The sequence below is a fragment of the Bombina bombina genome, unplaced genomic scaffold (genome assembly GCF_027579735.1).
Source record: "Bombina bombina isolate aBomBom1 unplaced genomic scaffold, aBomBom1.pri scaffold_553, whole genome shotgun sequence".
Classification (NCBI taxonomy): domain Eukaryota; kingdom Metazoa; phylum Chordata; class Amphibia; order Anura; family Bombinatoridae; genus Bombina; species Bombina bombina.
Window position 1 is genome coordinate 190,001 of NW_026511210.1, and position 137,986 is coordinate 327,986.

Consider the following 137,986-nt stretch of genomic DNA (forward strand, 5'->3'; position numbering starts at 1 on the left):
AGAGCTAAAGAGAGGGGGGAGAGAGAAAGAGAGGGGGAGAGAGAGTTAAAGAGAGGGGAGAGAAAGCAAAAGAAAGGGGAGAGAGAGAGCCAATGAGAGGGGGAGAGTGAGCAAAAGAGAGGGGGAGAGAGAGCTACAGAGAGGGGGAAGAGAGAGCTACAAAGAGGGGGGAGAGAGAAAGAGAGGGGGATAGAGAGTTAAAGAGAGGGGAGAGAGAACAAATGAGAGGGGGAGAGAGAGCAAATGAGAGGGGGAGAGAGAGCAAATGAGAGGGGGAGAGAGAGCAAAAGAGAGGGGGGAGAGTGAGCAAAAGAGTGGGGGAGAGAGAGCAAAAGAGATAAGAGAGAGTAAATGAGAGGGGGAGAGAGAAAGTGAGCAAAAGAGAGGGGGAGAGAGCAATGGAGAGGTGGGAGAGAGCAAAGGTTAGGGGGGAGAGAGAGAGCAAAGGAGAGGGGGGAGAGAGAGAGTTTCTTTTAAGGAGAGGGGGAGAGAGAGCAAAGGAGAGGGGGGAGAAAGAGAGCAAAGGAGAGGGGGGGAGAGAGAGCAAAGGAGAGGGGGGGAGAGAGAGCAAAGTAGAGGGGGGGGGGAGAGCAAAGGAGAGGGGGGGAGAGAGCAAAGGAGAGGGGGGAGAGAGAGCAAAGGAGAGGGGGAGAGAGAGCAAAGGAAAGGGAGAGAGCGCAAAAGAGAGGGAGAGAGAGAGCAAAGGAGAGATGGGAGAACAAAAGAGGGGGGAGAGAGAGCAAAAGAGAGGAGGAGAGAGAGCAAAAAAGAGGGGGGACGAGCCCCCCTTTGAGGAAGCTTTCTGATTGTTGTGCTCCTCCCCTGGGGCTTCTACTTTTGCACTTATTTTGCTATGCTGCATTGTCATTTTCACATCCTGAATATCAAGTGCCTTTTACTCTGTGGTCACTGTTTTATGTTGAAATTGTTATCCTATGGGTATTGGTGAATTGTTTGCATATGTCTCACTTGTGTTTCTCTTTCAGCTCCCACCGAAAAAGGTCCTGGGCTTCTCTGGCCTCGCCCTCTTCAGACCACATCATCATGGCTCTTCCCCAGCGTTTACACCTCATAGTATATCGCAGTGAGTTATATCATGTTTGCAATGGCCTATGGCATATTCTTTACTGCACACCTGTAGGGCGTAGGACACACGCTTCTCCTACATGCAATACGCTTGCACTAGATAGTTACCTGCTTACTATTGTTATACCTACCCGATGGCTGTTCCTGTTAGAATAATCTCCTGGAATGTGGGCGGTATCACCTCGCCTGCAAAGAGAAGTACTATATTACATCACCTAAACTCCCAACAGGCAGATTTAGCTTTGCTCCAGGAGACGAGGTTAACGGCAAACTGGGTGGGTCAGGCTTTATATTCCCCGTCAGAGGGCAGAAAAAGAGGGGTAGCTCTATTGGTGAGGAAGGGTCTTCCAATCTATTTTTCACAAGTTGATATTGATCAGAGAGGTAGATATATTACAGCCCTCCTACACATCCATACATTTACCTACACCATTTGTAACATCTATGGCCCAAATGAGGTTAACCCCAATTTTTGGTCTGCTCTGTTGGCAAAGCTAGTGGCCTATAATGCCCCGTTAATTATGGGAGGGGATTTTAACCTGGCCCAGGCTCTTCCCTTGGACAGGTTTAGAGACCCTGCAGTGGTAGGCCTTCCGAGAAAGCGTATTTCACACAATAGAGAGGTGACTTTGATTAATTCCCTTAAGGAGACATTAGACTTGACAGATGTCTGGAGAACACAGAATCCAGTTGAGAGAGACTTTACTTGTCTATCAAAAACGCACCACACTCGGTCAAGGATCAACTACTTCCTTACATCATCTATGCTAACACCCCAAGTCCATTCTACTAGTATAGGACAAATCACAATCTCGGACCATGCCCATATTTCTCTCCTGCTACAACCCACTCCTCGGACCCCCCCGAAGAGGTCTTGGAGATTCCCTACCTATCTGTATAATAACATAAATTTTTGCAATCATTTAAAGACTATGTGGTCGCACTACGCATCCGACAATGATACACATAAAGACACTCCAGACTTATTCTTGCATGCCTCGTAGGCTGTCATGAGGGGCTGTATCACGTTGTTTACGGCTCATTATAATAGGAACAACAAAAAGATAGACGCTGACTTTCTTTCGCAGCTTACTGCGGCATATAATGAATATCTTTCTGACCCCTCCCCAATGCATCAAAAAAAGTATTACGAGCTTAAACAGTCCAGAGATACTTTTTTAACCCAACAGAATCTTAAGTTTAACATACATAGGCAAGGCCGATATTTTCGCCAAGGTAATAAGTCAAGTAAACTGCTGGCCAAACTAGTTCAATCCTATCGTCCCAAATCTCGTATAGCGGCTATATATTCTCAATCCAAATTGACTTCAGATGACAAAAGTATTATGACAGAATTTGTGCAGTATTATACAAAATTATACACCAGTCAGGAGGTAGATCGCGAGGCGAAGCAAAGATTCTGGGGTTCGGTGCAGCTCCCTGCTATCTCTGAGGAGCAAAAGTGGGCCCTCAATGCCCCCATACACCTACAGAAAGTTATCAAGGCTATACAGAACAAGAAATTGGGGAAGGCCCCAGGCCAAGACGGACTGCCCTCTGAATATTTTAAACTCCTGAGAGAGGAGATAGTTCCTACCCTGACCTCCTTATTTTCGGAGTATATGAAGGGTACCTCGCAGATGGACCAACGTTTCTCAGAGGCGAATATCTGTCTAATCCCCAAGCCAGATAGGGATCACACCCAGACTTCTTCATATCGACCAATCTCCCTTCTCAACGGAGACTACAAACTATTAACCAAGATTTTGGCTGACCGACTGGCAAAAGTTTTGCCATCTATTGTACACTTGAACCAGACAGGTTTTGTCAAGGGTAGGTCATCAACAATTAATATTAGGAAAGCACTAGCCATTATGTCTTATTATTGGTACAATGCGAACTCGCCGAACCCCTCCAGCTTACCGGATGCATGCCTTTTGGCGCTTGACGCCGAAAAGGCGTTTGATAGGATAGAGTGGGACCACTTGCACGCTTCTTTAGCCCAATTTGGGATTTCTGGGTGCTTTGCTGACTTTCTCCGTAGACTATATCAAACTCCTATGTCTTCTCTTATGATTAATGGGGGGCTTTCCCCCTCCTTCACACTCCAGAGAGGCACTAGGCAGGGCTGTCCCCTTTCCCCTCTATTGTTCGATCTTGCCATAGAGCCCCTAGCAGCCTATATTAGACAGCATTGTTCAGGCCTTGACATTCTTGGGCATAAATACCACCTCTCATTATATGCAGATGACTTGCTGTTGTTTCTGGGCGACCCTCAGGTCAGCCTTCAACCTCTTTTGGATACTATTAGACAATTTGGGTCCTTTTCAGGCTATAAAATTAATATCGACAAGTCGGAGGTCACATGGCTAAAAAACTCTGGTAGCAATACACTGTCAGATACAGGTCTTAAGATTACAGAGGGTCTGTTTAAATATCTAGGGATCTACTTGCACATTGACCCCACTAAATTATACCCTCTCAATCTTACAGGGGTTGTCGCCTATATTAAGCAATTGCTGTCCAATTGGACGAGGCTCTCCCTCTCAGGGAGGGTTCAGCTGTTTAAAATGATCACTTTGCCCAAGCTCCTCTACCCTTTAAAGATGTTGCCCCTTCTTTTGACACATAGGGACGTTGAGTCTCTCCAAGCATCCTTAGGTCATTTCATCTGGCAGGGGAAAAAGCACAGAATGAGTAAGAACTACTTATTCATGCCGTCGGAGGGGGGGGGGTTGTATTCACCTTCCGAATATTATCTGGTATTACTGGTCTGCTCTATCTAAATTGGTTTTGACCACTTCACCATCCCTGAGCTAGAGACTAGTCTTATTAGGCCAATACATTTGGCATTTCTGCCCCATTCACCTCTTCACTCTCTACCTTCATAAATACAATCCCATATACTGTTCAGAGATCCTCTGAGGGCATGGTCCAAGATTTGCAAATTTTGGGGGACGCAACACTTAGGCCTAGATTTGGAGTTTTGTCGGTAAAGACCCGCGTAGCTAACGCCGGCTTTTTTCTGGCCGCACCATAAAAATAACTCTGGTATTGAGAGTCCACATAAAGGCTGCGTTAGGCTCCAAAAAAGGAGCGTAGAGCATATTTAACGCAGCTTCAACTCTCGATACCAGAGTTGCTTACGCAAGCGGCCAGCCTCAAAAACGTGCTCGTGCACGTTTCTCCCATAGAAAACAATGGGGCTGTTTGAGCTGAAAAAAAACCTAACACCTGCAAAAAAGCCGCGTTCAGCTCCTAACGCAGCCCCATTGTTTGCTATGCGGAAACACTTCCTACGTCTGCACCTAACACTCTAACATGTACCCCGAGTCTAAACACCCCTAACCTTACACTTATTAACCAATAATCTGCCGCCCCCGCTATCGCTGACCCCTGCATATTATTATTAACCCCTAATCTGCCGCTCCGTAAACCGCCGCTACTTACATTATCCCTATGTACCCCTAATCTGCTGCCCTAACATCGCCGACCCCTATATTATATTTATTAACCCCTAATCTGCCCCCCACAACGTCGCCTCCACCTGCCTACACTTATTAACCCCTAATCTGCCGACCGGACCTGAGCGCTACTATAATAAAGTTATTAACCCCTAATCCGCCTCACTAACCCTATAATAAATAGTATTAACCCCTAATCTGCCCTCCCTAACATCGCCGACACCTAACTTCAATTATTAACCCCTAATCTGCCGACTGGAGCTCACCGCTATTCTAATAAATGTATTAACCCCTAAAGCTAAGTCTAAGCCTAACACTAACACCCCCCCTAAGTTAAATATAATTTACATCTAACGAAATTTATTATCTCTTATTAAATAAATTATTCCTATTTAAAGCTAAATACTTACCTGTAAAATAAATCCTAATATAGCTACAATATAAATTATAATTATATTATAGCTATTTTAGGATTAATATTTATTTGACAGGCAACTTTGTAATTATTTTAACCAGGTACAATAGCTATTAAATAGTTAAGAACTATTTAATAGCTACCTAGTTAAAATAATTACAAAATTACCTGTAAAATAAATCCTAACCTAAGTTACAATGAAACCTAACACTATACTATCATTAAATTAATTAAATAAACTACCTACAATTACCTACAATTAACCTAACACTACACTATCAATAAATTAATTAAATACAATTCCTACAAATAAATACAATTAAATAAACTAGCTAAAGTACAAAAAATAAAAAAGAACTAAGTTACAAAAAATAAAAAAATATTTACAAACATAAGAAAAATATTACAACAATTTTAAACTAATTACACCTACTCTAAGCCCCCCTAATAAAATAACAAAGACCCCCAAAATAAAAAATGCCCTACCCTATTCTAAATTACCAAAGTTCAAAGCTCTTTTACCTTACCAGCCCTGAACAGGGCCCTTTGCGGGGCATGCCCCAAGAAGTTCAGCTCTTTTGCCTGTAAAAAAAAAAACATACAATACCCCCCCCCAACATTACAACCCACCACCCACATACCCCTAATTTAACCCAAACCCCCCTTAAATAAACCTAACACTAAGCCCCTGAAGATCTTCCTACCTTATCTTCACCATACCAGGTTCACCGATGAAGAGCTCCTCCGATGTCCTGATCCAAGCCCAAGCGGGGGGCTGAAGATGTCCATGATCCGGATGAAGTCTTCATCCAAGCGGGAGCTGAAGAGGTCCATGATCCGGATGAAGTCTTCATCCAAGCGGGAGCTGAAGAGGTCCATGATCCGGATGAAGTCTTCTATCAACGGCATCTTCAATCTTCTTTCTTCCGGATCCATCTTGCAGACCTCCGACGCGGAACATCCTCTTCTCCCGACGCCTACTAGCCGAATGACGGTTCCTTTAAGGGACGTCATCCAAGATGGCGTCCCTCGAATTCCGATTGGCTGATAGGATTCTATCAGCCAATCGGAATTAAGGTAGGAATATTCTGATTGGCTGATGGAATCAGCCAATCAGAATCAAGTTCAATCCGATTGGCTGATCCAATCAGCCAATCAGATTGAGCTCGCATTCTATTGGCTGTTCCGATATTTGCTGTTAGGGGCAGCAGATTAGGGGTACATAAGGATAAAAATAAAAAATGCCCTACCCTATTCTAAATTACTAAAGTTCAAAGCTCTTTTACCTTACCAGCCCTGAACAGGGCCCTTTGCGGGGCATGCCCCAAGAAGTTCAGCTCTTTTGCCTGTTAAAAAAAATACATACAATACCCCCCCCAACATTACAACCCACCACCCACATACCCCTAATCTAACCCAAACCCCCCTTAAATAAACCTAACACTAAGCCCCTGAAGATCTTCCTACCTTATCTTCACCATACCAGGTTCACCGATGAAGAGCTCCTCCGATGTCCTGATCCAAGCCCAAGCGGGGGGCTGAAGATGTCCATGATCCGGATGAAGTCTTCATCCAAGCGGGAGCTGAAGAGGTCCATGATCCGGATGAAGTCTTCATCCAAGCGGGAGCTGACGAGGTCCATGATCCGGATGAAGTCTTCTATCAACGGCATCTTCAATCTTCTTTCTTCCGGATCCATCTTGCAGACCTCCGACGCGGAACATCCTCTTCTCCCGACGCCTACTAGCCGAATGACGGTTCCTTTAAGGGACGTCATCCAAGATGGCGTCCCTCGAATTCCGATTGGCTGATAGGATTCTATCAGCCAATCGGAATTAAGGTAGGAATATTCTGATTGGCTGATGGAATCAGCCAATCAGAATCAAGTTCAATCCGATTGGCTGATCCAATCAGCCAATCAGATTGAGCTCGCATTCTATTGGCTGTTCCGATATTTGCTGTTAGGGGCAGCAGATTAGGGGTACATAAGGATAAAAATAAAAAATGCCCTACCCTATTCTAAATTACTAAAGTTCAAAGCTCTTTTACCTTACCAGCCCTGAACAGGGCCCTTTGCGGGGCATGCCCCAAGAAGTTCAGCTCTTTTGCCTGTTAAAAAAAATACATACAATACCCCCCCCCAACATTACAACCCACCACCCACATACCCCTAATCTAACCCAAACCCCCCTTAAATAAACCTAACACTAAGCCCCTGAAGATCTTCCTACCTTATCTTCACCATACCAGGTGTAGTGTAGCTATATTAGGATTTATTTTACAGGTAAGTATTTATCTTTAAATAGGAATAATTTATTTAATAAGAGATAATTAATTTCGTTAGGGGTTAATAAGTGTAGGTAGGTGGAGGCGACGTTGTGGGGGGCAGGTTAGGGGTTAATAAATATAATACAGGGGTCGGCGGTGTTAGGGGCAGCAGATTAGGGGTACATAAGGATAACTTAGGTGGCGGTCGGCAGATTAGGGGTTAAAAAATTTTAATCGAGTGGCGGCGATGTGGGGGGACCTCGGTTTAGGGGTACATAGGTAGTTTATGGGTGTTAGTGTACTTTAGAGCACAGTAGTTAAGAGCTTTATAAACCGGCGTTAGCCCAGAAAGCTCTTAACTACTGACTTTTTTCCTGCGGCTGGAGTTTTGTCGTTAGATGTCTAACGCTCACTTCAGCCACGACTCTAAATACCGGAGTTAGAAAGATCCCATTGAAAAGATAGGATACGCAATTTACGTAAGGGGATCTGCGGTATGGAAAAGTCGCGGCTGAAAAGTGAGCGTTAGACCCTATTTTGAGTGACTCCAAATACCGGAGTTAGCCTAAAACCAGCGTTAGGAGCCTCTAACGCTGGTTTTCACGGCTAACGCCAAACTCCAAATCTAGGCCTTAGTGACTAAATATTTGCTGATTCAGGGCAATTTACAGTTTCTCCCTGGGTATACGACTGAAGTTTTTGCCACATGGCATCATCAACGCCTTACAAGGCTCTATCAACTTTTTAACCCACTCACCTTGGATGTTACGCCCTTTTCTGAGTTACAGAATCTACATGACCTCCCTGGGACACATAGGTTTGCGTATTTTCAGTGCCGACGTTATCTATATAAACTGATTTCAGATAAACTCTTGACTGCTGAGCCCACTAACATAGACAAATTGTGTGTCCGACTCCTGGCTAAACAAGGCTCTTATAAGATATCGAACACATATAATCTGTTACTTAAACATGGGGAAGACCCTGCAGTGCAGGGAATTGTTGTGAAATGGTCAAACCACAGGGACCTGTTAGTAGATTCTGACCTTATTAGGAGCAGTCTCGAGAAAGTACATGTTAGTACAATTTCTGCTAATTTAAGAGAAACACACATGAAGCTTATTCACCAGGCTTATATTACACCCGGCCTCCGTTCTAGGTGGGTTCCGGGGGCGGAAAATATTTGTAATAAGTGCAGGTATCCATCCCCAGATTGGACCCATTTACTATGGGACTGTCCTAAGCTGAAGCAATTCTGGTTCAGAGTTTCTTATTGGTTAGCAAAACTGACAAATCAACAGGTACAGCTCACGGCACAACACGCAATATTTTTGATACCCAAGGACAGAGTTTACAAGTTTGAAATTTTTATCACCACTGTTCTTATGCTTGCAAGGACGACCATCTTCGCGGGCTGGGCCAGCAACAGAACACCCCCCTTTTAGCAATTACTTAGTAAAATACACACTCAAATGCTGATTGCGCAAGCAGATACAAAGGGGGACCCAGAAAAAAGAGCTAGGAGGTTTTTCCATAAATGGGAAGCTTACCTTCTATTTTTATCGCCCAGATTTAGAGATAGTGTTATCCGCCCTTTCAAAAATAGCCTTTACATATTGAATGAGAATCTTAGAGGTAAATGGTGCCCACATACTGATTAAGATATATACAGGGAATCCATGCACTTGTAGAGTCTCCAAATGTTTGAGCCGTCAGGTCTGCGGGGGAGAGCCAGGGGGCCTGGGTAAGTTTCAGTGACCTTTTTTTTTTTTTTTTTGTAGTTCGTATTATTATTTGTAAAACTATTGTTTTTATTGTTTTTGTTTTGTTTAGTCCAATGTTTTTGGAAAAAAAGAAAATTGTGTGGACGATTTGGTTCTCTGTTTCAGTAAGATGAATCTGAGTTCCTAATGTTCTGTAATAATGTGAGCCATATTGAATCTTACATGTGATATGACCCTGTCTTGTGATGCTAATTTTCCATGTTTGTGGCGGATCACTTTGTCTTCACTATATATATAAATAAAGTTATAAAAAAAAAAAAGAGGGGGGAGAGAGAGCAAAAGAGGGGGGAGAGAGAGCAAAAGAGAGGGGAGAGAGAGCAAAAGAGAGGGGAGAGAGAGCAAAAGAGAGGGGAGAGAGAGCAAAAGAGAGGGGGGGAGAGCAAAAGAGAGGGGGGAGAGAGCAAAAGAGAGGGGGGAGAGAGCAAAAGAAAGGGGGGAGAGAGCAAAAGAAAGGGGGGAGAGAGCAAAAGAAAGGGGGAGAGAGAGAGAGCAAAAGAAAGAGGGAGAGAGAGAGCAAAAGAGAAGGGGAGAGAGAGCAAAAGAGCGGGGAGAGAGAACGCAAAAGAGAGAAGGATAGAGAGCAAAAGAGAGGGGGAAGAGAGAGCAAAAGAGAGGAGGAAAGAGAGCAAAAAAGAGAGAGGAGAGAGAGAGCAAAAGGGGGGAGAGAGCAAAGGAGAGGGGGGAGAGAGAGCAAAGGAGAGGGGGGAGAGAGAGCAAAGGAGAGGGGGGAGAGAGAGCAAAAGGGGGGAGAGAGCAAAGGAGAGGGGGGAGAGAGCAAAGGAGAGGGGGGAGAGAGAGCAAAGGAAAGGGAGAGAGCGAGCAAAGGAGAGATGGGAGAACAAAAGAGAGCTGGGAGAGAGCAAAAGAGAGGAGGAGAGAGAGCAAAAAATAGGGAGGAGAGAGAGCAAAAGAGGGGGGAGAGAGAGCAAAAGAGGGGGGGAAGAAAGCAGAAGAGGGGGGAAGAGAGAAAGCAAAAGAGGGGGGGAGAGAAAGCAAAAGAGAGGGGGGAGAGAGCAAAAGAGAGGGGGGAGAGAGCAAAAGAGAGGGGGGGAGAGAGCAAAAGAGAGGGGGGAGAGAGCAAAAGAGAGGGGGGAGAGAGCAAAAGAGAGGGGGCGAGAGCAAAAGAGAGGGGAGAGAGAGCAAAAGAAAGGGGGAGAGAGAGAGAGAGAACAAAAGAAAGGGGGAGAGAGAGCAAAAGAGCAGGGCGAGAGAGAGAGAATGCAAAAGAGAGAAGGATAGAGAGCAAAAGAGAGGGGGAAGAGAGAGAGAGAGCAAGGGGTGGGACCGCTGTACTACAAAAAAATGGCCCGTGTGCACAGGCTTTAGGACTAGTATTATTATATTTTGTCTCTATCCCAACTTGTTTTATGCCCCTTTAAGTATAGGCAGTGGCAGCTGATGAAGTTTTAAAGGTACATGGAACCAAAAATCTTTCTTTTATGAATGATTCAGGTAGAATATACAATTTTAAACCATTTTGACAATATACATATTTTATAACTAAGCAAATTAGATAATAGGAGTAAATTAGAAAGTTGGTTAAAAGTATATTCTCTATCTGAATCATGAAAGACAAATTTGGAGTTTCATTTGCGGCAGAATATTCTGTCATTTTGAACCTCAATAAGTTGTTTTTTTCCCATTGTTTTAATAAAGGAATCCAACATTTATTTAGTAATTTATTTGCATTTGTTCTAAAATGTAGCTAAAACAGACTTGACATCATATGAAAGATCCCCTTCATATATTTAATCAGAAATAAATCAGGAACTGAACAAAAACTCTCAAGAAGTAAAGTAAGGGCACGCATGCTGGGCACTATTTGTTTATGTTTGTACTACTATTTACTAACGGCAAAATGACAAGTTATGCGCTAAACTGGGTGCGTAACTAACGCAAAAAATGAGCGGTATCGCACTCTCCATAGCAATGCCATTACAAGTTACTGAAAAATCTTCTTTTGTTGTGCGATATGGCGCGATAAGTTCCATACCGCACAAAACCCAAGGCCTGACTTGACGTGCTCGTGCACGCTTTCCCCCATAAACATCAAAGGAGAAAAAGTGTTAGATCGTGGAATGGCGATCGTCGTAACTCAATCCCCATTGATGTCTATAGGAAAAATAAAGTTATGTAAAAGCCTAACTCCTCAGAGGTTGGGGACGAGTTAAGGAGCAGCGGTCTTAGGAGTGAACCGGCCCCCCACATCGCTACTACTATAATAAAACTATTAACCCCTAAACCGTTGCCCCCCCCACATCGCAACACACTAAATTAAACTAAAAATAAACCTAACATAAATATTTTAAGAAAATAAAATAAACTAAAAATAAAAATAAAAAAATTACAAAATAAAAAAACCTAACATTACCAAAAAAAAACCACACTAAAATTACGAAAAATAAAAAAAGATTACAAATAATAATAAAATAAATTATCCAAAATAATAAAATTTAAACCTAATCTAATAGCCCTATAAAAACAAAAAAGCCACCCCAAAATAAAAGCACCCCCTAATCAATAAACTACTAATATCCCTTAAAAGGGCTTTTTGTAGGACATTTCCTTAAGTCAAACATCTTTTTTACATAATAAAATTACAAAGTCCCCCCTAAAAGCTGACCAGGACCGGCGGCGATGACGACATTCAGCGTCGCCACAGTTCCGTGCCACCGGGATGAAGATAAAAGATGCCCCCTTGCTGCCTGGATGAAGATAGATGTCCGGACTTCAGGAACTGTGAGTAGTTTTTTCTGGGGTTAGTGTTAGGTCTTTAATTTTTTTGGGTGTTTTTTTTTTTTAGATTAGGGCTTTTTTTTATTTTAATGGGCACAAAAGAGCTGATTGCCCTTTTAAGGCAATGCCCATACAAATGCCCCTTTAGGGGCAATGGGTAGCTTATTTTTTTTGTAGTAATAGTAGTAATAATAACAATAATAATAACAACAATAACAATAATAACAATACTAATAATAATAACAATAATAACAATAATAAAAACAATAGCAATAATAATATTAATAGTAGTAATAATACTAACAATACTAACAATAATAACAATAATAAAAGTAATAATAAAATAGTTTATGTTTACAGAGAATGGTTAAAAATAACTATTTTACTCTTCCCTGCAAAACATTGTCAAGTTTAGTGGATTTAGGCAGTAACAAACATTTATCACTTTTATATTTTACAATTACTTTTTTCAACCCTACAAATGCATCTATTTTCAAACTGTTACAATTCAAACTAGTTATTTTAATACAACCTATTAAAGCGATAGGACCCCCCCAAAACAATTACACCATTGTAAACATTGTATTCAGTACTTGTACTTTGTAAATAACATGTTTAACCAATTTTTTGGTGCTTACCTGCAATTTGCAATCTAAGATCTTATTTTTGCCAAACCCCTCCGGATACTTATTATACTACTGTATTGATGTGTTTTACCTGGGTAGAACAATAATGGCGGCCTGCATGCACATGTCTCTGACCCACGCATGTGCAAATTACATCCCCCTTCTTTAGTGTCTGCTGTCGCATCATCCACCCTGCAGCTGACGCAGACAAAGAGGCCTGTGACCTTAAGGCCTAGCAAGTAAGTGCTGGCACGTGATTGGAGGACTGGTTAATTACTAGATCCAGCCTTCATTTCTGAGCGGTCATTAGGGCCATTGAGAGCTGAAATGAAATTGTGGTTTTTATATGATTTCAAGCTTCATTTTAACATCAAAGTAATTGGATTTACATGTGTGTTGATTGAGCTAACTATTGGTGTATTCTTTTTATACCCTTTAAGTTTATAGAAAAATGTTTAGCAACTTACATATTACATGTTGCAATTTTTTGTCTGCGATTGAATGTTGCAAGAACATAGCACTTGACTAACCTGTGTATTTGTGTTTCCAAAAGGAATCGCCATTTCACAGTGAAATATTTGGGGGCCGAGGAAATGACTCAGAGTGAGAGCTGACATTAGATGTGATTGGCCAGCTTCTACTATTGCATGCTGGTAAATGTAGTGCTCTTTTACATTGAACGTACAGGAAAAGGAGGGTCTACAAATAATATTGTTCCATGGGGCAGTTAAAAATTTGCCCATAAATGTGGAAGGGAGAAAACAAAAGGGAAATAAAATTTGTTTTTAAAGTGATATTTCAAGAAAGAAAGATAACACTGAGAAAAGCAAAAACATTGAAATAAAATTGCTCTAACTAAATAAAAAATCCCCAGAATAATTAAGGAATTGAAAAATAAAATGTTAATAATAATTTGGGGGTGTTTGGAGGGGCAACACCCTCACTGTCCCAATGTACAAGCCACCACAGTATAGGGCTATTTTTCACCAAACTGAAAGTACTGCCAATAACATTCTCAGGCTAATTTTTGCTTTGAATACATTGTTATACCTAACTTTTGGTCTAGCGTCCCTTTAATTGCAAGAGACCACACTTAAAGGGACATGAAATCCAAAATATTTATTTCATGATTCAGATAGAGAAAACTATTTTAAACAACATTCCAATTTACTTCTGTTATCTAATCTGCTACATTCTTCAGATATCCTTGTTGAAGAAATAGCAATGAACATGGATGAGCCAATCACACGAGGCATCTATGTGCAGCCACCAATCAGCAGCTACTGAGCCGATTTATATATACTTTGCAACAAAGGATATCAAGAGACTGAAGCTCATTAGATAATAGCAGTACATTGAAAAGTTGTTTAAAATTGTATGTTATATCTGAATGATGAAAGAAAACATTTTGGGCTGTGCAGCAAGCAGGTCATAGTTAGCAGAATGTAGTCTGCTAAGTGTAGAGTCTTGATTTGAATAGATTTTAGTCCAACACAAATTAAAACTGAGACTGTGTGGATGGAATATGTAATGTACATAATAACAGTAATTATCCACATTATGGGGCCGATTAATCAATATCTGGTGGACATGATCCGCTGTAGAGGATCATGTCCGCCAGACATCACTGAATAACGATAGTATACAATGTCTGCATTTAACATTGCACAAGCAGTTCTGGTGAACTGCTTGTGCAATTCCGCCCCCTGCAGATTCGTGGCCAATCGCCGCTAGCAGGGGGTGCTAGCGGCGATTGGCCACGGAGGAAGCTGGAGCTGCTTTGTAGATAAAAAAGTAAGTTTTTTTCCACAACAGTAGTGAAATGTAAATTTTGATTAATTAAAGTGCCCCTGTTTTTAAACGAATTTAAACTTTAGCATTGAAATTGACATTCACTTTAAGAGTAATTCAAAATTATTTTTAAAGCTTAAAGGGACATGAAGTCTTAATGAAACTTTGATGTTTTAGATGTAGCCTGCAACTAATAACAAACTTAAAATGTATTTTAATTCTAAAATGTACTTTTTTTCCCTGATATTTTTTGCTAAAAAAGCAGACTTAGGCTCAGGAGCGAGCGTGTGTAATAAGCACTATATAGCAGCAGTGTTTGCAACAATGTATTAAACAATTTTATACATTTTTGTAAATAATATTGCCATATATTAACATAGTAGATGAGGTTGAAATAAGACAGAAATCAATTGAGTTAAACCTATACAGATCCTAAATGATTTACAATAAAAAAGCTGACAATTGAACTTATATTAAAACAATTAGAAAACTGACCACTTTAACTCAAGCAATCATATCCCTGAATTCTGTTTCTAGTCAGAAATTATCTAAGGTATTGGCATTTACTACCTCCTTAGGCAATGGCCCCTATTTATCAAAGGTCTGTCGGACCTGATCAGGTCCGACAGACCTTGCTGAATGCAGAGAGCAATACGCTCTCTATATTTAGCATTGCACCAGCAGCTCTTGTGAGCTGCTGGTGCAACGCCGCCCCCTGCAGATTTGCGGCCAATCAGCCGCCAGCATGGGGTGTCAATCAACCCGATCGTACTCGATCGTGTTGAATTGTGGCGATTTCTGTCTGCCTGCTCTTTAGACCGCTGCTTCAAAACTGCTGTTTCTGGTGAGTCTGCAGGCTCGCCAGAAACACGGGCCCTCAAGCTCCATTCAGAGCTTGATAAATGGGCCCCAATGAGTTGATTGTTCTTACTGTGAAAACAATGTTTATGTTGCTGGAGATTACAGCTCCTTTCCTCTAGCCTTAAATTCTGTTCTTGTGTTATAAACAACTGCCTTAGAATAAACAGCTGTTACGCCAACTCTGTATTTGGGCCTTGAATATATTTATATAAAGTAATCATTTCACCTCTAGAGAAAACAGACCCAGTTTGGACCAGTCAACACATTAGATTTGCATAATCAACAAATGCAAGATAACAAGACAATGCAATAGCACTTAGTCTGAACTTCAAATGAGTAGTAGATATTTTTATAACAAATTTCAAAGTTATGTATATTTCCACTCCCCTTGTACCATGTGATAGCAATCGGCCAATCACTAATGCATATACGTATAGTCTGTGAGTTCTTGCACATGCTCAGTAGGATCTGGTGACTCAAAAATTGTAAATATAAAAGAATATGCACATTTTTTTTAATGGAAGTAAATTGGAAAGTTGTTTAAAATTACATGCTGTATCTGAATCATGAAAATTTAATTTAACCTGAGTGTCCCTTTAAGCACTGATGAACTTATCACTCTAATACTAATGGGGGACGCTGCGAGGATAAATCTAGGCAACACAAAAAATGGTGCCGCTGTTAAGAGATATATCAATCTCAATGTGAACAATGTATATGGAATAGCAATGTAAGAGTACAATCATGGATTTTAAAAGCATACACAATTTGTATAGTATACTAACATGAGTCTCTTTTGACAGTATTCCTTATGGACAAAGGCACAAAGTCTCTGGCTGCTCTTGGGGTAGTTCGTCTAAATCAGATGAATTCCGGAAGAAAGGAAAAAATACAGAGGCGCAATATCACCAAGCAACAAAAACACAAGATGTATTGCTATATTCACTCACATTTTATGAAGCACACTATAGTGCAATTGTGGCGGACTGAGAATTGTGACCCGCTCGGCTGACTCCAAACTCCGGTATCCCCTTTGCAGTCAAGTAGCCAAAAACATCAAAAAAACATAAACATGAAAAAAAAAATCATTTTTATGCAATAGTCATATTTAATAAAGTGTTATACTGTGTATTTACTGTAAATATTTCACATTCCAGTAATCTTCACAGAGAAATATGTTCTAAGTATTTTTAAATAGAAATTCCTATATATATCTGTGTATATATATATATATATATATATATATACACCTATATATAATCATATATAAATAGTTAATAATTGTAACTTTAATTTAGCTATATTTTAATTATATTATAGTTAAGGGGTGTTAGGTTTAGGGTTAGGGGGTGTTAGGTTTAGGGGTTAATATAGTTTAATTTAGGTTGTTGCAATCCGGCGGTGCCAACATATGACAAGCTGTGCACTGAATGAGATTCTCACATGTTTTCAACTTACAAATAGAAAACGTTTACGTTCACCTTATGCTACTCGAATCCCTTCATTGCTTGGACTCCTTTAGTGCTCGAACTCTTACACAAAGAAACTCACTTTAATCAGAGAAACAGATTGCAGCAAGTTATATTACGTTAGTGATCAGTGTTGCATTGTAACATTGTTGTGTGCAGTGCTGCTATATAGTGTCTAGTACACATGCATGCGCCTTTGCCTATGTTGTTATGCTTTTTAACAAAGGATACCAGAAGAACAAAGTAATATTGATAATAAAAGTAAATTGGAAAATTGTTTAAAACTGCAGTTTCTGTCTGAGCCATGCGAGTTATGTAATCTTGCCTTTATTGCAAGGGATGTATGCTAATAAATGTATTCTCATTGGCTGATAGGGACAGCTCCTTCAGTTGTATTTGCTGCAACTGTCCACAAAATGGAGATACATTCTGCACTCAGATGTTAGCTCAACAACCTATAAAACAATGTTAGTCACATTTTTTAGATATAAAAACATTAAAGGGACAGTCAACACCAGAATTTTTGTTGTTTTAAAAGATATATAATCCCTTAATTACACATTTCCCAGTTTTGCATAACCAAAACAGTTATAATAATACACGTTTTACCTATGTGATTTCCTTGTATCTAAGTCTCTGCAGACTGCCCCCTTATTTCAGTTCTTTAGACAGACTTGCATTTTAGCCAATCAGTGCTCACTCCTCGGTAAATCCACATGCATGAGCGCAATGTTATCTATATGAAACACATGAACTAACACCCTCTAGTGGTGAAAAACTGTCAAAATGCATTTAGATTAGAGGCGGCCTTCAAGGTCTAAGAAATTAGCATATGAACCTCCTAGGTTTAGCTTTCAACTAAGAATATCAAGAGAACAAAGCATCATTGGTGATACATGACCTATTTTGAATCATGAAAGTTTTTTTTGGACTTGACTGTCCCTTTAAATTGTCTTCTAAACTAAAAGTGTGACAAAAAAACATCTGCTATCCACCCGTACATGATGCTCAGTGCCTTATTGTAATGTTATGAACTGTGACACTGCGAGCATCCTGGCGCTGAATGGTTCTGTATAACAGATCTTTACGTAGCACCATATAGACAGTATGAAATGATTTTGCAGTGACCAGCAGTGTATGTAACGGTTGCATTTGGCAGTTAAAGGGTTTCTTAATAAATGCCTTTTTCTGTTACTCTGTAACTTGCCTTAGTAATCAATGGAACATTTCCCTGGATAGTTTTCATTGTGTTGACCTCATGCAGCAAAGAGCAACATTAATAACTTAGTTGACAAGGCAGAGAAGTTGATTATTAACTAGTCCCTACTGGATATGTTATCACGTTGCAGTTTTCTGGCGACAGGTGTGGTACTTTCGCTCACACGTCTTCATGTGTTTATACATTGAATAAAAACATGTCTGCCTGTTTACACTGCTTGACAAAATAAACAGAGAGAAAACTTAACCACACAAGATAAGTAAAAGAAAAGTATATGGAAATCCCACACAATGATATTACCCTGGAGATGCCATTGGCACAACTGTTGTACACACCAGAATCTGGCTGAAGTTGTTCATTATTTACGCATCACTGACTCTCACATAAACACGACTGGGTTTGCTATTAAAGAAACACAGAAGTTAAAATGAAACTTTCCTGATTCATATACAAAACACAACTTAAAAAAATCAGTTGAGTTTTATTATCACATTTAACTTTTTCTCTTCTACCCCATTATGGAAACTTACGACTAGATTTAGAGTTTTGTCGGTAACCCGTAGCTAACGCTGGTTTTTTTTCCCCTGCACCTTTTAAATAACGCTGGTATTTAGAGTTCACAGAATGGCTGCGTTAGGCTCCAAAAAAGGAGTGTAGAGAATAATTTACCGCCACTGCAACTCTCAATACCAGCGGTACTTACGGATGCGGCCAGCTTAAAAAACGTGCTCGTGCACGATTCCCCCATAGGAAACAATGGGGCAGTTTGAGCTGAAAAAAAACCTAACACCTGCAAAAAAGCAGCGTTCAGCTCCTAACGCAGCCCCATTGTTTCCTATGGGGAAACACTTCCTAAGTCTGCACCTAACACCCTAACATGTACCTTGAGTCTAAACAACCCTAACCTTACACTTATTAAACACCTAATCTGCCACTCCCGCTATCGCTGACACCTGCATATTTTTTTTAACCCCTAATCTGCCGCTCCGTACACCGCCGCAACCTACATTATTCCTATGTACCCCTAATCTGCTGCCCCTAACACCGCCGACCCCTATATTATATTTATTAACCCCTAATCTGCCCCCCACAACGTCGCCGCCAGCTACCTACAATAATTAACTCCTAATCTGCCGACCGGACCTCACCGCTACTATAATAAATGTATTAACCCCTAATCTGCCTCACTCCCGCCTCAATAACCCTATAATAAATAGTATTAACCCCTAATCTGCCCTCCCTAACATCGCTGACACCTAACTTCAAGTATTAACCCCTAATATGCCGACCGGACCTCACCGCTACTCTATTAAATTTATTAACCCTTAAAGCTAAGTCTAACCCTAACACTAACACCCCCTAAATTAAATATAATTTTAATCTAACTAAATAAATTAACTCTTATTAAATAAATTAATCCTATTTAAAGCTAAATACTTACCTGTAAAATAAACCCTAATATAGCTACAATATAAATAATAATTATATTGTAGCTATTTAGGATTAATATTTATTTTACAGGCAACTTTGTAATTATTTTAACCAGGTACAATAGCTATTAAATAGTTAATAACTATTTATTAGCTACCTAGTTAAAATAATTACAAAATTACCTGTAAAATAAATCCTAACCTAAGTTACAACTAACACTACACTATCAATAAATTAATTACATAAAATACCTACAAATAAATACAATTAAATAAACTAACTAAAGTACAAAAAATAAAAAAAGAACTAAGTTACAAAAAATAAAAAAATAATTTACAAACATTAGAAAAATATTACAACAATTTTAAGCTAATTACACCTACTCTAAGCCCCCTAATAAAATAACAAAGCCCCCCAAAATAAAAAAAATGCCCTACCCTATTCTAAAATTAAAATAGAAAAGCTCTTTTACCTTACCAGCCCTTGAAAGGGCCTTTTGCGGGGCATGCCCCAAAGAAAACAGCTCTTTTGCCTGTAAAAAAAACATACAATACCCCCCACATTACAACCCACCACCCACATACCCCTAATCTAACCCTAACCCCCCTTAAATAAACCTAACACTAAGCCCCTGAAGATAATCCTACCTTATCTTCACCACGCCGGGTATCACCGATCCGTCCAGGCTCCGAAGTCTTCATCCAAGCCCAAGCGGGGGCTGAAGATGTCCATGATCCGGCTGAAGTCTTGGCCCAAGCGGGGGCTGAAGATGTCCATGATCCGGCTGAAGTCTTGGCCCAAGCGGGGGCTGAAGATGTCCATGATCCGGCTGAAGTCTTGATCCAAGCGGGAGCTGAAGAGGTCCATGATCCGGCTGAAGTCTTCTATCAAGCGGCATCTTCAATCTTCTTTCTTCCGGATCCATCTTCATCCCGCCGACGCGGAACATCCTTCTTCACCGACGACTTCCTGACGAATGACCGTTCCTTTAAGGGACGTCATCCAAGATGGCGTCCCTCAAATTCCGATTGGCTGATAGGATTCTATCAGCCAATCGGAATTAAGGTAGGAAAATTCTGATTGGCTGATGGAATCAGCCAATCAGATTCAAGTTCAATCCGATTGGCTGATTGGATCAGCCAATCAGATTGAGCTTGCATTCTATTGGCTGATCGGAACAGCCAATAGAATGCAAGCTCAATCTAATTGGCTGATTGGCGTCAGGGGTCCAACAGGGGCAGCTTTGTCTCTCCTGTTGTTCGTTTTTAATTTGCTTGCTCTTGTGGAAAATTAGTTTACTAAGAAGTTATAATTATATCCTCTAATCCTTTATTGCTATATGTAAAAATGAATACAGCCCTCGGATTGTAAGGGCTTAGTTAACTTTAATTCTAACGGATTGAGGATACTTAACAGTGGACATATTAACTTAATGGCTATTATGCAAACCACAGAGTTTAAGTGGTTTTAATTCACAGCTTTTGCTACTGTATGAGTGTGAGTTCCTTAGTTGAAATAATAAACTTTAATGTATGAATGATTGGGAACGATTTTATTATTTTGAACACTTTATGAATCTAGTAGAGTTAAGTTTGATAAATACATAAGTGGAATTATTCTCTCTTTAAAACTTTGCTGTACTCTCAGTTACAACTAGTTTGTCTAGTTGTTGAAAATTATATTTAATTTAGGGGGGTGTTAGGGTTAGGGTTAGACTTAGCTTTAGGGGTTAATACATTTATTATAGTAGCGGTGAGGTCCGGTCGGCAGATTAGGGGTTAATACTTGAAGTTAGGTGTCGGTGATGTTAGGGAGGGCAGATTAGGGGTTAATACTATTTATTATAGGGTTATTGAGGCGGGAGTGAGGCGGATTAGGGGTTAATACATTTATTAGAGTAGCGGTGAGGTCCAGTCGGCAGATTAGGGGTTAATAATTGTAGGTAGGTGGAGGCGACGTTGGGGGCGGCAGATTAGGGGTTAATAAATATAATATAGGGGTCGGCGGTGTTAGGGGCAGCAGATTAGGGGTACATAGGGATAATGTAGGTTGCGGCGGTGTGCGGTCGGCAGATTAGGGGTTAAAAATTTTTATTAGAGTGGCGGCGATGTGGGGGGGCCTCGGTTTAGGGGTACATAGGTAGTTTATGGGTGTTAGTGTACTTTAGAGCACAGTAGTTAAGAGCTTTATGAACCGGCGTTAGCCCAGAAAGCTCTTAACTCCTGGCTTTTTTCTGCGGCTGGAGTTTTGTCGTTAGATTTCTAATGCTCACTTCAGCCACGACTCTAAATACCGGCGTTAGAAAGATCCCATTGAAAAGATAGGATACGCAAATGGCGTAGGGGGATCTGCGGTATGGAAAAGTCGCGGCTGCAAAGTGAGCGTTAGACCCTTTCCTGACTGACTCTAAATACCAGCGGGCGGTAAAAACCAGCGTTAGGAGCCCCTAACGCTGGTTTTGACTGCTAACGCCAAACTCTAAATCTAGGCGATAATATTGTGCAAAAGCTTTGGTTATCTCTTGGGGATTAGAAGTGAGAGTCCCGTCCTGTCTATGAATAGAGGGTATTGCAAATAGTTTGGTTCTCTCCCTCAATTTATATGCCAGATATTTATCAGGCTTATTTACGTACACATAGTAGTGTGCCCTCAACCTCAAAGCAGCCCGGATTGAATTTTCCTTTAAAATTGTAGATAATTCTTTTACTTTAGACTGAAGAGAATTGTATATTCCCGAGGATAAAGTACGCTTATGCTCCCGCTCAAGTGTCTCAACCTCTCTCTGAAGTGTGTTCACTATTTGTGTTGATTGCCTTACCATCATTGATTTCTCTTTAATAAGCAAGCCCCTCAATACAGGTTTGTGTGCCGCCCAGACTATTAACGGGTCACCCGTGGATCCCACGTTTACCTGCCAATATTCCTTCAATGCTATTCTTATCCTTTCGTATACTGCTGGGTTCCTAAGGAGCGTTGGGTTGTATGTCCATGACCTTGGACAAGCAAAATGTAAAATGCCTGCTAGTTCTAAAATTACTAATGAGTGATCGGACCATACACATGATTGCGTGTTTGATGCAACTAAGTTAGAAATCAGTATTTGACTAACAAAAATATAGTCTAGGGTAGAGTATGAGTTATGTGCCGGTGAGTAATATGTGTATTCGTGTGTAGAGTTGCCCACTGCCCCCCATGAGTCTATAAGGTTGTGCGCTCCCAACGAGTCCCTAATTGACTTAACAATTGAATTATGTCGATGTTGTTTACTTGACTGTCCCTTCATTTCCCCTCCAGAAAAGGAGGTCATGGAGACATTAAAGTCTCCCCCCAAGATTATTCTATCACGTGACCACTGGGTAAGATGTTGCAAGATTTTTTCAAAGAAGGCATTTTGTGTCTCATTGGGTGCATACACATTACAAAGAGTAACTTTAGTATTCTGAATTGTGCCTCTTACTATCACAAACCTACCTTCTGTATCCCTAATTTCACTGTCCAGTATAAAATCTAAAGATTTATGTAATAGGATTGTCACCCCCCCTTTTTTTTGTTTCTGTCGTAGAGTGGAAATGATGGGGGAACTGCTGTGTCCAGTATCTAGGAATTGTCTGCGCTAAAAAGTGCGTTTCCTGAAGAAATATAATGTTTGCATTTAACTTCAGGTATTGTGTCATTGCCGTACACCTTTTAGTATCTGTATTTAAACCCCTAACGTTATGGGAGATTAGTTTCATTTTATGTGACATCAGTAATCCCTTTCGTCTTCCTCCCCATCCTCTCTGTGTATCCTATATCATAGAATCTGTCCGAACCCCAGGAAATCCCCCTACCAACCTTATTTCCCAATACCTGTATTCTCTTCGTACTTCTAGACTTTCTTAATCTCCCTTCTCTACACCTGTTAGGAAACACCTGGTTTAAAAAAACAAAAATGAAATAACAAGAAAATGTGAACATGACAACAGAAACTTTGTCAATCCCATCAGGATTCCAACACATTGTATACCTAAGTGCAGATAATAGCATCACTTAATCATTATGGCATAATATACATCTGAAGTATAGGTAAGAATAAAAAGAGAAAACAAAACATAGCAATGAGGTTAACCTTTCTGGATATATATTAAAAAAATAAAATAATTTAAGATTATTCTAAACAGAAACAAAAGCAAGCATAAAACCTGCAACGGACTGTCCTTCCTTGATACCTGCTATGGGGAAAAGGGAACAAAACAAGGAGACATGTCCATATCCACAATCATAATTTTCTTGCTTGTAGAGTTGGTCCCCTAGATAAGGTCCATAAAGAAAAACATCCCCCCTCCCCCTTCCAATCCGTGATAACTAGAAACAAACAAAACATAGAAAGCAAAACTTTTGCATAATGTCATTGTACTTATCTGACCCTTTGTATTTGTCCTTACGGGCCCCAATAGTTCAGAGCTAGCTCCTCTGCTTCAACCGAATTATGTTCATAAAAAGGGAAGAAAGAAGAAACAAATTCCTTCATCTCACAGAAAAAGAGGAAAAAACCCTTCCGCGAACTCCATTGTGGTCAGGTCTTCCACTTCTTCTCTGGTATCCTAGCCAATTGCTTTTGGCGAGGCTTTCCTCCCTGATTGGGCTGATTAGAAGTTGCTTCCTGCTGGAGTATAGCTGGGGGGTCCATCTTCATCCTACGGCAAATTTCTGGCATCTCCTGAGGGTCCTTGATAGAGAATGTCCTGTTTTCCCACGTTATGTGGAGAGCAAACGGGAAGCCCCATCGATATGGAACTTGATTTTTCCTCAACAAGGAAGTCAGCGGTCTGAGGGAGCTTCTTCTTTGTAGGGTCCTCAGGCAAAGATCCTGAAAAAAACTGAATGATGTTCCCCTGGTACTTAAAGGTGGGATTCTTCCTTGCTGCTGCCAGTATTTCTTCCCGCTCTTTAAAGCGCAGCATCTTGATGATAACATCTCTGGGGGGTTCTTCCCCCTTAGGTTTAGGCCTAAGTGCCCTATGTGCCCTTTCCATTTGAAAACTGTCATCTCCTCCTGACCCAGTAATGCTCTGGAAGAGATTGAGCAAGTATGCATTCAGTTGTTTAGGGCCTATCGATTCTGGGACTCCTTTTAATCGGAGATTAGATCTTCGGCTGCGATTTTCCAGATCTTCTAGTTTATCATAAATATCTTCTATTTCTGATTGTTGAGAAGTGACTTTATCCGTTACTGCGTTCAGATCTTCTACCATTGGGTCACCATTTTCCTCTAAGGAGTTTAGTCGTGATCCCAAGTCAACTATCTCTTGTTTTAATTCTGATATGCTGTTAGTTACAGAGTTTTGCAAAGTTTCCATTTTTTCTAGCAATCTCTCAAAATTGACATTAATGTCCTGTTTGGAAACCAGATGATCCAAGTCTGCTTTGGTTAAGGGCCTTGAGTCCTCCAATTTTTCCTTAGTACCTTCCTCCACCTCCCCTTCGTCATCTGAATCTTGCGTTTGAGTGTCAGATAATTTATCTCCTTTCAAAGGTTTGAAGAAGTTAGCTGTAGATTATTTATTTAGTGAAGGCGTTTTAAAATTTTTCCTGGCAGCCATCTTAGCCTGCCCTTGTTCTCCTGTCAGATGTGGTGCGCTGTATGAAAATTTAATTTTCAAGAGAACCGAGTGTCCATCTATAGTTAAAGTGCCAGGATCTTTATTCTTGACAAGGATGTAGATAATATTTCCTCAAGCACCTTCCAGTATATTATATATTTTAAAAGGCCAGTATGTCACAAAAATTCTTCCTCTATATATAGCATGCTGCTTGGTATCAAAGGAGCATAGTGAAGTCTCTAAAGACCAGTTGTGTCTTGTATGATGTATGAGCTCCCATAAAATCTCTATTAAATATCCGGAGCTATATTATCTGTGTGGACTCTTCTTATTTGCATTATTAAACTGTCAGCCCCTTCATTTCAGAATAAACTCTTAAATCTGAAGCGCTGCATATTTCAACTGACAGCTTTTCCAGTCATGGCCTCTATGTTTATCCCTAGCTTCACTATCCAAAAACCAGTGTCATAGCTACTGATTTGTGACTGAGGAGGAGCAAAGGTCAGGACTTATTGTATGTATATAAAAAAGAAGAAGAAATGACTCCCCACATGGCCTGATCTTTTGCACAGTGTATGAGCCTTCTAATCTACTATGGGCATTCAGGATCAGTGTTTTTCTATCTTGCCAGGTACCTTATAGTTTATGCAGGCATGTCCCTTTATCGTTTACCCACTAGGCTCTCTATAGACCATTCAGCTGGATCCCCCGGTCTATATAGTTATAGCAGTCCGGCCCTCCATATGTACTTTCTAATCCTCCGTTCTCCCTTTGCTGCTCTCCCCCTCTTACATTGATGCAGCACACTGTGATATCCCCTCTGCTTTCCCCTCCGGCCACCTCCGTTAAGCTGGGCGCTCTCTCTCTGAGAGCCGTGTCAAAAGCTGTAGTAATGGCGTCTGAGCCGCTGGTGCACTAACCCCCCCTGTGAGGCTTTTTATATCCGAGGGGTTGCAGCTCTCTTGAAGTTACTGCAGATGTTGCTCCTTGTTTATGGCTCCTCTTTTGCTGGTTCTCTTACCACCTACATCACTCTGTTGGCTGAAATGCCCTATATTCTGCACGGAGCTCTTCACCTACACTTCCATTCCTTAGCTCCTCCAGGCTCCGCCCCCCCCCCCGTGGGAAGTGTTTTTAAGGAGACAGAGTAGTTGATGAGAGGACAGCATAGGGGATGAAAGAAGGGAGGATGAGATATGGATAGTGTAGGCATTGTTGTTATAGGGACATGCAGTGAGTTTTGGAGAAGGGCAGACAGAGAGAGCAGAAAAGACACAGGGGTCAATTTATCAAGCTCCGTATGGAGCTTGATGCCCCGTGTTTCTAAAGACAGCTGCTCCATAACCTGTCCGCCTGCTCTGAGACGGCGGACAGAGATCAACCCAATCGAATACGATTGGATTGATTGACACCCCCTGCTAGCGGTCGTTTGGCCGCGAGTCTGCAGGGGGCGGTATTGCACCAGCAGTTCACAAGAACCGCTGGTTCAATGATAAATGCCGATAGCGCATGCTCTCAGCATTTATCGATATGCAGCGGACATGATATGATACATCGCCTCATGTCCGCTCACACTATAATACATTTACCCCATAGACAGCATTGTGCAGGTGTATAGTTATTTAGTTAGTGGGACTGCAGGTTCTAACTCCAGTGAGTAACTCTGACACTTCTAACAGAGCCACTTAGAATCAAAGAGCCACGGCAGTGAGAGTAATGAACTGTTGCCTAATTGTTACTGAACTCTGCCTGTCTGACCACTCTGCCTGTTTAACCCCTAAACTGCTGGATTGCCTAATTGTTACTGAACTCTGCCTGTCTGACCACTCTGCCTGTTTAACCCCTAAACTGCTGGATTGTCTAATTGTTCCGGAATTCTGCCTGTCTGACCACTCTGCTGTTTAACCCCTGAATTGCTGGATTGTCTAATTCTTACTGAACTCTGCCTGTCTGACCACTCTGCCGTTAAAACCCTGAACTGCTGGATTGCCTTACTGCTGCTGAACACTGCTTGCCTCTGACCACTCTTCTGATAAACCCCTGAACTGCTGTTACTGTGGATTGCCTGATTGTTGCTGAACTCTGCTTGCCTGACTACTTTCCAGTTATTCCTTGTAGTGCAGAGAAGGATTGCCCCTCTAATGTGAGTACTGTTACCTCATTTACTTAGCTATTCTCTTGTTCTGGGATATTTCCTTATCCTTCCACTTGACGCTGGGATAAGAAGACTACTGGCCAAGTTTGGTCTGATAGGGAAATATCCCACAAGCATTACATTATACTTGGGCCATGGACCCAAATGAGGTAGCTAGAGCAATCTCTCTTCAGGGACAGATGCTGGGAACCCACGCCTCATACCTGCAAAACCTGGATTCCAAATTGGAGACAATTACTACTATGCTCTCCTCACTTGTTGCAGAGAAGAATGCTGTGCCTGTTGCCACATAGCCTGTCCTTTCTGCTAGTACCGCAACCTCCTCCCCTGCTTCTGGTAGCATATCCGGATACCGCTGTCTGACAAGTTTGATAGCACTACTGACTACAGGGGTTTTCTAAACCAGTGCAGATTGCATTTCCGCAATGACCCTCATACCTTCCAGTCTCATCAGTCAAAGTTTACCTTTATTATTTATTTGTTGAAAGACAAGGCCCTAGCCTGGGTCTCTCCCCACTTGGCATACGGTGCTTAACTCCTGAACGATGCTGATACCTTAATTTCTGCATTATCTTCCGTATTTGGGACTGCTGGTCGCACTTCTGCTGCAGAGTACTCTATCCTGAATCTCCGTCAGAGCAACAGATCTGTGGCACAGTATGCCATTGAGTTTCGCACCTTAGCACTGAGACCAGTTGGGATAGCAGTGCTATCAAGGCGGCCTTCTGGAGAGGCCTGCATAAACGCATCAAGGATGAGCTCACTTATCGTGATGTTCCCTCTTCCCTGGATGATTTTATAGCACTCTGCATCAGTATGGATTCTCGCTTTCAGGAAAGACAAGCTGAGAGAGAGAACTTGCAGAATCCTTCCCTCTCCTCCTCCTGCCCGTCCAGCCAATAGACTGTCCTCTACCCTTCCAGCATCTCCCGTTATCTCTGAAGAGGAACCTATGGATCTCTCTTACCTTAAATCCTCAGAATCTGAAAGACAGAGAAGAAGGAGATTAAGACTGTGCTTCCATTGTGGTTTTAATGCACACCAACTTAAGAATTGTGATATATTGCCGGGAAAAGCCAACACTCAGAGGATGCGGGGGGTACCTCTAAGCATGGCCACTACTAATCCCCCTCACTCTTCTTGGATCTTGGTACCTATTACCCTCACCTTTCTCCACAACTCTGTCCATGCTCAGGCCTTTGTAGATTCAGGGGCAGCCGGAAATTTCATAGATCACCGTTTTATGATTCACGCAGGGTTGCCTCTTCTCCAGAAAAACACAATGTCTAAAAATAACCACTCTGGATGGCACTTCTCTTGGATCAGGTTTAATACATTTCAAATCAGCAACCCTAACCATGACTGTCGGGGTCCTACATTCTAAACAGTTGCAGTTCAATGTCATCCATTCTCCAGCACAACCAGTTATCCTTGGTCTTCCTTGGCTATGTAAACACAATCCTCAATTCGACTGAACTGAGGGACAGTTGGCCTCCTGGGGTAAATCCTGCTTTCACTCCTGCCTGGCTAAGGTTACTCCGCTGCATCACATTCCTATAGACAGCCTTCTGACCCCTAATCTTCCCTCAGTATATGCAGAAGTTATGGATGTCTTTGAAAAGAGAGCAGCTAATGTGCTGCCACCTCACCATCCTTACGACTGCAAAATTGACCTCTTTCCTGGAGAACAATTCAAGGAACACCAGTGAGTCAGACAAAAAGTGCTCATATAAAAAATATTATTTATTTTTCAAAACACAAAGGTTTAAAATCCATAAACAATGCAAAAAAGGGATTCAGCTAATCCATATATATCTGTCTTATGCGTTTCGGCCCCCAGGCCTTACTCATAGACATAATAAAATACTCTAACTGCCTTCTTTAAATATACTCTTACCTAATTGGCTATGGAAAAACCTGAATAACTATTTGTTGCTTCTTAATTGCACTAATAGCTACCGGAGTAGAAGTTTAACACACTGCTGGCCAAATTGGTTATGCATAGTTATTTAAAGATTGGGGTTAGCAATTATTTTAAATTTACTGAGTAGTGACATTTTAGAAATCACAGCTATACCTATATCTAACCCAATTGACTATGCATACTCATTACAAAGATATAGCCACCATATGTGTTACATTTAGAATATTAAATAGTTGTATTTTAAGATTCTCAGTTGTACCTATTGGACCCTTAACTGGTCAGATTGAACAGTCTAAAGTTTGTTTGTGACAAATAAGTAAAATACAAATAATAATAATATTTCCTGGAGCCCCACTTCCTAAAGGGTGGACTTATCTGCTCTCCAAAGGTGAAACCAAGGCCATGGAGGAATACATGCAAGAGAACCTAGCTAAAGGTTTTATTTGTCCTTCCACCACTCCTGCCGAGGCTGGCTTCTTTTTTGTCAGTAAAAAGGATGGTGGTCTCAGACCCTGTATTGACTACAGAGCCCTAAACAACATCACAATCAAGAATCGTTATCCTATTCCTTTGATCACTAAATTATATGATTCGCTCCAAAATGCTTGCTACTTTTTTAAGTTGGATCTACAGTGGGGCCTACAATCTCATTCGTATCTTCCCAGGACATGAGTGGAAGACTGCCTTCAACACAAGATCAGGGCATTATGAATACCTCGTAATGCCTTTTGGGTTATGCAATGCCCCTGCTGTCTTTCAAGCATTCGTCAATGATAACTTCCGTGACCTTCTTAAAGGGACATAATACTCATATGCTAAAATACTTGAAACTGATGCAGTATAACTGTAAAAAGCTAACAGGAAAATATCACCTGAGCATCTCTATGTAAAAAAGGAAGATATTTTACCTCACAATCTCCTCAGCTCAGCAGAGTAAGTTCTGTGTAAAAAGTTATACTTCAGTTACTGCCCAGCTGCAGGTAAAAAAAAATAATGAAGAAATGAACAGCAGCCCATCAGCATCAACAGTGCTGAGGTCATGAACTCTTTTACTGTGATCTCATGAGATTTCACTTAACTCTTATGAGCTTTCATAGTAAACTTCCTTAAACTTAACAGGGAAATAAGATGAGTGTTCACGAAGCTCGCTCCTTTCGCTGTCCCGGGACAGACATACTGATTTGCTGCTTAGAAGTCCTTTACAATGGGATGTGGCTACTGAGGAACTTTTGATGAAAAATATCTTTCTTTTTTACATAGAGATGTTCAGGTGGTATTTTCTAGTCAGCTTTTTACAGCTATGCTGCATCACTTTCAAGTGTTTCAACATTTGGGTATCATGGCCCTTTAATCTCACAGTCATAGTCTATTTGGATGACATTCTCATATGCTCCTCCACCCTTGAGTAGCATCATGAGAATGTAAAACAGGTACTCCTTTGCCTCAGAAACAATTCTCTAGTAGCCAAGCTGGAGAAATTTGAGTTTGATCAAGTCCAGATTCAGTTCCTTGGATATGTCATCTCAAAGGAGGATTTTGCTATGAATCCTACAAAGCTAACTGCAGTTCTGGAATGGCCTCAACCCACCTCATTAAAGGAACTTCAGAGATTCTTGGGGTTTTCCAACTACTATCGCAAGTTTATAAAGAACTTCTCCAAGATTGTGGCTCCACTCACTGAGCTGACTAAACGAAACAGAGACTGTAAAAACTGGCCTCCAGTTGTTGTGGACACCTTCTCTGGACTAAAGATAGCTTTTTGTACTGCTCCTGTGCCACGTCATCCTGATCCTGATTTACAATTCACCTTAGAGGTTGATGCCTCTGAAATAGGAGCTGGTGCAGTCTTAACCCAAAGAGACCCTTCGACCTCCAAGTTGCATACTGTGGCTTTTTTTTCTAAGCGGTTTTCTCCTGCAGAGAGGAATTAAGACGTGGGAAATCGTGAACTCCTAGCCATCAAGATGACCCTTACTGAATGGCGTCACTGGCTAGAAGGTACTACAAACCCCATTCAGATTGTCACGGATCACAAAAACCTGACGTACTTAGAATCTGCACATCGACTCAATCCTCGACAGGCCAGGTGGGCCTTATTCTTTTCCCGTTTCAACTTTATAGTCTCTTACCTTCCTGGGACCAGGAATAAAAAGGCTGATGCCCTTTCCTGTCAGTTTCCTCAGCCTAACAACTCTTCTAAAGTTCCTATCAAACACATCATGCCACCCTCCCTTGTGGTTGCTCAGCTCAACACCTCTCTTCTTCAAAGACTGCAACGTGCCCAGTCAAGAAAACTTTCCGAAGCCCCTGTGACTCCAGAGATCCTTTATATTCCTCCAAACCTTCGCACTCCTGTGCTATCCTGGGCTCATGACAAGAACCTTTAAACTCCTTTCCCAACACGTGTGGTGGCCTACCATGAAATGGGACTTGTGCTGTTAATAAGACTCCCGTTCTCTACCTCATGGCCTACTTCAACCATTGTCCACACCTAAAGAACCATGGATACACATAGCCATGGACTTTGTTGTAGACCTCCCTCATTCTGACCATCATACTGTCATCTGGGTTGTGGTGGATCGGTTCTCCAAACTTGCTAACTTTGTACCCTTATCTAAGTTACCTATAGCCCAATAATTGTCCACTCTGTTTCTGTTACACGTGGTACGCCTCCATGGTATACCCATAAATATCATCTCTGACAGAGGACCTCAATTTATTTCCACCTTTTGGAGTAGCTTCTGCAAATTACTTGGAACCAATGTTTCTTTGTCCTCTGGTTGTCACCCCCAGACTAACGGGCAGACGGAGAGAACCAATCAGGATCTTGAAGCTTATCTCAGAACATATGTCAATTCACAGCATACTAATTGGTCTGAGCTGTTACCCCTAGCTGAACTGGCAAATAATACTCATTGGCATTCTTCTCTACAATGCTCTCCTTTACAAGCTGCAGCTGGTTATCAGCCTTGTGTTTTTCATCTTCTGTTCAGTCTACAGGAGTTCCTGCTGCAGAACGTCGCTTCACTGACCTCACTATCCATTGGCAACGAATATGCTCTCAGTTACGCTCAGCTGTCTCCAGATACAAAAGCTTTGCTGACCATCATCAAGATGCTATTCGTGCCTTTTCTGCAGGTGATCGTGTATGGGTCTCTACTTGACATATCCGCTTACGTCAACCTTGTCACAAATTAGGGCCTCGATATATTGGTCCTTATAAAGTTCTCAAGAGACTTTCTCCTGTTGCCTATAGAGTGGCCTTCCCTAAGGCCTTACACATTCACCCAGTCTTTCACATCTCCCTGCTCAAACCCTAAATCACGAGTATACTCAATGTATACTCAAGTCAGACGTCTTCCTTCTCCACTCATGATTGAAGGGGAGCCGGAGTATGAGGTTGCTAGGATCCTGGACTCCAGACTTAAACACAGGCAGCTCCAATACTTCATTCACTGGAAGGGTTACTCTGTGGCAATTCATTCCTGGGTTCCTGCCCGTGATGTGCATGCTCCTTCTTTGGTCTCCAGATTCCATGCTGCTCAACATTTGAAACCAATTATGGTTTGAGTGGGGGGCTATGTCACGCCGCTCCTCTGTCTCCATTTCCGGCCGCCAATCCGTTGTCATGGTCATTGCCATGGACATGACTGTTGCTTCAGGCGCACAGCGATGACGTCATCGATGGACGCCCTGTCTTTCCTGATGCTAGAACGGATCCCACCTGTGCTCCCCTTGGCGCAAATCTTGCCTCCTATGTAAGTACCTCGGTTGTTCTCATCTATGCCCAAGTATAGGTGTTGCTGTGTGTACTCCTGGGTGCTTATATTTTGCTGAACCGCTGTTGCATAATTGTTACTGAACTCTGCCTGTCTGACCACTCTGCCTGTTTAACCCCTAAACTGCTGGATTGCCTAATTGTTACTGAACTCTGCCTGTCTGACCACTCTGCCTGTTTAACCCCTAAACTGCTGGATTGCCTAATTGTTACTGAACTCTGCCTGTCTGACCACTCTGCCTGTTTAACCCCTGAATTGCTGGATTGTCTAATTCTTACTGAACTCTGCCTGTCTGACCACACTTCTGATTAACCCCTGAACTGCTGTTACTGTGGATTGCCTGATTATTGCTGAACTCTGATTGCCTGACTACTCTCTAGTTATTCCTTGTAGTGCCGAGAAGGATTGCCCTTCTACTGTGAGTACTGTTACCTCATTTACTTATCTATGTTCTTGTTCTGGGATATTTCCTTATCCTTCCAATTGATGCCGGGATAAGAAGACTACTATAGAAATATCCCATGAGCATTACAGATAGAAAGTTAAAACCATCCCACTTTATTTCATGAAGATGCAGAGTGCAAGTGATTTGCTGTATTATACACAGACTTTGCACTGGACCACTGTGGTGAGTATATCTATATATATATGTGTGTGTGTGTGTATGTATATATATATATATATATATATATATATATATATATATATGTGTGTGTGTGTGTATGTATATATATATGTGTGTGTGTGTGTGTATATATATATGTGTGTGTGTGTGTGTATATATATATATATATATATATATATATATATATATATATATATATATATATATAAATATAAATATATATAAAATAAACCCTTAAATGGGCAAAAAACTGCATTATATATGAGCTTAAGGTTTGCTACTTGCGTGCTTAGAAACTTTTTCAATGCATTTGTCAAAGTCTGTCGGACAATAGAGTTCCTCTCTCACAGTGACGTAATAAAGTATTTCATTGTGAGGTCTAAAAAGAAATCAGGAAACAGTGAAGCTTTTGTAAGAAGAGAAAACTATTGACACACCTTAATAAACAGGTACCTTTGAATAGTGCAGGAAATTGATCTTTTTTTTCCCCCAAAGGAGTGGTTCATATATTCTCAATGGATCAATTTTCTCTTCAGTGCCTTGTCTAACCATAACACTGGTAAATTATTTCATTTTAATTGTATTACTGTAGGACTCAGCTATGGGATTTGCCTTGACGCTCCCAAGTGAGCTTGTTGCTCCTATGTTATTTGCTGTACAATATAGCTCAAACTGTTCAGTAACTGCTGGCTCACTAGCAGTACAATCAGTGTCAGGTTGAGAGTCATTCCCAGCATTATCGCAAGCTGATACACTTATGTTGTCCTCAAAGTCCTCAGTAGACTTTACATCCATGTTAGGGAATTCTGTGCATTCATTGCTTTGCTCTTTATTGTCATTGCTGCTTGGTTCCTCGAGTAGAGTATCAGCTGCAGTGTCTGGTCGAAGATGACGCCTGTTGCGTCTCAGTTTCTGTCCACACTTGGTTTTGATTATATATGACCTTGGTGAATTAGCTTCACTGACAATTCGAGCAGGTTCCCATGTATCCCCAGTGACTCTGTGTCTCACAGCTTGCCCAGCCCTGAGTGGACCAAGTAACTTGGTAGATTTGTCAAAATACAGCTTTTGCTTTTTCATGTTTATGTTCCTCTGACCTGTTACCTGATCCTGTGGGATAGTCTGAGGCTGCAATTTCTGTGGTGCAATAGGCACTGTGGTCCTCAGTGCTCTACCCATGAGCAGCTGTGCAGGTGAACATAAACCCTCCATGGGTGTTGCACGATAGTTTAACAGGCCTAGGTACACATCCTGCCCTGATGATTGTGCTTTTCTGATAATGGATTTGGCTATGCCAACATACTTCTCAGCTAAACCATTGGCCTGTGAGTGATACGGACTTACTGGTTTGTGCCTGACTCCCCATTCACGCAGAAAGCACTGGAATTCAGCACTTGAGAATTGCGGGCCATTATCAGACACAAGTTCTTCACACACTCCATGTCTCGAGAGTATTGTTTTGAAAGCCCATATGATTGCTGATGCTTTTAGATTTCTCAGCTGTACTAACTCAAAGAATTTGCTGTAGTAATCTACTACTATCAGGTAGTGGTTGTCCTCAAAATGAAAAATATCTGTGGCCAGTCTCTGCCATGCCCGTGAAGGAGTGTTCCATGGTGTGAGAGGTTCTTTTGCATTGTTTTTTTGAAATGTCTGGCAGGTTTCACATGTCTTCACAAGTGTCTCAATATCAAGGTCCAAATTAGGCCAGTAAACCACATCCCGTGCTCTGCGCTTACAAAGAGTAATGCCCAAATGTCCCTGGTGAATTTGCTCCAATATTTCTGCCTGCTGTGATTTAGGAATAACAATACGGTCACCCATGAATATGATATCCGTATGAAAGGATAGTTCATTTCTCACAGGCCAGAATCCCTGCAACTCAGGAGAAAGCTTCTTTCGTTTTTCTGGCCAGCCATTGCACATGACACGAATTAGTTTTTCTAGTACTTTATCTTGTTTGGTATCTTGTCTAATTTTTTCCAGCCGTACATCAGCTATTGGAATATTTACTAGTACTGTATGTACCTGTTCTTCCAATTCAGGTTCATCCCGTGCTTCATGTCCTTCTGGAAACACCCTAGACAGCGTATCTGCCATCGGAATTTCCTTTCCTGGTTTATATTTCACTGTGAGATCATACTGTTGTAGTTTCATAACCATCCTCTGCAGGCGTGGAGGTATAGCAGATAGTGGTTTTTGCATGATGTACTCCAATGGTTTGTGATCAGTTTCCACAACCACTGGGCGACCATAGATATACTGGTGAAATTTCTCACATCCATTTACAATGGCCAACATCTCCTTCTCAATTTGAGCATAATTGGCTTGTGTTGTTGTCAGAGCTCGTGAAGCATATGCAACAGGATGTCCTTGTTGCATTAGCACAGCACCTAACCCAAACTGGGATGCATCCACTTGAAGCACAGTGTTGCAGTTTACGTCAAAATATTTCAGTATTGGCCCTGGATGTTTAGTGATCAGTTTTTTTACTTTCTCAAATGTCTTTTCCATGTTTGCGTCCCAAGACCAAATAGCATCCCTTTGTAGCAATGCACGTAGTGGGGCTGTCAGCTGAGCGAGGCCCTGAGAAAACTTGGATAGATAATTAAAAATGCCTAATGATGTCTCTAGTTCCTTCCTGGAGGATGGGGCCTTCATGCTAATAACTGCTGTTATCTTCTTTGGATCAGGCTTTAAACCCTCTTTGGTTAGAAGGTGTCCAAAATATGTAACCTCTTCTACCCCAATTTGCATTTTGTTTGGATTGAGTTTAAGATTTTTCTCCCGACACCGCTTGAGTAAGGCAATAAGGTTTTTGTCATGTTCTGTACGATCCTTTCCATAAACCAGCAAATCATCAATTATTACTTCAACACCATGTAGACCAGCAATCAACTCATGTGATTTCTTTTGAAATATCTCCTGAGCAGAAGCAATGCCGAAAGGTACCCTTGTGAAACGCCATCGTCCAAAGGGGGAGTTGAAAGTGGTCAGGTGACTGCTGGGTTCATCAAGACGCAATTGCCAGTAACCAGATTGTGCATCTAGTACACTAAACACTGTTGCTCCTACTAGCTTGTGAGCTATATCATCTATGGTGGGGAGTTTGTAGTGTTCTCTCATTATTACTTTGTTCAAATCACGTGGGTCAATGCAAATACGAATTGCGCCTGTGTTTTTCTTCTCTACCACAACCATAGAACTGACCCATTCTGATGGTTCTGTGACCTTTTTTACTACCCCCAACTTCTCCATCCTAGTTAGTTCTTGTTTGACTTTAGCCTCAAGGGATAGAGGTATTTTCCTTGGGGCATGAATGACAGGCTGTGCACCCTCTTTTATACGTATGCGGCTAATCCCTGGGAGGCACCCTAGGCCTTTGAATAGATCACTGTACTCATGCTTAATGTTGTCCTTTGACAGTTCGCTGCACCCACCATCCACAGCCATAATGATCTTTACAAGTCCAATATCTTTACTTGTTTTTAGACCTAATACTGCTGGGGCTTTTGTTTCTATCACAAACAATTGTAAGACCTTTTCAGATCCCTTGTAAAAACATTTTGCATGGCAGCGACCCATCACTTTCAGCTTTTCACCACCATATCCCAACAGTTTTGGTAGGTCTTGAGTCTCTAAGGGGAATTCATTTCTAAGGAGTTCCAGGTATGTGTGGCTTGGCACACAGTTTACTTGTGCCCCTGTATCTATTTTGAATGTGACTGGAGTTTTGTGAGCCCCTATCTGTAGGGTTACATTTGCTTCATCTGCAGACTTGTGTGATTTCTGTACTGCTGCAAGATATATTGGGGTGCAATCTGAGTCTAACCCTGCATTGTCATCATTGTCCTCTATGGCGTGTACAGCCTGTGTTTGTGTCCTTGCAATATGTGAAAACAGTTTACACACCCTGGCAAAATGTCCTCTTTTCTTGCATTTATTACATAACTGCCACCTTGCAGGACAGGCAGCATTTTTGTTGTGCATGTTTCCACAGTAGCCACAGGTTGCTTGTGTGTTACTTGTCCCAGTGTCCCACTTGCCTTTTATCCCCTTGTGTCCTCTTTCTTGCCAGTATCTGCTGCTTTGATTTTCTATAGCACTGATCTGGTGTTGTGTTCCTTCCAGTACCTGCATGTCCTTTCTTGACATTTCATATGCTCTAGCAATCCTGATGGCTTTCTCAAGATTTAAATCTTCTTCCTGCAGCAGCTTTTCCTGAACTTCTTTAAACTTACTGCCCATCAGAATACGGTCTTTTATCATATCACCTGCATCATAAAAAGCACAGTCTTTGGCAAGCAAGCGCAGCTGTGTCACCCATTCATCCACAGATTCACCTCCACACTGATTCCTCTCATAAAACATTTTCCTCTGCACTGTGATGTTTTTCCTTGGATTGCAGTATGCTTCAAACTTTGCAAACAATACCTCTGTTTTTTTTTTGTCATCTGCAGTGATATCCCCACTTGCCTGCCAGGCTCTGCATACATCACGTCCCTTTTGTCCCACACATATCAAAAAGTGTGCTGCCTTCTGTTGATCAGTCCATCTGTCTGCATCTGGGCCTGCAAACACAAGTTCAATCAGCTCCCTCCATTTTGACCAATTGTCAGAAATGTTCCCTGACTCTAAATCCAGAGAAGGAATGTTCTTTGTGCTGCTGTTTGCTGCCATGTCACTTTTCACCCCACTTCTGGTACCATGTGATGATCTTTATAATGTATTAGCAAACAGCAAGGAGAGAGAACAGGAATACAGACTTTATTCAGCAGCATCCATCTTAACAATAACTGCCCGCCCCCTCCAATCACATGACTAAAATGTTAACTGTTTGTAGTGCACAGAGTGAACTAAGCATAACTATTGAACTTAAACTATAACATAAAGCATACACATCATTACATGTCCCATCTGTCTGTGTCTGCTGCAAACACAGGTAAGGTGCCAATAAGTGCCATTATAGGGTCAGACCACAGATCCTCGTCGCCAGCTGTTATGTTCTGTGTGTAGTCAGGATTAGAACACTCAGTTGTGTGCTGTTACCTTGTGTCTGATGTCTCTTGCACATATCACTGAGACTCTGCAGCAGGAACTTTAGATAACTTTTATTCAGCTACAGCCACATGGCTATTTACTAGCAGGTTCCATCAGTAAAACTAACATGGCTTCTGATGATGTCACAGAGACCCAGACACACCCAGAGGGTGTGGTGAGCTGAGCTTAAAGCTGCAGCACTTCTAACATATAATGATAAAACAAGGTTAGTGCAAAGATACAGTAAAAGCTGCAGTAATCTTAACAGTTTGCTCCTGCCAAAATATGGTATTAATAAGTTACAATCACCTTTTTTTCATAAAAAGTTTATGAACAGTACAATTACAATGCTTTATCCTTCCAGATGCCCATAAGGTTACATTGCAGGTGCCTTTGGCTGGTTTTTGTTTTCCACTCAGCAAATTACACAATTGCAAAGATGTTTTCACTTTCAACATGCTTAAAGGACCACTAAATGTAGTAGAATTGCATAATTAACAAATGCATAATTAAAAGACAATGCAATAACACCTAATCTGAATTTCAAATAAGCAGTGGATTTTTTTTTTCTGGCAAATTTATGTGTTCTCCCATTTTCCTGCCCCTTGTACCATGTGACAGACATCAGCCAATCACAGACTAGTATATGTATACCATGTGAGCCTGTGCACATGCTCAGAAGGATCTTGTTCCCAGGAAAGTGTGAATATAAAAAGACTGTGCAAAATTTAATGTGTCTTAAAACTGCATGCTATATCTGAATCATAAAAGTTTATTTTGACTTGAGTGTCCCTTTAAGACCATTAACGACCTTCACCTTACCGTATGTCCTTATTTATAGACTCAAGATTTCTGCTTTTGCCTCACTAGGCATAAAGGGATGTAATGACCGCATTGCAAACAGGGAATCCTTTTAAATCATGTTAAACAAACACATTTAATAAAATCACATGAGTATTATAAAATCATATGAGCACTTAAATGAACATGAAACCCAAAAATTTTCTTTCATGATTTAGGTAGAACATACAATTTTATACAACTTTCCAGTTTATTTCTATTATCAAATTTGTTTCAGTCTCTTGGTATTTGTTGAAGGAGCAGCATGGCACTACTGGTTTCTAACTGACCACATGGGTGAGCCAATCGGTATATATATGCAGCCACCAATCAGGAGCTAGAACCTAGGTTCTTTGCTGCTCCTGAGCTTTCCTAGATAAACCTTTCAGCAAAGGATATCAAGAGATGGAAGCAAATTAAATAATAGAAGTAAATTGGAAAGTTGTTTAAAATTGTATTCTCTATCTAAATCATGAATCTTTAATTATGACTTTACTGTCCCTTTAACATTGGCACTAGTAACCACTAACCATAATGCTTTGCTTGGATTTTGTCAGATCCTTCTCATTCTGATGCTGCACAACTTACATATTTATAATTAATGTAACAGTTTGCAGCTTCTGATGACTGGAAGGTTTATCTGATATTAAAGGGACATAATCATAGAGGATATATTTCTGCATATTACAAACATTAAAACTGCTATATTTGTGTTAAAATGTGTTTTCCCACAGCCCTGTAATCTGCACTGTAAATCAATTCATGCTGGGAACAGTGCACAATGAGTTTTTATTTACCATTAGAATCCAGCACAAAATGATAACAGCGATTTTATTCAAGAGTAGACAGGGTCACCCTGACCTGACCTCTAACAAAAAATCTGCATCCCCAGGATAATGAGGCTGCAACAGAATTATCCACAAAAGGGACATATGGGAAATACTGAACAATCTCTTAAAGGGACATGAAACCTTAAAATTGTCTTTCATTATTCAGATAAAGAATACAATTAAAAAAAAAAAAAGTTCCCAATTTACAGCTATTATCAAATTTGCTTTGTCCTCGTGTTATTCTTTGTTGGAGAGCTATCTACATAGGTAACGTGCACATGTCTGAAGCACTACACGACAGGAAATAGTGCTGCCATCTAGTGCTCTTGCTAATGTATAACATTGTTGCAAAACTGCTGCCATATAGTGCTAAAGACACGTGCACACTCCTGAACTTACATCCCTGCTTTTCAACAAAGGATAACAAGAAAACAAAGAAAATTTGACACTAGAAGTTAAATAGAATCGTATGTTCTATCTGAACCATGAAAGAAAGATTTTGAGTTGTATGTTCCTTTAATCTAATGATAACGACTTCCCTAATGGTTTTGGTTGTTTGTCTAGAACAGGGATGGGGAACCTTGGTCCCCCAGATGTTTCAGAACTACATTTCCTATGATGCTCAACTGGACTTCAGAGTGCCTAAGCATCATGGGTAATGTAGCTCTGAAACATCAGTGCCAAGGTTTCCCATCCCTGGTTTAGAATAACACTCGCTCCTGTTATAGGCTTAATCTATTCTATAGCCTGTGAAATTATTATCAACTCTAAGCAAGATCTGGAACTGCAGAAATGTGCTATAATGTCTGCTGATTAGTAGAGACACGGAGGATGCACAACTATTGATTTTCTCACAAGTAAGGTCACTTGCCTTGGGCTGCACAGTCTACCATAGAATTGTTATTGTTTTAAAAGATAGATTCCCCAGTTTTGCATAAACAACACAGTTATATTAATACACTTTTTACATCTGTGATTACCTTGTATCTAGGAACCTTCTTCCAGCCCCCTGATGACATGACTGTGACTGTTTATTATCTATTGTCTTAAATTTAGCATTGTTTTGTGCTAGATCTTAAATAACCCCCTGTGCCTGAACACAGTGTTATCTATATGGCCCACGTGTACTTTCTGTCTCTTTGTGTTGAAAAGAGATTTAAAAAGCATGTGATAAGAGGCAGCCCTCAAAGGCTTAGAAATTAGCATGTGAGCCTACCTATGTTTAGTTTAAACTAAGAATACCAAGAGAAAAAAGCAAATTTGATGATAAAAATAAATTGGAAAGTTGATTAACATTAAAAGTCCTATCTGAATAAAGAAAGTTTAATTTATACTAGACTGTCCCTTTAAGGACAATTGCTATATTTATATCAACAACATAAACCTTGTGTTCTGAAGACCGGCTGCACTAATTCCACTGGTACAGACCCAAAAGATTCACTTCATGTCACATGTTCCATAAAAACTCTGTAGATCTGGAGATGGAAAAATAAATCTCCCTTGGAGCAGAAAATAATTGTATATTGCTATGTAAAATATTATCAGTTAGAAGCCAGAAGAAGCAAAGCAAATAATACTGGACTTTGAACTTGGCCCAATGTGATGTTTTGGGCTTCAGTTTGGGAGCTATAACTAGAGAGTTGCAGGAAAATAACTGTTTTATTGCAGCTCGGAGGGGGAAGTAACTGTAAAGGCAGACTAATCATAGGGAATATTTTACCAAACCCTACCTAATGCAATGAGAAAAGTCTCATGGTGATGCTAATTGTACAGAGAAAAAAGGGGTCTCAGTGCCTACAAAGCTCACACAGCAGGCATGTAAACACATAACGCCATAATAGTGATACAATACTAAAGAAACCTGACACATACTAGCAAAAGGCTATTGACAAAATGACATGTGGCACTGGGTCTTTACTGATGTGACCACACAGATGGCAAATATAGACTAATACCAGGGGCACTGGCATGTGCCCAGCAGAAACAAAAAGTAAATTCTGGAACCTAGGTTTTCTTCAAATTCCTGCAAATTGCATAATCCAGCTTCATACTAGAGAGTGATTGTTTAGAGCATTGGAACAAACTTTAAAAGGGACATCAATCCCACATTTTTTTCTTTTACAATCAGAAAGAGAATATCATTTTAAGCAAATTTCCAATTTACTTCTATTATCTTATTTACTTTATTCTCTTGGTATCCTTTGTTGAAGAAGCAGCAATGCACTACTGGGAGCTAGTTTATGATTTGGGTGAGCCACTAGCATGAGGCATATACAGTATGTGCAGCAACCAATCAGCAGCTCCTGAGTTTACCTATGCATCGTTATCAACAAAGGATAGCAAGAGAACAAAACAAATTACATTATAGAGGTAAACTGGAAAGTTGTTTAAATTCACAAGTTCTGTTTAAATCATGACAGAAAAATATTGGGTTTTATGGCCCTTTAATTGCCTACAATTAATGGAGATGAGATAAACAAATCTGAGTTCTCAGGTAGTTTTGCAAATCATTAATAAAGAAACTTTTTAAATTGACGTTAATTTTCTTTTTGACATTTTAAATGACTTTAATGTTCCTCTTAAACTGTATTTACTTTATTATACAAATATGATTCCGTACCACACAGAGAACCCATCTGCATGCTGGGAATTATGCTAATTTTTACAGGTGGGAGTAGCTATATCAGCAGACCAGTAATGTGCGGGGAGGTCAGAGGCTTGTGAGGCACTTCTTGTAAAAAAAAAGTTTCAGGAGCATACACACATATGCTACGTGTGAAAGAGGATCAGGGTTAAAACACAACACCTGCTCAGAGTGCTGGCAGTGATGTGTAGTGCATCTGTGAAGACTTAATTTGTGTACAAGTCACCGCTGACTTTTTGAGACAGTGTGTTGTTTGAATGCTGGTGCCTGATAAGGCTAACAGAATATTTGCATATGCCGCAGCAATCAATGTTTTAGTAGAAGCATATTTGCTTATGGAAGTACATTGCACAAATACTTCTATTTAGACTTTAAATGCACCCATGCACATTTTAATTGTAAGCTTTCTATTTCTTTAAACATCACTTTTAGTGTCATAAATGGTAATATTTACAAAGCTCTGTGCATTAGAAATTAGAGTATTAGCAGCAGCATCAAATGACCATGAAGGGGATAGCTAAATAGAGTGGAATTATATATTGTGCACTGTGTGCCCCAGGTTGGATATTATTTTAAAAGGGTGAAATAAATTATAAAGTTGCCAAAACTAAAAATATATCAGGGGCACAATTATTTAGAGGGGTTTAAAGCTGTTGTTTAGTCTCCTAAAGCTTTCTTTTTATATTCATTTTTCTCCTTGTGCCCAGACCTAGTGTCTCTTGGCAATGATGTATTTTATGTGCAAGAATTATTACTAACAATTATTTTCTTGCTCTGCAGCTATTGAAATGTACCTATTGCCAGTATGTGTTCATGCCAGTTTACCGGTAAATTGTACTATAAAGATGTTCCATAAAGTGAACAGCTAATCTTGTAAACAGATCTGAACATAATAATATGACCACACCTTCATCCTCATCCCAGGCACACATGATTTTCCCTGTTTTGAGAACCTTCTCCCTACTGCCTGTCACCGAGCAGAAAGCTGCTGTAGATCAGACTGTATTGATTGTTTCAGAGGGTTTGTATATTGCATGGAATCAGCCTGCACTACCTGTTCCCAACCCTAGGGAACTGAACAAAAAAAACTCCTTACAGAGCTCTAGTCACTCCATCTGCTAGGGAGCGGGTTCGGCAGCCTCTCTCATAGGGTGAGGCTTGTATTGCCAGAAGAGCAGGCAGGCAGAGTTCAAACAGCGGCTGCAGTCACAGAAGAACGACCACAAGAGTGGTAACAGATGTACCCTCAGCCCAGAGGAAGACCTTTTTTCACTTTCTGCGATGAGATTTTTTTAGTGAAAACATTTCTGCAGGTCATTTTGAAATTAAATTCATTTTATATTAGGCAGGTACACTGAAGCACCATCTCAATTACAATGTTTTAATTAACTGGAGAATAAAGCAATTTTAAAGTTGTATAATATATTACAGCAGCTGAAAATCTTATTGCAAATTAGCTGCAGAGTTTTTATAAAATGTCTCTTGAATAAATGTGTTTCCTTTGCTGTTAGTCTAACTTATTTACAATTATAAGGTAAAATTATAAACAATTATAAGTAAAAATTTAGTAATAAAAAAGGTGCATTGCTCATAAGAATTTCTTACATTCAGGTGTCATAGCATTGCAGACCTTGAAAGGTTAGGGGATGGTGTTGAAAAAAATCCATGAGAACCAGTCCTACTCCATATTTGACTGTTCTCTTCAAACAGTGTTTCTCTCTGGTTGCACTGTGTGATGGAAAACTTACACAGTGCAGCCAGAGCAAAGATCCGTTTGAAAAGAACAGCCTGATGCGGAGCAGTTCTGCAAAGCAAAAGAGCTAACAGTTCCTGCATGTGTCCTGTTCTTTCTGCAGACATTCTGCATTTTCTGCAATAACATCTCAGATCACACCATGTTCTGCCTTGGTGACCCTCAGTACACCACACAGGGTCGGCTCCAAGGGGGGGCATTGGGGGGCAATGCCCACCCAAATGGCATGCTGTGCCCCCTCAAAATATATTGATATGATCATACACTTTAAAAATAATAAATAAAATAATGAATTGTTATGTAATGCTGCATGCTGGGGGTGGAGTTAGCTGCCGAACTGTGAGGTTGTATCACGCATCTGCAAGGAGCTCCGTGTCTTAACCTCTTTTTTGGATTTGGAAGTTAGAGACTTTTTGGTCTTGTCTTTAACCGTATTAATTTTACCTAACTATCCTGAGTTACTAATTTTCTTAAATAATAGACCATGATAAGAATATAATTGTATCATATAAATATAAGTCTATAAATAACTACAGGCTTCTATCGACGCCTCAGATCACAGTGCACTTTTGAGGCGTCAATAGAAGCCGGTAACCTTTTATAGACATATTTATATGATAGAATCATATTCTTATAGGTTCACAGTACATAGGTTGTACTAAGTAGCCTGATATCCGTTAGTTATTGCGAAACAGGTATAGCTAAATCTAATATAAAAAATTACCAGTACCGGAAAACCTAGTATCCTCACTGTTATTGTAAACAAAGGGGTTAATTGCATTGGGGGGTTTGGGGTGCATTTCTGTTTAGGGGACATGATTGAGATTTGAGAATGAGTCTCAAGTTTAATGGCTCTGTTTTAGTGCACTGCATAGGATTTAGACTTCATTCTTTTACCTAGTGATTTAGCACATATTCTCCAAATGTTAATAGTGGGGAATAAGCCAGCCAGAAGCTAAACTTTCCTGCAGAATTTGTAGGTCTGCTCTTATTTTGACTCTCATACATGCTTTGTAAATGCATGCCCCCTTGTGAAAAAAATGCCCCCCCCATTTCATTCATTCTGGAGCTGACCCTGACACCACATACTACTACCCTCCACCAGGCAGGCACTACTCAGTGCTAGGACTAATCTTACCTTTTATTGAAGTGAAGTCGTCAGACTCCTCCGACTCCTGTCCTACCTGTGTGTCTAATTGAGCAAGCTAATCAGTCCTCTGCAGCACTGAATGCTCCCGGACAGTTCTTCCCACCACTCTGTCTCTTCCTGTGCAGTCAGTGCTGCTGATCTCGTCTTGTCTCCACTCCAATCACGCTCCTGCCTGGCCCTGATGCTGTCATTTACTGTTGTGAACCAAACACAAGTGTGGCTGTGTTATACTAGTTGCCCCCCCATGATGCAGCTATGAGAGTTGCCTCAATTGGGGGTTTATTGGCAGCAATGAAAATGATCATGACACTGGGTGGTGCTGGCCCTTGCAGCTCCTAAGCAGTACACAGTCATGTTGCACAATGGAGTGAAGCAATCCTGCTCACTGCCTCTCTACATAGATTACATCTAATATTTTAAAAAAATAAATATATTTTTTCTCATGATGACACAGGTGAGGCAGTGCCTTGACTGCCTCCCCTGACTGCACATTACTGCAATAGACAACACTTTTACTTTATTATACTTATAGCATGCCCTGCCTCACAGAGAGCCCATCTGCATGCTGGGAATGATGTTAATGTTTACAGGTGGGAGGAGCTATCAGCAGACAACACTTTTACTTTATTATACTTATAGCGTGCCCTGCCTCACAGAGAGCCCAAATGCTTGCTGGGAATGATACTAATGTTTATAGGTGGGAGGAGCTATCAGCAGACAACACTTTTACTTTATAATACACATAGAGTTCCCTGTCTCACAGAGAACCCAGTTGCATGCTGGGAATGATAGTAATGTTTATAGGTGGGGGGAACTTTATCAGCAGACAGCACTTTTACTTTATTATACTTATAGCGTGCCCTGCCTCACAGAGAGCCCATCTGCATGCTGGGAATGATGCTAATGTTTACATGTGGGAGGAGCTATCAGCAGACAACACTTTTACTTTATTATACTTATAGCGTGCCCTGCCTCACAGAGAGCCCATCTGCATGCTGGGAATGATGCTAATTTTTACAGGTGGGAGGAGCTATTAGCAGATAACACTTTTACTTTATTATACTTATAATGTGCCCTGCCTCACAGAGAGCCCAAATGCATGCTGGGAATGATACTAATGTTTATAAGTGGGAGGAGCTATCAGCAGACAGCACTTTAACTTTATAATACACATAGAGTTCCCTGTCTCACAGAGAGCCCAGTTGCATGCTGGGAATGATACTAATGTTTATGGGGGGGGGGGGGAAACTTTATCAGCAGACAGCACTTTTACTTTATTATACTTATAGCGCCCATCTGCATGCTGGGAATGATGCTAATGTTTACAGATGGGAGGAGCTATTAGCAGACAACACTTTTAAACCCACGTGAAACACAGATCTGCATCTATGGTGAAAAGCTCAGTATTTATAGTGTAATGTAATTGTATTTATTAATACAGGTCTTGCAAAAGTGATTATTACTAAATGTCAGCTTTAAGGAACATGAAATAAAACTTTCATGCTTTGGGTAACGCATGCTGTTTTAAGAGACTTTTCATTTTACTTTGTTGAAAAGTCAGTCCTAGAGCAGCAGTGCTGTATGGGAGCTACCTGAGCATATTTGCTGAGCTAGTGTTTCAAGGCATGTGTATGTAGCTACCAATCAGCAGCTAGCTTCCAATAGTGCTGCTCCAGATCCTAACTGCTTTTCAACAGAAAAATTAAATTTAAAAACAGAGCTGAAAAGGTTCTTAAAGTGCTGTTCTATCTGATTCATACCTTTTATGTCCCTTTAAGTGTGATTATAGTTCATGTATTTCTCAGGTAGGAGAAATCTAGTAACGTCCTTCTATTGACATGGTGCTTTATACATTAAGAAATACAATCTAAGACCCCTTGATTGTCAGAGACATGTAACATGGGTAGGGTACAGCTGGTAGGATGGTGCCGTTAGCATACTGGGAGGTAGAACTAGTTTGTATATTATATACTATAGGTACCAGTGCTATGAGGCACCTGCTCCTACTGAGCATGTGCAAGAGTTCACAGTGTATATGCATATGAATCTGTGATTGGCTGATGGTTGTCACATGATACAGTTATATTTACACTTTCTGAGGCACCAGCTCCTACTGAGCATGTGCAAGAGTTCACTGTTTATACGTATATGAGTCTGTGATTGGCTGGTGGCAGTCACATGATACAGGAAGCCGCCAGCAAAATAAAGACAATTTTGAAATGTCTTAGAAAAAAAATCTACTGCTCATTTAAAATTCAGAGTAATTAATATTGCATTGCCTTTTTATTATGCATCTGTTAATTATGCAATTCCGCTTTATTTAATCTAGTGACATATAAATAGAGCAGTCTTCTCTCCAGGACCTTTTTAGTGTGTGCACCACTCAGCTTATTTTATGGAACACCCGGCCAATATGAAGCTAAAATGAGTTAATATTTCAAATGTTTTTTTTTATTGCACAAATTATAATTAAATACATTTATGTTAAATTATGCAATCAATTTGTGCTTTAGATATCAGAAAATATAATAATATTAGAAAATATTACACTATCCCCACCCTGCTACTTCATAATGCCACCCGGCCACTTTATAATGCCATCCAGTTACTTCATAATGCCACCCGGCTACTTCATAATGCTTCCCGGTTACTTAATAATGCCACCCGGCCACTTCATAATGCCACCCGGCTACTTCATAATGCCTCCCGGTTACTTAATAATGCCACCCTGTTACTTCATAATGCCACCCACCTGGCCACTTCATAAGGCCACCCGGCTACTTCATAATGCCACCAGCTACTTCATAATGCTACTCTGATTCTTCATAATGCCACCTTGCTACTTCATAACACCACCCTGCTAATTCATAATGCCACCTTGCTACTTCATAACACCACCCTGCTAATTCATAATGTCACCTAGCTACTTCATAATGCCATCTGCTACATCATAATGCCATCTGCTACTTCATAATGCCACCCAGCTACTTCATAATGCCACTCAGTAACTTCATAATTCCACCCTGCTTCTTCATAATGCCACCTGGCAGTCACATGATACAGGAAGCCGCCAGCAAAATTAAGAAAATTTTGAAATTTCTTAGAAAAAAATCTACTGCTCAAAATTCAGAGTAATTGATATTGCATTGCCTTTTTATTATGCATCTGTTAATTATGCAATTCCACTTTATTTAATCTAGTGACATATAATAGAGCAGTCTTCTCCCCAGGACCTTTTTAGTGTGTGCACCACTCAGCTTATTTTATGGAACACCCGGCTAAAATTTTAGCCAATATTAAGCTAAAATTAGCTAATATTGAAAAAGTTTTTTTTATTGCACAAATTATAATTAAATACATTCATGTTAAATTATGCAATCAATTTGTGCTTTGGATATCAAAAAATATAATAATATTAGAAAATATAAAACTATCCCCACCCTGCTACTTCATAATGCAACCCGGCGACTTTATAATGCCACCCGGTTACTTCATAATGCTACCCGGCCACTTCTTAATGTCACCAGCTACTTCATACTGCCACCCGACCTCTTCATAATGCCACCCGGTTACTTCATAATGCCACCCGGTTACTTCATAATGCTACCCGGCCACTTCTTAATGTCACCAGCTACTTCATACTGCCACCCGACCTCTTCATAATGCCACCCGGTTACTTCATAATGCCACCTGGTTACTTCATAATGCTACCCGGCCACTTCTTAATGTCACCAGCTACTTCATACTGCCACCCGACCACTTCATAATGCCACCCGGTTACTTCATAATGCCACCCGGCCACTTCATAATGCCACCGGTTACTTCATAATGCCACCTGGCCACTTCATAATGCCAACCGGCTACTTCATAATGCCCCCGGTTACTTCATAATGCCACCTGGCCACTTTATAATGCCACCCGGTTACTTCATAATGCTACCCGGCCACTTCTTAATGTCACCCAGCTACTTCATACTGCCACCCGACCACTTCATAATGCCACCCGGTTACTTCATAATGCCACCTGGCCATTTCATAATGCCACCCTGCTATTAAATAATGCAACCCGGCCACTTTATAATGCCACCCGGTTACTTCATAATGCTTTAAATGGAAAAAAGGTTTTATAATGATAGCACTAAAATAATGTTATATAATTCTGCACTATGTGCAGAATTATATAACATTATTTTTTAGGTTTACTGTCCCTTTAATCTCTCATGTGGCACTGTATCAAATGCCTTTGCAAAATCTAAGTATATCACATCAACTGATTCCCCTTTATCTATATTTCTACTTCCTTCCTTGTAGAATCTAATTAGATTAGTTTGACATGATCTATTTCTCCTAAAACCATGCTGATTAGAACTCATAATCTTGTTTACACGAATATGATCATCAATATAATCCCTTATAATTCCTTCAAATATCTTTCCCACTATTGATGTCAGACTAACTGGTCTATAGCTTCCTGGATCATCCCTGCTTCCCTTTTTGAAGAGTGGCACCACAATAGCTTTACGCCAATCCGGCGGTACCATGCCTGAGGATAATGAGTCTTGAAAAATTAAGAGTAGTGGTTTGTCTATAACAGTGCTAAGTTCCCTTAACACCCTTGGGTGTATTTCATCTAGGCCTGAAGTTTTATTTACCTTAATATTATCCAGTTTTTTCCTGATATCTTCTAAACATAACCCAGTTAATGGTATGGACTGGCATGTTCTATTTTGTTCCAAAGTATCATCCAATGGTCATCCAACCTTCCTGGTTTAGTACCTCAGCTTTCTCCTTGTCATTATTTATCATGCTACTCTCCACGCATTTTTTTTTTTATATCTCTTCTTTATTAGATTTTTCAAAATAGATTTAAACATCTTGAACAATATCAGCCTAAATTAATACGCATCTTACAAATAAACATGTTCAAAGACATGAAATATTATATACACTTAAAAAAAACAAAGCAAAAAAACAACTAACTTAGGTGATCACCTAAAACAGGATTAAACATTTATACATTAACACAAAAACAGAAATTTGTTCCAGTAACCTGAGAAAGGGGTTATATAGACCCCAACTTACTTTACAAGTGAATATCTCTGATTCAATACCAAGCCTAATTTTTCTGTCTCTGATAAATCATTACGTGTGAATCCCGTTATGCTAACAAATATCTTTACACTCAATATCTAGAGACCACCTAACACTCCAACTATAATCTAACTACCTACTACTTTTACCCTCTATCCATCTATCCTACTAATCCCTTGGCTCCTATGCAAACTAAGCAGTGCCACTTTATCTTGTACAGTGTACTTTCTGTTAAGTTATGCCCGCAAAAAAAAAAAAAAAAAGGGAACAATTTTACCTCCATCTCGCGCCCCCCTCCACCCCCTACCCAGTACCCATCCATCCAGCCGAATTATCACTAAGCCAAGCATTGGGAAAGTCTCCGGCCAGTACCTGTAATTGAATATAGATAGAATTCCTTAAGGGTTTAACTAAACTAACTTGAGCCTCAATTGGGAATGAAAAGATGAAAGTTTTCCATTGTTTAAAAAACAAAGCTAATCGAGCATCCGAGGGGTTTTGCAGATTACCTTGTTCCAATGTAAATTGTGCTGTTAGAGCATTTTTAAGTTCTTTCAAGCGGGGCGGTGTTTTAGCTTTCCAGACTCTCTATATTATATTACGGCCGAGAAATATAATCAGATTAATTAATTTTGAGTTTCGCAAAGTTACCTGAGGTTTGACTAGAATTTTTTTTTATATCGGCTGTAACAGATATTCCAATTTGAGTGTTACATTCAGCCAGTAATTTACTTTAGCCCAGAATTGCCCAATCTTTGGGCATGACCAGAAGCAATGCCAAAGATCTGCCATGGTAGAGCTACATTTAGGACACGTAATCTTAGATTTAAACCATCTTGATAATTTAAGCAGGGTTAGATATGTCATAAGAGCTATCTTAATCTGTGTCTCTCTCCATGAGGTCAGCACCCAACTTTTTTCAGTAACTTTAAAAGCATTCACTATTACTTGACTATCTATCTCCGGGAAAAACTTAGACCATTTTGTACTTATATATTCCCTTTGTGCATCAGAGGGGCCTTGATTAAGACAAAAATAAAACGGTGCTAACGAATATATGCCTCTTTGGAACATATTGATATTTGATTGAAATTCCCGCAGTGACCAATCCGTTCCGTATCTTTGTTTTAATTCAAGTATAAAATGTCTCAATTGCAGATACGCGTAGAAATCTTTCTTTCCCAGTCCAAACTGATTGCTTAAATCCGTAAAAGTTAAGGGAACAAGATTTACGTCTAACATTTGTCTTACATATACCAGCCCTTTAGAAGTCCAAAATCTAAAAACTTCATCTGTCAAACCAGGTGAAAAGATAGGGTTGCCGGTAATGGGTAAATATTTAGAAACGTAAGGGGAACAACCAATAACCCCACAACATTTTTGCCAAGCAAGAATAATATGTCTAAAAGTTATTAATGAGAAAAGAAATGATGGTAGGGCGTTCATTGGACAATGCAAAATAGCATCCAAATGGAAAGGAGCTACCAAGGAAGATTCCCATGCTTCTGCAGAGACCTGATCTTGTTTTGTTAACCAATCCGCCGCAACCTTTACACGTGCAGCCAGACTATAAAATTGTAAATTGGGAAGGTTGAGACCAGCCGCGTCTTTATTATTCATAAGACGAGACACTGCAATACGAGCCCTAGCGCCTTTCCATAAAAGTTTAGTACACGCCTTATTGTATTTATCAATATCTGCTTTATGAATAGGAATTGGAATATTTTGTATAAAATATAACAGTTTTGGAAATAGAATAGTTTTTATAAGCATCACCCTAGCTGTCAAAGAGATAATGGTAAGTTTTTCCATTCTTCCATTTTTTTCCCCACATTCTCGGAAACATTTACTAAAATTCAATTTATACCAGTTATCTGAGTTTGCACTTAACTTAATACCTAGATAGGTTATCTGTCGAGCTTCCCTAAATGGATGACTGATACATTGGTCTTTTTTATTTAGCCATAATAATTCAGACTTACCGAAATTGATTTTGTACCCGGAAATTAAGCCAAATATTTTGATCATATTTAATAAATGGACAAGACTTCTCTTTACATTGCTCAGACATAAAAGTATATCGTCAGCGTACATTAACAACACCAATTTTTGATCTCTAATGTGAATCCCGTCCAACTGTTGCCGAAACCAAATCGCCAACGGCTCTAGAGATATATTGAAAAGCAGTGGAGATAATGGGCAACCCTGACGGTTGCCCCTGTAAAGTACTAATCGCTGTGAAATCTCTCCATTAATAAGTAGTGATGAGGTCGGCTCACAATATAATAAGTGAATATAATCATATATATGACCAGTCAGGCCAAACTGCTCTAAAGAATAAAATAGATGGTTCCATGAGATGCGGTCGAACGCCTTTTCTGCGTCAATTGTCAATAACGCTAAGTCGACCGTGTCTCGATGTCTAGATGTTTTAAACTTGTTCCAAAAAAAATCCACTAATGTCATCACCTTTCTAATATTCTTAGCTGGGTTCCTCCCGGACATAAATCCAGCCTGGTTATCATGTATTATTAAGCCTAAAAATGGTTTTAGTCTCTTTGCTAAGATAGTAGCTAGAAGTTTGTAATCCGTATTTAATACAGAGATGGGCCTGTATGATTCTGGAAGTTCAAGGTCTTTGTGTTTTTTGGGGATTAAAGATATAAGTGCAGATGCGAAATATGGTGAACATTTATTATGTTTAATAAAATATGAATTAAATAGTTGCTCAAGCGCAGGAACTATATGTGGTTGCAAAATCCGATAAAATAGATATATTTATCCATCAGAAGATTACTTTGGAGATGCAAAGATAAAAAGCTTTATACGCTGGTTTCACTGGTAGATCAACTAAATTCTTAGCCAGGTTAACTAAAGCAACTCATCGTAATAGTATAACAGCCATTAGAGTTAATTCGAGAAGAGTCACTAATAATCCGGACATTATCAAAACCTTCTATGAATATTTTAGTAAGTTATACAGCGCGGAGGAACATGGAGTGGATGGGAAAAAAATCTTCTGGGATAAGATAAAGATTCCTAAAATCCCTGCAGAGATTATGGTAGAGATTAATAAACCGATAAATATAGATGAGATAGGTGCAGCAATTAAAACAGCTAAAACAAACAAGGCTGCAGGTCCGGACTGTCTTCCGATTGAGTTTTCTCTCCACGCATTTTAATGTACCTATATTGTCCTTCTTAGATTTTTTGCTATTTATGTATTTGAAGAACATTTTAGGGTTAGACTTAGAATCTTTTGCAATTAATTTTTCATTTTAAATTTTGGCTAATTTCATTGCTTTTTTGCATGCTTTGTTACATTCCTTATAAATATGGAATGTTGAGTCTGTACTATTTTCTTTGAATAATTTAAATGCCCTACGTTTTTCCTAATTTCTCTTAACACATTTTTATTTAGCCACATTGGCTTTGATTTTTTATTTTTATTTTTATAACCATATGTTATTTGTTGATATGTATATTTATTTAAAAAGGTTTTAAATATTATCCATTTATCTTCTGTATTTTTACTAGAGAATACATTGTCCCAATTTATATTATTTAATGATTTTCTTAAATCTACTTAAATTTTGCTTTCTTAAAATTAAAAGTCTTAGTTAAACTTTTAAGACATTGCATATGAAAATAAATTTCAAATGTGACCATGTTATGATCACTGTTACCCAAATGTTCTTTGACTTCTATGTTTGATATTATATCTGTATTGTTTGATAGTACTAAATCCAATATAGTTTTACTCCGAGTTGGCTCCTCTATTAATTGTGACAAGAATTATCCCTGAGAACATTTAAAAATCTATCCCACTTAGCTGACTTACTAGTTTCATTGGCTCAGTTTTTATCAGGGTATTTAAAATCTCCCATAATTACAGCACTGTTATTAGTAGCCTTACCTGTTTGGATTAGTAGTTGAGTTTCCTCCGGGTCACTAATGTTGGGGGGGCTTGTAGCATGTTACTAGTAATATTTTTTTAGGATTTCCCCCCCCACTCTTTATTTCAACCCACAGGGTCTCTACATTGTCACTTGTATCATAAATATCTTCCCTTATTGTAGGGTTAAGGTTAGGTTTAATATACATGAAGATTCCTCCACACCTTTAATTATTCTTGTCACTCCTTAATAAAGTATACCCCTCTAAGTTAACTGCCCAGTCATGTGAATCATCCCACCAGGTTTCAGTTATACTGATAACATCATAGTCCTCTTCTGCAACTAAGAACTCCAGCTCCCCCATTTTACCCGTCATGCTTCTTGCATTTGTTGTCATACATTTAATTTTCATGTGCTTTCTGCTGCTATTTGGTGTGCTTTCCTCTATACTTTCTAATGTGACCACCATGTTTTTAGCCATGAATTAACAGACCTTAGCTCCTTCTGCCTTACTGAGTTAGCACACGGCACTGGTAATATCTCTGAAAATATTACTTTGGAGGTCCTTGCTTTAAGCTTGCTACCTATCTCACTGAAGTTATTTTTTAGGACTCTCCATCTCCCGCTGATTCCTTCATTAGTACCAATATGCACCATGACTGCAGGATCAGACCTACATCCCTCTAACAATCTATCAATACGCTCCCCAGTATGCCTGACACAAGCCCTGGAAGACAGCAAACTGTTCTATTTGAACTCATAGGGGTATATAGTGGGGAAGATACTTGAAGGGATTATAAGGGATTTTATTAATGAGTATATTTGTATAAACAAGATTATGGGGCCGATTTATCAAGATCGCCGGAAACAGAAGTTATGAAGCAGCGGTCTAAAGCCTGCTCTGAGGCCGCAGACAGAAATCAACCCAATCAAATATGATCGGGTTGACTGACACCTCCTGCTAATGGCCGATTGGCCACAAATCTGCAGTGGGCGACACTGCACCAGCAGTTCACAAGAACTGCTTGTGCAATGATAAATTCTGACAGCGGATGCTGTCAGCATTTATTGATGTGCAGCGGACATGATACGCTACATCGTATCATGACTGCTCACACTTTTATAAATATACCCCTATGAGTTCAAATCAGCAGCATGGTTTTATGACAAATGGATCATGTCAAACTAATCTAATTAGATTCTACGAAGAAGTAAGTAAAAATATTGTTAAAGGGGAATCAGTTGATGTGATATACCTGTACTTAGATTTTGCAAAGGCATTTGATACAGTGCCACATGAGAGATTAATGTACAAAATTAAGGGACTGGGAATAGCTGAAAATGTTAGCTCATGGATAAATAACTGGATGAAAGATAGGGAGCAACGAGTAGTAGTAAATGGATCATACTCAGATTAGACAAAGGTAATCAGTGAAGTCCCCCAGGGATCAGTGCTGGGCCCTGTTCTTTTTAATATTTTATAAATGACTTGGAGCAAGGATTAAATAGCAACATCTCTATTTTTGCAGATGATACTAAGTTATGTTAGATCATTAGGTCAGAGCAGGATGAACTTTCATTACAAAGGGATCTGCAAAAAGTATGGGCAGGTAAATGGAAAATTTGATTTAATACCGGAAAATGCAAGGTTCTACATTTTGGAAGTAAAAATAAGCAGACAATGTATTATTTAAATGAGACAAGGCTTAGCCAAACAGAGGAGGAAAGGGATTTGGGAATAGTTATAGATAACAAGCTATAGATGGGTGCACAATGCAGGTCAGCGGCTTCTAAGGCTAATAAGATACTTGTGACAGACTCCAGATACCCCAATAGAGTATCTCCACCTAAAAGGACCGTCTTCAACCCTGGAACCTGTAGCTTTCGTGCTGGAAGTGATCTTAGCAAGTAGCCCACCCTAATAACTAGACAAGACCTGTAATAAGGTGAAACAAGAACTGTTTAATTTACACAAACTCACAGTATTTATACACAATTGCCATCTGTGCTTAATCCCATTAGAGAACAATACCCTTTCCCAGACATCCTGGTGCCTCCATAGCAGCTATGGGAACTGAGATACCCACATCCTGTAGGTCGAGATTTTGGGGTGATCCGTAGGAAGCAGCAGCAGCTATTCCCAGGTACCATTTAATAGCACCTGATCCCCAGGGGTCACGGTCAAAAAAGCGTCATGGTAGCATGGCTGGGGACCGGAGTGACAGGGTGGTAAAGGTACGTGGGCGTAGTCCCTTAAAGAGGTTGGCAGAAAACCCCAGTTTCGTAGTGAGCTCCCTCTTTGTAATCACCCCAGCCCATGCCCCACCGAGTGTATTATAAGTCCCCAAAAGAGCAGAGTCCTGGAGCAATGGGCTTCCAGAGTGATCTAGGTTAAAGTTCAGCAGGGTATCTTTGGTGCTCCCAGCCGGCGAGTAGTTCCATAAGATTCCGTCTGGGGCCCGGTTAGGCGGAAAGGGGTTAGAGATCAGCTCTTTCAGAGCAAAGTTCAGTCACTGCAACACATGATGAAATACAAAGGGAAAAGGGATTGCTCTTGCAGCCCGGTATCCATGCCAGTCTCAGCCCCTGATGGTAGGGCAGAGGGGAAAAGGAGAACCCGTGGCACCGCCTGCCCAGAGTTAGACCACCGGATCACCCCTCTAGGCTGGTGTATGCCACTGGTCCATGACAATACTAGAATGTAGGAAGAGAGGCATTGATTCAAGGGAGGTAAGCATAATTCTGTCACTATATAAATCCCTGGTAAGACCTCACCTTGAGTGCAGTTCTAGGGAACTGATCTCAAAAAAAGACATTGCAGACCTAGAAAAAGAAAAAGGGCCACAAAGCTAATAAGGGGAATAGAGAATTTAAGCTATAAGGAGAGGTTTGCCAAACTGGGTCTGTTTTCTCTAGAAAAAAGGTGCTTGAGAGGTGACATGATTACTTTATATAAATATATTCAAGGTCCATATATAGAGATGGCAGAAGCTCTGTTTATTCCAAGAAAATAGTTTGTGACAAGAGGTCACAATTTAAGGCTGAAGGAAAAGAGATTTTGGGGCATATTTACCAAGCTCCCTATGGAGCTTGAAGCCCCATGTTTCTGGCGAGCCAGAAACACAAGTTATGAAGCAGCGGTCTAAAGACCACTGCTCCATAACCTGTCCGCCTGCTCTGAGATGGCAGACAGACATAGCCGAAAATCAACCCGATCCAATACGATCGTGTTGATTGACACCCCCTGCTAGCGGCCGATTGGCCGCAAATCTACAGGGGGCGGCATTGCACCAGCAGTTCACAAGAACTGCTGGTGCAATGATAAATGCCGACAGCGTATGCTGTCGGCATTTATCGATGTGCGGCAGACATGATCCGCAATATCGGATCATGTCCGCTCGCACCTTCTTAAATATGCCCCTTAATCTCCTGCAACGGAAACGTTTTTTCACTGTAAGATCAATAAAATTCTGGAACTCGTTACCAAAGAAAGTAGTGAATGCCAATACCTTAGATACATTTAAAAATGGTTTGAATATATTTCTGGCTAGTAACAGAATCCATGGATATGATTGCTTGTATTGAATGGGTCACCTTTAAGTGGGATTAATTTAAGCTCAACTAGAGCTTTTTTGTAAGTATATTAGATTTGTATAGGTTGGACGTCTGTATTTTTCAACCTTATCTACTATGTTACTATGTTACCCCGCTAATTCATAATGCCATCCTGCTACTTCATAATGCCAACTGGCTACGTCATAATGCCACCTGGTTACTTCATAATGCCACCGGGCTTCTTCATTTTTTATGTTTATTTATTACACAAAAATTGAAAATGTCACAAAATCGAAAAATAATCATGATCAGAACAAAGAGGTCATGCAGGACCCACAATACAAACAAAATATAAATCAGAATTCTCTAGTAATACTACTATTGCTTTTTATCCTTTAACACCAACCTCCCCCACTCTCTCCCCCCCCTGCATCTGTCCACTCTTCCCTCATGCGTTACAAAGCCATGTACTAGGCATGTGGCCCCGTGAATATCTGTAATTGGACATAGGTGGTTTTCATCAAGGGTTTGATAAGTGTCAATTGGGCAGAAATTGGGAGTGACAAAATATATACTTTCCAGCATTTGAAAAATAAGGTTAATTGGGATTCTGTAAATTACATTGTTCTGTCAAACATTGATTCATCAAAGCATTTTTCAATTATGTCAAATTCGGTGCTACTTGAGCATTCCACAATTTAAAAAAAAGATTCCGGGCCAAAAAAATGATGGTATTAATTAGCTTGAGATTTTGAGGGGTGCCTTGGAATCTAGCTAGATTTTTTTTTTCCATTGGTTGAATGCAAAAATCTAGGTGTAAAGTAGAATTCATCCAATCCGTCAGTTTAGCCCAAAACTGCCTAATTTTCGGGCAGGCCCAGAAGCAATGTAACAAATCTGGGGCAGGCGCACCTACATCTAGAGCACAGAATATGTGTCTTGTACCACTTGGATAGCCTCTCTGGAGTCAAATATGCCATTAAAACTGATTTTAATCTGGGACTCTCTCCAGGCCGTCAGAACCCAGGCTTTCTCTAATAGTTTGAAAGTATCCGTTATCAGCGGAATATCTATATTGACAAAGATTTTACTCCATTTAGAGACTATATATTCTAATTGCTCTGCAGAGGGACGTTAATTGAAAAGAGAATAGAAAGAAGAAATAGAATAAGAACCCCACTTGATATACATTAATCCTGGTCTGCAAATCTCGCAGTGACCAATCCAAACCATATCTTTGTTTTAATACCAGGCCATAGTGTCTAACCTGCAAAATAAGCATAAAAGTCTCTTTTAGATAGTCCAAATTGTTTTGATAACTCAGCAAAAGTAACATGAGATAAATCTGGATCTAGGGTTTGTATAACGTATCTCAGGCCTTTATGGGACCATTGTCTAAAGATACTGGGACATATGTATCAAGCTCTAAATGGAGCTTGATGCCCTGTGTTTCTGGCGAGCCCTGCAGACTCGCCAGAAGAAACAGCAGTTATGAAGCAGCGGTCACAAAGACCGCTGCTCCATAACCTGTCCTCCTGCTCTGAGCAGGAGGACAGACATCGCCGGAAACTCAACCCAATCGAGTATGATCGGGTTGATTGACACCCCCCCTGCTGGCAGCCCATTGGCCGTGAGTCTGCAGGGGGGCTGCGTTGCACCAGCAGCTCTTGTGAGCTGCTGGTGCAATGCTGAATACAGCGAGCGTATTGCTCGTGGTATTCAGCGAGGTCTGTCGGACCTGATCCGCACTGTCGGATCAGGTCCAAAAGACCTTGATAACTAGAGGCCATTGTCTGTAAGGCCTGGTGAGAAATCTGGATTACCTGTAATAGATACAAATTTGAGACATGTAGTGAGCATTCCACCTGGACTCAAAGCTTTTGCCAAGCTATAATGATGTTCTTGAAAGTTAAAAGAAAATACCTGCAAAGGGGAGAGAGGGTCATTTGACAGTGCAGAATGGCGTTCAATTTAAAAGGGGCTACTAAAGAAGATTCCCAAACCACAGAGGTAACTTGTTCTTGCTCTGTCAGCCAATCAACTGTGATCTTAGCCCGAGCGGCTAAGCTATAAAATTGTATATTGGGTAAGGCTAATCCAGCCGCCACTTTATCATTCATGAAACGATGTATCACAATCCGCACCTTTATCCCTTTCCAGAGGAATTAAGAACAAGAAATATTATACTGTATTTGATTATGTCAGCTTTATAAATAAGAATCAGAATATTCTGTATCAAATATAGTAGTTTCAGAAACAATATTGTTTTAATTAACAAAACACGCCGTTAGGGAGATGGGTAAATTAACCCATTCTTCCATCTTTTTTTTACAGTCGGCAAAGCATCTAGGAAAGTTTAAATTATACCATTCCTCTGGGTTAGGACTTTACTACCAAGATAGGTAATCTGTGAGGTTTCAATAACTGGAAGTTTAATGTTATGATCCTTTTTATCCAGCCATAGAAGTTCGGATTTGGTTAAGTTAATTTTGTAGCCAGAAATTTGTCCAAAAAGTGAAAAATTATCCATAAGAAGAGGGCGATTTTTCTTGATATTAAGTAGATCATCTGCGTACATTAGCAAAACCAATCTGTGTCCCCCTACCTGAATACCTTCTAGCTGCTGGCGAAGCAATATCTCCAACGGCTCCAATTATATATTAAATAGCAGAGGGGAAAGAGGGCAACTTGTCTGGTGCCCCCTTTGTAGAATTAGGCGCTGAGAAATTTCACCATTGATAATTAAGGAAGAAACTGGAGCAAAATATATTAAACGTATAAAGTTACTCAAATACCCAGTCAAGCCAAACCGCCCCAAAGAAAAAAAGAGATGTCTCCATGCAATGCGATCAAATGCCTTTTATGCGTCAACTGTCAATAGCGCTAAATCTACGATCTCCTTATGTCTGGAACATTTAAATTTATTAAAAAAAAATTTAACAGCGTCAATATCTTTCGCATATTTTTAGCTGGATTTCTACCCGACAGGAAACATGATTGATTCTGATGGATAATCAGGCCTAAATGGGGTTTTAATCTGTTGGCTATAATTGATGTTAATAATTTGTAATCAGTATTTAATACTGAGATAGGCCTATATGAGGAAGGGAGTTCAGAGTATTTGTTTTTTTTAAGAACTAGGGATATATTGGCTGCAGCAAAATATGGAGAACATTTATTATCAAAAAAATAGAAATTAAACAACTTCTCTAGTGATGCAGAAATTTGGGACTGGAGAATCCTATAAAATTCAATAGGGAGGCAATCTGGGCCAGCTGCTTTATTGGTCTTAGCTATCTTAATTGCTGCTAAAATTTCAGCCACTAAAACTGGGCTATTGATCTCTGCTAAAGTTTCTATAAGAATTTTTGGGACATTTATTTTCTCCCAGAAAACCTTTTCCTCATCTACGTCATATTCCTCATGTTTATATAATTCACTGAAGTAGTTAAAGAAAACTCTACTAATGTCCTCATTATTAGTAAATCTATTAGACCCCGACCTAATAACCGGTATGCTATTCCTGTGGGTTGATTTCGTAATCCTAGCTAAAAATTTAGCGGGTCTACCCACGAAGCCCCCATAGAGAGCCTTTTGCCTGGGAACCTCTAGAGTAGTTTTCTGTTTAATAAAAATATTGTATGCAGTTTTGGCATTTAAGTAATTAAGTCACCTAGAATTGGAACGATCCCCCAAATATGCTCTGTACGCGTTTTTTACTTGACTGGATATCTGAATCTCCTGTTGTCTAAATCTTTTTTTTTTTTGGCGACACATATAGGCCTTTATTTTACCTCTTAACACCACTTTGGCAGCTTCCCAAAACACCTCAGGTCTATCCTTGTATGAACTATTACCCTTAACATATTCTCTCCATTGCCCATTCAACCAATTTCGAAAATTAACATTGTTCACCAGGTATTTTGGAAAGAAAATGGTCTGATTACTGGAATAGTGAAAAAGGAATGCATTGTTTTAATGAAATAATGGCATGATCCGAAATTATTGTGTCTCCAATATCTGCTCTCCATTCCAAACCAACCAAGGACTCTGCATTCAGAAATAGATCAATCCTAGATAATGATTGATGTCCTTTGGACATGCATGTATATGATCTTAAGTCTGGGTTCTGAGAGCGCCAAATATCTATTAACCCCAAATGGGAACAGAATTTCTGGAGAATACGAACTTTCCTGTCCCTTATAATTACTGGATTTCTATTTACTCTGTCTAGTTGGGGTTCTGCGATTAAATTAAAATCACCTGCTACTATAAGATTTTGCCCTATATACTTAGATAAATATAATGTCATATTATTCCAAACCTCCCTATCGACTTTATTTGGGCCATAGATATTGCAGAGAATAAATCTTATTTTGTTGTATAGCATCTCTACAATCGGAAAGTGACCTTCCGAATCTAAAAAGGTAGATTCAATTTTATATTCTAAAGATTTATTTAAAAGAATGGCCATCCCCTCTTGCGTGAGTTATATGGGGCAGCTATCGCTTCTCCGACCCATTTAGGACTGAAGTTTAGGGATTTCAGATAGATTTAAATGAATTTCCTGCAAAAAAAGCGATGTCAGTTTTGGACTGGCCAAGATGATTAATTATAGATTTCCTTTTTATTGGGGAAGAAATGCCCCCTACATTCCACGAAACTATTTGAAAAGTTGATGCCATAAATCTTATTTAAGAATAGTTAGAAGAAAAAAAAAACACCCCTGCAGAGAGGGCTTGGAATGGGAGGGAAAATGAGGAGAGAGGGCAAAAGATGGGGCCAGGCGGGAGAGAGAGAGAAGAAAAAAAAAGGTGGGGGAAGAAAGAGGGGATAATCCCCTAAATGTGTGTAAGACATGTCTTTTCACATTCTTCTGTAAGCGCATATAACACACAGCACTGTATTGTATATATCACATTATAACAACCATTGGGGAAATAAAAAAAAAGGTAGGGAGAAGCCCCTTACAGTACATATATCACATCTTAAACCACGATTCTGTGAATATGTTTGATACTTGACATTAGATTGAATTTGCATAATCATAATTCTGTAAACATGAGTGAAAAAAAACATTAAATTGCACCTTAAAGCATGCTTCTGTAAATATATTTGACACTTAGCACTAAGTTTCCTATTTATCATAATGTCAGAAAGACTAATACATCCTGTATTAATATAGACATTCCCAAAAGTAAGAAAAAAAGACAAACAAAAAAAAAACAAGGGGAAAGGGGGCAAAACACAACATACATCTAAGTCATAATCTTGTAGAGATACTTTAACCCCTTAAGGACCAGCGACGTACCCTGTATGTCACTGGCCTTTTTTTGGGACTTGATTGTTTTATAGCGTGGTCTTGCCACCAGCGTTGAGACTGCTCTATTCCACATAGCCTGCTGGAGCGAGGGCATTAATAGCGTGTTCTTGCTAGACTTGTGCTATTATGTCCTGAAAAACCCTTAACCACCAGTGACATACAGGGTACATTGTGGTCATTAAGGGGTTAAAAACCAAATAACAGGCTCCATTCTTTATCCTAGTGGTAAAGCAACCATTAAAGATTATTAATTGATAATTCAACCTCAAGATAAACCAAACTCCTTACAAAGAGCAGTTGCTTCTTGAGAATTATTTAAAGTGTATACGATCCCTGCCTTCGAGACTAAGAGTTTTGCTGGATATACTAATCTGACACTACATTCTGCTTGCAAGAATTTCGTGAAGAAAGGAGAAATTTCTCTTCTTTTTGATAGAGTCTCAGATGAGAAATCTTGAAAAATCAAGATCTTGTGGGTACCAATAAGAAGAGCATTAAGTTTCCTATAGTGTTTTTAAAAAAAACAATTTATCTTGGTAATTCACAAATTTAAAAATAATTGGCCTTGGTTTGGCATCAGAATTATTTTCACTTCGTGTCCGGTTCTATGAGCCCTTTCTATTAAAAAAGGTGTCGGAGGGGGCGGGATCAAAAGTGCCTGGGGTAGAGTGATTTGGCAAAGGACAATAAATCTTGAAATTCTATCGATTCTGGAAGGCCTATTACCCTTAAATTATTTTGCCTTGACCGATCCTCAAGGTCTTCAATACGAGATTGTAAAAGAAAAATCACTTTGCTTTGAGTAGCCATAGATGGGACAAAGAAATGAAAGCTGTCCTCAATATCAGAAACTCTTGTCTCCATCTCCTCCATTCTAGCGTTAAACTGCCGAATTTCACTTGTCAACAAAGAGATCTCAGATTTAATTTCTATCAAGGCCAGGATCTGCATTTTTAGTATTACCTTTTTTATCCTTATATTTGGGAGGCATAATGGGGGAGGAACCTTTCTGGTGTGAAATAAACCTGCCCATTCACTAATGTAAATGTAATATGAATATTAGAGTGAGAAAAAAAAAAAAAAGGTGAGTACACCCACACAAAAATGAAAAAAAAAAAAGTCTAAACCTATTAAATAGGGGCACTACAAAATGAAATCCCCTAGTGAGCATGAAAGCTAGGCGTGGGTCCTACACAACCCAGCGTACCAATTAAACTTAATGCGTTGCAATTAGCAAATTACCTTCAAGAATCCAGTTGGCAATTTGGTAAGAACCGTGAGTTTTACAACAAACTATTAGTGAAATATAAGTGAAATTAGATATCCTCCTAGAACAACTGGAAAGCTATAAACCACAATTAGTCAGCTGAAAAGATCAAGATCAAATGTTAAAGGAAAATAAGACAAAGAAAAGAACAGGCACATACTAAATTCAAAAATACAGAGTACACATACAATAATATCCTAGGTGGAAAAGCCTAAGTATCCCTGAGCATGAGCAATTATAGAAATAAATGTCAATAACATATCTGTTATCCGTTATTGGTGATACACCTTAATCAGTTCATTCCCCGATCCGGACAGTAAGGGCCCAAATTTCACAAATGCCCCAAGTTATATAGTAACTTGAGTCAATGTGGGACAATAAACAAAAGCAGAGATTAGTTGCCTTTAACTTAGTCCAGGTATCAAGGTGGAGAACGGTATCAAGGGCTGTGTTATCTACATCAAGTTCACAGATAAAGTTTTAAATACCCTACATGAGGGCCGACAGCCATATTCATGCATAGACCAAATGCCTACTATTTAATTCTTAAGCCAGGAAACACAGTGGCTGTGAAAATGATATTATGACTCACTCCTACCCAACCGACAGCCGAGACAGCACAAGAACAAGGCAGTGACAATTATGTCCTCAAGAGAGGTGAACTTACGAAGCCGGTCTGCTTCTACTTCTACTGGCATAGATAACAGAATGAAATCCAACAACCCTCTGCTGGAAATCGGAGCCGTCAGCAGAGATGTTTCATCGCCACCACAAACCTCCAACGTCGAGTACACATCTACTTGTTGGCCGAAGAATGGCACAAGTATTCCATCTTTCTTCAATCACGATCACAATGCATACAAAAGGGGCGACCTTCACTTTACGGAGGGCCGTGGGATTAGCCCATCCCTCTGTTTATACACAATCAAGGTTCTGTATGCCCAGGTAAGTGGCAGAAAGGAAGCAACTTTGCCGTTAGTCTTTCACCCACATTGTATGTCACGCTGCTCTTTATAGGCTCACCGCCAGCTGTTCCGCTCCAATAACCACCTCCACAGTGAGAGCCATTAGGGGTTCTGGATCCTTTTACCAGGCGTTTGTGCTAGGTTAGGCTTGGAGACAAAGCAGGTTCAGCATACTGTTTGGGGAAACAAAATCTACCTGTTACACAAACTAAATGGTAACTCTAGGGGGCACAAGTCAAATAGAGGGGATGGGATAAAATCCATAGAGTAGCCCACTAACTCAATAATAATAATAAGGATGTAAATATGCACAAGTGCACTTGTGGGCTAAGGTCTATAATGATGAATACCCAGAGTTAAAGGGTAATGGTGGTAATCATATAAATATGTAAAAAGCACTAAAAAATATAATACAGTTACAAAAAACACAATATATATGGAAATCACAATAATAATAAATATGTATTGAAAACATAAAAGTCCTGTTGGCTCTTATCTGTATAGGACACAGTGCTCAGGGATATCCCAAAGTGAACCAGTCCCTTTGGTGTATGGTAATCCTCCTGTATAATACAGATGATGTAGAGGTCACACCCAAATGATGGAGTCAGCTCTTTGCCAGGTACATGGTCTGGATACAAACTTTCTCTGTGAAATGGAATCACAAAACAAAGGCACCTCCTAGTGTGATACAGTTGGTACAAATGGATAATGTGAATGCCAAATTAATACTCACAAGTGGAGCAGCACCCAATTGTGCTAAATAGAGCAGACTGGGAGCTCACAGTGTCCCAGCTCACTGGTATAGCATGAATGCTGGTCTATCCAATGTCCTAAACGGACCGAATAAACTCAGACTCTCAACAATGGATAAAAACATAATTTAATGGTAAATTAAGATTCAAAATGTCAACCATATGACACTGAAATTTAAAAACACAGTAAGCAACGCGTTTCTCAGACTGCTGTCTGTTTCATTAGGCGCTGTATACACCAATGAGTCATTCCGTGATCAGAGGCATCGACAAGGGAGTGCTATAGCAACAAAGTGTGTTACTGCCTCATAGAGACTTTCATTCTAGGATCCAAGGATCATGTACCGGGCCTAACAGGCAGGTTAGGTCAAGGTATGCTTCAGTAGACTGGAGAATAACTTTGTTCCCATAGAGGGAGAGGTGAAGCCGACGGCAGCTACCTGCAAGCTACCTGTTCGCTCCACCCCCAGCCGGAAGTCCCCCCCGCCACTGGGCTTCTTCATAATGCTATCCTGCTACTTCATAATACCACCCAGCTAATTCATAATGCCACCAGCTACTTCATAATGCCATTAAGCTACTTCATAATGCCACCGCCACCCGGCTACTTCATAACACCACCCAGCTAATTCATAATGCCACCTAGCTACTTCATAATGCCACCGCCACCCGGCTACTTAATAACACCACCCAGCTTATTCCTAATACCACTCTGCTACTCATAATGACACCTGGCTAATCATAATGTCACCTGGCTTCTTCATAATGCCACTGAGCTTCTTCCATAATACTACCCCGCTACTTCATAATGCCACCCGGCTAATTCATAATGTCACCCAGCTGCTTCATAATGCCATCCGGCTACTTCATAATGCTACCCCGCTAATTCATAATGCCACCCGGCTAATCATAATGTCACCCAGCTTCTTCATAATGCCACCCAGCTACTTCATAATGCCACCCAGCTACTTCATAATGCCACCTGGCTACTTCATAATGCCACCCTACTACTTCATAATGCCACCCGGGTAATTCATAATGCCACCTGAATACTTCATAATGCCACCGAATACTTTCATAATGCCACCCGGCTGGCAACATTGTCTGTAGAGAACCCTGTGGAGTGCTGTGACTAGTTAAAGGTGAATGTAGAGTGACAGTTGCACGCTGTGTACCCCCCATAACAACTAGTGACAGTTATAGGATATAGCCCTGTAATTTCCTGAGCTAGAACATAGATTGAGTGTAAATATTTTACAAAATGCTCATTGATATATTGTGATCTCTAATTGTGCAGTACAAGCTAATAACCTGGCAGAAGATAAGATAGGAATTCTGCCTCTTAAATAAAGAAAATTATTACTCTGGTTTTATTAAATATGCAGAATTGTCTAATTTTCCAAATTACAGAGTTAAATGGAACCAGGTAGGGCCATATGTGTATTTTGGGATGAAATTAGTTCAGATTTACTTAGCAGATAAACTTATTTTGGGTCTGGATGTAATAGGAGAAGAGAATGTGTATATTTTACTGGGTGTGTAGGTAAATCAGTCAGTAGAAGTGAGTATAACCTCTAGTACAGTATGTAATCACCCCAGAGGGCAGGGGCCGGAGCAATAAATAGCTCGGTCAGGTGTGACTTTGGGTTAATGTTAAATGAAAGTCCTTTGATCACAGGTTCTGTGGTGTTGCTAAATACTAGAGTCAATATTTGTGCAGCGTTATCTGCCCAAACTGCTGTGTGCGTCATTTGTTTTTTAACTTCCTCTGACTTGCAAAAAGCAACTAATGCAAATCAGTCACATCACAAATATAGAATATCTAGAGGGAGAGAGCAATACCCTAAATAGGGGTATTGTGATGAAAACCTGACTGACATTACTTGCAGTGAGGCACCCAGAGACAGCAGCGGCAGCCAATGGAACCCTATTGCTGTTGTGTTCTACCGATAGACCAGTTGTGACATTCCTTGTATTATACAGTTTGTTGTGCTGAGAATTACACAAAATAAAAAAATCTCTATAACCCACTACGCTGAAGAAGTATCAAATATGATTTAATTAAACAATAATGCTGTACGTTATGTCGTTTCCTTGACACTTTTGTGTTTGTTGTTGGTGCTTTTGTTCGTCTTATCTTAATTTTATTACATCAAGAATTCACTTGTGCTGTTTATGCTTTAGATAACAATCTGGATATCTCAGCTAGCAGGATGCAATCAACTCTATTAGTGTATTTTTGTAAATAAATATGTTTGTACATTTGTATATTTGTACATTTTGCTGTTTTGGATTTAATCAATTAAACTCTTATGACAGTATGTCCCTGAGTAACACCACTGCTAGCTGCTAAAGTGGAAGTATACACCAATTTCATTTTACTGCACAAAGAATATGCACAGACATGATATAAAAATCCAGTATAAAACCTTTTAAAAACGTACTTTAAAGCTCACAGTTTAGCACTGTTAATGAGATTGTCTGGGACAACCACTGAAAGGGCTGATAGCAGAACCCCCCCCCTGCATATGAAAAGACCCATTATACAAACAGAAGCAGTCTGAAGTCTGTATACCCAGTATACATCTAAAACTTTGGGGGCTTGGTTAGTATGAGTATGAAAATCAGCACAATGTTATTTAAAAATAAGCAAAACTATATATTTTTACAAAAACACACCCAGATGGGCTATATAAATGCATAATCTACAAAACATTTATGGAAGGAAAAAATCTACTGTACAATGTCACTTTAAGTGTACTTTAACTGTACTGTGCATACAGTAAATGTATCACTCCGGGGGTATCAATAGACCCTTAAATGTGATAGAACAAATTAAAATAGCACAGTGTACAGTAAAATTGTCGCTCATTTCATGTGCTCCTAATAATCCATTTGACCTAATGGAGTGTATTTAAATTTTTTAAACTATCTCCTTCATCTTTATTTTGTCATGTGAAATAGCCTGCTTTTGCAACCACTGCCTAAGCTGTATAGACAAGCTAGGTAAACAAGAGCAAACAACCTCACAGTGGTGGTGGGAGAAAGAGTCCAGCTATTTTAATGGGTGTTCATGCTGCAGGTTTGACTCCAATGACATCTTCACAGCTTCTTGCCTGAGTGAACAGGGAGAAATATATATAAATATATATATATATATATATATATATATATATATATATATATATATATATATATATATATATGAAGTGGGTTTAAAAAGAGAGAAAAAATCATCATTGCTATCATTGTACGTTTTACTTATGCCTAAATTTTTCTGCTGTATTGTACATATTCTAGGGACACGATCCCATTGACTACTTAGAGCCCATATTTATTAACCTGCCCGGCAAGTAGCCTCTCATAGGAGGTGCCATACGCAGCAGGGTGTAGTAGTCTGGGCGCTGTTCCTCCTGCATATATTTTATGCATATGTACATATCTCTACATAACTTGCTTTTGACAATTCATTGACGCTTGAGGTTAGCCATTTACCTATGCTATATGTAATCATTCTTTACAAGGTACCTTCACAGATCCCTGACCGGTCAGGTTTTAATGTTGATTTATAATTGCTGTTAATATTTTACACACATGAAATCTCTGTACTCTGCCTTTTCAGCTACAGTATTTGGGAGTCTATGTACATGGGGTGTAGATGACCGCCTTCTCTCTCAGCGGCCAAAGCAGAGTTTGGATACATTACCTATTGTAAGAGCTAATAAAATTCTTTATAAAGAGTGCTGAATCCCCTGTCTTTTATCCAGGATTATAATCCAGGATTTTTTCTCTCTTTTTAAACCCACTTCATATTTTTAAAGGGTCTGCACCACATTCATTGATGTATATTTTTACAATCAGTATTTAGCAATACTTTTTGTCTATAACTCTTAGCTCTAAGCAGTTGCGTCCCCTCCGTACATTTCTTGAATATATATATATTGTTTTTTACACCCTCTGTCGAATAGGAATTCATACACCTTTGTGTTTAGTTCATTTAAATATGGTCCCTATGCAAATCCTAAAGGAAATCAATTATTATTCAGCTAAAAATAAAGCAAAATGTTTTTTTAGTAAGAGCCTCTTGTAGAAGAAAAATCTTATCTCTGTATACTGTTGTTATAATGTGTAATTTCTGTCTCATGCAAATTCGTTATCTCTAGTAAGGGGAGGGGGCGCCCTTGTCTTGGCCCCAGAGCTGGGCGTCACCTATGTGCTAGTTACACAGCTATCCTGCCATTTGCAATGATACAATATGACCCCTACAGAGACTGCATCTTGTGGGGGTCTGTGCACCTCTAACTGTTGTGCTTTTATTTTCATGATTTAATCAAGAGGTATAAGAGACTAAATCAAATTCTAAAATACCACAAAGCTGCTGGGCTGGAAGTGTTTAAACAATAACTTTACTGAGAAGCAATATGAAGGTTACTTGGTCCGGAGAGGGCTATTGATTCACTTACATATTTGATGCTCATATGAAGAACAACCACAGGATAGTGAGGCATGAACAGTAAATGCTTTTGTTACTAAAGATGTTAAAGGGGACAGTCCACTCCGGAATTTTTATTGTCTACAAAGATAGATAATCCCTTTATTACTCATTCCCTAGTTTTACATAATCAACACAGTTATATTAATATACGGCTAGATTAAGAGTTTGGTGTTAGCCTTAAAAGCAGCGTTGAGGGGTCCCAACGCTGCTTTTTAAGGCCCGCTGGTATTACGAGCCTGGCAGGTACAGGTGTACCGCTCACTTTTTTTCCGCGATTTTTAGCATACGCAAATCCCCTTATGTCAATTGCGTATCCTATCTTTTCAATGGATTTTCCTAACGCCGGTATTACAAGTCTTGGAAAAAGTGAGCGGTACACCCTCTCCTGTCAAGACTGATACCGCATTTAAAAGTCAGTAGATAAGAGTTTTATGGGCTAACGCCGTAACATAAAGCTCTTAACTAAAGTCGCTAAAAAGTACACTAACACCCATAAACTACCTATTAACCCCTAAACGAGGCCCCCCCCACATCGCAAACACTATAATAATTTTTTTTAACCCTAATCTGCCGACCGGACATCGCCGCCACTTTAATAATGTATTAACCCCTAAACGCCGCCCTCCGCCTCGCAAACACTAGTACATTTTATTAACCCCTAATCTGCCGCCCCTAACATCGCTGACACCTACCTACATTTATTAACCCCTAATCTTCGCCCCCAACGTCGCCCCCACTATATTAAATATATTAACCCTAAACTAAGGTCTAATCCTAACCCCCCCCCTAACTTAAATAATAATATAAATACATCTAAATAAAATTACTACAATTAAATAAATTATTCCTATTTAAAACTAAATACTTACCTACTAAAATAACCCTAAGATAGCTACAATATAACTAATTATTACATTGTAGCTAGCTTAGGGTTTATTTTTATTTTACAGGCAACTTTGTATTTATTTTAACTAGGTAGAATAGTTATTAACTATTTAATAACTACCTAGTTAAATAAATACAAATTTACCTGTAAAATAAACCCTAACCTAAGTTACAATTACATCTAACATACACTATAATTAAATTAATTACTTAAACTAACTACAATGAATTACAATTAATTTAAATAAACTAAATTAGAAAACAACAAACACTAAATTACAGAAAATAAAAAAGAAAATTACAAATTTTTAAACTAATTACACCTAATCTAAGCCCCCTAATAAAATAAAAAAGCCCCCAAAATAAAAAATTCCCTACCCTATACTAAAATTACAAATAGCCCTTAAAAGAGCCTTTTGCGGGGCATTGCCCCCAAAGTAATCAGCTCTTTTATCTGTAAATAAATACAATACCCCCCCCCCCAACATTAAAACCACCACCCACACACCCAACCCTACTCTAAAACCCACCCAATCCCCCCCTTAATAAAACCCTAACACTAACCCCCTGAAGATCACCCTACCTTGAGACGTCTTCACCCAGCCGGGCCGAAGTCCTCCAAGAAGCCGGGGCAGAAGTTGGTCCTACAGACGGGCAGAAAGTCTTCATCTGATCGGGCAGAAGAGGTCCTCCAGATGGCAGACGTCTTCATCCAGGCGGCATCTTCTATCTTCATCCTTCAGGCGCGGAGCGGGGTCCATCTTCAATCAAGCCGACGCGGAGGCATCCTCTTCAAACGAAGTCCTAACGAGAATGAAGGTTCCTTTAAATGACGTCATCCAGATGGCGTCCCTTCAATTCCGATTGGCTGATAGAATTCTATCAGCCAATCGGAATTAAGGTAGGAAAATCCTATTGGCTGATGCAATCAGCAATAGAATTGAAGTACAATCCTATTGGCTGATCCAACCAGCAATAGGATTGAACTCGCATTCTATTGGCTGTTAGTTTTAGGTTTTATTAAGGGGGGATTGGGTGGGTTTTAGAGTAGGGTTGGGGTGTGTGGGTGGTGGGTTTTAATGTTGGGGGGGTATTGTATTTTTTTACAGGTAAAAGAGCTGATTACTTTGTGGCAATGCCCTGCAAAAGGCCCTTTTAAGGGCTATTTGTAATTTAGTATAGGGTAGGGATTTTTTTTATTTTGGGGGGCTTTTTTATTTTATTAGGGGGCTTAGATTAGGTGTAATTAGTTTAAAAATTTGTAATTTCTTTTTTATTTTCTGTAATTTAGTGTTTGTTGTTTTTCGTAATTTAGTTTATTTAATTTAATTGTAATTCATTGTAGTTAGTTTAGGTAATTAATTTAATTATAGTGTAGTGTTAGGTGTAATTGCAACTTAGGTTAGGGTTTATTTTACAGGTATATTTGTATTTATTTTAACTAGGTAGTTAATAACTATTTAATAACTAGTCTACCTAGTACCTTGTACCTAATAAATACAAAGTTGCCTGTAAAATAAAAATAAACCCTAAGATGGCTACAATGTAACTATTAGTTATATTGTAGCTATTTTAGGGTTTATTTTATAGGTAAATATTTAGTTTTAAATAGGAATAGTTTAGTTAATAATAGTAATTTTATTTAGATGTATTTAACTTATATCTAAGTTAGGGGGTGTTAGGGTTAGGGTTAGACTTAGGTTTAGGGGTTAATAACTTTATTATAGTGGCGGCGACGTTGGCGGCGGCTGGCAGATTAGGGGTTAATAAATTTAATATAGTTGCGACGGCGTTGGGGGCAGAAGATTAGGGGTTAATAACTATAATATAGGTGTTAGCGATGTTTGGGGGCGACAGATTAGGGGTTCATAGGTATAATGTAGGTGGCGGCGGTGTCCGGAGCGGCAAGATATAGGGGTTAATAATATAATGCAGGTGGCGACGACTGTCGGGGGCGGCAGATTAGGGGTTAATAAGTGTAAGATTTAGGGGTGTTTAGACTCGTTGTTCATGTTAGGGTGTTAGGTGTAGACATAAAATGTATTTTTCCCATAGGAAACAATGGGGCCTGCGTTAAGAGCTGAACACTGCTTTTTTGCAGGTGTTAGTTTTTTTTCAGCTGAATCTGCCCCATTGTTTCTATGGGGAAATCGCGCATGAGCACGTTCAGCCAGCTTACCGCTACCGTAAACAACGCTGGTATTACGTTAGATTGTGGAGCTAAATTTTGCTCAACGCTCACTTTTTAGAGGCTAACGCCAGGTTTGAAAAAACCTGTAATACCTGCGTTGTTTGTAGGTGAGCGGTGAGCTGGAACTGAGCGTTAGCAACGCACAGCTTTACCGACAAAAATCGTAATCTAGGCAATAGTTTTTTTCCTCTGTAATTACCTTGTATCTAAAGCTCTACAGACTGCCCACTTATTTCAGTGCTTTTGACAGACTTGCATTTTAGCCATACAGTGCCCTCCCATAAGTAACTCCACGGGAGGGAACACAATGTTATTGATATGGCAGACATGAACTAGCGCAGTCTAGCTGTAAAAAAAACTGTCCAAAATGCACTGAGATCAGAGGAGGCCTTCAAGGGCTTAGAAATCATATTTGAGCCTACCCTAGGATTAGCTTTTAACAAAGAATACCAAGAAAATAAAGCAAATTTGATGATAAAAGCAATTTGGAAAATTGTTTAGAATCATATTCTGTGGGGCATATTTAACAAGCTCCGTATGGAGCTTGACGCCCTGTTTTTCTGGCAAGCCTGCAGGCTCTCCAGAAACAGCAGTTATGAAGCAGCGGTCACGAAGACCTCTGCTCCATAACCTGTCCGTCTGCTCTGAGCAGGCGGACAGACATCGCCGAAAATCAACCCAATCTAGTACGATCGGGTTGATTGACACCCCCCTGCTGGTCGCCGATTGGCTGCGAGTCAGCAGGGGGGCGGCTTTGCACCAGCAGCTCTTGTGAGCTGCTGGTGCAATGCTGAATACGGCGAGCATATTGCTCGCCGTATTTAGCGAAGTCTGGCAGACCTGATCCGCACTGTCGGATCAGGTCCGCCAGACTTTGATAACTAGAGGCCTCTATCTGAATCATGAACGTTTAATTTTGACTAGACTTTCCCTTTAATAGTTTAAACCATTGGAAGGGATTGGTAATATGCCCAAGTAAGCACCATAAAATAAAATAAAATCAATGCAAATGTAAATAAATTCAAAGAACACTCCTACTAAACACCACAGCATACAATGCCCAATAATGAAATAAAGTTAAATGTAAAGAAAAATCATAAGATGTAGATTGTGTAAGGCATTTATTAGATTATTACTAGATGAGCCAGAGAGATGAGCTATGGAGAGACAGAAAAGGCTAAGAAGAGAGTGAACTGACAACAGGACCACCCTTAGCATTTGCCGGAGTCCTGGGCAAGATAAATTTGTGGGGCCCCCTTATTATCCCCCCTGTAAGATGTGCCCTCTGTATGGCACAGGGTGCCCAAAATTCAGTGTGTCCTATATAAAGACACTTTATATTACACCCCCTTATATCATAAACACTTCTTCCATAAGCTAAATATAATATGTACATTGCACCGTCTCATACTCTGATGACAGTGTAGGACCCCAGCAGGCCTGACTGACAAAGATAGATTCAGGGCCCGTCTTTAATATTGACTGGACCCCGGGCAAACATTTTCTTGGGCCCCCCCCTCCCATGCAATTTCGCTCTCCACACCCAACATCCCAAAAAACAACTAAATCAATTTATTTTTTTATTTTTTTTAAATTATTAGCCCAGCAGTGGATCATCCACTGCTGGGCTAATCATTAAAAAAAAATTGCAATATGTGAAACTGGACCTAAGCAGTACTAATAAAATAAGTAAATAATATATAAATTCCTCCACCTTGGATTAATTTAATATGCTTTTGAATGTGATTCTGGTGTGAGGTTAGCTGGTTAAGAGATTTAGAGCAGCCAACAGGAGCAAAGCAAGGTAAAGACTGAGGCGGAAGCATAGAGGTGCAGACAGATATAAGTTTACTGACTGGAACAGTAGAACTACTATGGGAAGCTGTAAAATCTGAAACAGAGAGAAATAAAAACTATAAAAAATAAACCTTACCTTAATGTGTGAAGTATCCAGCATGACACTATACATCAGCCACAGCAGCACATGTCACTACTTTGCTAGTGAACAAGTTCCCTCTCATCCTGCACTAGACAATGCTGCATGGGGGAGGGGCCATGTGTACACTCACTTATTCTTCCCACTGACACCTTTCTACAAAGCACTGTTTTCCTAACAAACTTCAGTTAGTTGACCTTAGAGCACAGCAGAAAGAGCAGGGATAAGGGGACCAGCAGACTGCATGTTGTCTGCCCAAGGCTGCATGGATACAGACGAGTCACACAGCCTCAAGACTGAAGAGAGCAGTGTGTGCAGCTGCCACAGATGCTCAAATCCTCACGTGGCCTGACACTCCAGCTTTCGGCTGCATGCGCCTTATAGTCAGCCCTTCCCAGAAACAATCCCCACCACCAGAGCAGTTACCTGGTAACAGTGGTAACCCCAGCAGGACCTTTTCTGATGCAGTTGGATTGACTGGATGCCTAGTTAGGGCTTAGCATCCAGTGCTGCACAGTGCACATCTAAAACAGCACATGGCACTAGCTTGGAATGTCACATGACATTTTCACGGTCTGGCACCTTTTCTCACAAATAAATATAAGCAGAGAACATTTGACTGTGACAATATTAGGACTGACTGTGTGTGTCCCCCATGTTACATGACATCAGCAGTCTGGCATGAACTTAAAAAAAAAAAAAAAAAAAAATTTTTTTTTTTTTAGAAACTATAGGGCCCTCAACAAAGACTGGGCCCAGGGCAGCTGCCCCCTTTTGCCCTGTGTTAAAGACGGTCCTGGATAGATTGTATGTCATGCTGTGACTGAACGCAGGATGTGTGCGTACTTTAGGTTATATAGATAAGTGGCAGCAAGAGGTCTACAGCAGAGCCCAAGCATTGGCAGAGGAGTAGCTGGGGGGTGATTCTGATATATTAATGAAAGTTTCTTATCTCATGTATAGGGCACTACTGAATCCCTAGCTATGTGCTTAAGTCATGAGAGCCAGCAAGAAGCGGGAATAAGGTAGTAACAGAAAATGCCCTGCCTTTAGGCAATAAAAAAAAAATATTTTGCAGGAATTGTGTCTCACAGGTTACAGGAGCGATGTAGATCTTATATCCCAAAGGAATCTGTGAAGTCTCAAACTATCAGCAATATGAAGAAAAAGGGTAAATACTCCTGAAATATGCTTTAGAAAATTATAAAACGTGTCATACACGGATAAAGTTGTTCCGGGACTTACCCCAAATGAGCTGTTTCCGCCCCCTAGGAATCCTCTGGATTGTTGTGGTGTGCTCCTGTGGAGAAACTTCAGGCTAGCCGAAGACCTGTGTAGTCAAACCGAAGGCATATCGGTGAGCTTGTAGCTCCAAACATCCAGCATCGGCTGCAAAACTCCAACGGCTCTCTCTGCTTCAGAGCGTGTACCTTGACGTCAGACGTGACGTATCCTGGATCTCCGTTAGGGGGGCGGCGCTCACTCTTCACCCGGGTTTACCGGCTATGATTACAGCTGAGTGCCGAAACATGTAAGCCGTTGGTGTCACGCTCTCACACCCAACTTTTGTTCTACTGTTGTACTGTCAAGCCTATGTGGCATTTTAACTATGCCTAAATACATTTTGGACTTTTATTGCCCCCCAAAGTTGGATCCAACCTTCTTTAAGTCTCAAACTATGACATGGAATAAAAGGAAACCAGATTAGCTTTGGTGAATAAAGATATGCAGACCTGCAGGATATGGTTGGAGACCTTGGTTATCGGTTCTGTCAGCTGGTTGTCATTTATGTAGTTGCCAGTGATGATTAACAATGTAATGGACATTTTTTTTATTCATATAGGGTTTGTAAGGGGTTAGGATTGTAGGTGGGGTATTTCAATAGTAATGGCTAACAGTTGTTTATAGTGAAATGAACTGCAAGGAAATTCCCCCTGTATTATTATTATTATTATACTTTATTTATTAAGCGCCAACATATTCGCAGCGCTGTCCATGGATACAATTCATTTAAATTAAACAATACAAGACTTGTAAGATACAGAACAAAATTTACAAACACATACAGGAGGGATTGAGGGCCCTATTCCTGTGGGAACTTACAATCTATAAGATCATATACTATCTCTGACCCAGTGTGTATCCCTGATCCAGTGTGTATCCCTGATCCAGTGTGTATCCCTGACCCAGTGTTATCCCTGACCCAATGTGCATCCCTGACCCAATGTTTATTACTGACCCGGTGGGTATCCCTGACACAATGTTTATCCTTGACCTAGTGTTTATTACTGACCCGGTGTGTATCCCTGACCCAGTGTTTATCCTGACCCAATGTGTATCCCTGACCCAGTGTGTATCTCTGACCAGTGTGTATCCCTGACCCAGTTTGTATCCCTGACCCAGTGTGTATCTCTGACCCAGTGTGTATCCCTGACCAGTGTGTATCTCTGACCCAGTGTGTATCCCTGACCCAGTGTGTATCCCTGACCCAGTGTGTATCCCTGACCAGTGTGTATATTTCTGACCCAGTGTTTATTCCAGTGTGTATCCTGATCCAGTGTGTATTCCTGACCCAGTGTGTATCCCTGAACAAGTGTTTATCCTTGACCCTAGTGTTATATTACTGTCCCGGTGTGTTATCCCTGACCCAGTGTTTATCCCTGACCAATGTGTATCCCTTACCCAATGTGTATCCCCCTGACCCAAGTGTGTATCTCTGACCCAGGTGTGTATCCCTGACCCAGTGTTTATCCCTGACCCAGTGTGTATCTCTGACCCAGTGTGTATCTTGACCCCAGTGTGTATCCTGACCCAGTGTGTATCCCTGACCCAGTGTGTATCCCTGACCCAGTGTGTATTCTGACCCAGTGTTTATTCCAGTGTGTATCCCCGATCCAGTGGGTATTCCTTCAGTGACTATCCAATCCAGGTAATGATTAATCTGTATGGTGTTTCTTTTGAAATACTCAAATGTGTCAAGTGAAGATGATAAAGTCAGGTGACCAAAACAGCACCCAATCTGCGGTGGTCACTAACACTGTCCTAGCTGAGAAAGCTCTATATAGCTTGGGCATTGGATATAAACCTGGCGAAGACCTGAGCCTGGAATATTATTTTTATAATCCTTTAATCTCTACTTGTTTCTTCAGTAACAGAATAGAAAGAATCATCACATTTTAGTGTGTATCTCTGACCCAGTATTTATCTATGTCCCGGTTTTTATCTCTGACCCAGTTTGTATCCCTGACCTAGTGTTTATCCCTGATGCAGTGTGTATCTCTGACCCAGTGTTTATCTATTACCCGGTATGTATCTTGACCAGTGTTTATCTCTGACTCAGTGTTTATCTTTGACCCAGTGTTTATCTCTTGACCCCAGTCTGTATATCTGACCCAGTGTTTATCTCTGACTCGGTTTTTATCCCTGACCCAGTGTGTATCTCTGACTTAGTGTTTATCTCTGACCCGGGTGTGTATCCCTGACCCGGAGTTTATCCCTGACCCAGTGTGTATCCCTGACTTGGTTTTTTTCCCTGACCCAGTGTGTATCTCTGACTCAGTGTTGTATCTCTGACCCAGTGTGTATCCCCTGACCCAGTGTGTATCTCAGACCCAGTGTGTATCCCTGACCCAGTGTTTATTCCTGACCAGTGTGTATCCTTGACCCAGTGTGTACTCTCTGACCCAGTGTGTATCCTTGACCCCAGTGTGTATCCTTGACCCAGTGTGTATCTCTGACCCAGTGTGTATCCCTGACCCAGTGTGTATCTCTGACCCAGTGTGTATCCTGACCCCTAGTGTTTATCCCTGACCAGTGTGTATCCTTGACCCAGTATGTATCCCTGACCCAGTGTGTAAACCCTGACCCAGTTTGTATTTCTGACCCAGTGTTTTATCTCTGACCCAGTGTGTATCCTGGATCCAGTGTGTATTCTGCTGACCAGTGTTTATCCCTGACCCAGTGTGTATCTCTTACCCAGTTTGTATCCCTGACCTAGTGTTTATCCTTGATTCAGTTTGTATCTCTGACCCAGTGTTTATCTATTACCCTGTATGTATCTCTGACCAGTGTTTATCTCTGACCCAGTGTTTATCTTTGACCCAGTGTTTATCTTTGACCCAGTCTGTATATCTGACCCAGTGTTTATCTATTACCTGGTATGTATCTCTGACCAGTGTTTATCTCTGACCCAGTGTTTATCTTTGACCCAGTGTTTATCTTTGACCCCAGTGTGTATCCCTGACCCAGTGTTTATCTCTGACCTGGTGTGTATCCCTGACCCGGGTGTTTATCCCTGACCCAGTGTGTATCCCTGACTCGGTTTTTTATTCCTGATCCAGTGTGTATCTCTGACTCAGTGTTTATCTCTCACCCAGTGTGTATCCCCTGACCCAGTGTGTATCTCAGGACCCAGTGTGTATCCCTGACCCAGTGTTTATTCCTGACCCAGTGTGTATCCTTGACCCAGTGTGTATCTCTGACCCCAGTGTGTATCCCTGAACAAGTGTTTATCCTTGGACCTAGTGTTTATTACTGACCCGGTGTGTATCCCTTACCCAATGTGTATCCCTGACCCCAGTGTGTATCTCTGACCCAGTGTGTATCCCTGGCCCAGTGTTTATCCCTGACCCAGTGTGTATCTACTGACCCAGTGTGTATCTCTGACCCAGTGAGTATCCCTGACCCAGTGTGTATCCCTGACCCAGTGTGTATCCCTGACCCAGTGTGTATTTCTGACCCAGTGGTTTATTCCAAGTGTGTATCCCCGATCCAGTGGGTATTCCTTCAGTGACTATCCAATCCCAGGCAATGATTAATCTGTATGGTGTTTCTTTTGAAATACTCAAATGTGTCAAGTGAAGATGATAAAGTCAGGTGACCAAAACAGCACCCAATCTGCGGTGTCACTAACACCTGTCCTAGCTGAGGAAGCTCTATATAGCTTGGGCATTGGATATAAACTGGCGAAGACCCTGAGCCTGGAATATTATTTTTATAATCCTTTAATCTCTACTTGTTTTCTTCAGTAACAGAATAGAAAGAATCATCACATTTAGTGTGTATCTCTGACCAGTATTTATCTATGTCCCGGTTTTTATCTCTGACCCAGTTTGTATCCCTGACCTTGTGTTTATCCCTGACTGCAGTGTGTATCTCTGACCCAGTGTATATCTATTACCCGGTATGTATCTCTAACCAGTGTTTATCTCTGACTCAGTGTTTATCTTTGACCCCAGTGTTTATCTTTGACCCAGTCTGTATATCTGACCCAGTGTTTATCTCTGACTCAGGTTTTTATCCCCTGACCCCCCCCCCCCAGTGTGTATCTCTGACCTTAGGTGTTTATCTCTGACCCGGTGTGTATCCCTGACCGGAGTTTATCCCTGACCCAGTGTGTATCCCCTGACTTGGTTTTTTCCCTGACCCAGTGTTGTATCTCTGACTCAGTGTTTATCTCTGACCCAGTGTGTATCCCTGACCCAGTGTGTATCTCAGACCCTGTGTGTATCCGTGACCCAGTGTTTATTCCTGACCCAGTGTGTATCCTTGACCCAGTGTGATCTCTGACCCTGTGTGTTATCCTTGACCCAGTGTGTATCCTTGACCCAGTGTGTATCTCTGACCCAGTGTGTATCCTGACCCAGTGTGTATCTCTGACCCAGTGTGTATCCCTGACCAGAGTTTATCCCTGACCCGTGTGTATCCTTGACCCAGTATGTATCCCTGACCCAGTGTGTAAACCTGACCCAGTTTGTATTTCTGACCAGTGTTTATCTCTGAACCCAGTGTGTATCCTGGATCCAGTAGTGTGTATTGCTGACCCAGTGTTTATCCCTGACCCAGTGTGTATCTCTTACCCAGTTTGTATCCCTGACCTAGTGTTTATCCCTGATTCCGTTTGTATCTCTGACCCCAGTGTTTATCTATTACCCTGCTATGTATCTCCTGACCAGTGTTTATCTCTGACCCAGTGTTTATCTTTGACCCAGTGTTTATCTTTGACCACAGTCTGTATTCTGACCCCAGTGTTTATCTATTACCTGGTATGTATCTCTGACCAGTGTTTATCTCTGACCCAGTGTTTATCTTTGACCCAGTGGTTTATCTTGACCCAGTCTGTATAGCTGACCCAAGTGTTTATCTCTGACCTGGTGTGTGTATCCCTGACCCGGTGTTTATCCCTGACCCCAGTGTGTATCCCTGACTCGGTTTTTTATTCCTGATCCAGTGTGTATCTCTGACTCAGTGTTTATCTCTCACCCTCAGTGTGTATCCCTGACCCAGTGTGTATCTCAGACCCAGTGTGTATCCCTGACCCAGTGTTTATTCCTGACTCAGTGTGTATCCTTGACCCAGTGTGTATCTCTGACCCAGTGTGTATCCCTGACCCAGTGTGTATCCCTGACCCCAGTTTGTATTCTGACCCAGTGTTTATCTCTGACCCAGTGTGTATCCCGGATCCAGTGTGTATTGCTGACCCAGTGTTTAAACCCTGACCCAGTGTGTATCTCTTACCCAGTTTGTATCCCTGACCCAGTGTGTTTCATGTATAGTGAAGAACATTGACAATGTGAAATAGTAATATTTAATGTTGGGTTAGCGCACTTGAGTAAACGTGATCAGGTTTGCGCGCATAGTACAGGTGTTTTTCATATTTTCCACACTTCTTCTCATGCTAACATTGAAGTCTATGTGGGAATATGTTTATGGGTTCACAATATTGGAAGTTTGGCTTTTTGAGGCGTGGTCGGGTTAGCACTCCTCCTGCAAAAACGTTTTACTTTCAACTTGTAATACGCACGTTACCTGACACACGCAAAAAAAAGCTTTCTTCTAGCGAAGTTAATGCACCGAATGGGAGAGATAATTTGGATTATCTAGCCCTAACTCGGGACATGATGGGTTTACATTTACTGTAAGAAGCAGGGAAATAATAAATGGTTTGGCAAAATGCAAACTTCAGTGACTATCCAATCCCAGGTAAATGATTAATCTTTATGGTGTTTCTTTTGAAATACTCAACATGTGTCAGTGAAGAAGTTAAAAGTCAGGTGACCAAAACAGCACCCAATCTGGCGGTGTCACTAACACCTTGTCCTAGCCTGAGGAAGCTCTATATAGCTTGGTCATTGGATATAAACTGGCGAAGACCTGAGCCTGGAATATATTATTTTTATAATCCTTTAATCTCTACTTGTTTCTTCAGTAACACGAATAGAAAGAATCATCACATTTTATTGGGCAAAAACTTGTGAGGAAGTCGTTTTTTGGTGTGCCAGGCCATTTACTCTCTGCTCCAGTCATAAAGTGATCATAGTCTGATTAGTCAGTTTCACGCCATATAATTAAATGACATTCAGATTTCAAAACTCGTCTTGTGTGAAAGTCATTTAACGGGAATGTAAACCCACAGCATATACAGTATCAAGCAATTAAAGTGAATGTAAATTTTGATGCTAGGTTGCCCTGGTTTTTTTTAAAAATTCGATTAAAACAGGGGCACTTTAATTCATGAAAATTTACATTTCACTCTTGTGAAAAAATACATTTTAAACTTGACAGCCACTCCAGCTTCCCCCGGTCGTCGCCCAAGCGATTTCTGATGTCAGAAATGATGGATCGGTCATCCCCTCCAATCACGACTTCCCCCCGGGGGGAATCAGTGTCTGATTCAACAACGTGATTGGAGGAAGCCGGATTCCTCATTTTAGACTCAGGAAGAGGCTTTGCGATAGGCGGAGGAAGCTGGAGTGGCTGTCAAGATAAGTATTTTTTCACAACACGAGTGAAATGAAAATTTTGATGAATTAAAGTGCCCCTGTTTTTTAATCGAATTTTCAAAAACCGGGCACTATTAGCATCAAAATTTACATTAACTTTAAGAATTGGATTGTACAAAAGCTGCTATCTTGAGACAAATGTAAAATAACTAGTGCTCCTAATCTAACCAGTCACTGAGTAGCAGGTGCAGGGTTAGGTCAATTTCCCTATCCGCCGGTATGATGGAGGCACTTCAGCATTTCCAAGAGGAAGAGGAACAAACAGATATAAGAGTTGTTTTATTTTCCTTAAAGGGATACTAAACACAGTTTTTTTATTTCCTGATTCAGATAGGAGCATCAATTTTACAGCACCTTTCTAATTTACTCCTATTATCAATTTTTTCTTTTTTCTCTTGCTATCCTCTTATTAAAAAGAAGGAATGTAAAGCATAGGAGCTGGCCCATTTTTGGTTCAGAAACCTGGGTTAAGCTTGCTTATTGGTGGCTAAATGTAGCCACCAATATAGCATAGCGCTATCCATTTTGCCTGAACTAAAATAGGCCGCTCCCTAAGCTTTACATTCCTGCTTTGAAAATAAAGATAGCGAGAGAAACGAAGAAAAATTGATAAAAGGAGTAAATCTAGAAAGTTTGCATAAAATTGCATGCTCTACCTGAATCATTAAAGAAAACATTTGGGTTTAGTGTCCTTTAATTATCAATCCAGCAGACAGGAGAACAATAGATCCATGTTAAAGCATACTATTTATTTATAAATTAAAAACAGATACAAAAAGGATTAGGCAGTAAACAATCCTATGTGTTTCCTGCCTGCTCGATCGTTATGTATTTTTTATTATTATTATTATTATTATTATTATACTTTATTTATTAAGCGCCAACATATTCCGCAGCGCTGTCCATGGATACAGTTCATTTAAATTAAACAATACAAGACTTGTAAGATACAGGACAAAATTTACAAACACATACATGAGGGATTGAGGGCCCTATTCCCGTGGGAATTTACAATCTAGTATTTGTTTGTTTAACACTATTAGGTCAATTTATTAAAGTCTGGCGGACATCGCTGAATGCGGATAGCATACGCTGTCCGTATTCAGCATTGCACAAGCAGTTCTAGTGAACTGATTGTAAAATACCGCCCCAATACCCCCCGCCCCCGGCAGATTCGCGACCAACTTCGTCCGCTAGCAGGGGGTGCTATAGGATCTGGCGGATTGATGTATGAACCCTCAGAGGTGGCGTATGAGTTAAGGAGCAGCGTTCTATAGACGCTGCCTTCTTAACTCCTGTTTTCTGGCGAGCCTAAAGGATTGCACAGAAACAGGGTGAATTGGCCCAATTCGGCCAATAATGAATTGACCCCTATGGAGCAGAGGGAAGGGTTGTTTACTAATTACCAGCGACGCCTCTTCTGTAATACACAGGGATCTTGCAGCTTCCATATAACGGTATTTGATACAGACACACCCTCTACATTTATCCCCTTGTTTGTCACAGGCGTATTGTGGGGGGCAGTTGCTGAAGCGGATGTATTACAAGGTACTCACCAGATACATTTATTCATTATACTTTATTTACAACGCCTGTTTCAGTCGATACAAAACAAGTAAACAAGCCCTAAGGAATTTCTACAAAGATGAATTAGGGTGAGCGCCAATTATGTAGGCGGATCCGCAAGGTGGAACCAACCGTCTTTCTACTCCAGAATATTTATTGTTTAAAAAAATAGATAATCCCTTTATAACTCATACCCCAGTTTTACATAACCAACACTGTTATATTTATATACTTTTTACCTCTGTGATTACCTTGTATCTATGCCTCTGCAGACTGCCCCATATCTCAGTTCTTTTGACAGACTTGCATTTTAGCCAATCAGTGCTGACTCATAAATAACTCCAAGGGAGGGATCACAATGTTATCTATATGAAACACCACACATGAACTAACACTTTCTAGCTGTGAAAAACTGTCAAAATGCACTGAGAAAAGAGGCGACCTTCAAGGGCTTAGACATTAGCATATGAGCCTACCTAGGTTTAGCTTTCCACAAAGAATACCAAGAGAAGAAAGCAAATTTGATGATAAAAGTAAATTGTAAAGTTATTTGAAATTGCATGCCCTGTCTGAATCATGAAAGTTTAATTTTGACTTGACTGTCCCTTTAAGTATATTCTTGCAATGTTTTTTTCCAAGTGTAACTTCCACTCATCCTCTCAAAGCAGTAATAGTTTCCTTACCAGCATTGAATGTATTATTACTACAACATATGTTACTGAGGTAAACAAACACAATGCAAATCATATTACAAATGGTTACTCTTATTTTGGACACTAAGTTGCAGTGTTGTTTGACTTAGGACCAGATACACTGCAGGTCAGGCTGCAAAAGCTTTGAGACATTTATCAAGGTCACAAATTTAAAGTGAGTTTTTGTTTGTCTATAGACGATCACATATTGGGGTATATTTATTATAGACGCGAGCGGACATGATACGAGGTAGTGTATCATGTCCAGACTCCAGTGTTCCCTCTAAGGACAGTTTTGTGTGCAGCCCAGTAGTGAAACAGTTAACAAGCAGAAACCATAGCTTTCCATCTGCATTGTGCAGTGCTTGCTAATTGCAGGGTGTGGTTACCTAATTAACTGTTTCAACTGCTGGGCCGCACACAAAACTGGCCTTAGAGGGAACACTGATCATGTCCGCCGCACATCGATAAATGCAGACAGCATACTCTGTCTGCATTTATCATTCACCAGCAGTTCTTGTGAACTGCTAGTGCAATGCCGCCCCCTGCAGATTTGTGGCCTATCGGCCGCTAGCAGGGGATGTCAACCAACCCGATAGTATTCAATCGGGTTGACTTCTGTCTTTAGACCGCTGCTTCATAACTTCTGTTTCCGGCGAGCTTAATAAATCCATTGAGTTTAAAAGTCTGTATTCCCCTTACATGACAAACAGCTACATGACATTAACAACATATCACATCAAAAAGGAAAACCACATCTGCCTGTAGCATGAAGACTCAGCCAATAAGCAATCAGGCCTTAAAGAGACCTGGAACCCAATATGTTTCTGCAATGATTCAGATAGAGCGGCAATATTAAACAACTTTCTAATTTATTTCTAATACAATTTTTCTTCATTCTCTTGGTATCTTTTGTTGAAAAGCAGGACGTAAGCTTAGGAGCCTGACCATTTACCTAGGTAGGCATCGGCGCACCACCATGACAGGAATAGTGCTGCCATCTAATGCTCCTGCAAATGGATAACATCTCTTGCAAAAACTGCCTGCCGTATAGTGGTCCAGGACACAGAGCAGGAAATGTGATAACAAAAAATACATAAATTGTATGTCTATATAAATTCATAAACCATAGATTTTCAGTTCAATGCCCCTTTTAAAAGGCTTTTAAACCAAGGGGTCTTGGGGGTCTCTATGTCTTTTATGAGGGTAACAATTTGTTTAGTGCATTAATACCAACCCCTCCAATCAGCTCCCTTAAAGGGATAGTAACACACATTTTTTTTTTACATCTCTTCAAAACAACTTACCAAGTACTTTAATATTGCAACTACATGTAATAGCCCATTTTAATCGTTTACCTTTATTTTCCTGACAAAATTATTATTGCTGCCAAACCCCTTCAGGAACCTCATTATGCACAGCAAATTACCGTGTTCTACTTGAGTAGAACAATCATGGCGGCCCGCATGCGCATTTCCTATCGATTATGGCCCACGCATGCACAAATTTGATCTTTCTGTGTGAGCTGGCGCAGCATCATCCCTACGCTGCTGTTCTGTCGAAGTATGCGACAGTGACGTCACCCCAATTCACCAATGACTGGTTGCAAAATCTGACAGAATAGCTATCTGTCATCGGATTTTGCAACCACAATGTGCGCATGGGACAGACGGGTCATAGAATCTGACAGGCAGCCGCTCTTGCTCACCGGTATGTACCACCCTCTCAGCCCCCATTCTTTAGGTATTAGTAGCACAGGCCAGGGAAGGAGTATTTCAGCTGAAATGTGCCTGTTAGAATATTGACAGTTTAAGAGAAGGGGGTCCCTAAGTCACAAAGTGCTGGGCTGTATGCTCTAGAACCGATCACTGTTTAGACTCAGCACTTCCCCTCAATTACAGCTTGTGTCACGCACGGCTAAGGTGGGTACGATGTTGGGGCTTGTAAGGGGCTGGCAGATTGCAGTGAATAGGGGTAATTGGCTCCATCACACCTAATTGGTTTCAGTAAATGAAGATTCTATTTGTAGAAAAATAAAAATGCTGAACAGCAGGTATGCGGTTATTTTTAAATTGTACAGTGCATGCGATCTTTCAAGTGGCATCACATAATGCAGACATCCCAACTCTCCCTGAAGTTCAGGGAGTCTCCCTGATTGTAATAGCGGCTCCCTGATGACAGCAAATGGAATGCAATCTCCCTTAAACTCCAAGCACCATGATCCATTGTGGCCCAAATCTGGAAAAGTGTTTCTTTAAGGAATGTTTTTAGTTGCTGAGATGTTATAGAACCCTCAAAGCCTGCATCAGTAACCAAAACCCCCCCACTGATTCTAATAAAATAAAACACAAATAATACCTTGTTTTCTGCACATAATTAAACTTTGTATTCTAAAATATTTAAGCATTTAACAAGCGTATGTATGATCACTAGAAAATAGGGTTGTGTGTGTGGTTGTGCAATAAAGCTACTTTTTTTAAAGTGACTTTAGTGGGAAGCTACTTGAATGATAAGTCTCTATCTTATTTAGGGTTTCAAGGTGTCCAATATATAACTGGGGGTGGGGCAGTAGCGGGTGAAGCCACCTCCTTGAAATGAGTTTTTGCAGGTTGGGATGTCTGCATAATGAATATTCAAATTAGAGGCATGAAACTGCGGAGCGATTGGAGGATGTGAGAGCCTGAATAATTCTGAATTCCAGCCTTTTTTTGGGGTGGTCGTTAGAGCCATTTATAGAAGATATAAAAATATGAATTATATATAAGAAGAAGCTTCGTTTTTGGGATAAAAGTAAATGCATTTAAAACTTTTAGTATTGAAGTATCTTATAATGTATTTGTTATTCATACAAATTAGAAAAAAATATAACCCTTTAAAGGGATGTTAAACAGTCAGATTCATTATAGTAATAAAAAAGCACTAAGCAATGGCGTATACTTAATAGAAATCAGTGCAATATGTATAAGGGATTAAATGCTTACCGGATCCTTCTTCACAGAGGAGAGGATTTAACATAACTTAATTAAATAACTATGTACATGAGAATGTAGTGCGAAATAACCACAGACAAACTTTTATGGGAAAAATTTTGTGACCGTCACAGGCCATAAAATTTTATTAACCTAACAAACTAGATAGAACTGATAGAACTGAAAATATATATGGCGGCATAGAGATCAGATACCCAGAACAGCAGGAGATCACCGGCCCAACGGGAACAGCAGCAGAGGGTTCTCTGCCCAAAGGAGATGACGCTGAGGGGTTGCAGAGATCACGTGACCATCCCTCAAAAGGGAGGAAGGAGGGTTACCGTCACGTGCACGTGAGGGCCTACCCTCCTCCCCGGAAGTCTGGCCATCACTCACCCCTAGCGACCTTCTCCTGCGCAACCGGACCGAGGATCTCCCGCCGCCAGGGTGAAAGAAGATCTTCCAACTAGATAAGGCATTCCCTGGTTACCCAAGCCGTGTAAACCCGCCATAACAGGGAGAGGAGATCCATATCCTACAGTAATGGCTTATTGGGCCTAGGGTGAGTAGCCATAGCCCTGCCATTAAGGTGCCGTCGAAAATACACATCATTAAAACATTACAAAAGGGGAAGGGAGGGAGGGAAAAAAACTGCTTCAGCCAGGGATCCGGAGAAGAAGAGGAAGTTGCAAGGGAGAACTTGGCTTACTACTGGTAAGGAGGGGGCCTACCCCTAAAATTGCAACCAATGTCTGCACCCAGCACCTTCCCCTCTCTCTTCTAACCCACTCCTCCTACAGCCTTAACCCTTAGACTGCTCCAGGATATACTAAGCCCTACACTGCATAAGGGATTAAATGCTTACCGGATCCCTTCTTCACAGAGGAGAGGATTTAACATAACTTAATTAAATAACTATGTACATGAGAATGTAGTGCGAAAATAAACCACAGACAAACTTTTATGGGAAAAATTTTGTGACCGTCACAGGCCATAAAATTTTATTAACCTAACAAACTAGATAGAACTGATAGAACTGAAAATATATATGGCGGCATAGAGATCAGATACCCAGAACAGCAGGAGATCACCGGCCCAACGGGAACAGCAGCAGAGGGTTCTCTGCCCAAAGGAGATGACGCTGAGGGGTTGCAGAGATCACGTGACCATCCCTCAAAAGGGAGGAAGGAGGGTTACCGTCACGTGCACGTGAGGGCCTACCCTCCTCCCCGGAAGTCTGGCCATCACTCACCCCTAGCGACCTTCTCCTGCGCAACCGGACCGAGGATCTCCCGCCACAAGGAAGCATTTTAATGGTACCCTTGCCGCCAACCCACAACCCGATTTACAGGAGGGGTAACAGAGCTCTCTGAATGTCCCCTATGAATAAATCCAGCCCCACATCAGAAAGGTGAACTTTATCCCTTCTATATAGCTCGGTTCTATCAGCCGAAATGGCTTCGTGCCGTACCACGAAGCCACCTGAAACCCAGCGTGACGGTTTTCCGCTACAGACGCATTGATCTTCTTCCTAACCGGTATGCCGCCGTATGGGCCGACATATGCCTCCAGTGGAGACGGGGTATTTATGGGACCACCCTTATCATGACCCCCGGGATGCGTACTCTTAGCCACCCAATGTCTGCCTGCATAACCTTAATCAACTGTAAAACTGGTATGGCCCCCCCACACTCGTTTACCCCCCTAGGTGAAGAATAATAATGTTGAGGCTTCCCCCAGCGTTACCAGGGCCTCGGATATGGTTCCTGCTAATTGGGGCCAGCACATCCCCCTTTCACCCAACCACCTAACGGATGCCCTTGTTGGTAGGGAGACCTAGGGATTGGCCAAATGGGAGGGACCGCACAGCGTAGGGAGGCCCCAGTGGACAAAGGAGTGGCCCACAATCCAGATTCGCTTCACCCCGGGGTTAGTGCCCTGTGGAGAACAAACATTTTAGTATCCTGAATTAACATCTAAACATTTAAACAATTGGACGGACATAGGTTTCTGAAACCAATTGGACCCGCCCAACGCCCAATACGTTTTTATGTCCTCGCACTGAGGAGCCCCGCTTGCCGCAGCGTTAGTCCGCGGACCTCCTATGCGAAAAGAGTGCGGGGCCAATTCTGCTAGCGTCAGCCCCCCGCCTGGGACTGCCGCCCAATTTTAGGACCCCTACCGAACTCTGAATTTTGAAAGGGATCTGCCGTCCGCATGGACCAGGAATTGCCCCGGGCCAGGGCGGCCCTTTGAGCCAGGTAAAGATTAACGCAGTTAACCGGGCAGCATGCGCTGTTCAACCTGAGGGTGAACGGGGATCCAGGTTCCCTTACCCTCCTGATTGTCTTTGATCGCAGGCAGAAAAAGAAGTAAGGAATCAGGGGCATCTCAAACATGTTGCAATTGTATACCCTGCCCCAGACGCCTGCTTGGAGGGTGCTACTACTCCTCACTAACTCTAGAGCGGCGGCACAAAGGCCAGAATTAAACGCAGTTTTGAAGAGTAGGGGGGCTTCAAAATCTGATCTACAGACCACGTCGAGCGCCAAGAGCAAACGCTCCAGGCGGTCGCGGGTGATGGGTTCGCGCGTGTCTATTTTCCGCTGCTGCGATCTGCCCCAACCCTTGATCACCTGCCTAATAAAAAAGGAATTGGTTGGGTCAGGAATGGCTAATGCCCTATAGAAAAATGAGAGGGCGGCCAATTTGGACTGTATTGCCCCCTGACGGGCCCCAGAGGCATGCAAACTCACCAGCCAATCATGTAAGTTGTCCCTAGACCCCTGAGCAGCGTCGGCTCCCCTGGACGCACAGAAATCGTCCCATTCAGACCACATGCGGGCATAGGCGTGCCAAGTGGATGGTGCTAAGGAGGAGCGGACCAACGGCAGTAAGGCTATCCAGGAAGGACGAGCTGCCAAAGGAAATCAGGACAGCGTAAGCCCACGGCTGCAGCTGTGGGGGCTAACTTGCGAAATGTCGCCCATTCGAATCGTGACAGGGCGTCAGCTACAACATTGTCGACGCCCGGGACATGACGGGCCTGGAACTGGATGTTAAGGTCCAGACAGCGCAACACCAGGTGGCGCAGCAAGGTAATGACCTTTGCTGAGGTGGCTGACAAGTTATTGATCGCAAAGACCACACTGATGTTGTCTGTCCAGAACACAACAGTCCTGTTCGACAACTTCCCACCCCACAGCTCGACCGCCAAGACCACGGGGAATAGCTCCAGGAGAGTCAGGTTTCGAGTAAGGCCCGCCGGGGCCCAGGACTCCGGCCAGGGCTCCGCGCTCCACTCTCCCTGGAAATAGGCCCCGTAACCGTGCGATCCAGCTGCGTCAGTGAAAAGGTGCAGTAACTGGCTAGACATGGGAGGGGTACGCCAGACCCGAATCCCGTTAAATCGCGTGAGAAACTGTTCCCAGACTACCAGGTCAGCCAGCAATTCACTCCCTAGGGTTATCTTTGATTTCGGGTTTGACCTACCACTAAGCTGTCTTTCCAGTCTACGGTTAAAAACCCGACCCATGGGGATAACTCTGCAAGCGAAATTAAGCAAACCTAACAGGGATTGTAACTGTTTCAGGGAAATAACTGCATTAGAGACTGCCGCTCTGACCGCCTCAAGCATGCCCTGAACTTTATCAGGTGGCAACCTACAGAGCCGAGCCTGGGTGTCGATTTCGATTCCCAGGAAAACTAAACAGGACGCGGGGCCTTGCGTTTTGTCCTCTGCTAGGGGCACCCGAAATGTCTCATGACGCTGCGCATGATGTTCATTGTGGATAAACAATCATCGGAGCCTGCTCTCCCTACAATGAGAAAATCGTCCAGGTAGTGTGCTATGGGATCGCTGCCCACTTCTGAAGCTACGACCCAATGAAGGAAACTACTGAACGCCTCAAACAAGGCGCATGACAAAGAGCAGCCCATGGGCAGGCAGCGATCCACGTAGTACACACCTGCAAACTTACAACCCATTAGATGGAAAACTGAGGGGTGGAGTGGAAGAAGCCTAAATGCCGACTCAATGTCTAGTTTCGCCAATAGGGCACCATGACCCGCCCTCCTGACCAGGTCTAGTGCGCTATCAAAGGATTGATAGCGCACCGAGCTGAGTTGGGGGTCAATGGCATCATTGACTGAGCTACCCTTTGGGTACGACAGGTGCTGAATGAGGCGAAACTTCCCTGGCTCTTTCTTGGGAACCACCCCCAACGGGGAAATGACCAAATCAGGTAAAGGTGGGGCAGCAAAGGGGCCCGCCATTCGCCCTAAAGTCACTTCTTTATTAATTTTATCCCTCACCACTTGGGGGTGTTGGTATGCTGAAATAAGGTTCCTATTAAATCTCTTACCCTTGATTTGCCTAAATGTGGGGATATGAAAACCAAATGAAAAACCCTCCCATAACATACGTGCCGCCGCCTGGTCTGGGTAAGCCCACAACCATGGTGCCATGGCATGTACATTAATTGGCGTTTCCGCCTTTCTGGCCCAAGTTTGCTGAAGGGGGCTTATTGGTCTGGTCCCTTCGCTTGATGCAGTCACTGCCAGGGTGTGGACCAGAGCAGTACCTGCAGACATGTCTGAAGGTGCATGCGCTACCTTTTCGCATTTTTTGTCCTGGAAGGGCCAGCAGGTTCCCCCCGTTTCCTGCTTCTGGTATTGCGAAAGGACTGCTGCGCTGATTGCTGAGTTGAAGTTGCAGCAGCGGGTGCACCCCCTTTTGGGTCCATTCGCTGCCACAACTGGTTGTCAGTAGAGTCAAAAGTCAGGGAAGGATTTCCTGCCATTTTCCTCCTGAACTCAGCATCATATTCCCTCCACACACCTTCACTGTGATTACGCTGAATCCAGTGAATAGTGTCCGTGTATTTTAGGATAGGCAAACTCTGGGAGGGGTACTTTTCGATATAACAGGAGGAAAAAACCCTGAAGCACTGGAGCCACTCATCAAAAGTGTCTGGGCGTTTAAATTTTTTAGGCCCTGTTCCCTCATCGCTCCTCTCTCTCTGCCTATACGCCTCCACCGAAAGGTCAAAGATATTAACATATTTTCCACGGTGGATTCTACTGACCACCTTTTTGCGCAGGTGTCTATGCAATGAGTATATTTTTCCTGGGCTTGCGTCCCGTAAAGGGCTGCTCGCCTTTCGGAGATGGCCCTGGTAGGGAGAGGTTCAGCTGGCACCTCTGTAGATGGGGTTTGCGGGGCGTTGTTACTGGCGCTGTCCTGCTTAGTATCTGGCTTGACCCCCCTCTTTAAAATTTTCTTAATCATTCTAAACATTTTCTTCTGACCTGCCCCTTGTAAACCCAAGGAAGAGTCAGTCTCAGACCCTGAGTCAGAAGAGGATGAGTCAGAGGAAGAATGGTCATTGTGTGTAAATAAAGCATTCTCACCGTGACTAATGGCAGGAGGTCCCTGACCCATGCTGGAAACGGGCTGGCCTGCTGGCTGGTTTTGGAGGGCGAGTCCTGAAGACCCTTGCTGTGCAGTGGAAGTGGTGGCTGCTGCTCCTGCTGTAATGCTGCTTGGAACTTCTGCATCCGCCCCACTCATGACTGTGGCAGTGTTGGTCCGTGTTTTTGCTGCACTTTGTGATCCAATTGCCCCCTGCAAAAGAGAAAGAATTTGGCGAGCACTTTGCCCAATGGATGTGTCTGGATTATCAGTAGCAAGGGGTGGATGAGCTATATGAAGTGGTGTATGAAATCCCTGACTCACTGACTGTCCATTCGCAGATGTCTGAGCATTCACACCCTGCTGGTCTACAATAGGGTTATGGCATGCCTGGCTTATTGATTGTGCATGGTTTAATGAGTGTGCATGAGCGCCCTGCGTGGCTGCAATGGGGGAGTGGATACCCTGATCAAGGGGTTGTACTCCTTGTATGCCTAACATAATGGGATGTTGTAGCTGGCTTAAAGATTGCCCATTCGCATTATGTATGCCAACCAGGGGTGTATTATATCCCTGAGGAGCTGCTTGTACGTTCACACCATTCAAAGCCGCATTCACACCAATGGGGGATGGTAAATGATGAGACGGTAAATGATGCTCAATGTTTTGATTAACATGCATACTTTGCACATTGCCTTGATTCACATGCAGGCTATTATTAGACACAATATCATGCGGCTGAGCGGCCGCTTGCACTAAACCACTATCAGCCCTGTGTGGGTTTAATAACATCGGGAGCGGCCTGCTGAACGGCATTTGCGTTATGTCCCATTTGTATAAACTGTAATGGCCTCATTGCCCTGGAAGGGTTAACTCTGCGTGTCCCCCTACCCCTATCACTGGCTATCTGCCTGGTACTACCTCTTATGATGGAGCGACCCCTTTGATGCCCTGAGGATTAACGTTCAAATTTGCCGTTCGCTTGCGCAGTTTGCTTGCGCTGTTAATGCCCCTCTGACCCCCCACTGATAACCCGCCAACGGCCAAGGACGGCTCTCGGTGCTCACCTGCGAGTGGCGTTGCCCCGGGAGCCGATGTCCTTGTGACCGCGCGGGAATCTGCCAAGCCGGAAGTGCCGATGTCCGCTTCCGGTGACGTCACTAACATGGCGTTGACACCGGAAGTCGGACCCGGACCACGCGGCTGGCGAAGGAGATCGCTAGGCCCCGGGGGGAGCAGCATAGGCCCTGGGATGGCATGGGCCTCGGGTATGGTGCGACCAGGGGCAAGTCCGGGTGTTGAGGGCTGAGGGGCCGTTACAGGGGCCATGTTCCGGCCGGGCTGGGGACCGCGTGTTGCCACGTGTGGTGCCTCAATGAGAGGTGTGAAAGGGCGATGCCTGCTGGGGGTAGTTAAAGCAGGATCCGGATCCTGACTAGAAGGATCAGGAGGGAAAACAGCTGGTGTCACACTGGGCCCTGGGGAGGCTGCAGCCATAGCGGATATTATGTTTTTCAATAGGTCAGAAACTGCTGACATAGCAGCAGGGGGTACAGCACTTAAAAATGAGGCCTGTACACTATCAAGGGGTAAATTAGCCTGCTGGGTCTGCAATGCTTGAGGTCTGGGGGATTCCTGAGCTAACTCAATATCAATAGGTCCCTGCTCTTCCACATTATGAACCTGGGCTGACACAACAGTAGTATATTGAGTTGGGGGAATGATATCTAAATCCTCCTCAGAAATAGATTGAACACTTATCTTTATTTTTTCTTTTGCAGGTGCAGGAGGTTCCTGTTCCGACTGGTAACGTCTGGGAGGCAGAGTGGAACGCCTGGAACGATGCATAGCTGCACTGGTGATGACAGAACTGCTAAGAAAAAACTGCTTCAGCCAGGATCCGGAGAAGAAGAGGAAGTTGCAAGGGAGAACTTGGCTTATCTACTGGTAAGGAGGGGCCTACCCTAAATTGCAACAATGTTGCACCCAGCACCTTCCCTCTCTCTTCTAACCCACTCTCCTACAGCCTTAACCCTTAGACTGCTCCAGGCTTATACTAAGCCCTACACTGCATTTATTCATCTATTTAAATGCATTTTACCTTTTATTTTTCACACTACATTTGTGCAGTGTTTTTTACTTCCTGTCACAGCCCTACAAGGAGGAGGAGCCTTTGCAGGATGTTTTATCTTAGCCTGATGTCATAAAAGCTCTAGGCTAGTGAATAGACCAGATAACAGGGAATCAGATTTGTTCATGCCCAGCACTGACAGCAATTCTCAGTGTAGCCCTCAACATTTTTATTCTAAGTGCTAATTTTATAAGAAAATAACAGGTAGATTACGAGTTGTGCGTTTGTGTTTTACACTGAAAAAATTGTAATTTCAGCGTTAAAACAGCAACGCAGCCATTTCAAGTCTTGTCGGTATAGCTGTACCGCAAGCCTTTTAGCCTGTAACGCAACGTCAGTCCCGCACTCGTAAAAATTACGTTTTTTCATAGGACTTCCATAGCGCAGGCATTACGAGTTTTGTGGTGAGGCTAAAAAGCTTGCATTGCTGCCTATACCGACAAGATTCGTACCACCATCTGAAGCAAGCAGTAGTTATGAGTTTTATGCAACAAAACCGTTACATAAAACTCACTAATCTATTACAAAGTACACTAAACACCCATAAACTACCTATTAACCCCTAAACCTAGGCCCTCCCGCATCGCAAACACTATATTAAATTTATTAACCCCTAATTTGCCGCTTCCAACATCGCAGCCACTAATAAAATTGATTAACCCCTATTTCGCCGCTCCCCGACATCGTCACCACTATAATAAAGTTATTAACCCTATTCCTCCACTCCCCGCCACCACCGCCACTATAATAAACCTATTAACCCCTAAACCGCAAGTCCCCCACAACGAAATATACTAAATTAAACTATTAACCCCTAAACCGAAAGCCCCCCACATCGGAATAAACTAATTTAAACTAGTAACCCCTGAACCTAATGCCCCCCTAACTTTATATTAAAATTACAATTTCCCTATTTTAAATTAAATTAAAACTTACCTGTCAAATAAAAAAAAAAAATTTAAACTAACAATTAAACTAATATAACTATTAAACTAAAATTTAACTACCAATTAAAGAAAATTAAAATACACATTAAAAAATCCTAACACTACTGTAAAAGTTATAAAGTATCTAATTACAAAAATAAAAAATACTAAATTACAAAAAATAACAAACATTAAATTACGAAAAATAACAAACGAAAAGATCAAAAATAAAAAGAATTACACCTAATCTAATAGCCCTATAAAAATAAAAAAGCCCACCCACAATAAAAAAAAACCCTAGCGGGGGGGCGTGTCTAACCACCGACTATGATGGCTGCTTTTTAATTAGGGCTTAACAGAAGAGTGTCTAAAACTGCTGTTTAGCACTCCTATACACCACATACCAAGCCTGATTCGGGACAATTAGTGCTTGTGGAACAGGATTGGACTTTTTTCTATGTTTGATCTTTGCCCAGCAGACCAGAATCTATGAGGTACGCAGCAGGGGCCTAGTGACGGCCGGGAACCTCATCCTCCCCTCCATATTTCTGATGCTATCAGATAGAACCAGCCAGTTGCGCTGCAGAATTGAATACACTCTACACATCACCCCTTCACAAGGGTAAGAAGACGGATTGAGCTTAGAACAAGCCTATAATACACTATATGCAATAGTGCATCTACAAGCTCTGCGGAGTACAGCCCTAATATTGTCACTAAAGAAGTGGCGAGATCAATATGGCGACGGCAAACGACTGGCATCAGTCGATAATACAGCTACTGGACAGACGTTTTGAGGAAATTGAGCGAAGCTTGATCAGTGTCCTCTCATCTGTATATGATCAATCACCTTCCGTGGAGAGTTTGCGGAGTACACAGGAGCAGGAGGTTTCGTCAGATACATTGCTTGGTGCGGCGGCTACTGAGAACAAACAGTTGCAGACTGCTGTAGAGCCCATTTGTGTTTATTCGGAACTTTCTATTCCCCTACATGAGGAGAGTCCTCTTTACCTACCTATCGCTACTTGGGCGAATCACCTACTTGTGGCCGGCCCCTTGCGGGAGGTCATGGAAACCCTATCTGCATTTAAGGGAGCTCTGGCTGTGAAAATGACAAGGCACCCGACTTCCCAGCTTGTCAAGTGTTTATCGGAGGATATGCTATTTTTAGATGTGAAACGCTGGGGACACTTACAGCAGCTGTTGGTCAACTCCTTCAACAGAGCAGGAGTAGGCTGAATCTGAGACCTGAGGACTTGTTAGAGACGCAGGTCCTTTGTTTTTGATACTTGGTTTTTCTTTATGTTTTGTTTTTTCCCTCAAGTTATTTGACTCTTTAAATACGTCTGTATAGCACTGGGTTGTATATGTCTGGCCTCCTTAGTGATGACTATCTTTCTGATCATAGTCTAACCTCGGTCTTCTGGGAAAGGTATCTTCATCTAAGAGAATGTTGGAAAATAACACTTGAGGTCTGCAGTACTGCGCAGCACTGTTTGTGTATATATGATGAGACAGGTCTGCTCTGCATTTCCTATGTTGCAAGGGGTATACTATAAATGTGCCTAGGTAGATTTTAAGATTTACAGTCTGAGATTTATAAAGGTTTGATGATGCCTTTCCAAGAATTATATATATGTACTCTTTCTTCCCCCAAGATTTTTAATCACATTATAGGCAGACGCAGCATGCTTTCAGACATCAGTAGACCATTGTGTATGGCTTAATATTTATTTACTTTTTCTCCTTCTTGAGATGAAGCTGGGTTTGTGGCTATACAGACAAAATCCTACTATATAGATAGTTATTACTATTTCAGCACTCCATGCTACTAATACAATATGCACTGGGTCTAGAGAGTTTAGAGACTCTTCTATAAAATGTATACTTAAAGTTCCCTGATACACTATTATGATAATTTTATCTAGAGAACTTAGAGCTATTTTGTTCACCAACATTTCATTATACTCCCACATTTATTAATAGTTATACTACCACATTTATTAATAGTTTACTGTGATATAGTTTACAATTACTTATCTTTGAAGGTTTCACTGTCTAGGTAACAAATTCAGTCCACTATATAAGTTATAGTCTTGCATGTGTATTTGATATATATACAGGGTCCAAGAGTGGCCCTTTAAATACTAGCCTCCCCATGTAATCTGCCCCTATTAGAGTAGTCGTTTTATTCTATAGCCCAAGAGAGGCTACTATATTTATTTTGGGGTTATCCAGATAGAGCGTAATTGACATTAGAAAATTGGGGTTGTCTAATTACATGATATACTGAAAAATGAGGTAACTATTTTCTCTGCCAATTATTGTATTATTTAACATTTTCTTTGATTTGGTTTATTTTGCATTTACATTGTATCTATATTGCTTCTCCGGATTGTCATAGGAGACATATGTACTGTGTGATATTTTACCTCAATAAAAAAAAAAAAAAAACCCTAGCCTACAATAAACTACCAATAGCCCTTAAAAGGGCCTTTTGTACAGCATTGCCCTAAGTTAAACAGCTCTTTTACCTGTAAAAAAATACAAGACCCCCCAACAGTAAAACCCACCACCCAACCAACTCCCCAAAATAAAAAAACCTAACTCTAACAAAAACCTGATCTACCCATTGCCCTGAAAAGGGCATTTAGAGCTACTGAAATTCTATTGGCTGATATGAACAGCCAATAGAAATGCAAGGGACACCATTTTGAAAAGGCTCCCTTGCATTGAAGTTTCAGTGTACAGCGGCGACCGTATGAAGAGGATGCTCCGCGCCGGATGTCTTTAGGATGGACCCGCTCAGCGCTGCCGGGATGAAGATAGAAGTCGCCGCCGGGATGAAGATAGAAGATGCCGTCTGGATGAAGATGGAGCGACCGGGATGAAGTTCCTTCAAGCGGGACTTCAGCAACTGGGGGTGGGGGGTTTGTATACTGTTAGGGGGTGTTTGTTTTTCTTTTGTAGAAAAAGAGCTGATATCTTTAGGGCAATGCCCTACAAAAGGCCCTTTTAAGGGCCCTTGGTAGTTTTTTTTATAGATTAGTGTTTTTTTTTATTTTGGGGTGTTTTTTTTTTTTTTAAAGGGTGTTAGAATAGGAATAATTTTTATTGTTTTGGATAATTTCGTTTGATATTTTTGTAATGGTAGGTTTTAGTGTAAGGCATCTATTTACTAACTAGTCTACCTAGTTAAAATAAATACAAACTTACCTGTGTAATAAAAGTAAAACCTAAGCTAGCTACAATATAACTATTAGTTATATTGTAGCTAGCTTAGGTTTTATTTCACAGGTAAGTATGTATTTAGTTTTAAATAGGTATTATTTAGTTAATAATTGTAACTTTAATTTAGCTCTATTTTAATTATGTTAAAGTTAGAGGGTGTTAGGGTTAGGGTTACGGTTAGGGTTAGGTTTAGGGGTTAATATAGTTTAATTTAGGTTGTTGCGATGTGGGGGGCTGGTGGTTTAGGGGTTAATAGGTTTATTTAGTGGTAGTGATGTGGGAGGCCAGAGGTTTAGGGGTTAATAACTTTATTTAGTGGCGGCGATGTTGGGGAGCGGTGGAATAGGGGTTATTAGATTTATTATAGTGTGGGCGATGTTGGGGTGCAGGGGAATAGGGGTTAATAACTTTAGTGTATTGATGGCGATATTGGGAGCGGCAGATTAGGGGTTAATAGATTTATTTAGGTGGTGGCGATATCGGGAGCGGCAGGTTAGGGGTTAATAACATTATGTATGTGGCAGCGATGTTGGGGGCAGCAGATTAAGGGTGTTTAGACGTGGGGTTTACTTTAGGGTGTTTTTTTACCATAGACATCAATGGGGCTGCGTTATGGAGCTTTTCATTCCGCCATCGCAGGTGTTAGGTTTTTTTCCTACCCTCTCTTCCCATTGATGTCTATGGGGAAAGCATGCACGAGCACGTCAAAACAGCGCTTGTATTTTGTGCGGTATGGAGCTCTACGCAACCATATCGCACGCACAAGCCGGCTGTTTCAAAACTTGTAATGGCAGCGCTATGGAGAATGAAATAACACAACTTTTGTTGCGTTCATTAAATTCCTTCTAATGCGCATAACTCATAATCTACCTGAATAATAAGTTATTTGCTGTTTTTTACACAATCTGTTCCTTTTTATGTTTACTTTGAGATGACATATTAATTTTATTTTTTTACCAAAGGAGCAATGTTTAATATCTCATTATGCTCTAATGTCGTTCTCAGCACTTCTGGGTTTCCGGGTCTTGGTGGTGCACGGTGAGGTCAACAGCATCCCGGATTCCCTGACGTCGGAGCCCTAGACCATCAGGGATGCAGGGCAAGTGCGGGGGGGAAGGGGGCGCAAACAGAGCTCAATAAGCATCCCCAGGTGACAACATATTGCTTGTGCTAAATACATTATGCGGGTGACAATCGTATGTCATCAGTGGCAATTAAAGGGTTAAACAAGCATTTACATGTTCTCTCGTACAATAAATTATTTAGGTTTCCTTTTGTAGTGTGAAAAGACGCCTTACAGAGGTTACAACATTACATTGTGTCCCCAAGCGCATTTTTTAAAATGTTACTATTCGCATCAGAGTTTGAACATTTTTTAATAATTTAGCTATCAGCAATTTTAAATAAACTGGTTGTTCCTCAAAATGTTTCACAAAAAACAAAATGTTAAAAAATTTTTTAGAAATTATAAAAAAATATATCAGTTCCACAAATGACTATTAGTAAAAATAAATTTATTGGGAATCAGTAAAACTATAAATGTGCTTAATAAAGAAAACCACCAATCCCTATTCTCCTGTCTGAGCAGTGGCCTTGATTACATACCTTCCGATACTCACTGCCAATACTGAGTTCTCTAATATTGACTGCAGATCTCTTAAGTGATCACAATCCCATCTGATTTCTGCCAATACAGATCTTAGCTGTAAAATTAGTTTTCATCTTGAAACGTCATGAAAATGTTTTTTGTAGACTTAGTTCCTTTTATCTGGAAAGTAATTTGCACTCCAAGTGAAATAGACAAATACAAAGGCTATTTGGTAGCTCAGGATATAACATCAGAGGTATTAGAATCGATCTCTTTGTACGGTATATCGTGTTAATAATACCTGACATGTTTAAAATTAACCTCTTATGTTCTGAAGCCATTGGGATATGTGGAAATCAATATAAATGCAATTTGAATATGGGCATGAATGGTGTTCTGTTCATATTTGCTCAATGGATTTTTTGTATTGTTATTAATGTAAAAGTATTTTTAAAAAATGTTTCCAATCACTTTGACATTTAGGCAGTGTAGGGCCCAGCATGGGCCTGTAGCAAGCTAAGGGTTAAGGCCAAAGGGAGTGAGATAGGAGAAGAGGGCAGGCTAGGGAGGTTAATGGCAACATTGTTGCTCAGGAGGAAGGAGCCCCCCTTGCTTACCTTAAAAGTAGAGAACACAGCTTCCTGGCCCTCTTCTTCCTGGATTCCGGAGCAGAGACTTTTTTTTGCTATTGTTCAGAGAGATCTTCGTTTTCTCTTAACAATGCAGCGTTCCACAGTCATGCGGTCAGGTGCCAGGCACCCCCCTTATGATTTCCAAGTTCCCGTTTAGAGAGACAGCACAGCAGTGAGTGACTCCACTGCTCCACACGTCACTGAGCAGTGAGCACAGATAGGCAGGCAGGTTTAGGCTAGCAGCACAACTTTGCAAGCCCAGGGCAAGCCCACAACATTCATAGTGAAATTGGGCAGGGGAGGAGCAAAGTACAAACAAGCAAAAGCAGCCAGGAAAACTATTTGTGGAAATTGCAGCTCTGGCTCAAGGGGCAAAAAAATGAAGTGTCTACAACTTCCTCAGTCCCACTAATGTTCACAAATGCTGGCCCCTCTAATAAAAAAATATATGCATCTCTACATTGTATTTCTTTGAATTTCAATAAAATTAAAAAAAAAATTGTGGTGGTGTCACCCCTGGAGGGTGTCACCTGGGTGTGGCCCGCACCCCCGCACCCCCTAGTGATGCCACTGGTTCCAGACGATCCACACTGCCTCCAAAACGTTTTCATGAGCTGGATTTTCGGAAAAGCTAGGACAGGAAAGCAGAAAAAACAGATAAGTGAATTAGATATTATTGATGAGCTAGAGAATATAATCCCACCAACACAATACATGCAGTCACAAGCTATTACAACCCCTGCAAGTGCAATGTCAAAATATAAAACCCACGCAGTTGTTAGGGCTGATATTCATGCCCCTATGGATGGAGATTACTCGGCCTCTGCCTCATCGGCAATGGCTCCGCCTTCTCAGAAATCGGCCCATCTCCAGACTCAAGGCCAGATTGATGGTGGCCCTAGGCCCCCAGCCTTGTCCAACATTCAAGAAGGGCCTGTGTTGGTCTCAGGAGCTCAAATGGTCTCCCCAATTTCTAGGCCTCATTCCGATAGGCCTTCCCTGACGCCACAACTATCCCCAGAGGCTTTGACCCACTCATCGGCCCACATGGCCTCCCCACTAGTAACTAGGCCTCAATTCGATAGGAATACCCTGGAGAAACAACTACCTCCAGAGGATTTAGCCCAACCAGCGACTCACATGGCCTCCCCACTAGTCCCCCTCGGATTGTTTGGCACACCAAGTTGCTCATATGGCCTCTCCAACAGTTGCCGCCATAGGCCCAGGCATGGTCCCGGTCGTAGGCCCCATGGCATCGCTACCTTCCGGAATCTTACCTGAGACAGCAGTGTCTTCCTTGTTCGCCTTGATCCTTCCTTCTGCAGCGTCAGCCGTGTCTTCCTTTCTGGCATCCATTGTGGCAGTGATGTCCTCGTCAGATCCTCATGCTCCGGTCAGAGTCCAGGCCTCGTCTGCGTCACCGGAAGTGGCCATCATGTGGGCGCCCACTTCCGGTTACGTCACTGTAAGTCATTTTGCCATTGGTAATGGATGTGATTGGTTAGGTTCTCTAGAGCTCGCAACAGGTGACGCCAGCCAGGTAAGGGTTACCAGGCTCAAGGGGGCCAAGTACATGGCAGCGGAAGGCAATTACTAGGAGTCCATCAAGATCGAGAATGATTAGGGGCGTGGTGCTTTGCGGTTGGGCACTAAAACCTGCATCAGGGGGAAGCAGAGGAAATGCATTTAGAGCGCCCAAAAACCCTAAGCAAAGGGGTAACATTGCTCAAATTCTTAGGGGTAACCCCATGGTCAGAGGAACCAGGCTTCCTTCTGTGCTGACTTCTAATACCAATAATATGCAGAATAATGAGGAACAAATGAATGTGAATCAAGCACAAGTGAGAATTAATTTGAATGGGCAGCCAATTCATGATGGCACCATCATAGGAGAGTATTTTCCCCCCAGTCTGGCTACTAGCAGCATGCAAGGCAACACAAATGATGCATTATCCGGGACATGTGAGCAAAAAATCTGTAGAAACAGAAAGGGGTGTGGAGCGCAGCCAAGGAAAAACACACTGATCTAAGTGCAGATTAAAAAACACCTTTCCACTTTATTCAAATAAAAACATCAAGATGTACACTTACAAGCTTCACCCTCAAACATATGAGGTATGTGCTGGCACTCAGTATAAGTTGTCCCAAACACGGATAGACTGGATACTGTATGTTCAAAAACAATGTCTGTGTCCCACTGTGAGTTTGTGAATATATCGCTGACCGGGATAAGTATGTCCCTTTGTAACTGGTAGAAAAGCACTGAGATTCAAAGTCCCAATATCATGTTACAGATACAAATACAAATAAGGCCGTGATATAACTCAGGGGAACAAACAGTAATCGTTGGGAGGTGGTAAAACACAGTGGCAGCGCGGTCCTGTAATGATAGCCGGCTAAAGGAGACGCCGCTGCACACAATGCTAGCCTGATCCTCCGTCAAATAGATGGGCGTGGCCTTACGCGTTTCGCTGGGCTCCTCCCAGCTTCGTCAGAGAGTTGATCGCCTCTGACGAAGCTGGGAGGAGCCCAGCGAAATGCGTAAGGCCACGCCCATCTATTTGACGGAGGATCAGGCTAGCATTGTGTGCAGCGGCGTCTCCTTTAGCCGGCTATCATTACAGGACCGCGCTGCCACTGTGTTTTACCACCTCCCAACGATTACTGTTTGTTCCCCTGAGTTATATCACGGCCTTATTTGTATCTGTAACATGATATTGGGACTTTGAATCTCAGTGCTTTTCTACCAGTTACAAAGGGACATACTTATCCCGGTCAGCGATATATTCACAAACTCACAGTGGGACACAGACATTGTTTTTGAACATACAGTATCCAGTCTGTCCGTGTTTGGGACAACTTATACTGAGTGCCAGCACATACCTCATATGTTTGAGGGTGAAGCTTGTAAGTGTACATCTTGATGTTTTTATTTGAATAAAGTGGAAAGGTGTTTTTTAATCTGCACTTAGATCAGTGTGTTTTTCCTTGGCTGCGCTCCACACCCCTTTCTGTTTCTACAGATTTTTTGCTCACATATCCACACCTCACGGAGATCACACCAGTGATTGGAAGGGAGCAGCACCGCAAAAACACACGTATCCAGACAAGGACTCTTTAAAAGGGAAGTTTGAATTTTACGTTACCTTCTCATATATTGGAATGACTTTCCAAAGGGGACTATATCATTGAATTTATATGATTCTCTGAGTTCTTATTTGTATTGCTATTATTATCTATATTTATCTTTATTCTTTGATTTTTTATTTTCTTGATTTATTGTTTATTTCTTTTTGATTATATTGTGAATTGCTTACTTTTTTGCACTGTACACATACAGTGTTTTCGTTCATCCATATTTACTATAGTGTGGCGCTACCTTAATATTGTATCATATACAGTATTTCTTTGGTATTATCCGGGACATATATGGATAGGGGAACTATGAATGTGACAATACAACCCCATTTTCGCACACAGGGCCTTCTACTAGTATGAATGCTGAGCTTATGAGTGGTACTAGGAGTGAATCAACTGTGGAGCATGCAAGCAGGGATGTACAACAGGCAGCAGCTTTAGGGGCTACTAACATTGGTATTAGGAGTGAATCAGCTGTGGAGCATGCAAGAGGGAATGTGCAACATTCAGCAGGCTTAGGGCCAAATAACCCCTCCATTCCCTGTGTCCGTAGTGCTCGCGACTTATTTACTTTATTACAGAACGCAGCACAGCCCGAGGCTCAAATGCATGACATGCCTGGTCCATCGGTCTCTTCTTCAGCTCCATGCAGTTCATCCAGGATATTAACAGAATTACAGTCAGGACCATGTCCACAGCAGGGTGTTGCCAGTACATCAAACCAACAGGATGGTGTTGATCCGGTTGTGGAGTCTACATCCGCTACGGCATTACAGGAAAATACAGCATCAGGTCCCAGTAAGTCAGGCATATTCACTCATGAAAAGACCTGATTTAGCTGACTCGTCATTCTCTGACTCAGAATATGACAGTGACACCTCCCTGGGGTTGAAGGGTAAGGGCCAGAAACGCATGTTTTCCATGTTAAAAAAGAATATGGCAGGAATTTCAATCAGGCTCATTAAAAAAAAATGCACAGCCACAATCGGCGGTTGCATCAGCTGAATCCTCAAATGTCCCACCCCTCCAGACTGAGCAGCGCCCACCCATTAGTTTAGTCTCTGAGCGTAAAGTTGCTCTCCATGGTGATTCTTTGCCATCTTATACTCCCTCATTACATGGTCACTTAAAACAGAAAACTGTTAGGAAAATACAGCAGGGTAAATATGTAAACATACTTGAATTGTCTGCAGAGGCTTGTAGGCAAAGGGGAAAAAAGTGCAGATGGCACCGGCCCAAAAAAAATTAAGCGTCCAGAAACTTTTGAGGAGTGGCTGATATGCTTTAGAGTGTTTACCTCGTGTTATCTAGTAAAATACCCCAGCCAGTGTCACACCATTTTGAAGTATGCAGATAATATACACTGGATTCAGAGGAAATTTGGTGAAGGAGCATGGAGAGACTATGATGCAGAATTTAGGCAAAAGATGGCTGGTAACCCAGTGCTCACTTTTGACACGACAGATACACACTTGTGGCAACGCCTTGGATCTCATGGGTCTCCCTCCTCTTCCACTAATTTTTCAAACCAATCCTTTCGGACATCCAAGGGTAAACGTAGGGGGGCACCTGCTGGGCATTCCAGGAAATAGATGTGACAAAGGTAGTTCTTGGCATTCAGACACACATGTAGGTCCTGTGGGGGGTCCCATGCAGGGGTCGAATGTGCAAAGAAACGAGAATACACAGCCAGCAGACCACAAGTTAAATTTACTCCTGTTTCAAAGAGCTCCAACACCAGTGAAGGTGCACGCTCTTGAACCTTGGCTCTGGGAGTATACAGACCTCCAGACAGCAACGCTGCTGTTTGATTTTTTTCTAGTGGTTTCCTTATCCACGTAACACCAGGCATTAAGGGATTCACAATTTAAAATCAGCATACCAATTCCCGGAGGTGGTGAGGGCAAAACTTGAAAATAACTTAGCATGGGTCGTATTATAGGCCCCTTCCCTTCTCCTCCTTTGGCAGACTTCATAATATCACCCTTGGGAGTAGTGCCCAAAAAAGAAGTAGGAAAATTTTGACTGATACTGCACCTCTCTTACCCTAGGGGCAGTTCAGTAACGACGCAATTGACCCTGAACTCAGCTCGGTACATTATCAATTTTTTGATAGTGCCGAGCTGGTATGTAGGGTGGGACCAGGTGCCTCATTAGCGAAATTGGACATTGAATCTGCCTTCCGTTTATTGCCCTTACATCCATCCGCCTTTCATATTATGGTTGTAGGTTTGACGGTGGTTTCTATGTGGATCGGTGCCTGCCCATGGGCTGTGCCATCTCCTGTGCTTTGTTTGAAACATTTAGTACCTTCTTGCACTGGGCAGTAGCTCATTTGGCGGGTACCGATCACATAGCTCACTACCTAGATGACTTCCTCCTAGTGGGAAGAAAGGGGCGGTTGAGTGTCAGCAATTAATGGAGTCAATGCGTAAGCTCATGTCCCACTTTGGAGTTCCTTTAGCGGAGGATAAGTCTAAAGGCCCGGGCACTTGCCTTACATTCCTGGGTATTGAAATTAATACTGTAGCAAGGCTTTGCAGGCTACCCTGGTAAAGTACACAATATGCTCGAGGCGGTTAAAGCAGCCGTTTCTAAAATCATAACACTAAGGCAACTGCAGTCTCTCCTTGGACTTCTTAATTTTGCGGATAGAGTCATTCCAATGGGAAGGGTTTTTAACCGTAGATTGGAAGCAAAACTTAAGGTAGAGTTAAACCATCAGACAAAATTTGGGTAACCGGGGTATGAGAGCTGATTTAAAAGTTTAGGAGACTTTTTACAGCAGTCAATGGGATTCGGCTGTGGCACTCTGAACCCATTTTCAGTCAGCTTTTGCATCTGTTTATGGATGCTGCAGGATCCAAGGGCTATGGGGCATACTTCAGAGGTCAGTGAAGTGCAGGTCTGTGGCCCGGGCATTGGAGTGTTAGGGGTTTAACCCGTAACCTTACCCTTTTGGAACTTTTCCCGATAGTATTAGCCGTAGAAATCTGGGGAACTCAATTTTCTAACAGGACAGTTATCTTCTGGACAGCTAATCTCAGTGTTGTGCACGCCATTAATGGACTTTTCGGCTACATCTGCTGCAGTAGTCTGCTTATTGCGACCTGGTATTACGCTGTCTGGAACTTAACATCCAATTTCAGGCGCAGCATGGCCCTGGGGTTAATAATGTCCTAGCGGATGCTCTATCGAGGATTGATTGGGCGACATTTAGATGCATCGCCCCCAGGCTGCCCCTGAAGGTTTACCTTGTCCCAGTTTCGTTTGGCAGCTCCTGCATTCTGGATATCCCTGCTCCCTTTAGTACAAGCTTCACTAGCCCCAACTACCTGACGCTCCTACGTGAGACTCTGGCAGGAATGGGAAGTATTTTGTCGTCATCAGCTCATTGAGGCGGGCAGAGGCATCACAATCACCCTGTGTGACTGGCTGATGAGTCTTTGGCATGCTGGCACCCATCAGGGAGCTTTTCATTCACGCCTAGCGGCCTTATCCTTTTTCTACCGCACGTTCGCCTTGCCGGATCCGGCTAACTCAAAATTTGTGCTTCAAGTTGTGAAAGGTTGGGGTAGGTTGCAACCTCAGCATAAGGACTCTAGGCAGCCCATTACGCATGACCGGCTTGAGCAGCTGGTAGAGGCTTTGAGGCACGTTTGCTCTACCTCTTATGAGTTTCTGTTATTTAGAGCTGCATTCGTGCTAGCTTATTCAGCAACCCTACGTGTAGGGGAACTAGTTTCACCATCAAAAACTCAGACTGATAAGGGTGTTCAATTAGGCCACATTAGAATCGCTACAGATTCTATGTTATTGCACTTGCCAAGGTCGAAAACGGGTCAGGAGGGTAAGGGCATGTGGATTACCATACCTAAATCGGAAGGGCAATGCTGCCCTGTAATCTCACTAAACCAGTTCTTAGAATGTAGGCCTACAAAGCAGGGCCCCCTTTTAATGCATGATAACGGAACTTCTCTTTCATTATTCCAGTTCTGCAAAATCCTAGCTAAGACGGCCTCCCAAGCAGGTTTGGATGTGACTAAAATTGCCCCTCATTCATTCAGTATTGGGGCTGCCACTAATGCTGCTTTGCTGGGCTCTTCGGTGGATACTATTCGCCACCTGGGGATATGGCGCTCTAATAGATACAGGGGTTACGTTCGACCTGTTGTTTGACTATCATTTTTAGTTTTGGTTGCTAACTTTGTTTGTTTTTTCAGGAGTTTCCCACAGCGCCAAAAGGATATGGATCGTGGGGCACTCATATGTGCACTGGGCCTCCATCCGCAGTCTATCCCTTCCCGGGGGGCAAAATCTGGGCTTCTCCTCTTCCAAAGCGTCAGTGAGATGGTTGGGGGAAAGAGGGATGTGCTGGCCTACACTTCCCTCCCGTATATGGGAGGCCCTAGTACGCTGGGGTAAACCTCATGTAATTATCATCCACCTAGAGGAAATGACCTGGGCGCTGTCCCAGTCTTGGAATTGATTAGTATCATGCAAGCGGACATTGCATGGATCCGGGCACAGATACCCAACGTGTTGGGTGGTCTAACATAATTCCCAGTCTGGAAGTCGAACCATAGTGCAGCATACAGATTTAGAAAGAAGATTAACTCTTCAGTTGATAGGGCTGTCACAGGGAATAAGGGATTTGTGATTAAGCATGATTCCATTACGGCCAACAAATTACAATATTACAGGTGAGATAGGGTGCATTTGTAGACTGTGGACCTAGATTTTTTTACAGGATATCCGTAGAGCTATAGTAACCCTCCTGTAAGTCAGGTGTGGATAGTTGCAGGTGGCGGCACAGTTATCATTAAGATGCTACCTTGTGGCAGGAGGTAGCTGCCCTGTTGCGCTGGAAAGGGTGAACGGGGGGAGTGATGACCGATCTAAAAGTGAGAGCGGTGGATAGCCTCAAGTGCACGTGAGGTGTCCCTCCTTCCCCTTGCGGGTGGGTCACATGATCTCACCAACCCCTTAGTAGCATTTCCATATGAGTAGAGGTCCCCCTCTGCTGCAGATTCCGTTTTGGGCCGCTTACCTCCAGCAGCGCTGGGTTTATTGTAGCATTCTTTCTTGCCGCCATCAAAGTCCTTGTCGGTTCGTTATTATTTATTAAAGTTTAATAAATATTTTTAACCTGTGACGGTTAAAATGTACCCATGAACAGTTGTTGTGTGTTTATTCATTTAAGTTAGTTATTAAAGTTTACCCTCTCTGCTGGTAACGACTATTAGGCATTTAATCCCTTAATACTGTACAGAATGAGGTTTGTCTTTGCTGATTAACAACTGAAAACAAATAAAATTAAAAATGCTTTTAAAAAGAGTCTACAAATTACTGACTTCTGAATATTTACATTTTATGTTACCAGATCTCAACACAAGATTTTCTTATGAAATGTAATGCGTATTAAAAACACTAATTTGGATTTCTGATTTTAAAAGTGGCAATTAAATACCATTAAAAGTATTTTGGGTGCATCTGAAATCTCACTTATTTCAAAAGTAGCCCTGCAGGTAAAATCCAGTTGACTTTAACCCTATCTGGAGAAGCATCAAATGTCATGTTACGTCATAGTCTGTTTTGGGTGCTCGGTGACAAATCTAAGCCAGTTGTTTATGGATAAACAGTGTATATCAGAGACTACAGTGCACTGAAAAAGTCTTTGTACAAAACATGTTTTAAAATGATTTAAAACAGTCATTTTTGTTTTCATATTACAGTCTGGGGATATACCTCTTGAAACCCCTAGTGGAATTTGAGTTCTCACCATTATTGAGACCAGGGGTCTAGAGTGAAATCTAAGGCTCTTTCTAACAATAAGGCCTGTCCCAACCCGTTAAGCTTTTTATGGGATTTCAAATTGAAGGTCATTGGTCTCCATAAGGAGATCTTTATGAAACCTGATTATTGTGCAACTTCCAAGTGTTGCAATATTCTAATTCCTCAGTAATGTACAATGAGAACATTTGACAGTGGAATGGAAATCCATCAGAGATTTATTTATATACAGCTTGTCACATGATTTTAGATATTCGTATGTCATCAGCCTTTACCTCTTGCAAACACAATATATAATACCTTACTGTGTTGGATTAAATGTTTTTGGGACTAACAAGGACATTAAACACTGTGAGACATTTTCAGTTTATTTATAACTTCATAAGTGGCCTCAGTGGATAAGATAAAAGGCGTTTAAACCTGAGGAAACTAAAGTTATAAAATAGTGCCACTCATTACTTTATCCAGACTACACTTTAAACCTATTTCTTGAAATATTTAAGCAACTAATATAATTGGAAAACAAATATGTATACTGTTCTCAGGTTAATGTTAATCATTATATCTAATATTTATTTGGTGTTCTCTGTATAACTCATTACAAAGCAACTTTTGTATGTTACTCCCTCTATCTGATACAACTATTATTAAAGGAACATGTTACTCAAAACGTAGCTATCATGTATATGAAAGTGCAGCAGTTACATGTGCTATAATATATATATTGTTTGCAGGAAAAAAATGTTACATAAAAGCTATGGTTAAGTAAAAGTATTAAATGTGAAACAGGAAGTGCATGTTTGCGTACACAGAGTAAACTTGTATTACCTCCCTTTAAGAGTGCTGACTCTGTATAGTTTTGCTTTAAAACATGTAAAATACAATAAAGTGTTAAACTCTTTATAGACTTTGTACTATACACTACCACACCTGCGCTCTAATGATGCTTACAGATGGGCCTCTCTTGCACAGACCCCTGTGTGTACGGCTGATGTTGTACCTACATATTGTACCGGCGCTCTAATGACGCCTACAGAGGGGCCTCTCTTGCACAGCCCCTTTGTGCACAGCTGGTGTTGTACCTACATATTGTACCTGTGCTCTAATGACACCTACAGATGGACCTCTCTTGCACAGCTCTGTATGTATGGCTGTTATTGTACCTATATATTGTACCCATGATGTTATGATGCCTATAGAAAGGCCTCTCTTGCACAGCTCTGTGTATATGACTGTTGTACCTACATATTGTACCCATGATATAATGATGCCTATAGAAAGGCCTCTCTTGAACAGTCCCTGTGTGTATGGCTGGTGTTGTACCTAAATATTGTACCTGCACTCTAATGACGCCTACAGATGGGCCTCTCTTGCACAGCCCCTGTGTGTACAGCTGGTGTTGTACCTACATATTGTACCCGTGCTCTAATGACGCCTATAGATGGGCTTCTCTTGCACAGCTCCTGTGTGTACAGCTGGTGTTGTACCTACATATTGTACCTGCACTCTAATGATGACTACAGGAGGGCTTCTTTTGCACAGTCCTGTTTGTACGGTTGGTATTGTACCTACATATTGTACCCTTGATCTAATGGTGCCTATAGATAGGCCTCTCTTGCACAGCCCCTGTGCATACGGCTGGTGTAGTACCTACATATTGTACCCGCGATCTAATGGCGCCTATAGATAGGCATCTCTTGCACAGCCCCTGTGTGTATGGCTGGTGTTATAGCTACATATTGTACCCGCGCTCTAATGATGCCTACAGATGGGCCTCTCTATCACAGCTCTGTGTGTATGGCTGGTGTTGTACCTACATATTCTACCCGTGCTCTAATGACGTCTACAGCAGTGACGTGCAGTGACGTCAGAGGCTGGTGAGGCAGTGGCTAGGATACGCCTTCATTCTTTAGATATCCTTTGTTGAATAAATAGCAATGCACATGAGTGAGCCAATCACATGAGGTATCTACGTGCAGCCACCAATCAGCAGCTACTGAGCATATTTAGATTTGACTTTCAACAAAGGACATCAAAAGAATGAAGAAAATTAGATATTAGATGTAAATTGGAAAGTTATTTAAATTTGCATATGGGTTTCATGTCCCTTTAAATGGTGTCTTGCAAAACTGGTCAACTTAGTAAACATCTGATTTTAGTCTAAAAGGATTGTAACAGAGACTCTTGTCAGATAACACAATGCTTGCTCTGATTATGAGATCTAGAAATCCATGCCCATTAAAATATGTTTAAAACATACTTTTTACTTTAATGCTGCAAACTATGCTTATAGATTCTTTCATTATTCAGTAAATATAAAAATGTCTTGATCCAGTGGCGGTTGGTGAAATTAAAAGATGGTGGGGTGCTTGACCCCACCCCTTTAAATAAAGCCACACCATCAGATGGCACTATCAATTCATTAATTAAATAAATAAAAGGTAGACAGAAACACAGAAAAGCACTCGGGGGAAAGGGAGAGAGAGACGGGGGGGGGGAGAGAGACACAGAGGGTTAGAGAGAGAGAGAAAGAGAGACACAATCACACACAGAGGGTTAGAGAGAAAGAGAGAGAGACAATCACACACAGAGGGTTAGAGAGAGAGAAATAAAGAGAGAGTGAGAGACACAATCACACACAGAGGGTTAGAGAGAAAGAGAGACACAATCACATACAGAGGGTTAGAGAAAGAGAGACACAATCACACACAGAGGGTTAGAGAGAGAGAAAGAGAGACACAATCACACACAGAGGGTTAGAGAGAGAGAGAAATAGAGAGAGACACAATCATACACAGAGGGTTAGAGAGAGAGAGAAAGAGAGAGAGACACAATCTCACACAGAGGGTTAGAGAGAAAGAGAGAGAGAGACAATCATACACAGAGGGTTAGAGAGAGAGAGACAATCACACACAGAGGGTTAGAGAGGAGAGAGAGGGAGAGAGAGAGAGAAACACAATCACACACAGAGGGTTAGAGAGAGAGAGAAAGAGAGACACAATCACACACAGAGGGTTAGAGAGAGAGAGAGACAATCACACACAGAGGGTGAGAGAGAGAGAGAGAGAGAGAGAGAGGGAGAGAAAGAGAGACACACAATCACACACAGAGGGTTAGTTAGAGAGAGAGAGATAGAGAGAGAGAGAGAAAGAGAGAGAGACACAATCACACACAGAGGGTTAGAGAGAGAGACACAATCACACACAGAGGGTTAGAGAGAGAGAAAGAGAAACACAATCATACACAGAGGGTTAGAGAGAGAGACAATCACACACAGAGGGTGAGAGAGAAAGAGAGAGACACAATCACACACAGAGGGTTAGAGAGAGAAAGAGAGAGAGAGACACAATCACACACAGAGGGTGAGAGAGAAAGAGAGAGACACAATCACACACAGAGGGTTAGAGAGAGAGAAAGAGAGAGACACAATCACACACAGAGGGTGAGAGAGATAGAGAGAGACACAATCACACACAGAGGGTTAGAGAGAGAAAGAGAGAGAGAGAGACACAATCATACACAGAAGGTTAGAGAGAGAGAAAGAGAAACACAATCACACACAGAGGGTTAAAGAGAGAGACACAATCACACACAGAGGGTTAGAGAGAGAGACACACACAATCACACACAGAGGGTTAGAGAGACACATAAGGGATGAGAGTCAGAGGGGGAGGAAGAGAGACAGAGAGAGAAAGAGACCATGGGGAGAACAACACATAAGGAGAGAGATGGATAGATAGAGAGAGACACACACACACACACACAATGGGGGGGGGGGGGAGAGGGACCACTGCATTTTAAAGTAATAAAACAGCAGAGCTACAGATAGTTCAGAAAATGAGTCTATAATTTTAGTGTGAAGTACAGAAGCAAGCTGCTAAGTTAGTGGGTGTAAAGTTTGAGTAAACAAAATACAAAAACGACCCTGCTGTAAAAGAGAAAACCACATTCATTAAATTATCATTTTCACTAACAGAATCCCTTTCAGTAAAATCTTACTTTAATAAGATGTGGCTGAAACACTGCAGTGCTCTCTGTGCCTCTTTTCCTGCTCTGTATAAGGATTCAGGAAGTGACAGTGGCACATTCCACTGCACTTAGAGGGGAAGAACAGAACTCTCTTTTTCACTTTAGCAAAGCTAGCAGGTTCACAGGACAGCAACAAAATATATGAAAGTTGTTTTCTTCCGTTTTTGTTTTGTTTTATGTGATTTAACATCCAGCCCCAACCCTATGTTCCAATTACTAATGCCTCTCACTGGAATGGTTCAGCCCAAATAGTACTGCCTCAAATAAGGAGTTAATGGGTCATGCAATGATCTTAACCACTTGCATCCAGTAGGTGGCGCAGCATGTTGTGTAATGGTGGGCAGACCTGCTTGTGCCTCTCCATTGCACAACATATAGCTGTGAGAGAAAAAAATGCTGGGGGAAAAAAAATTACATTTTTGTTTTTTAAAAGCCAATAAAAAAATATATATTTTTGCCCATATGAGAGGTGAAGCACTGCCTCACCTGCCTCTAGTGACTGCACATCACTGGTCTACAGATGGGCCTCTCTTGCACAGCCCTGTGTGTATAGCGTTGTTGGACCTACATATTGTACCCGCAATTTAATAACGCCTATAGAAAGGCCTCTCTTGCACAGCCCCTGTGTGTAACGCTGGTGTTGTACCTACATATTGTACCCGCGCTCTAATGATGCCTACAGATGGGCGTTTCTTGCACAGCCCCTGTGTGTCCCGCTGGTGTTGTACCTACATATTGTACCCGCGCTCTAATGATGCCTACAGATGGGCGTCTCTAGCACAGCCCCTGTGTGTACAGCTGGTGTTGTACCTACATATTGTACCCGTGCTCTAATGATGCCTACAGATGGGCCTTTCTTGCACAGCCCCTGTGTGTCCCACTGGTGTTGTACCTACATATTGTACCCGCGCTCTAATGATGCCTACAGATGGGCGTCTCTAGCACAGCCCCTGTGTGTACAGCTGGTGTTGTACCTACATATTGTACCCGCACTCTAATGACGCCTACAGATGGGCCTTTCTTGTACATCCCCTGTGTGTCACGCTGGTGTTGTACCTACATATTGTACCCGCGCTCTAATGATGCCTACAGATGGGCGTCTCTTGCACAGTCCCTGTGTGTACAGCTGGTGTTGTACCTACAAATTGTACCCGCGCTCTAATGACGCCTACAGATGGGCCTTTCTTGCACAGCCCTGTGTGTCCCGCTGGTGTTGTACCTACATATTGTACCCACGCTCTAATGATGCCTACAGATGGGCGTCTCTAGCACAGCCCCTGTGTGTACAGCTGGTGTTGTACCTACATATTGTACCCGTGCTCTAATGATGCCTACAGATGGGCCTTTCTTGCACAGCCCCTGTGTGTCCCACTGGTGTTGTACCTACATATTGTACCCACGCTCTAATGATGCCTACAGATGGGCGTCTCTAGCACAGCCCCTTTGTGTACAGCTGGTGTTGTACCTACATATTGTACCCGCACTCTAATGACGCCTACAGATGGGCCTTTCTTGTACAGCCCCTGTGTTTCCCGCTGGTGTTGTACCTACATATTGTACCCGCGCTCTAATGATGCCTACAGATGGGCGTCTCTTACACAGTCCCTGTGTGTACAGCTGGTGTTGTACCTAAATTGTTCCCGCGCTCTAATGACGCCTACAGATGGGCCTTTCTTGCACAGCCCCTGTGTGTACCGCTGGTGTTGTACCTACATAATGAACCAGCGCTCTAATTATGCCTACAGATGGGCCTCTCTAGCACAGCCCCTATGTGTACAGCTGGTGTTGTACCTACATATTGTACCCGTGCTCTAATGAAGCCTATAAAATGGGCCTCTCTTGCACAACCCCTGTGTGTACAGCTGGTATTGTACCTACAAATTGTACCCGCGCTCTAATGATGCCTACAGGTGGGCCTCTCTTGCACAGTCCCTGTGTGTACGGCTGGTGTTGTACCTAAATATTGTACCCGCGCTCTAATGATGCCTATAAAATGGGCCTCTCTTGCACAGCCCCTGTGTGTACAGCTAGTGTTGTACCTACATATTGTACCCGTGCTCTAATGATGCCTACAGGTGGGCCTCTCTTGCACAGTCCCTGTGTGTACGGCTGGTGTTGTACCTAAATATTGTACCCGCGCTCTAATGATGCCTATAAAATGGGCCTCTCTTGCACAGCCCCTGTGTGTACAGCTAGTGTTGTACCTACATATTGTACCCATGCTCTAATGATACCTACAGGTGGGCCTCTCTTGCACAGTCCTGTTTGTACGGTTGGTGTTGTACCTACATATTGTACCCTTGATATAATGGTGCCTATAGATAGGCCTCTCTTGCACAGCCCCTGGGCGTACGGCTGGTGTTGTACCTACATATTGTACCCGCGCTCTGACGCCTACAGATGGGCCTCTCTTGCACAGCTCTGTGTGTACGGCTGGTGTAGTACCTACATAATTTACCAGCGATCTAATGGTGCCTATAGATAGGCCTCTTTTGCACAGCCCCTGTGTGTACGGCTGGTGTTGTAGCTACATATTGTACCAGCGCTCTAATGATGCCTACAGTTGGGCCTCTCTAGCACAGCTCTGTGTGTATGGCTGGTGTTGTACCTACATATTCTACCCATGCTCTAATGACGCCTACAGATGGGCCTCTCTTGCACAGCCCCTGTGTGTACGGCTGGTGTTGTACCTACATATTGTACCCGCACTCTAATGATGCTTATAAAATGGGCATCTCTTGCACAGCCCCTGTGTATATAGCTGGCGTTGTACCTACTGATTGTACTCATGCTCTAATGATGCCTACAGATAGGCCTCTCTAGCACAGCCCCTGTGTGTACAGCTGGTGTTGTACCTAAATATTGCACCTGCACTCTAATGATGCCTATAAAATTGGCCTCTCTTGCACAGCCCCTGTGTGTACAGCTGGTGTTGTACCTACATATTGTACCCGTGCTCTTGCACAGTCCTGTTTGTATGGTTGGTGTTGTACCTACATATTGTACCCACACTCTAATGATGCCTACAGATGGGCCTCTCTTGCAGAGCCCCTGTGTGTACAGCTGGTGTTGTACCTACATATTGTACCCGTGCTCTAATGATGCCTACAGATGGGCCTCTCTTGCACAGCTCTGTGTGTATGGCTGTTGTTGTACCTACATACTGTACCAGTGATGTAATAATGCCTATAGATATGCCTCTCTTGCACAACCCCTGTGTATAACACTGGTGTTGTAACTACATATTGTACCCACACTCTAATGACGCTTACAGATGGGCCTCTCTTGCACAGCTCTGTGTGTACGGCTGGTGTTGTACCTACATATTGTACCCTTGATCTAATGATGCCTATAAAATAAGCCTCTCTAGCACAAACCCTGTGTGTACGGCTGGTGTTGTGCCTACTTATTGTACCGGTGATCTATAGATAGGCCTCTCTTGCACAGCCCTGTGCATGCAGCTGTTTTTTTACCTACATATTGTACCTGCACTCTAATGATGCCTACAGATGGGCCTCTCTTGCACAGCCCCTGTGTGTACGGCTGGTGTTGTACCTACATATTGTACCCGCGCTCTAATGACACCTACAGATAAGCCCCATATATGCACAGCCACCAATCATTAGCTAGCTCCCAGTAGAGCATTGCTGCTACTGATTCTACCTATGTATGATTTTCAACAAAAGATACCAAGAAAGGAAAAGCTAATTTGATAAAAGAAATACATTTAAAAGTTCTTAGAATTTGATTCTCTCTCTGAATCATGAAAGGTCAAAGGGACATGAGACACAAAGGGCTTGATTTATCAAGCAAGGGTGGACAGGGGCGTAGATATTCGCCCCTGTCTGCCCCAGCTTGCCTCTGGCAGGCAGCAATCTGCTGCCGGAATTTACCATTACACGTGATCACTTTTTTGCACTCCCGTGCAACACCACACCCTGCCCACGCATAGCAAATTTGATCACCGCTGCTTGATAAATATTGAATGCAGGTTCTCTTGTGAGAACCTACAGTCGTAGGGGAGGAGAAGGCTTGCTAAATCAAGCCCAAAATGGTTTTTTTTTCGTGATTCAGATAGGGCACTGTTTTTCAAACCTGTCCCCAGGCCTCCCCAACAGGCCAGATTTTCCAGATTACCTTGGAGGACCACAGGTAAAGTAACCACATTTACTCATCAGCTGATTATTTCACCTGCGCTCCAGTTCAGGTATACTCAAAATCTGGCCTGTTAGGGAGGGCTGAGAACAATTTTGAAAACCAGTGAGATAGAGCATACAATTTTAAACAATTTTCCAATTTATGTCTATTATCAATTTTGTTTTATTCTCTTGGTATATTGAAGGAGCAGCAATGCATTACTGGGAGCTAGCTGAACACATTGGTAAGCCAATGGCAAGTGGTGGGTTCCATATGTGCAGCCACCAATTAGCAGCTAGCTAACAGCTCCTGAGACTACCTAGGTATGCTTGACACCAAGAGTTTGAAGCAAATTAGAGAAAAGAATTCAATTGGAAAATTGTTTAAAAATTGTCTGCTCTATCTAAATCATGAAACGAGATTTTTTTGGTTTTATGTTTCTTTAACTTTGACTTTTATGTCCCTTTAAAATAAAAAAATTAAAAAGTTGCAGTGAAAACCTGCTGAAAATAAAAAAAATGTATTTTGTGATGGATGTAAATACCACACGCCAACCGTCCCCATGCAAAGTAATAGTGAAGTTAATACCTGCCAAAGCTACTGGAAAACAAGACAACTGGATTTTCTAGAAAATTTTCTAATAATAAAAATATCCTCAGATCTGAAAAACAGTGTTAGCATTTGTATGTATTTATCACAATAAATAAATATAAATAAATAAATAAATATAATGCAGTGATGGCAGATAGTGCAGTAAGATCAGAAAATGCAGGGAGGGCAGGTAATGCAGTAAGGGCAGATTATGCAGTGAGAGCAGATAATGCAGTTAGGGCAGATAATGCAGTGAGAACAGATAATGCAGTTAGGGCTGATATTGCAGTGAGAGCAGATAAAGCAGTTAGGGCAGATAATGCAGTGATGGCAGATAATGCAGTGAGGGCAGATAATGCAGTGAGAACAGATAATGCAGTTAGGGCTGATAATGCAGTGAGAACAGATAATGCACTTAGGGCTGATATTGCATTAAGAGCAGATACTGCAGTGAGGGAGATAATGCAGTGAGGGCTGACAATGCAGTGAAAGCAGATAATGCAGTGAAGGTAGATAATGCAATGAGAGCAGATAATGCATTGAGGGCTGATAATGCAGTGAGGGCAGATAATGCAATGAGAGCAGATAATGCAGTTAGGGCTGATAATGCAGTTAGGGCTGATATTGCAGTGAGAGCTGATAATGCAGTGATGGCTAATAATGCAGTGAGAGCTGATAATTCAGTGAGGGCTGATAATGCAATGAGAGCAGATAATGCAGTGAGAGCAGATAATGCAGTGATGGCTAATAATGCAGTGAGAGCTGATAATTCAGTGAGGGCTGATAATGCAATGAGAGCAGATAATGCAGTGAGAGCAGATATTGCAGTGAGAGCAGATAATGCAGTGAGGGCTGATAATGCAGTGAGGGCTGATAATGCAATGAGAGCAGATAATGCAGTGAGAGCAGATAATGCAGTGAGAGCAGATATTGCAGTGAGAGCAGATAATGCAGTGAGGGCTGATAATGCAATGAGAGCAGATAATGCAGTGAGAGCTGATAATGCAGTAAGAGCAAATAGTGCCTGGTTTAATGCTGGCCATCTGGCAGACCTATCTACACACACATATGCCTCTTGTCATTGGCTCACCAGTTGTGTTCAGCTAGCTCCCGAAAGTGCATTGTTGCACTGGAGGTCACTTTAACTTTGTGTTGCATAGATCATGTACATAGTGCAATAATAAAATGCTAAAACATGTCACAGTGTTTTCTTTTCTGTATATTTATATCCTTCTAACCCTTTCTTCTTTTCCATTAAAAACTAAATATTGAAATGAAATGTTTCACTTGCAGCCTCAGCGCGTTCTGTTTGCTCAGTATCTTTATTGTTACATTATTATCAGTTTATCAGTCTCTCAGCTGCCTGATTATTATAGATACTGTGACATGAGCAGATATGACAGGGACTTATTGCCACTGACAGCATTTTACTGCTGGTATTTATTGCACAGTAGCCTAATAATAGGCAAGATTACTTCTGCTAAATTGATATTTGCGCTCCACTTTGTAATACCAGCGCACACTGGCCTAGATTTAGAGTTCGGCGGTAAAAGGGCTGTTAACGCTCCGCGGGTTTTTTTTCTGGCCGCACCATAAATTTAACTCTGGTATCGAGAGTTCAAACAAATGCTGCGTTAGGCTCCAAAAAAGGAGCGTAGAGCATTTTTACCGCAAATGCAACTCTCGATACCAGAGTTGCTTACGGACGCGGCCGGCCTCAAAAACGTGCTCGTGCACGATTCTCCCATAGGAAACAATGGGGCTGTTTGAGCTGAAAAAAAACCTAACACCTGGAAAAAAGCAGCGTTCAGCTCCTAACGCAGCCCCATTGTTTGCTATGCGGTAACCCTTCCTACGTCTGCACTTAACACTCTAACATGTACCCCGAGTCTAAACACCCCTAACCTTACACTTATTAACCCCTATTCTGCCGCCCCCGCTATCGCTGACCCCTGCATTACACTTTTAACCCCTAATCTGCCGCTCCGTAAACCGCCGCCACCTACGTTATCCTTATGTACCCCTAATCTGCTGCCCTAACATCGCCGACCCCTATGTTATATTTATTAACCCCTAATCTGCCCCCCACAACGTCGCCGACACCTCCCTACACTTATTAACCCCTAATCTGCCGACCGGACCTGAGCGCTACTATAATAAAGTTATTAACCCCTAATCCGCCTCACTAACCCTATCATAAATAGTATTAACCCCTAATCTGCCCTCCCTAACATCGCCGACACCTACCTTCAATTATTAACCCCTAATCTGCCGACCGGAGCTCACCGCTATTCTAATAAATGTATTAACCCCTAAAGCTAAGTCTAACCCTAACACTAACACCCCCCTAAGTTAAATATAATTTTTATCTAACGAAATAAATTAACTCTTATTAAATAAATGATTCCTATTTAAAGCTAAATACTTACCTGTAAAATAAATCCTAATATAGCTACAATATAAATTACATTTATATTATAGCTATTTTAGGATTAATATTTATTTTACAGGTAACTTTGTATTTATTTTAACCAGGTACAATAGCTATTAAATAGTTAAGAACTATTTAATAGTTACCTAGTTAAAATAATTACAAATTTACCTGTAAAATAAATCCTAACCTAAGATATAATTAAACCTAACACTACCCTATCAATAAAATAATTAAATAAACTACCTACAATTACCTACAATTAACCTAACACTACACTATCAATAAATTAATTAAACACAATTGCTACAAATAAATACAATTAAATAAACTATCTAAAGTACAAAAAATAAAAAAGAACTAAGTTACAGAAAATAAAAAAATATTTACAAACATAAGAAAAATATTACAACAATTTTAAACTAATTACACCTACTCTAAGCCCCCTAATAAAATAACAAAGACCCCCAAAATAAAAAATTCCTTACCCTATTCTAAATTTAAAAAGTTACAAGCTCTTTTACCTTACCAGCCCTGAACAGGGCCCTTTGCGGGGCATGCCCCAAGAATTTCAGCTCTTTTGCCTGTAAAAAAAAACATACAATACCCCCCCCAACATTACAACCCACCACCCACATACCCCTAATCTAACCCAAACCCCCCTTAAATAAACCTAACACTAAGCCCCTGATGATCTTCCTACCTTGTCTTCACCATGCCAGGTTCACCGATCCGTCCTGGCTCCAAGATCTTCATCCAACCCAAGCAGGGGCTAGACATCCACTGAAGAAGTCCAGAAGAGGGTCCAAAGTCTTCCTCCTATCCGGCAAGAAGAGGACATCCGGACCGGCAAACATCTTCTCCAAGCGGCATCTTCTATGTTCTTCCATCCGATGACGACCGGCTCCATCTTGAAGACCTCCAGCGCGGATCCATCCTCTTCTTCCGACGACTAGACGACGAATGACGGTTCCTTTAAGGGACGTCATCCAAGATGGCGTCCCTCGAATTCCGATTGGCTGATAGGATTCTATCAGCCAATCGGAATTAAGGTAGGAATTTTCTGATTGGCTGATGGAATCAGCCAATCAGAATCAAGATCAATCCGATTGGCTGATCCAATCAGCCAATCAGATTGAGCTCGCATTCTATTGGCTGATCGGAACAGCCAATAGAATGCGAGCTCAATCTGATTGGCTGATTGGATCAGCCAATCGGATTGATCTTGATTCTGATTGGCTGATTCCATCAGCCAATCAGAAAATTCCTACCTTAATTCCGATTGGCTGATAGAATCCTATCAGCCAATCGGAATTCGAGGGACGCCATCTTGGATGACGTCCCTTAAAGGAACCGTCATTCGTCGTCTAGTCGTCGGAAGAAGAGGATGGATCCGCGCTGGAGGTCTTCAAGATGGAGCCGGTCGTCATCGGATGGAAGAACATAGAAGATGCCGCTTGGAGAAGATGTTTGCCGGTCCGGATGTCCTCTTCTTGCCGGATAGGAGGAAGACTTTGGACCCTCTTCTGGACTTCTTCAGTGGATGTCTAGCCCCTGCTTGGGTTGGATGAAGATCTTGGAGCCAGGACGGATCGGTGAACCTGGCATGGTGAAGACAAGGTAGGAAGATCATCAGGGGCTTAGTGTTAGGTTTATTTAAGGGGGGTTTGGGTTAGATTAGGGGTATGTGGGTGGTGGGTTGTAATGTTGGGGGGGGGGTATTGTATGTTTTTTTTTACAGGCAAAAGAGCTGAAATTCTTGGGGCATGCCCCGCAAAGGGCCCTGTTCAGGGCTGGTAAGGTAAAAGAGCTTGTAACTTTTTAAATTTAGAATAGGGTAAGGAATTTTTTATTTTGGGGGTCTTTGTTATTTTATTAGGGGGCTTAGAGTAGGTGTAATTAGTTTAAAATTGTTGTAAGATTTTTCTTATGTTTGTAAATATTTTTTTATTTTCTGTAACTTAGTTCTTTTTTATTTTTTGTACTTTAGATAGTTTATTTAATTGTATTTATTTGTAGCAATTGTGTTTAATTAATTTATTGATAGTGTAGTGTTAGGTTAATTGTAGGTAATTGTAGGTAGTTTATTTAATTATTTTATTGATAGGGTAGTGTTAGGTTTAATTATATCTTAGGTTAGGATTTATTTTACAGGTAAATTTGTAATTATTTTAACTAGGTAACTATTAAATAGTTCTTAACTATTTAATAGCTATTGTACCTGGTTAAAATAAATACAAAGTTACCTGTAAAATAAATATTAATCCTAAAATAGCTATAATATAAATGTAATTTATATTGTAGCTATATTAGGATTTATTTTACAGGTAAGTATTTAGCTTTAAATAGGAATCATTTATTTAATAAGAGTTAATTTATTTCGTTAGATAAAAATTATATTTAACTTAGGGGGTGTTTAGTGTTAGGGTTAGACTTAGCTTTAGGGGTTAATACATTTATTAGAATAGCGGTGAGCTCCGGTCGGCAGATTAGGGGTTAATAATTGAAGGTAGGTGTCGGCGATGTTAGGGAGGGCAGATTAGGGGTTAATACTATTTATGATAGGGTTAGTGAGGCGGATTAGGGGTTAATAACTTTATTATAGTAGCGCTCAGGTCCGCTCGGCAGATTAGGGGTTAATAAGTGTAGGCAGGTGTCGGCGACGTTGTGGGGGGCAGATTAGGGGTTAATAAATATAACATAGGGGTCGGCGATGTTAGGGGCAGAAGATTAGGGGTACATAGGGATAACGTAGGTGGCGGCGATTTGCGGTCGGAAGATTAGGGGTTAATTATTTTAAGTAGCTTGCGGCGACGTTGTGTGGGGCAAGTTAGGGGTTAATAAATATAATATAGGGGTCGGCGGGGTTAGGGGCAGCAGATTAGGGGTACATAAGTATAACGTAGGTGGCGGTCGGCAGATTAGGGGTTAAAAATTTTAATCGAGTGGCGGCGATGTGGGGGGAGCTCGGTTTAGGGGTACATAGGTAGTTTATGGGTGTTAGTGTAGTTTAGGGTACAGTAGTTAAGAGCTTTATAAACCGGCGTTAGCCAGAAAGCTCTTAACTCCTGCTTTTTTCAGGCGGCTGGAATCTTGTCGTTAGAGCTCTAACGCTCACTGCAGAAACGACTCTAAATACCAGCGTTAGAAAGATCCCATTGAAAAGATAGGCTACGCAAATGGCGTAGGGGGATCTGCGGTATGGAAAAGTCGCGGCTGTAAAGTGAGCGTTAGACCCTTTAATCACTGACTCCAAATACCGGCGGTAGCCGTCAAAACCAGCGTTAGAGGCTCCTAACGCTGGTTTTGACGGCTACCGCCGAACTCTAAATCTAGGCCATAGAATTTATCGAAATGTTTGTTTTTTTAGTGCAAAAATGTTCCCCTCTTCAATCAATAAAACCTGTAATGCACATGAGCAATTAAAAATATGGTTTAATTTTCCTTTAATTATCGTTGACAGATTAAAGTCTGATGTTAGATTAAGCTACAAATAGCCTCCTGCACTCTCTCTCTGTCATGCAGCAGGAACAGTAAAACATTTTTTTTTTAAATGAATATTGTTTCTGGACACTTTGAAATGGCTGCCAAACGCTGCCCACTGATGACATTACAATCTGGGCTACAGCTAGGCACTCTGCTGAATAGCATTGACAGTCTATTGAATCTAACTAGTGAGCCTTTTCTGATTGGACTCCATATGCAGCCCAGATTGTGATGTCATCAGTGGGCAGAGTTTGGCAGCCATTTCAAAGAGGCCAGAAACAATATTCATTTTAAAATAACTTTTTTTTACTGTTCCTGCTGTATGATATAGAAAGGGGTGGAGGAGGCTATTTGCAGTTTAATCTAAGCTAAGACTTTAAGATGAGTAAGGTCTAGACTGTCTCTCTAAGCAGATATTAATCAGGTTTTACCTTTGTGCTCACACAGGAAGCGCATGTATTAATAGTATTTTGTTTAAATAACTCTTCCTTTAGTGGGAAAATACATTGTGCAAGTTTAAATGGTAAATATTGACATATTGAAATGATTTGTTTTTTGCACTTACAGCTTCTTAAGGTCTTGGAGGCTTCATTCCTTTACCAATAAGACCAATTACCTTCACCTTTAAATTTACCTTAACTTACTTTACTTATCTATGAACTGAAATAAAGACACGGACACAGTTGTTATGGCGAAATATGGAAAGGTCACATATTTAATTAAATTAATTGAATTTTGCCATTCCTGGCTTTAAACTTTGGAAAGCAAAATTCAGCCATATCATAAACCACAAATCAACAAAAAATGCCCCAGCATTAACAACAAGAATTTGGGACCCACGTATGGGGGGTGGACCACAAATACCCCCCGTGGCAGAGCAGGAGGGGGGAAGGAAAACCCAAGGCATAGCCCGCCCAATAGATAGACCACCGGATCACCCCTCAGGGCAAAGTATGCCACGGGATCCTCCCACCCTCTCACTGTCCCGCCAGCATGCCGGACCCGAACTTCACTGCCACCAAAGAGACACTCTTTCTGCCACTTAGCCAACTATTTTGTGACCTTTCCTTACCTTTACCAATTCCTGTAACATCCTCCTGATGTCCATCAGCAATTGGTCATTCCCTTCATCTGTTAAGTGTACCCCATTGCGTCGACATAGCTCTTCCCTTTTCGCCGCAATCAGTGGATGCTCTATCACTATGCCCCCTATTTCCCTCATAGCCTTTGCTGCTACCTGGTTTACTTTCCTCCTTGATCTATACCCTGCTTTGTGGGTGTCCGAGTTTCTCCAATAGATCCTTGATATTATGCTGGACCAGACTATTTGGACAGATGGCCATGCTAAATTTAACCACCTCATTACCTCCGTCACTTTCTCCTTTAACTCTCTTAGTGGATATGCCCCTATGTCGTTCCCACCAATATGGATAATAAGGACATCGGGACAGCCCCATCTTAGTCTTGCCTGCTGTATTGTTGGCACTAACTCGCCCCACTTCATGCCTTTCTTTTTTTTCCACCTAATACTAACTTATTTGTGTGAAAAACCTAAATGCACTCCTTGTGACGATGCAGTCGCCCTGGCTTGCGCCCAAAAATTGTAGGAATGTCCTACGATCCCCGCCCTTAAAACTCTGCCTGAAATGGAATTTTTTTTAACAAACCATTAATCACCAATTAACACTGCAATCCTTTTTTTTTTTTTTTTTTTTTTATTATTATTATTATTATTCCCCTTTCTGTACCCTAATGTACGATTTGTAAGCTGCTGACTTCCCAGCTTCCTAATTTGCTCGCTTGAACACCCTCTACTTGCAGCCGAGGTTGCCGCCCCTATTCTAAAAGAATGCGACGTGAAGTATGACTTCCCCCAACCCAACTTCTCCAATACCCTCTGTAACACGCTTCTGAACTGAAAAATTGTCACTTCGGATTCATCTGTATGCCTCAAAAATGTACGACCTACCCCTATAAACCGCTAGATACTCTTTTATGCATGCCACTGGACATAGCACCCAAACAGATGCCCTCATATTTATCTATGTTCATTTCCCCTCTGTGTCGGTCTTAGATCTCCTAACAAAAATCAGCACTGCCTCTTTTCCACATCTGACACTTCCGACCTGCCCTTTCCTTCCTATTTTTGGGCAACAATTCACCTATCCTCATAGCCCCGTGGAACACCATAATGAAAGCAGTCTTAAAAATGAATGCCTCATCATGGTTAAAGCAAACATCCAACAATGTACCTACCATCTTTTTTAGCCTGTCCTCCGTTATGGGTTCCCTTTTGTCCAATTGTTTCACCTCCTCTCTACCACATGCTTTCACAATCTTTCTCACTATAAATTTTTTTGACCAATCTATTTTTCCATACAATTGCACAAAATAAAACTGTACCTAATTGCCCTTTTTTAACGCCTCCTTTTTTCAGTCTCAATAACCATTCCAAAAATTTCCCTTTTTCTCCTTCATCTATTCCCTTTTTGAAATTGCACCACTGCCCACAATATTGCTTGTAAACTGCCCAGGTACGTGGTGCCAAGGATTTCTCGATCAGTTCTTTGATTCCATCTATTCGTTTCCAATCTGCCAAAGAAGGATAGGGCAGCATTCACCTTCCTGTCTAGCATTAGGGGCCAAAGCACTAAACCTATCCCATTTAAAACGGGACAACGTATCAGCAACCCCATTTCTATAACCTAGTATATGTTTAGCCTTGAAACAGATGTTATATTTTAAACACTTCAGCACAAAATATCTTAAATATCTAACCACAGGCAGCGAGGATGCCGATAACTGATTGATCATGTCCACCACTACTTAATTGTTATCCGACTAGCAAATTATTCTTTTATTAGACAACAGTTTGCCCCATAGTTCAATTGCCACCACTATTGGGAATAGTTCTAATAGCACTAATTTATTAACCCAATCCATTTCTTTCCAATTTTCTGGCCATTCTCTAGCACACCATCTACCCTGGAAATAGGCCCTGAACCCTAAACTGTCTGCAGCATCAGTGTACAGCTCCAACTCCTCCATCGAGGACACCATCTCCCATATCCTGATCCCATTAAACTCCTGTAAATATTGGTCCCATACTTTCAGATCCTCCCTCATCTCCCCTGACACCCTAATCATGTGTTCTGGTCTTTTTGCCCCTTTGGTACTTAGCTCCAAACGCCTTTTAAAAATCCTCCCTACCGGTATGACTTTACATGCAAAGTTCAATACACCCAACATCTTCTGCATTTCCTTTAATGTTACCTTCTTCCTCTTAACCATTCCTGCTATTAGCAGTCTCTCTTTTTCCACCTTGTCAGCGGGGAGTTCACATTGCCCTTTCACTGAATCTATAATGATACCTAAAAAAGCCAACCTCGCACTCGGGCCTTCTGTTTTTTCTTTTGCCACCGGTACCCCTAGCTCCTACAACATTTCTATTAATCCTACCTTCATTTACTCACACATCTCTAAACCTGCCCTTCCTACCACCATGAAATCATCAAAATAATGGACTACGGACACCCTTTTTTGCCTTGCCACCAGCAGCCAATGCAGAAATGAGCTAAATTTCTCAAAATTTCAACAGGAGATGGAACAGCCCATTGGCATGCATTTGTCCACATAAAACAAGCCCTCAAATTTGCATCCAATAAGCTTGAAACTAGATGGGTTCAATGGCAACAACCTAAATGTCAATCTTTGCCATCATGGCCCCCACACCTGCCTCCCTTACCATATTCACTGCACTGTCAAATGATTGATATTGTACTGTGGCTTCCAATTAATCAATTGCATCATTTACCGACCTACCCTTTGGGTAAGATAAATAATGAATCATACGATATTTCCCTTTTTCTTTTTTGGGAACCACCCCCAGTGCAGAAATGACTAGGTCAGCATATGGCTCCTCCGCAAATTACCCTGCCATCCTCCCCCATGCTATCTCCTTTTCTAATTTTTCTTTCAAAATTCCTGGAAATTCGGCTGCAGATGTTAAATTCCTGGTTTTAACTGCCCCAACTACCTCCCCCTTTGGTACTGTAAAACCCCTGTTTAACCCGTCAATCAATAATTCTCTATCTTCGGTGTTAGGATAGGCCTGTAATTCCCTTGTCAGTTTATCTATTCTCAGGGGGGTTGTCGCTAGCCCCCATTGCCTGTCCTCCCCCTGTGTTTCCCTAAATCCAAAAGGACTGCCTCCCAACATCATTACCACCATTATTCTTTCTGCAATCCACCCCTGCGTGACCTCCATTACAATACCTGCAAACATGCTTAAATTTACATGCGCTCCTTCTGTCACACCTTTTCTCGTTATAAGCCCAGCATTCCCTTGCTTCCGACTTAATGCCCTTATTAAAATTTGTGTTTGGCCACCCTGTGTATCCTGCACCTTCATTAACCTTGTATACATGTCTAGGATTTTTACCCCAAACTCCTTCCTCCCTTTGTCTCCCAACTGTAGGTTACCCCTTCTAAACTCTGCATCATAATTCTTCCATGCGAACCCACCTTATGTTGTGTAACACTCAGTAATTAAGTGAATATATCTTAACATACCCTTTACCTTCTCTGGGTTAGCTGAAATGAAGCATTCTGCGTATATTAACATCCCTTTTATTCATTCTGTAAAAGACTGTTTAATCTTTCTACCTTTAACCTCATCCCTTCTGGACTTTAACGCCACAGCTTCTCTAGTGATATCAAATACGTCCACGTACTTTCCTTTCTGCGCTCTATTTATTATTTTCGCCTTCAAATGTGTTGTAAGTCATCCCCCTCCAAAATTACCTCTTTAGCAACCCCTTTACCCTGGATAGCATAAATCTTCCTAACTATCTTCAAAATCATTTTATTCTTATCCCCCTTTACATTCTCATCCTCTAAATCCATTTCAGATGAACTATCAGATAAATTACTGTTTATACACTTACCTTGTTTTGCGTTTTGCGTCTCCCCCACCCTTAGCGATGATTCCACCTGCTTTGCCGGCACTGCTTCCTCCGTCCCCTTCCTCTGTAACACAGTCCCTGCTGATGTTATGTCCCCTTCTGTGAGGCTGCAGGCCATTGCCCTCTCCTCTATCTGCTGTAGCTGCTCCAGATTTACGATTCTCTCAAATTTTTCTGTAAATGAAACAACCTGTTATTAACATTTGTCCCTTTACTCTTTCCATTTGACACCTGCACATTAACCACCTGCGCCCTCCCTTTCCCCGCTTCCCTTACCTCTCCCCCTTCTCTGCCACCGCCGTTAATCTCATTTATCAATCTGTACCTATTACCCTCCGCATCCATAATTGCCATTGCTAATCTCTGTGGACCATGCTCTTTTTTGTGGCCTGTTGTCCCCTACTACCCCTCTAAAATACCTCCACTCTAACTGGCTCCCTATACCCCCTGTTCCCGTATGCTTCATATCCTTCCCCTACATATTCCCTCCTGTGGCCTTGTCTTCCCCCCAACCAAGCTCTATCCCCCATCCACCTGGCCCGCCGGGACCATGATTCCAATTGCCGCCCTGCCCACCAGGACCACAGCATTCTCTGTCCATCCACCTCCCTTCCCACCCAAACCTTCGCTGCTCACCGCCCTGCTGGTGTGCCTCCCTTTCCCACCCGCTTGCATTAAACCCCTGCTGCCTACCGAACCTGTCCTTTTGCTCCCAAAATGGCCGCCCCCATGCAGATGCACCCTCCCGATTGTCACCAAATGCGCGCGCATGTGCAGAACTCGCGGGCCCGCCACTCCCTCCTACATCGACAGAGAGCCTTCGTGCCCCGCTGATGTCATAATTGTTCATCACCCATGAAAGAGGCCCACTGCGGCCCCCCCATCAGCACTGCTGGGCTCAACAATATGTAGGACTGCTGGGGAATGAATACCCACACTACCCCCTTGCCCTGGCTGTATACTACTATCGCTGGGAACCGGGCTGACTGCAAATATATCAGGTACCCCAATGCTGCCTTCCGGTGTGCTCGCCGCCAGCTCTTACCCCTCCTCACCTCCCACTATCAAAATCTTACCTCCTGGCCTAACAGCTTGCACAGGGGAACCCCGAGGTGGGGTGCTTACCTGCTGAACCGCTACCGAACCAACATTTGCGGGAAGCGCATTGGTTACCACTACTCCCTGCACAGCCTGCTGATCCTTCCGTGACTTCTCCAGTCGCTTGATCTTCCTCTGAGCCTGAAGTGCCCTCATCCTCCAGACCGTCTCTCTGCCGTCAAGGTAGCGCCTTGGAATTCTTCTGTTCCTGGACGTCATTCTCCTCTCCTGCAGCTTACACCTTTTTACCTGAAAAAAGAAAAAAGGTTAGTGACCACTTCCTGCTAGTACCTCCTATAAATACCCTTTGCTTAGGCTCCTCCCCGCCACATCCATCTCCAAAAAGCACTCGCTGACCAAACTCTTCCTTATGAGCATTACATTATCTTTGCAACTTCCCCACACATCACAACTACTTAACCCTTTGGTTCCCAGAAGCCCATCCCTTATGACGTTCCGTTCACATGCGCTCACTACACTTGTTTTTCCCCCGAACGTTACACACATCCTCATTCCATTTTACAAGTGCACAAAGTATCATCAGGTGTTAAGGGTTAATTTCCCCCCATTTTCATTTAATGTTCAACAACAAGAACATCAGCATCTCAGAGAGTGTGCTACTTATCAGCTTTAACAAGATGTTACAATTTACTGATTTTATGATAGAGGCAACAGGATGCATGCAGATTTCATATTATTGTATTGAATGTGTATGTTTACAATGTTTCAAATGTAATTATACTAGTTGTAAAGGGCATTTTAATCCTTTATACCTAGTGTTGCCACCCCGGCCATGTTTTCCTGGAGAAGAGCATGAATAGTGCTGTCCAGAGACGCAATGCATGTTCCCTCCCTTTTTACCCTGCAACATGTATAACTCATAACTGTCTAGGAAAACATGGCCGAGGTGACAAACCTAGTTGTAAAGGGCATTTTCATATTTTATACCAGAGTTTTCAAAGTCATAGGCAGTGGGCCTCCCCTCTGACAAAATTTAAAAGAAAGGTGGAAAACTGTGTCCATTAACGACAGGATAAGGGAGTCAAAAGTCAGTAACAGGTTCATTGTAAATTGGGCAAAATGTATTGTTTTATGGTTTTTGACTACAATGTGAAAACAAACTTGCTGATGTAGTAAATGTGGTGAGTGCAAAACGAATAACACAAAGCTTTGTATACTGCTGTGTTGGTGTAATCCCTTTTGACAGCCATTTTAATGCACTGTCCAATAAATATTCTGTATATGTGCAGTATATATCAGTACATATTAGCAGTTAAATAGAGACATAAAACCATTTACTTTATAATATTAAATGTGCTTCATTCTCTCGCTGAACACAACAGGTGAACCAATAAAAAATATGTGCAGCCTCCAATCAGCTGTAGTGCATTGCTTCTTCTTCAACAAAGGATACCAAGCAAATTAAATAATAGAAGGAAAGTTGTTTAAAATGACATAATCTGTCTGAATCATGAAAGTTTAATATTGACTTTACTGTTCCTTTAAGTTATATGAGCACAATAGATTTTAGAGGTAAGTTGCAGGAAAACCAGACAAAATAAATGATGAATGCACATTGCCTTTGTGCTATGTTTAATTAAAGGGATATAAAAGTGCAAATAAAAATACTCTAATATGTTTCAAGTGACAAAATAAAGGTAAAGGAGCTATTTGTAAACTATTTCAAGGACCAGTAAATATAGTAGATTTGCATTATCAACACATGCATGATAAAAAAAAACAATGCAATAGCACTAAAGCCCCTATTTAAGAAAGGTCTTGCGGACCTGATCCGACACTGCGGATCAGGTCCGCAAGACCTCGCTGAATGCGGAGAGCAATACGCTTTCCGTATTCAGCATTGCACCAGCAGCTCGCTGCCAATCGGCCACCAGTAGGGGGTGTCAATCAACCCGATCGTACTCGATCGGGTTGATTTCTGGCGATTCCTGTCCGAATGCTCACAGCAGGCGGACAGGGTTATGGAGCAGCAGTCTTTAGACCGCAGCTCCATAACTTGTGTTTCTGGTGAGTCTGAAGACTCGCCAGAAACACGGGCCCACAAGCTCCCTACAGAGCTTGTTAAATGGGCCCCAATGTCTGAACTTCAAATGAGTAGTAGATTTTTTTCTGACAAATTTCAAAGTTATGTTTATTTATACTCCCCTTGTACCATGTGATAGCCATCAGCCAATCACAAATGCATAAACGTATATGCTGTGAATTCTTGCACATGCTCAGTAGGATCTGGTGACTTAAAAATTGTAAATATAAAAAGACTGCGCACATTTTGTTAATGGAAGTAAATTGGAAAGTTGTTTAAAATTGCTGCTCTATCTGAATCATGAAAGTTTAATTTTGACTTGAGTGTCCCTTTAATACTTGTCAGCAGGTAATATGGATCACTGGGGACACAACGAAATAAAGTTTTACACCTATCATGTTACTGATCTGCCTCATGCTCACATTTATACATAGGACGGTGCAGGAAGAGAGGCATTTCCTGCTGTTTTTGCCCCCCTCGTGCTTATAACATGGCTGCTTTGCAAAGTTGCTCTGGCGCTCGCAGAATAGCAGGTGGCTGGGGCATGTGCCTACTTGTGCATTACCTCCCAATCAGGTAGCTTTAATGCAGCTGGGACATTGCAAAAACATTAGTACAGGCCCCATTCTATGTACGTAGCTCTTGTGATTGGCTAGACTTGTACATGTTTGCTTGATGTGGGTGTGAGTGGACCATAGAGCTGACACCACTCAGGCTGGTAACTGAGGGGTTAAGTGAAGGACCAGATGGGTTTGCAGTGACCTATTTTCAGCCTTTTATTTTCCTGTATAAAATTCTGCACAAAACCTCTTCAGATCATCTCACAAGGTGCCTCTTTCATACACAGATTGTCTATTAGCTGCTATTTCTATTGATGTCTGATGAGATTCAGTATCAGGGAGGGGATGGTGTATTGTCTGTGATCAGCGCAATGAGAACAAGCCGTGGGAACAGCAGGTCAAGAGCTCCACTGGCAGTAAACAGATTCCTCTGATTATTTAAAGGGATATGAAGTCATCACTAAACTGTCATGGTTTCAAAAACAGATTTTCAGTTTACTGCTGTCATTATATTTACGTGTTTCTCTTGGTCTGCTTGGATCCTTTCCACAAGAGCATACTGAGGTAGGTTTAGGATCGTGCACATGACTTCAGCACTCAGTATTCTCTCATGGTAAGGGATCACAATCTCTATGGTGGATCCACCTGTGTATCTGATGATCTGTGCGCTTAGTGGTTCCTTGGTAGCGGAGTTAAAGAATGACAGATCCAGAATAACATGACACAAGACCCTTTGTAAGAAAAAAAGCACAAAGGATTGACAGAGTTAAAGGGACAGTATATTATAAAAAAAAACTATTCCCTTAATGTGTTTCCAATTACTTTTTTACCAGCTGCAGAGTATAAAATGTATGAGATTTGCTTATTTAAGGGTTATTTGTGTATATAAATTAGCTGATTTTGGGTTTTGAAGCAGCAACCTAATACAATGGGTTGAGCTTGTAGGTATAATCAGATCTCATTACTTTATCACATTATGTACATATACCTGCATCTTTATCTTATATCTGTCTGCAAACCAAAGACCAATACTTGGAGATAACAATGGAAAATTAACATTTTATTATCTTATCTCTTCTATACCCCACTGGTAGTGTAATTGTTTCTACTGGCTTTGTTTACACAGTTTATCTATAGCTTGGACCTAAGGCCAAAAACTTTCAGGATAGGTGGGGATACTACAGGCTAAATCAACTATTTCAAATGCCAATATAAGGGTAATGGAAATACTTGTAAACAATTGAATACACTCCTGCAGGAAATTAAGTGGATCATTGGGAACAAATTAAAGGGGATAAATGTTTTGAGTAAACTGTCCCTTTAATGTAGTTACTCAAATTGCTTTAATGTAACATTTAAACTAACAATATTAAATTAGGCAATGATGCTACAGTTACTTGTTATTATTGTTATAATAATAATGTTACAGTTAATTGTTATCATCTGCATTGATGATTGATTGATGGCTGAAGAATTCATCTCACTGTATAATGACTATAATGTCTTTAATTATAAATAAAAATGAAGAGGACAAAACAAATCAAATTCCTACATTGCATAGTGATCTCAGCCCTAGATTTATGCAATAAGATATGTGCTACTACTTACTGTACTCACTCAGGGCTACAGTGACAGACATGTAATATATAGAACAATGACACACGCAGATATTTCTTATATTCTGCATTGGCAGTACAAGATATTGCTTCAATAATGAATTATTATTTATATGATCTTTACCTGGCTCAAGCAATGAGATGCTTATGAACATTTAAATGTTTAGATCATTTTTCTTTCCTGATTAAATGAAAATGTGTCCTGTCATTTCTGCAGGTTAAACTACAGTTACAGAATGCAGGAGCCCTCAGGTATGCGCTTTGCCCTCTCTGACACAACTTCATCACTGGAACCCAAAGAAAACTGAGATATGAGACCTATAGATAGATAGATAGATAGATAGATAGATAGATAGATAGAAGTAGATAGACTTAAAGATAGATAGATAGATAGATAGATATAGATAGATAGATAGATAGATAGATAGATAGATAGATAGATAGATAGAGATATATAAATTATAAATAGACATATAGATAAATAGATATAGATAAATAAATAGATAGATGATAAATAGATATATATTAGATAGATATATAGATATTAGATGATAGATACAGTAGATAGATAGATAGATGGATGGATAGATAAATATATTATATATAAATTATAGATATATAGATAGATATAGATAAATACATAGATAGATGATAGATAGATAGATAGATAGATAGATAGATAGATAGATAGATATTAGATAGATGGATAGATAGATAGTTAGATAGATATTAGATAGATAGATATTAGATGATAGATATATAGATAGATGATAGATAGATAGATTATAGATAGATAAATAGATAGATTGATATTAGATAGATAGATAGATAGATAGATGGATAGATAGATAGTTAGATAGATATTAGATAGATAGATATTAGATGATAGATAGATGATAGATAGATAGATTATAGATAGATAAATAGATAGATAGATATTAGATAGATAGATAGATAGATAGATAGATAGATGAATGATAAATATATAGATGAGATAGATAGATGTTAGATAGATAGATAAATAGATATATAGATAGATAGACCAATAGATAGATAGATTATAGATAGATAGATAAATAAATAGATAGATATTAGATAGATAGATGAATGATAAATATATAGATGATAGATAATAGATAAATAGATAGATTGATAGATAAATAGATAGACCATTAACCTGAACTAATAAAAGGCTCCCCTGTTTTAGGATTACACACATTCTGCACACTCTTATGTATAGACTGGCTGCTATGGCCCCCAGCAGTAGGGCCCTGGTTTCACTGCACCTGCTGCACCAATCGTAGTTCTTCCCCTGAGTTTAACTCAATAATTTATTCTAT

At 41.3% G+C, this 137,986-nt stretch overlaps 1 protein-coding gene across 1 annotated transcript; it reads right to left on the minus strand.

Moving 5' to 3' along the window:
- Positions 1–23,826: 23,826 nt before the first annotated feature.
- Positions 23,827–95,026, minus strand: LOC128643649 (uncharacterized). Its single transcript, XM_053696475.1, has 4 exons — positions 94,251–95,026; positions 91,299–91,755; positions 61,808–61,959; positions 23,827–24,680 (listed from the first exon to the last, which is right to left on the minus strand). The coding sequence occupies exons 1-4, from the start codon at positions 94,930–94,932 to the stop codon at positions 23,827–23,829; spliced, it is 2,145 nt and encodes a 714-aa protein (XP_053552450.1). The 5' UTR covers positions 94,933–95,026.
- Between the last annotated feature and the right edge of the window lie 42,960 nt (positions 95,027–137,986).

Coding starts and splice junctions, on each gene's coding strand:
- LOC128643649 (XM_053696475.1), bottom strand. CDS start 94,932: ATGCATGTTAATCAAAACATTGAGCATCATTTACCGTCTCATCATTTA. Junction 91,756..94,250: donor ACCTCCTGCCATTAGTCACG/GTGAGAATGCTT, acceptor TTCCTTTGGCAG/CTCGTCCTTCCTGGATAGCC. Junction 24,681..61,807: donor TGCCAAAGTGGTGTTAAGAG/GTAAAATAAAGG, acceptor AATAATCTACAG/CTAACTTCTTCAAACCTTTG.